This window comes from Artemia sp. Qi Xiang Cuo, chromosome 13 (genome assembly GCF_049724085.1).
Source record: "Artemia sp. Qi Xiang Cuo chromosome 13, ASM4972408v1, whole genome shotgun sequence".
Lineage (NCBI taxonomy): Eukaryota > Metazoa > Arthropoda > Branchiopoda > Anostraca > Artemiidae > Artemia > Artemia sp. Qi Xiang Cuo.
The window spans coordinates 20,150,852-20,295,030 of NC_142806.1; the positions used below are offsets into that span (position 1 = coordinate 20,150,852).

At 35.0% G+C, this 144,179-nt stretch overlaps 3 protein-coding genes across 5 annotated transcripts in view; 1 reads left to right on the forward strand and 2 right to left on the reverse strand.

Moving 5' to 3' along the window:
• The window catches only part of LOC148945057 (guanine nucleotide-exchange factor SEC12-like), a 45,646-nt gene extending 33,359 nt beyond the window's left edge, over window positions 1-12,287 (forward strand). For all 3 annotated transcript variants that reach the window (XM_089098541.1, XM_089098543.1, XM_089098542.1), the window contains exons 6-8: window positions 4,303-4,534; window positions 10,322-10,478; window positions 12,035-12,287. In XM_089098541.1, coding sequence (XP_088954667.1) covers window positions 4,303-4,534; window positions 10,322-10,478; window positions 12,035-12,183 — 538 coding nt within the window. In that variant the 3' untranslated portion in view covers window positions 12,184-12,287. The remainder of the gene's footprint in view (window positions 1-4,302; window positions 4,535-10,321; window positions 10,479-12,034) is intronic.
• A 14,270-nt stretch (window positions 12,288-26,557) lies between these two features.
• LOC148945058 (E3 ubiquitin-protein ligase RNF19A-like) lies at window positions 26,558-113,178 on the reverse strand. Its single transcript, XM_089099207.1, has 13 exons — window positions 113,125-113,178; window positions 99,362-99,616; window positions 77,062-77,141; window positions 69,468-69,657; window positions 63,976-64,090; window positions 52,891-53,075; window positions 46,608-46,752; window positions 43,072-43,303; window positions 37,216-37,408; window positions 33,656-33,788; window positions 30,608-30,755; window positions 27,765-27,923; window positions 26,558-27,081 (listed from the first exon to the last, which is right to left on the reverse strand). The coding sequence occupies exons 2-13, from the start codon at window positions 99,612-99,614 to the stop codon at window positions 26,851-26,853; spliced, it is 2,064 nt and encodes a 687-aa protein (XP_088955333.1). The 5' UTR covers window positions 99,615-99,616; window positions 113,125-113,178; the 3' UTR covers window positions 26,558-26,850.
• Window positions 113,179-134,768: 21,590 nt separating this feature from the next.
• The window catches only part of LOC148945059 (solute carrier family 35 member F3), a 350,545-nt gene continuing 341,134 nt past the window's right edge, over window positions 134,769-144,179 (reverse strand). The window contains exons 10-11 of the mRNA XM_089098617.1: window positions 142,797-142,948; window positions 134,769-136,347 (exon numbers count right to left, since the gene is read on the reverse strand). Coding sequence (XP_088954743.1) covers window positions 142,831-142,948 — 118 coding nt within the window. The 3' untranslated portion in view covers window positions 134,769-136,347; window positions 142,797-142,830. The remainder of the gene's footprint in view (window positions 136,348-142,796; window positions 142,949-144,179) is intronic.

A 144,179-nucleotide genomic window follows, 5' to 3' on the forward strand; every position in this document is an offset into this window, starting at 1 on the left:
AGTGGAAACCCAAAATTTTTGTTGCCTTGTTTTATTTCACCAAGAGATAGAACAACAACAACGTAAGAAGCTCTGGGTTCTTGAAGCTTGCATTTGACTGAGGAGTCCATAATCCCTCTAAAAGAAGCCATTACCATAAAATTTATAAAAATTTAAATAAATAATAATAAGATGCTACCGGTTAACGAAATAAAACCCTTATTTTTTTAGAAATTATTCTGAATATTCTGAAATTCTTGTCTCATGATGCTTAGAAATTTATATTACACGAATTTTCTGAGTTGCTTTCTCTTTGATTCACGCTTTCCCACTGTATGTTGTTTTTCAGAGGCAACGCTATACCGTTGCCTATAGTAAAGGCCATACGGCTCCAATGTTTTATTATTTTATTTTTTTCCAGAGGCACTTCATATGGAAGGGGTCGTCATAAAAACTTCAAAGGGGGCTCATTCAATCGGAAATTGAGAGTTCTAGTGTCCTTTTTAAGGGTCAAAAGTGATTGGAAGGCAACTAACACCCCGTTCACGTCCACGACTTCTCCCAGAACACAAAATAAAAGTTTTGAGATAGCCATTTTGGTCAACGTAGTTAAAAGTCCAAATAATTATCTCTTCAAGCAGGACAATTCCCCCAAGGTCTTGAAGACAAAAGTTATAAATTTCACCCTGGGGCCATGAATGGTTCTTATGGTAAGAATGCTGGTATAAACTTCAGAGAGGACTCATTTGATTGGAAATTGAAAGTTCTCGTTCACTTTTTAAGCGTCAAAAGATATCGAAGGGTAACCAGCCCACCACGTCTTTTTTTCCCAAACGCATCCGATAACAATTTCGAGATAGCTGTTTTGTTAACAATAGCTCAAGGATCATATAACAAAAACTCCAGTGTCGACATAACCCCCCAGGGCCCGGGGGCAGGCGTGGTAAGTTATGTCCTGGGTGCATATATTGTTTTATAGAAGGACTGCTCGTATAAATTTCAACGACGGTTCAGTTTATTGGAGACTAAAAGTTCTAGTTCACTTTTTAAGAGTCAAAAGAGATTGGAGGGCACCTGCACCCCCCCTCCACGCCCTTTTTGCTCAAACCCATCTGATAAGAACTTTGATATAGATTTTTTATAAAATAATTCAAAGACCATATAACGAATGTCGATGCAGCCCCCCAGGGCCCGAAGGCAGGTGTTTTAAGTTATACCCTGGAGGACTATATGGTTCTTATGGAAGGGATGCTCGTAAAAAGAGAGGGCTTATTTGATTGGAAATTAAAAGTTCTAGTTCAGTTTTTGAGAGTCAAGAGATCCGAAGGCAACTAGCCCCCCCCCCCCATGCCTTCTTTTTCCAAAACCATCTGATAAAAAATTTGAGATAGACATTTTGTTAAAAAAAATTGTTCAAAGGTCGGATAAGAAAAACTCTGGTGTCAATACAGCCCCCCAGGGCCCGGGGGAAGGCGTTCTAAGTTATGCCCTAAGGGCATGTATGGTTCTTATGAAAGGGGTGCTTGTATTAACTTCATATAGGGTTCATTTTATTGGAAATTGAAAGTTCTAGTTCACTTTTTAAGAGTCAAGAGATTTAAGGGCAACTAGCAATAAGGAATTTTTAAAAACTTGTAACTTTTTGCAATCAAAACGAACAAAAATTGATTTAAAAAAACTTTCCGAAAAATAAGTTTTTCAAATAAAAGCAAAGGCCATTTTAAACTTAAGCTCAGCAGATAAAAATTCATGATAAAATTCAAAATTCAAAACGACAAGAAATTACTAATAAAGAATAGATGAAACTCAAAACGAACAGAATTCAAATAATAAATCATAGGAAAAAACATACAACAAGTAATAATATAAATGAATAAATAGATCTTAAAGCTAGTAATGCATAGATTGAATATAAAAATCAAGCTTAAAACGAAAAAAAATAAAATATTTTGCTATTGAAGTATAAATGAAACTTAAAACGAACAGAAATTAAATAAACAATCAATGCAAATAAACATACAATAGATATTAATGTAGATGTATAAATAAATCTTAAAACGAGAAACTTAAATTGAATATGCAAATCAAGCTTGAAACGAACAAAAATCACTACAAACAAGAGTTTGGGTATCGTCTCCTTCTCTCACTGTAAAAGTCTAAAACATACGTCACAATAAAAGTATAGAAGTCATTTGCGCTTTACTGAAAACTATATGCGTCTTGAACAGTCTTGGAAAGTATAAACAACGTCAAATTGATTATAATGATATTATTTGTTGGCAGATCCATCAGTTCAATAATTTATTTCACTCTAATTTTTTTTTTATTTTCAATGCTGAAAGAACTGGAAAAGAAAATATTTGTAACATAATTCGTTTTCAGTGAAGCGCCAATGACGCAGTAGGCTTTATTTACAGTTAAGGAAGGGGGCAGTATCCAAATTCTTGTTTGTAGTGAAACTGTATCCGTCTTGAACAACTTTAGAAAGAACTAATAAATTTAACTGAATGTTTGATGTATAATGATATTAATTGCTGAAAGCTCATCAGTTCAAAATTTTACTATAATATTAATGTTTATTTCCAATATTAAGTACAAAAGAAAATATTTGTAATAAAATTGGTTTTCAGTAAATCGCCAATAACGCAGTATTTTTAGACTTTTACAGTGAGAGAAGGAGGCGATACCCAAACTCTTCTTTGTAGTGATTTTTGTTCGTTTCAAGCTTGATTTGCATATTCAATTTATGTTTCACTCGTTTTAAGATTTATTTATTCATCTACATTAATAACTATTGTATGTTTGTTTGCATTGATTGTTTATTTAATTTGTGTTCATATTTCTTTTTCGTTTTAAGCTTGATTTTCATATTCAATCTAAGCATTACTCGCTTCAAGATCTATTTATTCATTTATGTTATTACTTGTTGTATTTTTTTTCTTATGATTGTTTATTTAATTTCTGTTCGTTATGGGTTTCATTTATTCTTTAATAGTAATTTCTGGTCGTTTTGAGTTTGAATTTTAGCAGGTATTTGTATTTCCTGAGCTTAAGTTTAAAATGGCCTTTACTTTTCTTTGAAAATCTTATTTTTCGGAATTTTTTTTTCAATTAATTTATTTGGAATGATGTGATTGTCATGTAAAATATTCTTAAGCAAGAATATTCTTACTGTGTAATATGCAAAATAAATCGGAGTTTCTGGGTTTAATTCACTTTAATTAACTTTTTCCACAATATTTTTGTTTTATTTGAAATGTTATGATTTTCAGGTATTTTAAATATCTTTAATGAAACAAAGATCTCTATTTCCCACTTAAAGACGGACGTCTCTAGTGGAATAATATATAAAAAAGATAAAACAATAAATAGACACTAATATCGCAGAGCATCCCACAACTTATTTCCGGCTAAACTACTGAACTTCTCTACTTTTCCGCACAGTGGTATGGGTCGGGTATGTTTAAACGACTACTAATCACTCTGTTATGATCCAGGGAGGCTTTCTGCACAGTGGTACGGGTCGGGTATGTTGAAACGACTACTAATCACTATGTTATGATTCTAGGGAGGCTTGCGCATGAGAAATTTGCAAAATCAAAAAAAGCAAGAACATAGTGTGTTTATTATTATCTGATAAAAGGGTTCGAAATGTGTGTGGCATATATATATATATATTTATATTTATATATATATATATATATATATATATATATATATATATATATATATATATATATATATATATATATTTATATTTATATATTGAAATTATTTGATGTGTTTTTCAAATATTTCAATGCGCAAATATTTCAAATGCAAGTTTATGGTGAATTAAAGTGGAATTGACCCAGAAAACCCATTAATGTAAATTTTCCGAATATTGTAGAATATTCTTAAAATTTTCTTTTACTGTAGTGTTTAAGAATTTATTTTTAAGTGTTTTAAAAATTAAGAAATTTTTTATTATAGTGTTTCCCTTAGAAGAGTCCATTAGTGAAAATGATATTCAATTTAGTGTGGTGGCTACAGTATCCAAACATGTGGACTTATCACTTTAGCATCTGAGGAAAATTTAAAATGAAATTATTCTATATAATATTGATGACCATTGAATTTATTTATAGCAAGTAACTATAAATATTTAATAAAATTTCCATAAAATATAATAAGAATTGATAAATAACTATAAATATATTGCAAATAATTATAAATAACTATAAAAATGTATTTATACTAAGGTCTTGTATTAAATTTGATCCTGTCAGTGATAAACTCTTTTTTATTATATTTAATACTTTATAGTCATGACCTTTTTTTAAGGTTCTCGAGTGCAGGTAGAAAACAATGGCTATATACAATTGCAAATCCAGTTGTGAAATCGACGAACCCATCTGTGCTTTACAAATTTAATACGGCCAATTTTTCTATTGAAGAGGAAGCAAGATTTTCTAAGGACATACTTTCAGCTCTGGCCACCAGTTCTGACTCCTCATATGTAGCTATTGGTAACATGAATGGTGGTGTGATGGTGCATGATGCGAAAACACTCAGGGTAAGAAGCTTTGTTTTCTGTCGTGGGGGGGGCTGTTATATGTTAATGTGTAATATAGGGCTGATTGATTGTCTTCTCGTGAGAAAAGAAAATATATTGGTAAGGTTAGGGAAAATAAGGGTCCTTGTTTAAGCTTATGCTGCGTTTAATTTAGCCTTACAAAGCTGAATTGCAGGGTTTAGATTCCAAATCTAAAAGCGGAAATCGGGAGATATTTTTCAAAACCGTTACCTACAAACACACCTTGGATTCTGAGCACTTTCTCGCCTGAAGTACTTTGTGAATATGAATTGTAGCTATTTTTCTTCATTGATTGTTTTTTCTATTACTGAATTTCATGATCTGAGGACTATTGATAAATTAAAGCCGGGCTTTACCACCAGAATTTCCAGGATCCGGGCTTCTAGACTATTGTTTGACGTCTTCTATACACTGCATCTGGAATGTGAAGCCTGTCCAGTAGTACATACAAATAATCCGAAGAAAGAGGTTTTTGGACTTACAGGTTTCTGGAATTTTTAATCATGCTTTGACAGAAAAAATCTCGGAAAATCTGGGAACCAGAAAATAATCTTTTGATTATAAGGTCTGGCTTTCCCTTCCGATGGTTTCCTGGATTCTCCGAGTTTTTTTTTCTATTCTTTTATTGTACCTGAAAATACCGGAAATCTAGAGGTTGACGCCAACCCAGAATCTGGAAGCCCTAATTCCGGAAATTCCTGTAGGAAAGCCCGATCTTAAACGTTTCATATAACTCCTTGGCATTTGTCGCGTAAACTTTTGACGGTCATCTACGTTTTGCTAAAAAAAACATATGTTTACTTATTAACAAAAATGCAATTATCTTTAGTTGTGTTTTCAGGCACCGGGTTTGAAGCGGGTTTTGAGCGGGTTCGGCAAAAATCGTTTTCAGGTTCTTGTCGAACCCCGCAAAACCTAAAAGCGTTTTCATCTTACGGGTTATAAGCGTGTTGGACACTAGTTCCTCAAAATTGCATCGCGCCTGAATAGCAAATTTGAACACAGGCTGTGAGAATACATTCTCCCGTTCTGAACATGGCACTAAGCGATAATCTGCACAACCCGTGTCGTACTCCGCGTTGGAGGTGGCTGGCCTGACAACAGAGCTATAGAACCTGTTACAGTTCATCCTAGGTTGGCCCTGTCTTGATCGTTAATCGTAACTAAGAATAGCACCTCTGTCCAATTTGTCCATGGTATCTCAAAGCAGTTTCAGTAATTGTTTATTATATTTCACGTACGGTAATGCACGTGTCCCGGCGGCAGCCGCGACACGTGCTAAAATTTTTGGAGGGTTAGTACAATTTAGTAAAAAATATCTTCCGAGTTTAGTAAACTGAATTTTGGTCGGGTGGCAACACTACATTTTACGTTGTACGTGTTCAACCGAGTCAACGTCCTTATTGTAAAAAGAGTGGAAGGTACAATGTCCATGCTCCAGGATTCGCCTCACCAAGGCCTTGTACAGCGTACATAGTATTTCTTTAAGGATTAATGTCTTTGGGTGGGTGTAATGCAATGGTGCTGCTGTTAAGTGTGATTGGGGGAAAATTCTACGATACTATAGAGTAATTATGGGTCACATTGAAAATTGTAGGGTAATATAGGCTAAAGTTTTCTTTGGGATTTGTTTATTATACTCAACTCATTTTATAAGAATTGGTATTCTATGTTGTTTTTTTTGTCATTGCCCTATGGCTTATTTAAAAATAAATATAGCATCACATGCCAATGCCAACATATGCTTTTTTTTCTATTTATTAACGACAGTAATAAACTGACGTTGATATACTGACATGGGTATAATGATTCAGTCATTATACCCAAAAAAGCCCTTTTGAATTATTTTAAGGATAAACTTAAAAATAGGTTAGGTATAAATGACTGGATCTGTTCTGGTGCTGTGAGATGGTTGTGTATCTCAGCTGGTGCACACGTGGCTTCTCTGTACCTCTTCTCTGTAAAGGAACCCTGCCTGCTTAGTCTCAGAGAGCCGTCCGGGTAGATTTGTGCTAGTTTACCTAAATAGAACCGTGACCGCGAACAGTGCTGCAAAATGACCTTGAGCAGTAGTGCCCCTCAACGAAGGTATAGCCTAGTAGACAACATAGCATTCCACTTTATTTCGAGCACTCGATAAGTCTTCAGAGTTATGTTTGTTTGAGTGGGCTTTTTGACCTCCTTGCTATGTTATTTTGTTACAGGATGCGTTCCCATAATGGAACAGTATTTGTAGGCATGAAAGTATAACAATTTGAAGCCATAAGCCTAAGATCTCTTGTGCTGGACATCAAGAGTGCATGTCCAAGTCCCGGAAACCAATTAATAGGGTCTAGTCTAGCACCAAGCCTCCATTCAACAGGATATTCTGGTGACATTTGATGTCTGGTCGTAAAGGAGCTTAGGCGCTTTGAAGAAAGGTCTTTTTTGGTCCTGGACCTGCATGGGTGGGGTCGTTTTCTTTTCTTAATGTAAAAAAGCTTTCAATGATTTAAATTCTATGGAGAATGCGAAGGATAGAGTATACAGGCGGCAAGTAGGGCTTTCATGTGGATAGATGCTTCTAATTGTTGGTTGGGTTAAGATAGTAGAAATAATATAATTTAAATCATGCGTTATTGCCAATAAGTGATAGGATACAATATACTTGCTTGAGAAGGATTTGTTTTCTTTTCTCAAGGCACTGGCGCTTTCAACGATTTAAATAATATGGATGGTGACACGAAATCACGTGACGTTGAAAGACAGCTGAATTGATAATTTGAATAATGTATTCGACGTTATGATCTGGAGTTCTAGGGGTATTGAAAACTTACCTTTTGAAGTTGAGAAAAAGGAAATTAGGATAAATAAAAGTTCTAATAGGGATAATCCTTTTATTAGACAGCAATAATAACATTCACAAAATATAGTGGATATTTCGATCACATGTACTGTATCGATATATGATATATGATGTCAGTTCTATATACTATCTTGACTACAGCTGCAACCCAGTAAAGAACGAACCAAGGCCCATAGTACCAAAAAAAAAGTTTCAAAAGAATATGTAAATAGAAATGGTGAAATTCGATGTTAAAAGTAAAGACCATCGTTATCAATGTTTGAAGCTAAGGTAAAGGTGAGATTTAGGAAGGGTTTAAACTTACTCGGTAGTTATGAGATAGGTTTTAGGATCAGAATTTGAGGGAATGTTGTAAGAACAGTAGGATACGAAATTGGATGGTCTAAAGTCCTATAATGTAGAGGGTAGAGGGGAGAGGTTGAGCAAAATAGTTTGTGTAGTAATATTAGGTGCTTGAGGGAGAAAACTTAGAAAAAGTAGTAATAAATATAGCGAAAAACTATTAAGCTGGATACAAGAAAGAAGGTTTTGTATTAGATGTTTCTAAGTAATAGATTTTAAAAACAAGGTAATTAAAGAAGAAGGCGTGGAAGTATTAACGTGAAATAAAGACGTGAACTGGAGGCTATGGGTAAAACTGCTGAGGATCTGAATGCTGGACCCGGACAGTACTATAGTAACCTATTTTATTGACATGTTAAAGAATTAAGGGAAAGTAGTCAATCGGGACTAGACCCAGTTAAATATTGGAGTGTGGCCTTAAGAAGAATTTGTTAATAAGATAGGCCCAAAACATTTTTGGAAAATGCTAAACCGTGGTAAAGTTGTAGGAAATGTTAAAATTTTGAAAATATTGAAGCGAAGAAAGATTTATTTAGTGAGAAAAATTTAGAAATGGTACTGAAAAAACTGAAAAACAATATGGCTCAATTCCGGCAGTGGTAGAATGGCATACATTAGACTAAGAGCACTGTAGATAAGGTTTTATTAGAAGAGCAATATGGTTTTAAAGAAAAGGGGATGATGCGTCAGAAAAAAAAAACATGCTTAAATGGGTAGTTGTTAAGTGTGTGAATTATCAGAACCGTTCAATCCAGAGGTGCAGACAGGCTCTACAGCGTTCATGGACAATGTCAGTTTATCACCACCACCCCTTCGCTTAACAACATAATCTATCATGAAATATATCTAAATGGCGCCCCAGCAGATGCTGCACCCTGGGACAAATGTTACAATAAGTGTATTTTGTGGATATTTTAACGGCCATTTTGCAAGAATGGGTTGAATATTAAATTTATGGAGATTAGATTGTCTAAATAAGTGAAGATGAAAAAGCGATGTTAGGTAACACGAAAATTGACATCCACTTTGGACAATCTCTTTAACTTAGGTGGCATTGTTGGTAGCATGGTGACATTGTGGTATTGGTAAGGGTGGTGGAGGCAGTGGAGATGTAAAAAGTAGAATAGGCAAGACCCAGAGTATCTTATACAAGTAGTAAAACGTTTGGGAAAGTAGGAAGATAAGTCTTAAAACTAAGATTAGAATCCTAGAATCTGCACGAAACATGTGGTTCAGTCCCACTTTCAAGAGTAATAATAAAAGATGCTAGGTTGCCAACCGGTTGCCAAAGAAAGAGGTTTTTTGGCAATCCAACCAGGGCCAGATGAACAGCAGGACATCCTCGAGCCAGGTGGGGAGATGTTATAAGAAAAAATCTAAAATATTGTGGAACTCGATGAGAGGGAGTAAAAGTGATGCTCTGAACAGGCGGAGGAGGAGTGGAAGAGGGGGAGGCAGTATTTCTGGTCTCAGGGGGCTTGTTGCTGCAATGGATTTTCAATATGAATAGTATTAGCATTAAAATATACTGAGGACCGGCTGAATTTTACAAATTAAGGACCGGCTGAATCCTAGTTGAACTGCAAATAATTTACATATAATATCATCTTTTTTTTTAATTTTCCCCTCTTTTTCCAGGTAACTGATTTATTTATTTTATTTGATATAAATTATTAACAAAAACCTTAATATTAAAACATCCCCTCCAAATGCCACCACATGATATGGAAGAGGGATAATCAAAAAAAAAAAAAAAAAAAAAATAAAAAAAAAAAAAAAAAAATAACACTAACTTCAGAAGTAGTTTAAAAAAAAAACATACCTTCAACATAATGTACCCTGTCGCCACTAACTTAACATTCAGTTCCCTCCTTAACATATATCAATCAAAATAAAATATTAAATTTAATGATAATTACATACTTATTTTGTATTATATAATTCCTATAATGAAGTGTTCAGCTTATAATTACAAGCTATGTTTTCATGATAGGGATTTATTTACTATCTGCTTCCTCCTCCTTCTCCTGTGCTGTGGTTCCTTTGTAATTTGTGGTTAAAGAACTAAAGAACAAGAAGGCTTTTAAAAATTTGTGTGAAAAATGTTGCCCCGAAGGGAAAACACGCGTGGCCTTTTGACGTCTGGCCTTGTCTTTGACATGTAAAATAATCAAAGCTTTTCATGTGTTGAGATTACTAAGATAATATTTATTTTTAAAGACTATCCAACCTCTAATAGAGCCAAATTCGCCTCACATGTCAGGGTATATGGAAACAAAACATAAACAACCAAAACAGCAAGACAAATGTTAAAAATTAATCAAACAAGGAATCCACCAAATCCGTAAAAATGATCAATAAGAAAATTAACACAAATTAGTAAAACATGACCAGAAAATTCGTGTCCCAAAACTAATAATTAACTTCGAACAATTAATGGGAAAAAAAAGGAGAAAGGGGAGATCGGTAATGCTTATAAGAGGGGAATCTCTTCCTCTTTTGTCCAGGTATACTCGTTGAGTTTTTCAATTCATAATATAGTACTCCATCTAGACTTCAAAATTCTATTTTTGTTCTAGCGGATATACTTATTCAAAGCTGATAGATTTGGTGCCATAACTGACTTGGAATTTCTTCGTCCTCCTGTCCCTTTTCAAACGATAGATGGCAGTATGAATCTGGCGCTGGTATCAACGAGCTTAAATGGCTTTACTAGACTACATTCCCTTACAGAAGGTACATTGCAATTTTACTCAATTGAGTCGTTTATGCCTTTTCTAAGGACAGACGAAAAACACGTTTCATTATATCTTGTGTGGGCCTAGGAACTTTTATCCTAAATGAAGAAAAAAAACATAAGAAAACACTGCAACATCACTGCGGGGGCTCGCACGATTTGATTAGAATAAAATATTTTCAGTGAATTTGTGAGAAAAATATAAAAGGAAAACCGTTTGATTTTCTTGAATAATGAGTGAATAGATTTTATTTCCTACTAAAAAGATATGCGTCACTAGTGGAATAGTATATAAAAACAAATAAAAGAAAGACGCCTAAAACATCAAATAAACACTAATATTGCAAAACATCACACAATTCATTTCCTACTGCACTTGTCTAACCTGTTCTGCACAAGGGTGTGTGGGTCGGTCAGGCTCTATCAGCTACTAAACATTCTATTATCCTTCCAGGGAGGAAAGCGGAATTTTTTTTTTTTGCAAAATCAGAAAAGCAAAAACATACTGTACGTTTATTATTATCAATTACAAGGGTTCAAAATGGAGAGAGCGCTAGTGCATGGGGTGTAGCCGTCACCGAAAACAGCTGGCCACGAATTTGGTGAGTGTATGAAGTTAAATCGACTCTAAATAATCGAATAATTGAATAAAGATGGCAGTAGCGACGCTTTCGAGTTTTCTGCATGTGGGTATATTGGTAGATGTTGGAGTAAGAGCTTTCAAACCTGTTCCCTGGCACTGATTTTGTCCCATGAGCCGTTCCTGAATATTCAATATGCAAAGCGTTTACTGATGGGTCAGCTTCTCTATTCGCGTTATTGTAATAATATTTTGAAGTTGTCTTTGGCCTTTTTTTTCTTTTTTTTGTATTTTCATCGAATAAACCGAAAAAACAACAAGCTTCCTGCTCTTTAGATGTTGAAAAATATATTTTTGCTCCCTTCTCCTCTGCATTTCCCTGAATTTGCGCCACTGATATGTAATTTCCAAATTTCAATTTTTGGAATTTCTAATTCTCAATATATAGAATTTTCTGTTTTCAAAAACTTTCCGGTGAATGCTGAGAATAATAATAATAAAAATTTTTTTTTTCTTTTGACTACTACTCTGAACTTGAATAAGATTCAATAACGCCGATTACAATTTTTGGATTTAGAATAAGTACTGGTAAGATAAATAAAAACTGTGATGAAAGGCTCAAATAATTTTTAAGATGCACGCTGAAAGGGGAAAAAAACTAAGGCGCCTTGTTGTGTTAAAAACATAAAAATCAAATAATTAAAGTTTTTTCCTCAAAATAAAGAAAAATAAATCATCCAAAATTAAGCGAAAAATGAAAATTTTGAATTTTTAACTTTTTGAGTTTTTAAACTTTACACCACTTTTTGAATAAGCCAAAAAATCACCCAAAACCTGTGTTCACATGTTATCATAGTAGATCAACAAAAAATTGTTCTTAGTATAATAGAATTACATAGTTCTTTATATTGATAAATCGTCTTTTAAAATGCTGTTATTCTTCCACGCTTTTTCATAATTTTTATTATTTTTCAGATACAAGGCCAAACATATGGTTTCTTATTCTACTTATATTACTCGGTGTCCTGCTTGCTTATGTTGTAAAAATTTTCGAAGTTGACGTCACTATCTCGGAATTTATACAGAGCTTAATTGGGCCTGATGGTGTCAAAACTGAGCTTTAAGCAGAAATTAACTATATTTATTTTCTTACATTTTTTCTCAAGAGATTAAAATATGGGCTATTTTGTTACAAGGATCGATATCAGATAAAATGTGTGTTTCTATTTTTTTTTTCTAACTATTGCTGAAGAAAATTAGGTATTTCATGTATTCATGTGTCCAGCATCAATCAATCCATCTGTGTAACGCCATCTGTTCAACAATAGGAGGAATACAAAATCTTGTATTATGGCTCAAAGCAGAATTGAATGAATTTTTCCTGAGGGTACAATGAGCCTCATAGTGAAATAAAATGAAAATGAAAAAAAGGATAAAAGCAAAGGAAAAGGAAACAAGTCAAAATAATTATATACGATACTTAACAAAAGCTAAATGATGCTTCAGAAATTCTAAGTCATTCGAACTTAGTAACATTAGGAATATAGACAAATCGTTCCTTCGTTCCTGGCGTTCTCTTCATCGAATTGTGACGATAAAGGTTAAATGAACTAAAAAAAAATGGAAAGAAGGAAGGTGCCAAAATCATGATAAATGATGCTTAAGAAGGACTGAATGATGCTCAAGGAATGACATGTATATTCCTGTTCGAACTTACTTAAAATTAATTAAAAAAAACTTTCCGAAAAATAAGCTTTTCAAAGAAAAGTAATGGCCATTTCAAACTTAAGCTCAGGAGATACAAATACTTGCTAAAATTCAAACTCAAAACGACCAGAAATTACTATTAAAGAATGAATGAAACCCAAAACGAACAGAAATTAAATAAACAGTCATAGCAAAAAACATACAACAAGTAATAATATAAATGAATAAATAGATCTTAAAGCGAGTAAAGCTTATATTGAATATGAAAATCAAGCTTAAAACGAAAACAAATATTTTGCTATTAAAGTATAAATGAAACTTAAAACGAACAGAAATTAAATAAACAATCAATGCGAACAAACATACAATATATATTAATGTAAATGAATAAATAAATCTTAAAACGAGTGAAACTTAAATTGAATATGCAAATCAAGTTTGAATCGAATAAAAATAACTAGAAACAATAGTTTGGGTATCGTCTCACTGCAGAAGCCTAAAACCTACTGCGTCATTGGCGCTTTACTGAAAACAATTCTTTGAAATATTTTCACTTTTGTAACTTTAAGAAATCAAAAATTATTTAAGATTTTAGGGAATAAATATCAGCATATGTATATTAAATTGACGATGCACATTTTTTTTCAGTAAACTCATTTTAATTTTTTTTTCAGTAAAGTACAAATTATATTCTGGCTTTTAGAAAGCATAGGGGTTTTGAACCCTACTCACATTAATTTATGCTTGTTTTGAGTTTGACTCTAATATTTATTTTAATTTTTGTTCGTTTTGGGTTTCATTTATTTATTGATATTGATTTGGGATAGTTGTATGCTTGTAGACTGTCCGAGAGTACAGACACCAGGTGCTGAAATTGAGAACCGGACCACCACGCAATAAGGCTGCTACGGAAATCAGACTACTCACCGCTCTCGAAGTTGGCATTGCAATATCAGACATAGCGATAACGCCGACTTGCAATTAACAAGATACACTAAGAGTTGGCATTTTATTATATTTTGGTGTTTCGTGCAAGAAAATGCATGTTCCACAAAGTTTGAGGTGCAGTTTTCCGCTCAAATAGAAATGCCTAGAAGCCATAGAATGTTTTCATAACAAACTAACACGATTAGTTACAAAAAATGGCAGAGTTAAAAAAAATGGCAAAACTATATGAGCCTTGAACAGTCTCAGAAAGTATAAACAAAATCAAATTGAATATTAGATATATAATGATATTAATTGTTAAAAGATCCATCGGTTCAAGATTTTTTTTCACTGTAATTTTTATTTTCATTTTCAATGCTGTAAGAACTGGAAAATAATAAATTTGTAATATGTGAGTAATTCGTTTTAATGAAGCACCAATGACGCAGAAGGCTTTAGGTTTTTACAGTTAAAAAAGGGGAAAGCATCCAAATGTTTCTTGTAGTGAAACAGTATGTGTCTTGACCATTCTTGAAAAGAACTAATAAATTAAACTTAATATTTGATGCATAATAATATTAATTTCTAAAATATCATCAATTCAAAATTTTACTGTAATTTTAATATTTATTTTCAATATTAAGTACAGAAGAAAACATTTGTAATATAATTCATTTTCAGTAAAGAGCCAATGACGCAGTAGGTTTTAGGCTTCTGCAGTGAGACGATACCCAAACTCTTGTTTGTAGTCATTTTTATTCGATTCAAACTTGATTTGCATATTTAATTTAAGTTTCACTCGTTTTAAGATTTATTTATTCATTTACATTAATATATATTGTATGTTTGTTCGCATTGATTGTTTATTTATTTTCTGTTCGTTTAAAATTTCATTTATACTGTAATAGCAAAAAATTTTTTTTCGTTTTAAGCTTGATTTTCACATACAATCGAAACATTACTCGCTTTAAGATCTATTTATTCATTTATATTGTTACTTCTTGTTTGTTTTTTGCTATGATTGTTTGCTTAATTTCTGTTCGTTTTGGGTTTCATTTATTCTTTAATAGTAATTTCTGGTCGTTTTTATTTTGAATTTTAACAGATATTTGTATCTTCTGAGCTTAAGTTTAAAATGGCCTTTACTTTTCTTTTAAAAACTTATTTTTCGGAAAGTTTTTTTTTAATTAATTTTTTTTCGTTTTTGATTGCAAAAAGTTTCAAGTTTTTATGGCATGGGGGGGGTGTCCGATTATTCTTGTCCGATTGTCCGATTATTATGTCCGATTACTGTCCGATTATTCTTGACTTTAAAAAACGGATCTAGAACTTGCAATTTAAATCGAATGAGGGTTTTTTCAAAGTATATACGATTACCTCTTTGATAAAAACCTTATATATGAACAATAGACAGCTTGCATAACTTGTGGACAGCGATTGACAACAATGAATGGATTAAAAATATAGCTCCAATAAGGGGGCTTAGACCATTTCACTTACTGACACAAAGGGACCACGACTGTTTGGAATTGACCTTAATAGGAATTTGTGTGCCAAAGCAATTTTGCATCTATCACAGAGTATGTATTTTAACGTTATAATCGGATAACTATAATATATTTCCCGTGTGTTAATCCCACACAAAACCCCTTTCCACAAGTTATAAGCACCCGTTAAAAAGATATTCCCCCGGGCCTTAATTAAAACGCCTACCCCTGGGCCCTGGTGGGCTGTGTCGACACCGGAGTTTTTTTTGTTATCAGAACTTTGAACTATTTTTACATAATGTCTATCTCAAAATTTTTATCTGATGCATTTAGGGCGTGGAGGAGGGAGAGGAGCTAGTTGCCCTTCAATCTCTTTTGACTCTTAAAAAGTGAACAAGAACTTTCAATTTTCAATCAAATGAGCCCTGTCTAAAGTTTATACGAGCATCCCTTCCATAAGAAATAATATGAAGGATTCGGAGAATCCTTAAAATACAACCATTGCCCTGAGGGATTTGGGGGAGTTGCAATCCTCAAAGACCTAATTTCCAGAAATTAAAACTACGTTTAATAAAATGTCTGTCTCAAAATTTTGATTGGATGTGTTTGGGGAAAAGTTGGGCGTGAGAGGGGGGTTAGTTGCCCTCCAATCACTTTTGACTATTACAAAGGGCACTATCCCTTTGAATTTCCATTCGAATGAGCCTTTTTTGAAGTTTCTAAGTCAACGCTTTATATAAAAATCTTATATGCCCCCATATCTTTAAACCCTTGCCCTGAAGGTTCTGGGGGAGTGTCCTCCTCAAAAACATATTTTCTATCTGGAAATCAACTACGCTGACCAAAATGGCTATCTCAAAATTTTGATTGGATGTTTGGGGGAATGATGAGCGTGGAGGAGGGGGGGCGAAGTGGCCTCCAATCATTTTTGACTATTATAAAGGGCACTAGCCCTTTAATTTTCAATTGATAGAGCTTGTTTTAAATTTTTCTACGCCAACAGCTTATATATGAACCTCATATGCCCCCGGGGCATTGCTTAATACCCTTGCACTGAGGGTTGTGGGGGAATACCATCCTCGCAAATATATTTTCTATTTCGAACTCAACTACGCTGAACAAAATGGCTATCTCAAAAATTTGATTGGATGTGTTTGGGGAAATGATGGGCGTGGGGGGGGGGAGGGGGGCTAGTTACACTCCAATCAATTTCGACTATTAAAAAGGGCACTAGCTCTTTAATTTCCAATCGACTGAGCCTGTTTTGAAGCTTCTACGACAACGCCTTCTATAAAAACCTTTTATGCCCCCAGGGCATAACTTAAAACCCTTGACCTGAGGGTTGTGGGGGAGTATGCTCCTCAAAAGTATATTTTCTATCTGGAAATCAACTACGCTGAACAAAATGGTTATCTCAAAATTTTGATTGGATGTGTTTGGGGGAATGATGGGCGTGGGGGGGGGGGCTAGTTGTCCACCGAACAGTTTTTAATATTAAAAAGGGCACTATAAAAATCGAGTTTCAATCGAATGAGCCCCCTTTGAAGCTTCTACGACGACGCCTTCCATATGAAGTGCCTCTGGGAAAAAAAAAAAAAATAAATAAAACATTGGAGCCGTTTGGCCTTTACTATAGGCAACGCTACAGCGTTGCCTCTGATAAGGAATACAGACAAAGACTTTGTTTATCTTGAGGCACAGTGAATCTCGTTATGAGTTCAGATCAGGCTTTGGATTCTCTTCATCGAGACCACCATGTTAAAGGTAAATTAAAAAAAAAAAAAAAAAAAAAAAAAAAAGGAAAGGAAAGAAGGAATAAGCCAAAACAATATTATCTGATACTTAAGAAAACCTAAATGAAACTTATGAAATGTTAAGTCGTTTGAAATTAGGAACACATATAAAAGACTAATTCATCTTGCGAAAAAAAATTAACCTCATGATGAGGTTGAATTAGACTAAGTATTCTCTCAGTACTACTTACGAAAAGCTAAGTTTGTTCTCGCTTGACTTACTTAGCATAAGGAATATAGAGGAGGACAGTCTAGTGAGGAGGACAAAAAAAAATAATACAGTAAAAAAAAAATACAAAAAAATAATAATAAAAAAAAAAAAAACAATACAAAAAAAAGAAAATACAATTCAGTCATCTGTCCCATTATTGCGCGGTGTGCCATTATTGTGCGGTGTCCCATTATTGCGCGGACAGAACGGTGTGCCCATCTTTTGTGTTTTTTAACATTTTCTGTATTATGGATATCAAGGAATGAATTGGCCATAATCCTGAATAGAAACCAAACCATGAATTGTTCTGGGTAGCTGTACTGAACTTGTACTTTGGAAGTATATTTTTATATTAAAAAAAAGAAATCAATGTTTTTTAACAAAAAACATTTTTTAACAAAAAATAATGTATGAGCAAAATTTAGTAGATAATACTTATATACTTATAATAAATACACATTTAATAGATGAAATTTAAATAAATCTAGTAGGCCAAATTAGCTTCTTATGTCAAGTAAAAAACTTATAAACAACGAAAGGCGTAACGTTACCGACATAAGAATTAGTTGAAATCAGAGGCAATGCTTTAGCGTTTCCTTAGTAAAGAGCCATGTGTTTACCATTCTTGCCATCGATGTAGTTAGCTTATACAGAGCAAATGCTCAATTTTTCCCATTAACTGTCTTTGGGTTTCTTTTTTCTGACATCAATAGATTTTAAGTTGATAGAATAAGCAATTATACAAATGAACTTGTCGTTTATTCCTTGTGAGTGGCAATGCAGTAAGTACTTCAGATACTGGGAAAAATACTCCTTTATCCTTGCAACAGTCGGGATTGAACCTACGCCCGGAAGTTTCCAGGCATGGCTTTACCACTAGGCTGTTACAAGGTAGTTGGTTTGAATATTCATAATATGTATGATATGGATGTAGCTTCTCTCTGACATTAAAAATGGCGTCATATTCTAGAGAAATGACTGTCACTGCAACCATTATGCCGCTCTTTAATTTTTCAAGTGTTGCTAAATTAAACGCTGGTTTCGCTTATTAAAAGTTGTAAACGCGAAAATTATTCTGTTTTTGTGAATATTAGTGGGTAGGGTAGGGAGGGGTGTCTAAATATTTTCCCATTCCTCTTCTTTGGCTTGTTTCATAATTAAATATTAAATTTGAATATTAATCAAAAATATATAAAATAATGTTAATAAAATATATAAAAAAAATATGTTAAACAAAAATAAATATTAAATTTATACATTATCAAAATTAAATATTAAAAAAAGTGCTGTCAAGGAAGCGATTATTTGACCCAATCAAATCAACCAGCCAAATCGTATTGTCTACATTTCGCTGTTCTCGTGCAAAAATAACTGAAAAGGTAAAAATAATTTTGTACTATTTTTAAGAAATAAGTGGTACATGTGTCACATGTATTTTTTCCCTCAAAATACTGACCCAAGATGGAAGCCACCAAAATGGTCCCCTGTGTACCTATTTTTTATTTTTCTAATTTTCTTATTGAATATCGCTCTCACCATATGGTTTTTAACATACTTGCTTGGATGTATAAAGTGCTGGAACTTCACTGACAGGAGCTCTTTGGCATAGGCGTAGAGTTTCGATTTCTCGGGGAAGGGGGGGGGACAACCCTTGCACCAAAAACAAAGCAACATAAAGCTGTGTTTTCCTTAGGGGAGATGTGGGTCAGATGGGAAGTGTATTTTGACATGTTGTTTTATCTCGTAAGTCTCTTAAATTCACAATAGTGTTTCGGGTTAGAAGCGTGGAAGTTTTTTTTTCGGAGATGAGGTAAAAAAAAAAATGTTATTTGTGTCTGAACAAAAATCCTAAGTGCAACATCGAGACTCCTCGAACAAGAATAAAAGCAGAAGTTTAAAATTTAACACTGTATTAAAGGCTTCTTTGGCCTTCTTCTGATAATAGCTAGATGCTTTTAGCATAAGATTAAAATTACTATATGAATAGAATCTCGCCGTTAATTTGCGAAATATTTCTGTTTAGACTGAACCTGTCCCAAGGTGCCAAAATTTCCCCTCAACTTTAGGCCGTCAATAATTGGTACTCACCAATGCTACGGGTCGGTCGAATACAAAGTTCCTTCATTTCTAAGTTCTAACACATGCTACATCTAATGGGATAGTGAAAATGTATTCATCCGAACTTGTGCTCGCTTGATGAACTCGTCTGTGAGTTTGTTGAAGTCTATGCTTTCTGGAACTTCCCTGTGCACTGACAAAACAGCTAAATAATTCAGTCTTTCCTGGGTCATGGTTGTCCGAAGATATATTTTAAGCCTTCGGAGGCCTGAAAACGATTTTATGTTTCCCCGCAAAGTAAATACGTTGTTTAGTTTTGCTATTCCGTAAAGTAACAAGGGTAACGCAGTGCTTCTTAAATTGGGACCTGTGACCCCGTAGAGGATCGCAAAGATTATCACAAATTTTTACTGTTTACCTAAATATTTTTTTTTATTAAAAGAAGTTTGAACTTCTTGCGATACATTGTGTTTTCTCTTTATGTTTTGGATTTAATTTCACGTTTATTTTCAACATTGCGGACTTAGTTGAAATTAGCTTAACGCAGATAACGATATCCTTGAGGTTTTGAAACTAAAGTGATTCATTTCTTGCGGCGATTTTTTTCTATTTTCTTCATCTGTTTTAAATAAAAATAAACATCGATTTACGATACCAAAAAAAGCAATTTTCAAAGTAAAAAAAAAAAAAAAAAAAATTAAACCCCTACATCAATTTATTGTTAGCCCAATAATAATTTTACTACATAACTTCTTGATTTAAAATCATTCCTGATCTGTCCTGATGGAAAAATAATCGCTTTAATAGTGCCAGTGGCTCCAATATTTTATTTGCAATCACATATGCGACCCATCACGTTCTACACCGAATGCTTAAAATAAAAAATAATTGCAATAAATAAAATCGGGATTGAAATAAATGTTCTGAATAAGCTTGCTTTGAACGGGCAGCTTTCATAAATTGTTTTTGGAAGAAACTGAAGAGAGCATAGACACTGAATTTATCAGTTACCAAAAAATTGCACAATTGGAAATCTGTATTATATGTATTTAGACTATGGCCTAGGATAGGTTTGTGAAGCTATTACTGCTACGCAAGACACCACTTTTGTCATGTTTCTGGTTCAATGGTGTACAACCTAAATCTCTACAAAGATAACTAGGAAATTACATACTACACTAGAATCAGTAGAAAGCATTCCAGTATACTTACTATAAAAAAAAAGAACGAACAGATACTGCAAATCCTCTGTTCAGTATTTAATTCTAATTTTAACCATTTTTATTGATCAATATTTCTTTGTTTCTAAATGTGATGACTTTGAAATAGCACTTGCTAAGTTGGATTTGCATTTGCATAGCACTCTAGGCCAAAGGCAGGAAATCAAGATCGGTACCTGCGCTACACGGATAATTGGCCCAAGTATACGTAAAAGTTTCTTTTTTTTGTTTGTGTGTTTGGGGGGGGGGGACGGGGGTCAGTGGTGTATAGTTTAGCCAGAGTCAGCCCAGCTGAAAATGGTAACTGGAGAAACCCGAGGAGAAACATGGGAAGCGTCGGGTAGTTTACCCTCAACCACGCATAGCACTCTCAGTTTATGGCACAGAATCAGGAGTTCAGTGCCTAAGCTACTCGGACCAATGGTCAAGCATGCAATTTTTTTTGTAGCTCTTTACTTGTTTTAAAAATGACAGGTTCGTATTAGCTCAAAGCTATTGCAGCAAACAACAAACAAGTTTTTCTTCTTCTAAGCATACAAAGTCCTAATTAAGCAAGAATGAGACAACAAGAAAAAACTCAAACTTTATTTTGATTCAGTACCTCTCTATAGACAAAATATGAAATATAAATCACAGCGAGCCATTCAAGTATTCAAAACAACCAACAAAATTTTTCCAATTGCCTATTGCCGAGTAAAACAAATAAATTAAATCAACCTTAATATAATATCTTGTTGAATAGCCTCGAAGGACACACTCTATCATTGCGCCATGAATAAATTTAGTAGAAAGCCCTCTCATACTCAAGTGTCATCAATTTATACACAACGCATCTTGAAAGGACCAAACGCTATATACTAGTTTATCAAGTCAAGATTTGCTCGAAATTGAGCGTTAAACCTCATAGATGAAAAGAAGAAAATCGTACTTACACAACTTGCAAAATAATTACTCATTAAACAAATGGGAAAAAATATTAGAAATAAGTATGAAAGATTACAACCTTTGTCCGAGAAAAACTTTTCTTTGATTTGACCATTGACAAAATGTGTTATTGTCGACAATGACATCAACAACTTCTTGTTTATAATTTACCAATATTTCCAATGTGTCAGGTTTCCCCTTTTTTCTTTCTTGATATATTCGGATAGCATTGCAAACTTGTCTATTGTAGCACATAAACACCAGTTAGCATGCATGAATCTTTTTTCAAGGGCCAATATTTTGGAGGGAGGAAAATGCATTAAAACAGCAGATACAAAACATAGTTAATGAAATTGTAGGAACCATAAAAATAACAAAGAGCAGGATCCATGCCCCCCCCCATGCCCTCTTAGACCCCAATCCCATAGATGCACGCCTTCAGAGGCACTATTTGAGAGAAGGGCAGTTGTGGCATAGCACTTCGCGTATTTCAAACAACGGTCCAATTCATTACAATATGCCCCTCCAAACTGATTTTGAAAACTAGCGTCCTTGCTATAGCGCTGCACCCCCCAAATTTATAAAAAAATAATGACGGCTCAGTATTTCAGCACATCAGAGCTTGATTTGAACATCAAGAAACATAAGAGAAATGTTAGACAGACGTTAAGAAATTGTTTAGCGCTAAGATGAGCAAAAATATTGTCACTGAATCAGTCTTTGATATTACGTCCTAATAAGCTTAAATTCAAGGAAAAATTCGTTTTTAAAACCGAAAATTCGCCGTCCCCCTCAAGAGTGGATCCAGGATTTTTGTTCGGGGGGGGGGGGGGGGTTACTAATTTTCGACTTGGTTTTCGACTAATTTTTACTAACGTTTTACTAATTTTCGACTCGGTCAAAAATTTCGGGGGGGGGGGTCAAACCGGGTAACCCCCCCCCCCCTGGATACGGCCTTTCTCCCCCTTTAAAAGCACAAGTACGTTAAAAGAAACATAAACACTGTAATTAAATTGGAATTTGGTTCTGTTCTAACCAGTCAAGATCGAGAAAAATTGCGTTCCGAACCCCCCCCCCCCCCATTTTTTCTTGTACAAAGCACATGTACACTAAAACTAGGACTGCCCCGGTGAAAAAAAAAACACCGAGTCTGCTTTTGATCCCACTTCCATCCTTTTTATTTTCATTATTACTGCTTAAGACGATTGGGTAATAACTAGCAGAAATGAGTGGAAGGAATAATAGAAAATAACAGCACGTTAGCGGCACTAAATCTACATAGTGTTGGTTGGTAGAGGGGTAGTGGTTAGGTGTTTATGTAAAATTAAATCAATATAGACGGATAGGCCATTGGCGATAATTGTCTTGTGTACTATCTATCTGAAGATATGCCCACACACTTGGTCAAAATATCGTCACAGAGTACAATGTCCAAACCACATTATAGGCATTTGTAAGGATAAAATCTAATGCATAACTAAAGTCCCAATAATGAACCCCTTGCATAATTTCATGAGTTGATCTTCCAAGAGTGATTGTTACGATTAGTCAAGGAGGAGATTATGATGTAATTTTTTGAAAATACAAAAGATGGAAGCTTGGAACAATATTCTTCCTATTTGTTTAACGAATATGGTAGAAGATACAAAGACACACTATTAGCGAGAAAATTATTTGGAACAGATTAGTGAAAAATTTGGAACAGAACACTGAAAAATTGGCAACAAGTTCAAAATACCAGCTTCTCAAAACAATTTCTTGCCATTTCAATTTTTACCTTCTGTAGTAAATGCCTTGTGTTAAAAATCAACAAAGAACACACATCACTGCTTAAACCTTACGAGTGAATATAAGACCATATCAAGATACTGGCTACAATGGAATGAAGCCGATACAAAAAAAGAAGACATACTGGATTCATATCAGAAAAAAATAAGGCCATTCTAAATAGACGAAGTAGCTCGAACGCATTGAGAATGCAAATTTCAGAGGAGAGGCTTATGTGGCTTGGATATGTCCCCAGACTGCACAAAGGTCACACCTTGAGAGTAACTTAGCTAGATTTTCAGCGAGTGAGTAAGGAAATGCCCTATCCCTTAATTATACCGAAAAAAAATGATAGAGTCTTCTTTGGAATCTTTTGGGAGGTTTAAATTGGGAGATTTTAAATTAGAAGGTTTGAACAGGATGGGATATAAGAGCCTATCAGTCTGAGGGCATAAGGCGGTTTAATGCAGTGATGTGTTTGTGGTAGTTAATCCCAAAAGGAAGATACAACTTGGACACTTTGTCAAGAGTGTGAGAGGGCTTGAAATTGCACCAATAAAATATATTACAAAAATAAATTTTGAGACATAACCAGATCACTAAAAGCATTGAATAAAATTAAACAAACCATTGAACGAAATTCCCCTTTCCTGCGATGATCACAAAAACAAACTTATCACAGAGAGTTTAGAATATAATAAATGCTTATGTGCATATATCTACTTTCCACAACAAAAAAAGTAGAAGAAAGAAAAGACATATGAAAAAAAAGACGAGCGAAATATTCGACTTTCCTAAATTGAAAAATCTCAGAGCCTGAGGGGTTTGTCAAAAGTTCAGCGAGAGGCGTCAAAACAGATTTTTAGATAAAAAAAGAATTTTTTTAATGATGAAAGGCAAATTTAACAAAAATTTGCTTTTCTATTATAATAGAAACATTTAAAAGAATAAAACGAAAAAAAAATACTATTCAAAATATTTGATATTACCAAATGAAAAATTTTTAACACCCATCATGATATTTGATCACGGGATTTACTACGGGGGAGGGGTCAAAAAGAGCAGAAAAATTCAGTTTTCGCCAGTTTTTATAATTTATTGAGTAACTTATCATTATCTACAGCAAGGATATACAACTATTCGCAATTTCTATTCTTGGTCAAAAAAAAAAAAAAAAAAAAAAAAAAAAAAAAAATTACACGCGAATAATGCAAAAGTTTCATTTTATTTTTTCGGTTTCAGGTGACATGGTTTTAAAGGAAGAATAAAATATAACAGACGTCTATATGCATAATTTTAGAGCCTTTACATCATTCGTATATAATTTCGTTTTAATTTGAACCCCACTTCCCCCTCCAGAAATTTGATTTTGCAGCTTTCAAACTATGTCATCCCCATCAGTAATGGATTTAAATTCCATCATTGTGTATTGAGTATATTCTAGCGTTGAATTAGAATTAAAAAAAAGCCTAAATAGTGAATTGTATTACTTTCTATTATATTTCAATTATTGCTTCCTTCATTATTTTGTTCTTTTTAATAATTTGTTTCATTATACATTTTTTCTATCATATTCTATTGCATTATGTTTCTATCATTGTATTCATTTTTTTTATATATTCGCATATTAATTCTACTCTAACATTGTTTTACGAATATTCTGTACACGTTAAGGGAAAAATTCACCTTTATAGTCTCAAATTCTTTTAAAACTTGAAATATAATAAAATTAAGAAATTACACCTTACACTCACATGTTTAGGTTTGTATTAGAAATTCGCTTTTCTAATTTGGCAGATAATAACTTTCTGACTAAAACGATATCCTTAGCTCCAAAATCTATGCTCAAGGCTGTTGTTGGCTTCGAATTCTAACCGAGACAAGGATCAGGAACACCCGAAATCTCTGGAGTCCCGGTTGTATAACCGGACTGCCGGAGTTAGCTACCCCTCGTCAATCTAAAGTCAAAATTTAGATACAAAGTTCTTGTTTCGTCTTTTTCTTTCTAAGAAAATATAGTTGAATTAAATATTGATCAATAGTAAAAAAAAAGAGAAAAAAAACCTCGAATTAATGTTCGGAAATTCAAAATAAAAGACAATCGAAAACCACCGATCAGGAAACTAAAATCAGTTAAATGAAAGAAAAACAACAAACTATCTTGAACCGTTCCGGGCGTCGTTGTATTAATGCGATACTCTTGAGTTTTGAAGCTTTAGAGTTAGCACAAAAACTAAATATGGAAAGACCCTCCCCCCCCCAAAAAAAAAGAAAAAGAAGTTCTTCTTATCAGGGAATATAGTAATAAATAGTGCTGATCAATAGTAAAAAAATCGAAACTTTTGGGATTAGTGATTTTTTTTTTTTTAATTGAGACATTTTTTAGGGCCACAGGGCAAAAATTTTCGGCATATGTTTAGAAAGGAAGGATGTCATTTAATTCAGAAAAATTGAACTCGTTAAAAGGAAGCAAAAATTGGTCCAGAGGCAAATAATTGGTACCAAACATTTTCCTTAGCTTGAACATATACTGAATTCAATAGCAATAATAACAATTCATTTTCCTACAAACTTAAAAAAAAAAAAAAAAAAAAAAAAAAAAAAAAAAAAAAAAAAAAACAGATTCAACAGAACCTGCGATTTAATTAGATTAATATGTTATTTAACTTTTTTGACTCCAGTAATAGACGCTGATATTGGGGAAACAATAATTAAAATGCTGCTGAAGACATGTGTTTTGCTGGATGTCAAGTTTTTTCGCTGCCGTATTTCAACTCCAGACTACGGCGAAGGATTTCTCAAAAACAGGATTATCAACAATTAATGATATTTGTTTCCATGGAATATGCCTGAAATTGATACTAGATAAAGATTATTTAATTAGTTTCTATGTTTAACAATATTGGAAAAGTGGAGGAAGACAGATGAACCCAACCAAAGCCAAACTAACATTGAACAATAACCATTAAGATAGTTAAGCAGAGTGTTTTTAAAGGTGGTATTACTGAAATACGCTCATTTATCTCAATCGTAATAAGGACTATGATTGATAAAGAAAGACAGTATTGCCGCATCTGTAAACTTATTAAAATCAAGGTCCAGAAAAAATCAAATACAGTATCAGGTTTTGGGTTTTATGAGGAAGAATTAAATTTGAAGTTGGGCTACAGTTGAATATTATCAATTATATTGAATATTTAGTTGATATAATTGATGATTATGGAATATTGGATAAACGAGATTAAACTGGATAAACGAGAATATCGAATACCAATACAATTGAATATAATCAATTATTTAATTATACACATAATTGAATATGCATTGAATATGGGTGGGAATTCTCCTTCGGACAAATACCGGGACACCCAGCTCACTCTTGTAGAGGAAACGCATAGGAAAGAGTACTTGAAAAACAGTTTTGTTAAAAGCTGGATATCCATGCGAAATCTTTCTACGAAAATAAAGCATACTTTCAGGACACAACTTTTCCAAGGCCTTCACCAAAATCCCCCCTCTCCCCCAGAAATACTTTTTCAAGAACCACTGTTTAAAGAATACCTATTGTTTCCGACTAGTTGCTACCGCTGATCTCCAGTAGATACTCAAAATGCAAAATATAAGCACACCAGAAAGAAAAAAGAAGGAAAAATTTTGACACACAGGAAAGGGGATAACATAATAATTATGAAGTGACTTATCCCACATTGAAAGGGCCGGAGCAGCTGTCAGCAAAAAGACCACAGTCGTCGTCAGCACCTGTCATCTTTGTCACCTCTTGAGAAAGTCGAGATGCAATATCAGTTGCCAACGACTTCAGATCCTCTTTTTTAATCAGATCAGATGGGTCACCTTCAGGCGGTGTAATGTAAGATATTTCTACATCAACGTCATCCGCATAATCGGGACTCGCCTCAGCAATTGTTACCTTAAACAAAAGAATACAGAATGTTAAGGAAAACAGAAATTATATTTGAGCCACTTAGAGCTAAGCTTAAGTAGGCCATAAACGGCCAAGACATGTACAAAGAAACGAAAATTGTTTTAGAGACTTTTGGTAAAATAAAAAAAAAAAAAAAAAAAAAAATGGAGAATTGTTACATATGACTGATATGTCTTATTTATGTTTTCTATATTTATTAACTTATCTAATCAAATGATAATACCCATTGATACTTCAACAGACATCAATCAAGTTGAGTTTACAAGATCTCCCAGTACATTACAAAGAACAAATATCAAACTATCTTTAGAACAATCATTCAATAAAATTATTATACTTTCTGTTTTGTTCTCGACGGGTTTACCTTCCGCAAATATTCAGTAAGGGGTAGGTTTCTTTAGGGTAGCATCTGGGACTCGGGCATAAGGTCTATTTAGGAGAAAAGCAGCAAATGATGAAAGGGAGTAATTGAATGTAAGTTTAAGGAAAAAGAAAGATTCCCAAAAGATAGCTACATAAAAAATATTTGTTTAATGAAAGAGAATAAATAGAGGGTCAAGTAAAATGAAAAGAAGCATGGAAAATATTGAATCCTACAAGATCAACTTTATTGAACAACATTTGTGTTTAGGTAATAAAAAAAAAGAAAAAAGAATTTTCCAAAATACCTGCTTTTCAGAGGTGACTCCAGTTCTTCTTTTCGAGCCATCTCTCATAAGATTTTCCCCACATTTGGAAGCTGACTCTCCCTCTGATTGAGATCGCCCATCAATGTAAACCTCTGCGGGTGTGAAGGAAGACGAAGGAAGGCCCCGAGAATTGGTGAACTGTAAAACAAAAACCAGACAATATTTTAAACAAGTCTTTCACTATTGGCGATAGAGGAACAACCAGAGCAGCGAGACAACTCCTTCCCTCGTAAAAGGCTTAAAAATATAGACATTTCTATTCAGAAACTATAGATAAAAGAAAAGTAGCTCAAAATCTCTCCAACTAGGGAACACCTTCCGCCTCCCCAGAATAATCATTTTCATTGCAGTCAAAATGTATTCCTGCGACTGAAGGGAAGACGTTTATACATCTTATTCTAAGCATTTATAATGTAGTTTCTACTTAGAGCTTTGTAGAGTTCCGGCCTGCATTATCTATTAGGTTACACCAGATGTCTTACTCCGAGCAAAGTACGTGGACCAAAGTGTTTTTCTTGGTTATTTAACAAAAATCGTCCGCCCACCCAATGTCATGCAATATTATTGGTTGGACAAAGCTACGTCCGTGCTAGGATTGGATAACGCTCCGCCCGCGCAATGTCATTGGATATCGTCCACCTTTAGAAAAGCAAATCATCTAATCGGATGGCTTTTGAGGTTTGCGACAATATTGAAATGAGATATCTTCGTAAGCATCAATAATTTGTGGTTCCGACCTGAAACCTTAGAATACTAATAATTTTCGAACCAATAATAAAATCATTTTGTTAAATATTACCTACACAAAATTTAAGCTGTAAATCATAGTGAAAAAAAGGTAAAAAGTTTTTATATATAAAAATATCTTTTTCCTTACTAAAGAGGGTCAAATTTTAGTAAAAAATTGACAGGTGTAGCCATGTCTTGATGCAACCATATGCAACCTACTGCAAAATACTTGATAACTTCAATTCAAAATCAACGGACTCGGTCGAGGCCTTCGGTTAAAATTGCAACAGTGCACCTTTCAGAGTTGAGAAATAGCGAAACTATAAATTTCCCTCATACGTAGGGAAATAAATTACAATGAAGGAGGAGAGAGACCCAGACCTTGTTTTGTTGTCTCCCCCGAAGTTTTTGAGAACTATATAAAGATAGAAAAATAACAAAAGGAGTATAAGGAAAATGACAAGTGGAAATATATAAAAATACGCTTTAACGAAACAACACTACTCTTGGTCTATCAAATAGAATTCTAAGCTACCTTTTACAGAGAGTATACCGTTTTCCATAATTTTATGGAATTTTATTTAATTTTATTAAATTCCATAATTTTATGGACGAAGAAGCGAAAATTATGAGAATCATCCCAGGATTTTTCTAATTTAAGCTACATAGTTTTTTTTTTGTTTTTTTTGCGCAACGGCATTAAGGCTGGTTAACACCCTTGACTTGATATGCTTCATACGTTTTGAAAATACGAAAATAAAATTGGGTTTGAACTCAAAGCTTGTTGAACATTATTTTATACCAATAGATCTGTTTGTTTAAGAATTGAACAACTTTAGATAAGACATGGCCTGTAATTGCACCTTTTTCAGAAAAAATTCACTATTCTCATAAAAGTGTATTAAAAATAGTGCAGACTTAGTTTCCGCTTTCCTTGGATATGACCTTACGAATATGAAAATTTGAATTTAGCCCACAATTCTTTGAAATTTAAATAATTCCTCCAAAATTTAATGTTTCTAGCAAAAGGAAAATACTGAATAAGATTAACTTTTGATTAAAAAAAGAATAAATAAACTTGTAAAAAACCTTATAACTGAGTCATTGAAAAAAAGAAAAAATGGCGCAAATGCACTACTGTGGCAATCCTGGTTATAAATTTTTAAAACCTTATAGCCAAATAACACCTACCGAATTTTTTATACTAAACATAGAACAAACATACTGCTAGCAGGAAACCTGGTTTCGCATTCCTATGCAAGTCAAATAAATGAGTTACTATTTCCAAAAAAAAACTGTACTAAAACTAGTCAAAATGTACAACTAGTCAGAGGTGGCAGATGGAGCATATTTGCACCATTTGGGCATTTTTTTTTGAGGCGGTTGCGTATCGGCGCATTTGCACAAGAAAAAGTGCACTTTCGGCAAATTTTCAATTTTACATCTGACAAAACTACTAATAGTGGCAATCCTGGTCTGTATTTTTAATACAAACCTTATAACGGAATAACTACTTTCAAAAAATTGTTAAAAACAATCCAAACATACTTGTAAATATGGTTCTGCCTTTTTATGTAAACCGTATAAATGGGTATGTCAAACAATAGGCTATACGAAAAATGTGGTTCAATACCGCTCTCTAGGGTTATAATGAAAGAAAGGTTGAGGTGGCTAGGGCACGTTGTGCAGATGAAGGATGACATTGTTCTTTTTGGCCAACCGTCTAGGGCTAAACGGAAAGCAGGTCGTCCTCGTCTGGGGTGGGAGGACGTCATCAAGAAAGATTTAATGGAAATGGGATCTTCGTGGGCGGGTGTAAAAAGGGAGGCTTTGAATAGATTGGGGTGGAGGAGAAGCGTGCGTAGCTGTGTTGGCCTCAGGCGGCTTGGTGGTGCGGTGAGTTGTTAGTAGTAGTAGTAGTATAAATGGGTTACTATTTTCAAAACAATGCACTAAGTCAAGTAAAAACGTACTTCTGGTGACAACCAAGGTTAATACAAGCCTAATAAATTAGCCATTATTAAAAAAAAAACTGTACTATACATAATGCAAAGATAGTACTAGCACCTTGGTTATATATTTTCAATACAAACCTTATAATTGAGGACGGAACCAGCAAAACCTCTTGTGGACGAGGAGCAATCATCTGTGCAAGAAAGGGTAACAGAGCGCTCAGAAAGGCTAACTGTCTCACTTGTCAAACTGTATCTCTTCACTGTTGTTTCACTTGGACCCTCGTATCTATAAGAACAACAGCATCAGCTCATTGGAAAATTCAGCCTAAACTTACAATCGAGGATTTTTCTTATTTTTTATTGGCAAAATAGTGTCGACTCGTTGGAAAATTAGCAAAAACTTAAAATCCTGATTGTTTTTTTTTTTTTAATTAAAATAGCAGCGACTTGTTAGAAAATTTATTCAAAATTTAAAACTCAATATTCTAGTTTTTCGCTCATTTCCTTTTCTCCTGTTTTTATTAGTAAAATGGTTTCAACTGGTGGGAAAATTCCACCCAAGCTTATAAATCAAAATCTCTTGTTCCTTTTTTATTAGTAAAATAGTATCTGCTTATTAGAAAATTCAGCCGAAACTTAAAACTCGAGTTCTTATTATTTTTTTCTTTCCTTTTTTAAGTAAACAGTATCAATAAATAAAATAGTGTCTTATTGGAAATTCAGCCCAATATTAAAAAACCAAAATTATTTTTGAATTTTTTTATTCTTCCATTTTTTCAACAAAAATAGAAAAAGGGCAATTACTAGTAACAATTGTAAGAGCATAAAAATTAAAAATAATTGTAAAAGAGAATTGAAAATATTGAAGAGGTGCTGTTCTTCTCCTTACTATTCATGAATTTATTTTGTTCGTGAAGGAGAGGCGTCAGTTGAACCCTGAAACTCAGGATTCTTTTTCTTCTTATTTCTATCAAGAAACACAACTCAATAAGGGGTTCCCTGGCTTACATTCCTTTTGAAACATGCAATTTTGTGAAACTTACTAAAAAAAATAAAATAAAAAATCATTGTCTTATAAAATCTCCAGCCAATTTTCAACATAATTCCCAATAAAAAAGCAAAGCATATTTCTAAAAATTTAACAAAAAATTAAAATATATGTAATAAATGTCCCAAAATAAATAAATAAATGTGCAAATGTATAAGAAAAACGTAATGCCAAACTAGCAAAACATGCCAAAACAGTTATTTATCTTACCCCAAGGTTTCCTTCCAATGTTCAATTTTTTACCACTTATGATAATTTTTTTATAAATATTATCAAATTATAAATATTATTTATATGTAATCCTGACTAAATTATTTATTTATATATTTATTTATTTATTATTTATATATAATCCTGACTAAAATTTGAAACTAAGTACTTCAGGTATCGTACTGACAAAATATACTTTAATAATATTTATAACTTTCTATAACTATAACACTATATAATTATAGTATATATACTGCTTATAATTATAATACTATAACTATAAGCAGGTTACATTATGTTGTTGTTATGTTTTGTTTTTTAAACCGCTTCTGAGGTCAATGTTAATTATTACTATTTTTTCGTTGATTTGTTTGATAATCCCTCCTCCATATCGTGCTTTGGCATTTGGAGGGGGATGTGTTTCTGTTAAGATTTTTGTTAATAATTAATATATAAAATAAAAACTATAACTACAACAGTGTTCTATAACTCTAAATAATAAAATCCAACAAAGATTAGCAATAAAGATTAATATGCCAGAAACAAAATTAAGGTTTCAAGTCACTATTTGGCTACATAAAATAAAACTGACATAGAATGTGCACAACACAATTGTGTAGCCGTAACAAACCAGGCAGATCCAAAGTCCAACGTTGTCAATACGAGGTAAAGTAGTGATTGTTGCCCTTTTTTTCTTTTTCTTGACAGGAAACCCTGTCTTGTCAAACCATTTGAGATCAAGAATAGCAAAACTAAAAAAACGTATGCTTTGAGTGGCATCTTACATCAAAGCACACACACTAGCTACAAAATATGTCTCACCACACAAATTTCTACCACATACACACTTTGTCCCTTTTTAGGCATTGGATAGATTCAGAGTCTATCTGGAAGAAGTATATTGTCATAGCATGTAGTAAACTATTTTTAAAGTAGGCATGTGACATGAGACCTTTATGGAGGAAGCAGAATAAATATTTAAATCCCACTTGAACACATTTAACCTAGTATAAGTAATAGATCCTAACACCTACAGTTTGACCACTTTACAAGCCACCCACTGTGTAAGCTTCATTAAAAGCACCAATTCTCGACACAGTTACGTTACTGTTGACCCCCCCCCTTCATAGTAATAGTAAAAAAAACTTCAGACAGTAGCCAGATGTGTCGTGGGGGACAACATTTAAGACAGTAGCTACAGGGGTCGCGGAGTGTTACACTTCTATTTTAGTATTCCAAAGGGGGAAAATCCCCTTTTTTGGTAATATGAGTTAATCCATAGTCGGGTAGAGACACTTTGCTTGGTTAATTCAGCCCTCCCCCGCATTTTAAATAGTTATCAAAGGAAAAAAGAGAAACTCAATTAAGAGAGTAACAAGGGATGGAACAAGGTATTACACTTCTATTTTGGTAGTGAGTGAAAAATGATCAACTTTTCTGGTAATATAAGTTTTTTCACAGCCAGCCAGATACTAATACTTGCATTAGAGGCTTTAGCACTCCACAACCCTCCTCAGAAATGGTAATTCAAGGAGAAAAAAATTGTTAAGACAGTAGATACTTTGTCACAGCATGGTATTAAACTTCACATATTCTGGTAAAATAAGTTGTTCAAAATAGAGATACTAATACTTAGCTTAATTACTTTACCACTTTACCATTTTACCACTTTACCACTTTACCACTTAATTACTTTACCACTGCCTCACCTCTCCTCCATTTAAAACAGTAGCTCAGTTGGAAAAACAAAACTCAGTTGAGACAACAGCTACTAGTGTCGCGGGGTGGTATTAAACTTCTATTTCGGTATTCAGTAGAAAAATAATCACCTTTACTGTTAATAATGGTAAAAACAAAATAATCACTTTGCTTGGTTAAATTATCCCACTCCAATTTAAAATATTAGCCCAAGCAAAAACAAAACTTACTTAAGACAGTAACCACTGGCATCATGGGGAATTACACTTCTATTTTGATATTCAACAGGAAGTTCATCTCCATCTTTGGCATTGTAAGTTGCGTCACAGCCAGACACTGACCCTTTCCTCTCATTAAAGGACTCTAAAATAGAACGTATTTGAGTATTTATGCCTCAATCTCCAAAACATATTACCTCAATATGTTTATTATTACCTCAATCTCCAAACAAGTAATATTACCTCAATCTCCAAAACAACTACATTTTATATTACGGACGAAATTTTTAAATTAAGTATGAAAAGGTTCATGCTTCTCATATCTATGGGGATGTTCCAGAACTAACTATAGATTATTGACCGTTAAATATGTTATTAAATTCAGTCTAGAATAAGAGATAACAACCAATTCAGTCCCAAAAATGCTTAATACATGAAAGGGTCTAACATCACAATCCGTTCTCAACTTTTAGTAATACAAAATGCATATACTTTTGTGTCATCTGTTGTTCTGGGACGAACAGTATGAAAAATAATTAATTATGAATAATAACTAATATTTATGAATATCAAGAAATGATAATAATCATTAAATTGATAATTACTTATTTGCTAGTATGTTCTGGCACACACCCTAAGTCTTCAACTTCTGCCTCTACAGCACTCTTCTTTGCATTTAGCTCTCTGCATCGGAGCTTCAAATTGAAACTTCACACAAATTAATGACAGAAACTTCACTCCTCATTGGATATACATCTCTAACTTCAATCTTCAAATAGATATCTAGTATGTTATTTTTCATTTTGTGAATACTCCTGCATTTAAGTGACGTGAATCAAAATCGACCAATGGCTTTAATTCATGAAAATTTGGAGGGGATATTTTTTTTAATCTCGGGAGGAGGTTTTTTTCCGTTTTTTCAATGATAATACCAATAAAAGGCATTCTCAATGGAACCCCCCCCCCCCTAAAGGTATTTTTTAAGACAAACGGGTTAAAATTCCCTTTCTTGCTTTCCCAATTGACGCCACTGAATAAAATTTCAGAGGTTTTATGCAAATGACCCCTAATGATATGTAGAACTAATTACTTAAAATTCCTAGTGATTACCTTATAAATCCTCATTTTACTAGCTGTCTCCAATGAAAATTCAAATCGAAACTCACAAAATAACAAATACAATGGGTCTGTTCCAGAACCAAATTAATATCAATAATTATTGACTATTTCTTATGGCCTTTAGCCTAAACTATTAGATAGCAACAAATTCAGCTCCTAAGATGCTTATCAAACAGTTCGTGGTAACGAGCTGTAAGTAAGGAGCGACCCGGCTCAATAGTAACCGAAACTCTAAAAAACGGAATTTTGAAACCAATAGATACAACATAAGATTTAACTTCAAATATATAACTTTCATTCTTACCCGACAAAAGTTATGTACCTGATACAACTTACCCGATTTTCTACAAAAGGGGGGAACGCCCACTAAAAAATCATACAATCTTAACGAAAATCAAACCATCGAATTTAGTGTATTAGAAAACTCTACTGTAGAGGTTTCAAACTCATATCTGCAAAAATGTAGAATTTTGTATTTTTTTTTTGCCAGAAGAAAGATCGGGGGTTTATTTGTATATTTGTTGTTTTTTTTGTGCTCCCAGGGGTGATTGCATCGACCCGGTGGTCCTAGAACATGTTGGGAAGACTCAATCGAACGGAGATTAAAAGTTCTAGTGCCCTTTTTAAGTGACCAGAAAAATGGAGGGCAACTAGGTCCCCTCCCGCGCTCATTTTTTTTCCAAGGTCACCCGATCAATATTTTGAGATAGCCATTTTGTTAAGCATGGTCGAAAATTTAATAGCTATGTCTTTTAGGATGAGTGAATCCCCCAAAGTCCCCGGATGAGGGCTGAAAGTTATGAACTTTACCCAATGTTTACACATAGTATTGGTTATTGGGAAGTATACAGCCGTTTTCAATCGGGATTTTTTCTGGTAGTAGGGGGGGGGGGGTCAGGGGTCTATGTGGGAGGTTCTTTCCATGGAGGAAGTCTTCATGAGGGAAGGGACATTGCTATGAAGGGGGTGCCGTATTTTCCAGCATTATTTAAAAAAACGATCAGAAACTAAATAAAAAAAAACAGTAAAAAATAGTCGGAAATTTAATAAATATGTCTTTGAGGATGACTTAATCCCCCACAGTTCCTGGGGGAAGGGCTGCAAGTCATGAACTTTGCCCATTGTTTACATATAGATATAGTATTAGTTATTGGGAAGCATACAGACGTTTTTCAGGAGGGATTTTTTTCTGGTGCGAAGGAGGGGTCAGAGTAGGAGATTTACGGAGGAGGATCTTTCCATGGAGGATGTTTTCTATGAAGGGGCGCTGGATTTCGCAGCATTATTTAAAAAACGATCAGAAATTAAACAAAAAACAGGTTTTTTCAGCTGAAAGCAAGGAGCAACATTAAACTTAAAACGAACAGAAATTATTGCGTATATGATTGGGTTCGCCCCCTAGTCAATACCTCGCTCTTTAAGCCAAAGATTATTTAGTACTTTCATAAGAGCTATTTATTCTAATTAACAGCCTTTGTGATTAAGGGTCATTTTTATAGAATTGGAAGAAAATTCCAACTTTAGCGTAAGGAGCGAGGTATTAACTAGGGGGAGAACCCCCCTAATATGTGTATTAAAAATATATGAATACAGAAATTCGTATATCTAAGTTACGTATATTTATTACTAATAAAAACGTTTATAAATAAAATTAAACAACTTTCGAGAAAGCCATTTAACCAAATAAAAGTAAAATTAATATTCAAATTTTATTTTAATTATTCATGTACGGTGAGCCAAAATCAAAACCTGTATTATTCAAAAACATTCAAAAATTAAATAAAAAAAAACAAGTTTTTTTTAAAGTAAGGAGTGACATTAAAACTTATAACGAACAGAAATTATTCCGTATATGAATGGGGCTGTCCCCTCCTCAACGCCTCGCTCTTTACGCTAAAGTTTGACTTTTTCTCACAAATCTATTTTTTTTAAAACAATAAAAAGCTTTAGCGTAAAGAGCGAGGCGTTTAGGAGGGGACAGCCCCTTTCATATACGGAATAATTTCTGTTCATTTGAAGTTTAAACGTCGTTCCTTACTTTCAGTTAAAAAAAACTTGTTTTTTTTTATTTAATAATATAACAAAAGGCTAACAGTGTACTGGGTTATGCGCTTATAGTAATGCAAATTGCGTACAGTTTAATATTATGCGTTATCTTGAATTTGGAAATAATTAAGGATCCTGAAAACAACTATGTGAGTCCTGAGTGTCCCCCACCCCTGTATACCAATTCAGGGTATATATTTACACATTAGGGGGTGGGGGTAAAGTTTTAACTTACCTCCCACTCATACCAATAATAAAATTTGCCCCCACCCCCCTAATGTGCAAATATATACCCTGAATTGGAATATATAGTGGGGGGGAAGAGCATAAAAAAAAGCATCGAGTGGTATATTCACTTTATTTGTAAGTCAATAAAATGATTTGGTAAAAATTTACCGAAAACTTACCTAGCCGGTTTTCATTTCCAAACGCCAATATATCAGGTTCATTTTCTAAGTCAATTTCTTCCTCATTTTCATTAGTTACGCCACATCCACCACTTCGCATTAAAGATATTGGCACAACACCATAAACATAGGCCAAACAAATTGGTACACCGAGGGCCACAGTAAAAACTGCCACAAATGGGCTCACTAGAACCTGAAAAAATTATATTTCTTACAGGTAAAAATAGTAAACTAAATCGTAGTAAACAGAATATATAAAAAAAAATAGTAAACATATCGGTACAAAATGCAGATCGTAGAAACTGGTTGAAGTTAATAAGGCCAAACGAAGACCGATACTAACGAATGGATCTCGTGATTTACATACAGAGTTAGTAACCAAGGTAGGTTTTATTTTCAAGGGTCAAGAAATTCAGTGTTGGCAGGGGCTGGTTGGCAATTCAGAAATATTATAACCTGGTAGTATCTGGTTTCGGAGAGACATTTTTTCAAAATTTTATTTACTGGGTACGGTTTTATATTGATGTCTACAACAAAGGGTAAATTGCGATCCAATTTAAACCTAAAAAAAGGTATTTAATAGAAAGAGCGATATCTGAAAGGGCGTAAGCGTGTCCCTCCCTCAAAGCGAATGTTTGTAAAATGTAGACCGTTTTCTCCGGGAGTTCTCGGTACTTTCTGATTTCACGGGGAAAAAACTTACAAAGGATTTATTTGCAACATCCTGACATTCTTTAACGTTGTAACCCTAACAGAGCAACTCAAATCGTCTATATAGATAAATGCTTAGAAAGAAGGAAAGGTTTTGGCGTTTAAGTTATTTTGTATACAGTTTATGCCATGAAATTCAAGAATAATTATATAATATATAATAAGATATAATAAGAACCCTTTTCGTCAAAACCTTATTTCTGACCTTTTGTTTCGTCAAAAACCTATTTCTCACCTTAGGTTTTCAGATGCGTATTCTTTTGCGTTGGAACATAAAGTTGAACAAAATGTTAAAGTCTAAATTTTCGATTTTAGACTAAGAATGAAACAAAAACTATAGTATAAATGAGGAAAGCGAACATAAGTAAAACATCTCAGAAAATAATACAATAAAATTAGGGTGCAAGTCAAAGATTCACATATTCAAGCGTCACAATTTGCTATAAATCGTTCAGCTTTCGTATTTAAAAAAAAGACAAAAAAAGTACAACAAACATGCTTTGTAAAAATTTTTGGAAGCAAAATTTATTCAAACTTTAAAGATTTTTGAATAGATTTTGGGGAGGAAAATTTGCTCAAGAAATTGTTAAAATGAAAAAAGTTTCATAGAAAAAATATGTGGTAAACTTTCATGTGCTTATAAATATAATATTGATAACCATTGAGCTCTTTTTCTCAAAGCCTTATTCTGTAAAAATTAAACTTGTGGTTACAAGAGTTACAAAAGTTAAAACGGTTACAAGAGTTGTGTTTGAGGGGATGGTACCTATCCTCCCGTTTAGGGTAAACCGTGATATGGTATTAAAAACAAATAAAAATTAAATAAAAAAAGAGGTTTCTTCAAATGAAAGTAAAGAGGGAAATTATGAAAAAAAAAAAAAAATATAACCAAATTTTAGAAGCAAGAGAAAATCCCTTGCGACACATGGGATTGAACCGCTTAGCCTTCAACAAGGCGGCGCAGCTGTATCCACTACGCTATCGCAAGGTATGATGATTAATAATTCTCCAATTATTTTATTCATTTACTTTAGACAGCAGAATTTCAATGGCTGATGTACAGCCACTGTTTAGTGCAGCCAATAGCAGATGTAAGGATTTATTAAGGCATAAATTTGCAGTTGACTACATAATTTAGCTAGAATGAAAGTGAAAACATAACTTGACGCCTTTTTTGTCTTCTTTTATAATTCAATAATTGCTTCTGGAGGAAATTCAATTTAAAGCCCCTAATGGGGTCCAAAAGGTAAAACTGTCCATAGTAACCAAAAGCCTAAAAACATTCCTAAAAAAACTGTCTAGCGAGAAAATATTACCATTTGTAGCTGATTTAGAAATGATGACTATTTTCTTTAGTAGTCTCAATATCGAAATGTTACTATGGAAACAAATCTGTACGAATTTTAAATTGCACAAAATTTGAAATAAATAATCTAACGGTGATAATCATTTTGAAATTTTATTTTTATCGAAATAAAGCAGAGGGTGCAGATAATAAATGAAAATAATTAACAAATAATTAATCAATAAATTATTAATCAAATAATAAAAGAAAAATATTAAAAAAAACAATAATAATGAATAGAATAATTAATAATGATTTAAACAATTATTTGAAAATAATTTTATTAACAAATAAAAATTCTGTTAAAACTTGGCCTGCAATTTTGTTGGGATACGGAAGAGGGGAGGGTGCTAATCAAGATTATGCCCCGGGCGCAAGAAAGGCCAGAACCCCTACTGTCTGGCATTTCCCAACTTCTTAGATAATACCAATAGCCAGTAGCTATGTCAAAGCATGTTCAGTCACACTCTGATACTCCTGATCTATATTAACCTGCTGCCCCCTCCCCTTTGAGAACAGTTTAGCAAAACATTTTTAATAGTTATCTCAGAAGTGTGAGAACATCCGATACGACGTTGGCAAGATCGGAACGATTGAGTAAAAAGTTGTACAGATGCTTACTCCTATGTTTACGTTATTATCAACAAGAAACGTCACTAATTTTCAACTGAAAACTTACGTCTGATTCTCAAAACCAATAATACAAGAGAATACAAGGAAAAATTCAAGGTAGTTACTTAAAAAAAAGAGAAAAAGGTAGAAACTATAAAAGCAGCAGTGAAGTAGCATTTGATATGTATTTTTACACACAGAAATGAAGACTATGCCTTATATTTCCCACTAATGAAAGACAGAAACAAAAAATTTACTTGTAAGAAATATTGTGACTGAATCTTATTTTTTAATAGCTTGAAAATTTATACAGGAAAAAAAATACATTTTTTTTGCGCAGAATTGGTTTCAGCGGCAACTACTTGTGACTGCTCTGTTTGAAATACACAAATTAAAATAAAAAAGAAATAATAACATAATAGAAAATCTAATAACATCTAAAAGTTTTCGAAAAGTCTACGCCTAGAAACTTTCGGGATCGAGGTCCTGCCTGTTGCAAGAAACAGATTCATGTATTACAGACTTGCTAGACTTATATTTTTTTATTAAATAAGTTAGTTAAAGATTTTCAGATTGATTTTTTTGTTAGAATTCAGTCAATTCAGTTTTTTTAGCTATTTCTAAAAGTAAACTTTTTAGTACTTTGGTCAAATGTCTCACTAAATTGTACTAAAGAACAGATCAAGTGGAATTTAAATTTCTGTTTTTTTTCCTGGCTTAAAGTTTCCCGTAGAAAGTTATCAGGCATCAAAAAGTCAGGGTATTGGCTAACTTTTCTTGCATAGACTTAAAAACATCAAAAAGAAAACATTTTTTGGCTTCTTCTTCTTCCCTAGACCCATCTTAAATCTATTCTAGCCTCAAAACCATGATTTTCAAGAATTTTCTTTCAGTCGTTGCAAATATAATGCAATAGCATCTTTTCTTTTTTGGTTAGGGGACCCGAATGAATGACCAAACAGTAAGCTGTACGAAAAATATGGTTCAATCCAGCTTTCTATAGCTATAAAGAGAGAAAGGTTGAGATCTTTAAAGCACCTTCTGCGAATGAAGGATGATAGAGCCCAATATTGTCCGTATCCAAACAAAAAAAAGGTCGCCCCCGAATGGCGTGGGTCGATGTCGCAAGCAGGGTTGCAACCACAGTCAGTTTCTAAAGTGCTACAATTATCCAAATTTGCCTGCTACATAGCGATATTCGGTGCTAGAATCAAAACTGACTGAAATAGTGCTAAAATAGCACTTTCATGTTACAGATGGCAACCCTGAGGACGTGCTACAGTGCTACACATAACGAAAGAATGCTAAAATAGCACTTTTATGTTACACGTGGCAACCCTGGTCGTAAGGAAAGGCTTAAGGGAAATAGGAACTTCATGAGAATGTGTAGAAGGAGCCATTGAAAAGATTGGGATGAAGAAGGAGCGTTCGCAGGTGTGTTACCCTCAGGTGGCTGAGTGCAGCAGTGAGTTGTCATTAGTAGTAGTAAGTTTTGTTTAGTTAATGAGACAACGCTTATTGAGACTGTTGGCAAAATCTAAAACACAAGTAGAAAACTTAAAATATAACGAAGTAGCTCTTCAAAACAAACGAAGATTCACTTCAGGGAAGTACGCAGGGGGGCCTCCGAGCCCGGGCCCCCCGAAATCTCACGATTTTTTTTCATTTTCCCATATTTTTCTGATTTTTCTCACATAATAATGGGTTTGAAGGATTTGCCCCCCCCCCCCGAAACAAATTGGGCCCCCCAAAACAAATTCCTCCGTACGTGCCTGATTCACTTAAAAATAATATTCACTTCTTTCATCTTCTTCCTTCCACTGTGTTTCTAAATATCCATTGCTTACAAGATTTACTACTCGCCTTTGTTATGGGCAGGCCCGTTTGGGTTTAGATATTTTTTTCTATTTTTTCCAATTTTTTTTTATGATCAGTTTCCACTTAACCAATCCAAACCATCAGACTTCGGATTCAGTAACCTTGGTATTTTAGAAAATAATATCATTCGCTTATGAAAATACATGAAACACAGACTAATGAGTTTTAAACTAATTCCTTTGAAATGTCAGGAAAATTAACAGTTAAAAAAAACTTAACAAAACCAATTGCCACCTCCACCAGATTTTGAAAAATACCTTTTTATTTCTATTTTATAGCTATTTTCTATTTTATCATGGATAACTGGTCGGTTTACCCCCCACCACCCCCTATAATTCCGTGAATAATAACCACTGTTTTTATTCCGCATTATGCCAGTCTTGCGACGATGAACCATGAATCCAATATGTCATTAAAACTAATCAGGTACGTTTGACAACTTTTCCAATCCATAATTATTCGAGTATCAACAATCTGTTAATTCCCAAAGAAAATTATACGTTCAAGGTAAAGTTACACCTTCTTAAACTATTTTTTTAAGCAATCTCGTCCAGAGGGGAGAAATAAACTGTCTCTCCACACCTCTACGAGCACCGTTATACATTCCTGACTTTCGAAACTCTTTTGTGTAGTCTAGAATGAGAATAGCAGGGTAAATTTGAAGTACCCAGGACAGTGAAATGAAATCCGATTCTTTGGATTGTTTAACCATTAAGAGGAGCGTCCGTAGCAGCGTTGGCCTCAGGCGGCTTGGTGTCGCAGTGAGTACTAGTAATAGTAATAGCAAAGAGATTAAAATATGCTTTTGTCATAGATTTGTTGGAAGCTTACCCCCTCTTCTTCTCTTTGGCAAAACCTCTTTCCCCGTTAAGCAAAGCATAATCAAGGGGGATACCGTGTTTGCCCCTCCCCAACCCGTGAATTCTTTTTTTTTGACTCGTACAAAAGTAAAAAAAACACATAAGCGACTTTTGATACAATTTGTACAGTTTTTTTGTACCCCCTCGCCCGAAAAAAAATACAGGACACGCCCTTGCTCTTAGTCCCTTTTAATACAACTATAAATCAAATATAAATCTACAACATGAATTTTTTTTTTAGTTAATATACAACATGACAAACATTTACTTAGTTAATTACCTTTAATAAAATTTGGCCCGTCGTTATATACTTTCTAAACTAACCTTATATTTATGAATAGAAAGTCAATTTGTTAAAAATAATTGTTTATTTATTTGATCTATATTTACGCTAAAGACGCTTTATTTCTATGATAGAAGGAAAAAAAAATCAAATAGAAAGATGCTTACAGTTGCTATGACAGCTGATCCAACAACAGCTTTACCCATCTTTTTCTTCTTTTTTGACTTGGCACTAAGTTTTCTAGCTACCCAAACAGGTAAGCCAATTATAATTGCAGGTACAGCAATCCCAGCAAGCAGTGCAATTCCTACAGGAGCCCCAATGAGTATACCAACTTGCCATAAAATCTTCTTTTTCTTCGACCATGGCTTTTTCCCCCAAAAAGTGCAGCCAGATGGGCTGAAAGAGAAATAATAGCTTTACAAATTTTTGGACTGGGTGGAAAACTGTTCAAAAAGAAAAACCAAGTTTTTTCTAGCGAGAATAACCAATTGAAGCTGCTATTTAACTTCCAATTGATATCTGAAAGAATGAAAATTCTTTAAAGTATTTTTAAAAGATTCTAAAGAATAATTTCTTTAAAAAAAAAGTAAGAAAACAATGTTAATAGTACGTTTATATTTAATGTCACTTTCGGGGCTGCAATTTTGGGCATTTTCTGTGGCTGCAATTCATTCTTAATTATTTTTAAAAGAAGTATTTAGTTCAAATTTATTTAATTATAAAACACAAAATCTGCGAAAGAGTCGACTTTGTAATTGAGGGAAAAGAAAGAAGAAAACACAGCCAACAGAAGAAAACTATTGATTAAAAAAAAAAGAGCCTTCTTTAAAATGAGAAACTCGTTTGATGTTTTTAGAAGCGACTTTTTAGTTGAAACGCAAGAAAATACTACGAACATGAGCATGCTCAAACTGTGTGTACAAAGTATGGGTATCCGCGTATAATATCACTGGCACCAGCATTCATAGCTGGCGCGAGAATGATCTATGTAAGTTGGAAGTAAACTTGCAGTAGATGCTGAGAATAGATTACAGAATTTCATAAATGAAAATATAGAAAGAAAATGGATAAAATATTTTAAAAATTACAGGAACAAACAAAAAAAATAATTAAAATACTTTAAATAATAAAAATCCGAATATTTCGACTCCACGTCCGGGAGCCTTAAAGTTAACTGAAAGTTAAAGTAAATTTAAATGGAACACATAAGGAAAAAAACAGACAAAGATCCGAGTATTTTGATTCCACATCCGGGGGTCTTTATCAACGAAAAAAAACACGATATAAGCTAAATTAAATACAACATATAAAAAAACAAAGACAAATGAATAAAACTCATCTTAGTAACTGCCTAGTATCACTGAACAAAACTGCAACTAGCATGAATGAGCAATACAGAACTACATTGATATTGTCTCTGGTATAATTTCAATTTGGTAATGAGATCTAGCAAAAAATGATATACTATATTTATTGGAAAAATTTACATATGCCCTAGTTACGACACATGATTGAAATTACAAGGTTAAAATCTATTGAACTCAAGGCCGTATCCAGGGGGAATGGTTAGGGGGTTTGAACCCCCCCCCCGAAATGTTTGTCCGACTCGTAAAAAACGTAACAAAAATGAATGTAAACAGATTTTTGACGCGTTTTTAAGCCTTTTTGGAGCCCCCCCCCACTGAAGAAATTCTTTTGTACTCCCCCCCCCCTGAAAAATAATCCAGGATAGAGACCTGATTGAACTATAGAGTAAATCCAAGGTTATATTTGGCAAAACGTCAAGAAAACTTATATATTATATATTGAATAGATTCTTTTATTTGCTAGTTTAGCTGCGATGGAAATACAATGGGCGGTCCCCCCCCACCCCTAATTGCACTTCTTGGCTGAAGAGCCACGAAACGGAGATCAGCACTGCCGGTTTGGACCTTAAGGGTCTAGTTGACACCTGGACTATTTGTCTAAAGTTGGTGTCTAAAGGTGTCTAAAGTTGACACCTGGACTATTATGCAACACATTAATGTTTGAAATTACGTGCCCCCTTTTCCGGAATTAATCTATTTTCCCCTTCATCTCTATTGAACTAATGCCACCATACATATCTTTTTTTAATTTCTATCATTTCTTGAAAACTTTGCATAATTCCAACAGAAGTGTTAATTATTTTCGTTTGATCAAAAAGTATACTATGGTGTGGAAGGTAAAAAAAAAATGTTACGCTAAGGCTGTTTTGAAAGTTTCTGGTTTTCTATTATATTTAAAAGAACAAGCTATTGCATTTTTATGCTGTTGCAACCTATAAAATACAGGGTTTTTCTTATAATAAAAACCAGACACTTTCAAATCACAACCACTAAAGAAAACGAGAATAGTATGCAAATTCGATCACAACCTTCGTTCAACTATACTTGGTGAAAATTGGAAATAACAAGTAAAAAATAAAATTACAAAGGATTAAATGAACAAAAAACAAAAAAATTACAAACAAACACTAAGACTAAGAAGGCCCTTTCTATGCAATGGTGAAAGGGCAACTGAATACAAAATTTAATACTGAATGGCTATTCAAACATGGGAATTAACTTTAAGCAATGCTTTTTTGAACGCTAACCGCTAAGAAATTAATTAAGAATCATCGCTTAAGCGGATCATTTGACGAAGTTGTTCTTTATTTCATAACTTACATAAAATCAATTCCTATCTCTGAATTGCCATTCGACGCCTGATTGTTTTTTCGTTCAGTTATCCTTTCGCCGTTACTTGCTCTTTTATTTTATTGTTTATTTTGAAGGATTATCGTTTTTACTTTGTACAGTGAACTTTTTCTATATTTCTACTAACACTATGTTTTTATACTATTAACACTATTTCTCTACTACCACTATATAATAGCACTATAGTTTTAATTACACTGTTTTTCTATACTAACCTGTTCTAGCACAGTGGATTGATCCTCTGCTTGCCAATCCGGAGCACCAGGGTTCGATCCCCGTTGCAGCAAGGTTGGGCAACAAGCTTACTACTTGTCCGTGTAAAAACACCCAGCAACTGAAATGTCGACTCGACGCCCTATGCGCCAGTAATGTCTCAGGAGGATCTTTATCCTTTTATCTTATATCTTTACACTGTTAAGTATTAACACTATGATTTTACCACTATACTTTTACTAACGCTATATTTTTATGCTATTAACACTATGTTTTTACTAGCACTATATTTTTGTACTATTAATGCTATAATTTTACTTCTAATTTTGCATTAAGAACAGTTGAGCAGAGGGCTTGACCAATATATTTGTAATCGATTCTCCTTTTTTTCACTGGCTGTGAAATCCTCGTCTTTTTCTTCCTTATAATTTTTCATTTTGCCATGCTTAGCCAGTATGGGCTCAGAAATTATGGAAGTATGAATTATTTAATACATAATTAACAAGAAATAAATATGTACAAGCATAGGTTGGTATAAACTGAAACATAATTTGGATATACAGGCTCTGACTAAGGACTTCCGGTAAGTGTAAGAACAGTATAAAGCGAGTATTGGTAAAGTAACACATAGATAATAGGTAATATGTCGATAGACATATATAAAAGTTCACGGTATTAGTAAGTATTTGTAAAGTAACACATACATATTAAGTATTGTATAGATAGAAGTATACAGAGGGACAGGGTAGGTATAAGAATATGGAGCTTACCTAAGGTAGTGTAAGTCAGTAATTTCTTTCATACATAGCCAACAAAACTGAGATCCACAACACGCACAGGTCATATGATTGCATGAGCCATCGTCCACTTTCATAATTATAATTTGACACCGCGGGCATTTTCGTAGCTTGTCTTCTAAAAGGAGGGAAAATCGTAAATAACTCAAAGTCACATTCTTTATCATTAGGGAATTCTGAATATAAAAAGTTCTGCGCGTATACCTGTCAATGCTATAATCAGATACTCCAACATGCTTACACGCAAGTGCACACATAACAATCCCCACTCCCTCCTAATGGTCCTAAAAACCTCCCCCCCAAAAAAAAGAAATAATAGTGAAAAAATCAAAGATGTTACCTGGATTGATACTGTTGATACTGAAGTATCACCATTTTCGCTGTTTAATGAATATACCTCCCCCTTAGTAGTTGGTATGCTGGTTTGAGAGTTCTTTGTCCAAGGGGCACGGGATCGATCCCAGGTATAGTCAGTTACTTGATTTGGGACGGGGGTCAGTGGCGTGACTCTTTAAGCTCAGCCAGAGTCGACCCAGCTTTAAATGAGTACCTGGATAATTCTGGGGAAGGTAAGCAGGAAGGGTGTGTGAAATCACAGGATAGTTGGCCCCCGACCCCCATTGCACTTCCTGGCTGAAGGGCCACAAAACGGAGATCAGCACCGCCGGTTTGGACTCTAAAAGGGTCTAGTGTCGTCTTACTTACTTACTGAGTTTACTTTAAAATAAAAAAGCCACTTCCCTTAGATTGGTACAAAAACTCACTGTAGATAATCTGAGTTTACAAATTATTATACAGTTTTTTTTCTTATATTTAGTAGTAAATACATGGATGATTGAATAACATGAATGAAAGATGCTTTATCATTGGAAATTTGTCCGCGTATAAAGGGAATAACTCATATAAAAATAAATCACTATTCCTATTGGAGAAATTCTAATATGTACCAAAATCACTGAAAGGATGGCCAAAGACAGAAAATTTTCTATAAAAAGGCTACAGTTTAGCTTTAGTTTTAACTTTTGTCGTAAAGTATAGACCGATCTACTTTTTGCTTGTTTTACCCTTTTTTGTGGGTTTGTTTTTATTACTTAGTTTCATACTGAAGATTCTGGTCTATTACAACAACTCTGAATTCATCCAGGCGCGCCATCAGGGAGGAGCATGGCTCCCAAGAAACAAGAAGAAAATGAAAGCTTCATTTTTGAGACTTAGGTCCCTGTGTATTCACTATTTATCATCTAATTATTTTAAAACCAGGTAATTTTCTTTTTAATTTTCTCTATTTAATTATTTGTGTTTGTTTATATTTGTATGAAACAAAATCTATCTATCTATCTATTTAATGGCATTAGAATGGCATTACAACCTAGTGACACATTTATAGTGGCTGAATTTGTTCCATACAGTGTCCTTGAACACCTCACGGCTTTACATTTTCTGAGTCTGAAGTTAATGAACACGCCTCCCTACACCCGACCATGCTTAAGGTTTCTCACCTGACCAGTCTCCAAAGAAATCCCCAAAATAGCTAAGTAACATTTCGTAGCGGTGAAGCCTAATTTGAGGAATCCCCGGATGTGATAACAAGATCAGATTTTCATGTAGCACATTAAAAAAGAGCCGGCATCCCGATATCGGGATAGGAGTCCCGATAGACTCCTATCCCCATATATTCTTGAAACTGCTGGAATTCCATAACTTGATTTCCAAATTCTTAAACGTATTTTGCCATCTCTATTCAGATTATTCATTTGTATTGTACTTTTAATTGTTTCCAGCCTTTCGGTTCTTTGTGTGTGCAAAGATTAAACATAAAAAAGGCTCTTATTGACGTTATTTTTACTCTAGCTAAGAGGAAGGTTTGTACAGAAGGTTTAGGCTTAAGGCTCGTGCTGATCCTCAGGTGTCTGGTGTCTTTTTTTCCACCTCACATTCCCAACCCAACCTCCGAGATCACCGTCAACGCACAAGGATACGATATCTTGTTCTTCGCCCTGTTGTGTCTATCAATGACATATACAGAGTATCTCTTATATCTTCATTTGTCGAGTAGTACAATACAAGCAGGCAGTGAGCAATAACCAGTCGTCTATATTTTTTCTTCTTTCCCTTTCCTCCTTTTACTTTCCTTTTTCTTCTTTCCTCTTTTTATTTTTTTTTTATCCTTCTTCGTGTTATAAGCAATACATTTTTAGAGTAAAATTATTTGGCCGAATATTAGACTTATGAGTGTACAGTTATGACAGCCTTTAATATAAATGTTCTCTGTTATTCTTAATCTTTATATTTATTTGACAAGAAAGTAAAATCGGCCGTTTGAGCCTTTTAGTAGTCGTTTTGAAATAAACCACCCATTCATTCAAAACCCCAATGGGAGGGATTTCAATTAATCACCTCAAGTGCCAAATCAATTAAGTCCACTTTCCAAATGCTTTAAGATTAGTGTCAATATAATTATTGGAATATACTCCTTAGTAAGCTATCAACAACTGATCAGTTAATTTTAGTAGGGCCATTTAAAGACAGGCAGCAACAACTCAAACGCGTTAATCTGACGCTATTTGTAAAAGAGGTATTGACAGCCCACCGTGTTAAATGAAATATGCACTAATGATTGTTCTAATCCACGTTCCCGTACCCTATTTTGGTTTCAAGACAATTGAAAGTTTTTTTTCTTTTTTCAAAACACCTAGATATTCCTCGCCTACAAATGTCCTCGAGTTCGGGGACATTTGGAACTGTGAGCTTTCCTGCGTGTTTCTCTTACCACGAAAGCTTTTTTAGTTAAAAACTATGGGCATTGTTAAAAACTATGGACATATTTTAGTGTTTAACTTTTTTAGTTAATTTTAACTTTTTAACTTTTTTAGTTAAAAACTATGGACATATTTTTTTGTGTTTTTTTAGTCAATAACTATGGACAAACTACAAAACTATTTTTAAGTTGCTTTCTCTCCAGTGAAATTTATTGTGCGCAGCATACCGCTTATTCAATTGTTGCAGCCAAGACATGAACTCGCAATTTTCTTATGGTGAAGAGATAACATGCAACAAAACACAAAAAAATCCTGAAAATATTACTCATCGGTTATATTTTTAAAGAAAAGGCCATTCGGGTAATCCAGTTCGGTTAAACAACCGCCAAGGCCATCAACAAGGTGGAAAGACGTTATATTAATTTACAAGGAGTGGAAGCCTCATACGAGGGAGGTAGAGTGAACCCCTGAGCAGAGTTGGTTGGAGGAATTAGTACAACTGTGTTGGTATTGTGCAGCTTTATGTTCAAGACTGGTAATGATCCCTTTTTTGTTTATTGCATAGACTTAAACAATCTAGCCACAGAATACCTAACTTCATAAAACTAGAAGCACACATCTCCAGACCCCCTCCCTAGATTTTTAAAAATACCTTTTTTTCACAGACAATGATTTTTTTTATCATAATTTAAAAAATTGAAAAAAAAATGAAAAAAGATTTTTATTTTGAAAATTACATTCCCCCCCCCCCCCCCCCTCTGCATTTCCGTAAGGTGACACCACTGTAAGGGTTTGTGTTTAATTCTTACTTGTCTATGCTTCAGGCTTATTGCCATATGTCTTTAAAGTAGGTTCATTCTAGAAAAAGTATGAACTCCTAGTACCCCCTTTAAGCAACAAAATATACGACTCGGCCAATATAATTCAGCTTAGCTGTCAAGGATTATGTTCATCACTGACAGATATAATGACCATGTGCCGGCAAATTCAGCCTGATGTTATTGGGCTATGCGAAACGTTCCTTACCAGTAAAACCGATTGCCTTTTGGATATCCCTTGATACACTTCAAATTTTACGCATAGAAAAGATACTAGACGAGGAGGATTGGCAATCTATACAAAGAGAATATCCAGTTTATGTAAATAGCAGACTGACTATGAACATAGAGGGTGTTTTTGAATCCCTTTTTATCGAAATGTCTCTCCCTTCGCAAAGAAAGGTTATCATTGGAGAAATTTACCGATCCCAATCGGGTTCTGTTTCTTCTTTTATGAATGGATTATCGGCAACACTCCAGCAGCTAGAAAAACAGAATCACGATGTGATCATTATGGGCGATTTTAATATCAACCTGGGCCGTCCTCTTACTAATAACGCCAAAGACCTTCTCACGCTCATATCTTGATCTACCATCTATCCGTCAATCACTATTCTAACAAGATTGACTCAACATGCTCAATCTTTAATAGACAATATTTTCTCGGATTTATCTCCACTCTCAGCTCAGTCACCGTCAGTGATATGTCGGATCATTTCTCCTCTGCACCGTTTTCCAGAAATCAAAGGCACCAAGGTCATTTTCGAAAATTAGAGACAATGTGCCGATTTTTAACCTAGGTGAAGAAAATCTAAGGTCACTAAATGATGAACTGGAGAAAACGAAATGGGATAGTGTTATGGAAAAAAAAAATCTGAATGAAGGTTTCGGAGAATTCCATAATATATTTACAACTCTATACAAGAAGCATTGTTTTAAAGAAAAGCCAGTTAAGCGTGGTAGAAAAAATGCAGCAATAAACTCGTGATTTACTGAAAGTTTACTAAGATGCATCAACAACAAGCAAAATCTATGGACCCAATACCGTAACGGGCAGAGTATAGCTAGCCTGTAAATCTATGAATCTTACAAGAAGTTTCTACAGTCAATTTAAGATAAGCCAAAAAAGACTACTTAATAAAAAAACTATTTGAAAGTAATATGGATGGAAGGAAAGTGTGGAAGACCATCAGTACAGTGTTGCAACCCAACGACCAGAAACCTGAACTATCAACAAAAATTACTGTTGATGGGAAAACCCTGACCAAACGATCGGAAGTTGCAAAAACACTTTGTACCTTTTTCAGCAGTATTGGAGAGAAAACAGCGAAGACTGCAACAATCCCACGGAAATCCTACAAGGATTTCCTGGGCCCAGCGTGTGTCAAGTCAATGGCAATCCTTCCCGTAACTTCCATGGAGGTCTCAATGATAATTAAAACTTTGAAAGGTAAATCTGCATCTGGTTTCGACCACATTCATACAAAAGTGTTTAAAGCAGTGTTTCCATCCGTGTTGAAACCGTTAAATCACTTGATATACCTCTTTACAGACGGGGTTATTTCCATCCCTCCTGAAGAAAGCACTAATTGTCCCACTCCATAAAGAAAGCCCTCAAGATAACCCATCCTACTTTCGACACATCTCAATTCTCTCAGTGTTTTCCAAAGTCTTTGAAAAGCCTTTGAAGAACCAACTTTACTCTTTTCTCGAAGTGAAGGGATTTCTGAATCAACGACAATTCGGATTCAGACCAAGACATTCAACAGAAGGTGCGCTGGGGTCACTGAGCTTATTTGTGAACAAACCACTTGACCTGAGACTAGTGCCAACTGCTATCTTGCTTGACATTAAAAAAGTGTTTGACAGTATGAATCAGAAAATTCTACTAGATAATTAAAATACATACATCGGAGTTAGAGGACAGTTACTGGAATGGTTCCAGTTTTGCCTTAACAATTGACGCATTTACATAGGAGAAGATCAATTGATCGATATCGTGATTAACTTCAGAGTAGATCAAAATTTTGAGCTTGAATGTGCTACAAACTATGCTGTGGTGAAGACACTTCCAATGATGACAGTGACTGATGAACTAGTGGCACTCGCGGATGACATTACAATGGCCTCCTGTGATACTGGCACGGCAGCACTCCAGAGTAAACTACAAGTCATCTTGGAGGAAACTTAAAAATGGATGGACGCAAATCGACTTGTAATTAATGTTGAAAAATCGTGTGTTCTCTTCTTTTCGAGGATCGGAACTCTTCATCCAGAAATAACTGGAATTACGACTTCTCGAGGTATCTCGAGGTATCTAGTGTACTTTTGGACAAAAGGAGTAGGATCCACATGGGAGGGAGTATGAAGTGAGTCACTGAGCAGAATGGGTTGAAGGAGCTAGTACAGCTGTATTGAAATCGTGGACCTTCATTTTTAAAACTGGCAATGTTTTTCTTTTTTAACCTTCTTTTGTTTATTTTATACACTAAAAATGTAGCCGCGGAATTTCTTAAATAAAACTAATATTAAACAAAACTATATATAACTATAACTAAGTAAAACTAATATAAGCAAAAACTAAATAGCTAATACTAATATCAACACAAAATACTTATAGCACAAAAAAACTAATAGCATAAAAAAAACTAATTAATAAAACTAAGAATAAATTCCTACTGTCAAAAATCTGATTATCAAATGAGGAATTGCTTCTTCTGGATTTGCGGCCACTTCTGGCAGCGTCACAGGTTTTGTCAGGATGCCACTCTGCTTTACAATGATAACAAAATTCTGTGTCACAACCGGGTCTTTCGCATTTCAAATTTGGACAACCTGCGCAACCAGATGCTATAACAGCAAACCTATAAAAATAAATTATCTATAAAAATAAAACTTAACAAATGTAAAATGCCTTTCACCCCTCAAATACTCCTCCTGACCTTTCAAACAGTTCGTGGTAACAAACTGTAAGTAAGAGACGACCCAATTCAATAGTAACCGAAACTCGAAATTTTGGTACTAATTGATATATAAAAAGAAAGGGATTTTTATGCTGATTTTAAATATACAAGTGTCATCAAGTTTAGTCTTACCCTTCAAAAGTTACGAGCCTAAGAAAATTTGCCTTAATTTAAAAAAAAGATGAAACCCCACCTATAAGTCATAGAACCTGAATAAAAATCACACCATCAGATTCAGTGTATCAGAAAACCCTACTGTATAGGTTTCAAGCTCCTATCTGCAAAAATGTGGAATTTGGTATTTTTTGCCAGAAGAAAGATCACGGATGCGTGTTTATTCGTTTGTTTTTGTTTTTCCCAGGGGTGATCATATCGACCCAGTGGTCCTAGAATGTCGCAAGAGGGCACATTCAAACGGAAATAAAAAATTCTAGTGCCTTTTTTAACTAATTGAAAAAAGATCGGCATCTTGCACCTTGTCTAACATAGAATCATACATAAATTTTCAATCTGTACGATTGGAGGAACAGAAACAATTGGAACAAGATATATGCTGATGGACGTCACAATCTCTGTATTACTTCAACATACTTCGTAGCCGTTTTGCGAGGATTTTTGAGATTTGATCATTTAGACAGTTCTCAATTATTAATCTAAGCGTGAAAATCTGGTCAACACATCTCCACTCCTTCCTAAAACAACACTGTTCTTCTCTTAAAACTTTATCTATAGCATATCTTAGTCTAATAGGTAGCAACATACCAAATACTTTGCTTCTTACAGCATAAAGCTAATGCTTCTATAATTACCACACTCACTCTTATCACCTATCTTATAAAAGGGTGTGTAATTTAAGTTTTCCAAAAATCACTGGATGACTTAAATTCACTCAGCATATTCAAACACGGACTTCATTTAGCGTGGACTTAGTTGAATTGCCAGATGAAAAATTATGTTTATTCAATCACCAAAAAGCTTTTCAACGGTATTTTCTACCAATTTTTAATTAGGGAAATATCCTTCACAAAAATTTAAGTACTTCTGATACTAAAACCACAATTAATTCAAAACTCGGCACTTGGTCAGATTAGCTTCTGAAAGATTTATTTTTTTACAAGGCAAAGGAGCTGATCAAATATAAGAAGTTTAATCGCAAAAGATTTTCAATGTTTGCATTTATATTTTGTAAACATATTTAAATAATGTAAAGTTGGCTTTGACTGCCTAAGTTATCCCAGTCCTTACTTTTAGTCCAATGAACATTAAATCATATTAATTAAAAAAAACACATATTAATTAAAAAACGAATTATATTAAAAATGTTTTCTTTTGTACTTAATATTGAAAATAAATATTAAAATTACAGTAAAATTTTGAAGTGATGAGCTTTTAGAAGTTAATATCATTATGCATCAAATATTCAGTTTAATTTATTAGTTCTTTTCAAGATTGGTCAAGACAAATATAGTTTCACTACAAGCAAAATTTGGATACTGCCCCCTTCTTTAACTGTAATATAATTCGTTTTCAGTAAAGCACCAATGACGCAGTAGGTTTTAGGCTTCTGCAGTGAGGCGATACCCAAACTCTTGTTCGTAGTTACTTTTATTCGATTCAAACTTGATTTGCATATTCAGTTTAAGTTTCACTCGTTTTAAGGTTTATTCATTCATGTACATTAATATATATATTGTATGTTTGTTCGCATTGATTGTTATTTAATTTCTGTTCGTTTTAAGTTTCATTTATACTTTAACAGCAAAATATTTGTTTTCGTATAAAGCTTGATTTTCATATTCAATCCAAGCATTACTCGCTTTAAGATCTATTTATTCATTTATATTATTAATTGTTGTATGTTTTTTGCTATGATTATTTATTTAATTTCTGTTCGTTTTGGGTTTCATTTATTCTTTAATAGTATTTTCTAGTCGTGTTGATTTTTAAATTTTTCAGTTATTTGTATATACTGATGTTAATTTTAAAATGGCCTTTACATTTCTTTTAAAAAAATATTTTTAGGAAATTTTTTTTTTAATTAATTTTTGTTCTTTTTTGATTGCAAAAAGTTTAAAGTTTTTTTGGCATGGGGGATGCTTACTGTCCGATTATTCTTGACTTTAAAAAACGGATCTAGAACTTTCAGTTTAAATCGAATGAGGCTTTTTTCAAAGTCTGTACGATTACCTCTTTGATACAAACTTTATATATGAACAATAGACAGCTTGCATAACTTGTGGACAGCGATTGACAACAATGAATGGATTGAAAAAATAGCTCCAATAAGGGGGTTTAGACCATTTGTCTATCTCAAAATTTTTATCTGATGCATTTAGGGCGTGGAGGAGGGGTGGGGGGATATTCACCCTCCAATCTCTTTTGAATCTTGAAAAGTGAACAAGAACTTTCAATTTTCAGTCAAATGAGACCTCTCCAAAATTTATACGAGCATCCCTTCCATAAGAAATAATGGGAAGGATTCGGAGAATCCTTAAATTACAACACTTGCCCTGAGGGCTGTGGGGGAGTTGTCTTTCTCAAAGACCTAATTTCCAGAACTTAAAACTACGTTTAATAAAATGGCTGTCTAAAAATTTTGATTGGATGTGTTTGGGGAAAAGGTGGGCGTGAGAGGGGGGCTAGTTGCCCTCAAATCACTTTCGACTATTAAAAAGGGCACTAGCCCTTTGAATTTTCAATCGAATGAGCCTTTTTTGAAGTTTTTACGACACCGCTTTCATTAAAAACCTTATATGCCCCCAGAGCATAACTTAAAACCCTTGCTCTGAGGGTTGTGGGAGATTGTCCTCCTCAAAAATAAATTTTCTATCTGGATATCCACTATGCTGAACGAAATGGCTATCTCAAAATTTTGATTGGATATGTTTGGGGGAATGATGGGCGGGGTGGGGGTGTCTAGTTGCCCTCCAATAACTTTCGACTATTAAAAAGGGCAGTATCCCTTTGAATTTCTAATCGAATGAGCCTTTTTTGAAGTTTCTACGACAACGCCTTCTATAAAAACCTTATTTGCCCCTAGGTAATATCTTAAAACCCTTGCCCTAAAGGTTGTGGAGGAGTGTCCTCCTCAAAAACATATTTTCTATCTGGAAATCAACTACGCTGAACAAAATGGCTATCTCAAAATTTTGATTGGATGTGTTTGGGAAAATGATCCGCGTGGGGGGGGGGGAGGGGGCTAGTTACACTCCAATCACTTTCGACTATTAAAAACGGCACTAGCCCTTTAATGTCCAATCGAATGAGCATGTTTTGAAGTTTCTACGACAACGCCTTCTATAAAAACCTTATATTTCCCAGGGCATAACTTAAAACCCTTGTCCTGAGGGTTGTGGGGGAGTATCCTCCTCAAAAATATATTTTCTATCTGAAAACAACTACGCTGAACAAAATGGCTATCTGAAAATTTTCATTGGATGTGTTGGGGGGAATGAGGGGCGCGGGGGGGGCGGCTAGTTAACCTCCAATCACTTTCGACTAGTAAAAAGGGCACTAGCTATTTAATTTCCATTCGACTAAGCCTGTTTTGAATTTTCTACGACAACACCTTCTATAAAAACCTTATATGCCCCCAGGGCATAACTTAAAACCCTTGCCCTGAGGGTTGTGGGGGAATATCCTCCTCAAACATGTATTTTATATCTGGAAATCCACTACGCTGAACAAAATCTCAAAATTTTGATTGGATGTGTTTGGGGGAATGATGGGCGTGGAGGGGGGGCTAGTTGCCCTCCAATCATTTTCGAATACTAAAAAGGGCACTAGCCCTTTGATTTACAATCCAATGAGCCTTTTTTGAAGTTTCTACGACAACGCCTTCTATAAAAACCTTATATGGCCCCAGGGTACAACTTAAAACCCTTGCCCTGAGAATTTTGAGGGAGTGTCCTCCTCAAAAACATATTTTCTATCTTGGAATCTACTACGCTGAAAAAATGGCTAACTCAAAATTTTGATTGGATGTGTTTGGGGAAATGATCGGCGTGGGGGGGGGGGAGGGGGGCTAGTTAAACTCCAATCACTTTCGACTATTAAAAAGGGCACTAGCCCTTTAATTTCCAATCGAATGAGCCTGTTTTGAAGTTTGTACGACAACGCCTTCTATAAAAGCCTTATATTCCCCCAGGGCATAACTTAAAACCCTTGCCCTGAGGGTTGTGGGGGAATATCCTCCTCAAAAATATATTTTATATCCGGAAATCAACTACGCTGAACAAAATGGCTATCTCAAATTTTTGATTGGATGTGTTTTGGGGAATGATGGGCGTGGGGAGGGGGGCTAGTTGCCCTCCGATCATTTTCGAATACTAAAAAGGACACTAGCCCTTTAATTTCCAATCGAATGAGCCTGTTTTGAAGTTTCTACGACAACGCCCTCTATAAAAACCTTATACGCCCCCAGGGCATAACTTAAAACCCTTGCCCTGAGGGTTTCAGGGGAGTGTCCTCCTCAAAAATATATTTTCTATCTGGAAATCATTTATGATGAACAAAATGGCTATCTGAAAATTTTGATTTGATGTGTTTGGGGAAATGATGGGCGTGGGGGGGGGAGGGGGCTAGTTACTCTCCAATCACTTTCGACTGTTAACAAGGGCACAAGCTCTTTGAATTTCCACTTGAATGAGCCTGTTTTGAAGTTTCTACGACAACGCCTTCTATAAAAACCTTACATGTCCCCAGGGAATAACTTAAAACCCTTGCCCTGAGGGTTTTCGGGGAGTGTCCTCCTCAATAATATATTTTCTATCTGGAAATCAACTACGCTGATCAAAATGGCTATCTGAAAATTTGTATTTGATGTGTTTGGGGAAATGATGGACGTGTGGGGGGGGGGGCTAGGTACACTCCAATCACTTTCGACTATTAAAAAGGGCACTAGCTCTTTAATTTCCAATTTAATGAGCCTGTTTTGAAGTTTCTACGAGAACGCCTTCTATAAAAACCTTATATGCCCTCAGGGCATAACTTAAAACCCTTTCTCTGAGGGTTGTGGGGGAGTATCCTCCTCAAAAATATATTTTCTATCTGGAAATCAACTACGCCGAACAAAATGGCTATCTCAAAATTTTGATTGGATGTGTTTGGGGGAATGATGGGCGTGGGGGGAATAGTTGCCATCCAATTATTTTCGACTACTAAAAAGGACACTAGCCCTTTAATTTCCAATCGAATGAGTCTGTTTTGAAGTTTCTACGACAATACCTTCTATAAAAACCTTATATTCCCACAGGGCATAACTTAAAACCCTTGCCCTGAGGGTTTCGGGGGAGTGTCCTCCTCGAAAATATATTTTCTATCTGAAAACAACTACGCTGAACAAAATGGCTATCTCAAAATTTTGATTGGATGTGTTTGGGGGAATGATAAGCGGGGGGGGGGGGGGGGCTAGTTACGCTCCAGTCACTTTCGACTATTAAAAAGGGCACTAGCCCTTTAATTTCCAATCGAATGAGCCTGTTTTGAAGTTTCTACAACAACGCCTTCTATAGAAACCTTATATGCCCCCAGGGAATAACTTAAAACCCTTGCCCTGAGGGTTTTGGGGGAGTGTTCTCCTCAAAAATATATTTTCTATCTGGAAATCAACCACGCTGAACAAAATGGCTATCTGGAAATTTTGATTTGATGTGTTTGGGGAAATGATGGGCGTGGGGTGGGGGGGAGGGGGCTAGTTACGCTCCATTCACCTTCGACTATTAAAAAGGGCACTAGCTCTTTGATTTCCAATCGAATGAGCCTGTTTTGAAGTTTCTACAACAACGCCTTCTATAAAAACCTTATATGCCCCCAGGGAATAACTTAAAACCGTTGTCCTGAGGGTTGTGGGGGAGTATCCTCCTCAAAAATATATTTTCTATCTGGAAATCAACTACGCTGAACAAAATAGCTATCTGAAAATTTTGATTGGATTTGTTTGGGGAAATGATGGGCGTGGGGGGAGGCTAGTTACACTCCAATCACTTTTGACTATTAAAAAGGGCACTAGCTGTTTAATTTCCAATCGAATGAGCCTGTTTTGAAGTTTCAATGACAACGCCTTCTATAAAAACCTTATATGCCCCCAGGGCATAACTTAAAACCCTTGCCCTTAAGGTTGTGGGGGAGTTTCCTCCTAAAAATTATATTTTGTGTTTGGAAAACAAATCCGCTGAACATCATGGGTATCTCAAAGTTTTGATTCGAGGGGTTTGGGGGACTGATGGTCGGGGGGGGGGGCTAGTTGCCCTTCAATCATTTTCGAATACTAAAAAGAACACTAGCCCTTTAATTTCCAAACGAATGAGCCTGTTTTGAAGTTTCTACGACAACACCTTCTATAAAAACCTTACATGCCCCCAGGGCATAACTTAAAACCCTTGCCCTGAGGGTTTCGGGGGAGTGTCCTCCTCAAAAATATATTTTCTATCTGGAAATCAACTATGCTGAACAAAAGTGCTATATCAAAATTTTTATTGGATGTGTTTGGGGAAATGATCGGCGTGGGGGGGGGGAGGGGGGCTAGTTACACTCCAATCACTTTCGACTATTAAAAAGGGCACTAGCTCTTTAATTTCCTATTGAATGATCCGGTTTTGAAGTTTCTATGACAACGCCTTCTATAAAAACCTGATATGCCCCCAGGGCATAACTTAAAACCCTCGCCCTGAGGGTTATGGGGGAGTATCCTCCTCAAAAATATATTTTATATCTGGAAATCAACTACGCTGAACAAAATGGCTATCTCAAAATTTTGATTGGATGTGTTTTGGGGAATAATGGGCGTGGGGGGGGGGGGGGGTAGTTGCCCTCCAATCATTTTCGAATACTAAAAAGGACACAAGCCCTTTAATTTCCAATCGAATGAGCCTGTTTTGAAGTTTCTACGACAACGCCTTCTATAAAAACCTTATATGCCCCCAGGGCATAACTTAAAACCCTTGCCCTGAGGGTTTCGGGGGAGTGTCCTCCTCAAAAACATATTTTCTATCAGGAAATCATTTATGCTGAACAAAATGACTATCTCAAAATTTTGATTTGATGTGTTTGGGGAAATGATGGGGGTGGGAGGGGGGCTAGCTACACTCTAATCACTTTCGACTATTAAAAAGGACACTAGCCCTTTAATTTCGAATCGAATGAGCCTATTTTGAAGTTTCTACGACAACTCCTTCTATAAAAACCTTATCTGCCCCCAGGGCACAACTTAAAACCCTTGCTCTGAGGGCTTCGGGGGAGTATTCTCCTCAAAAATGTGTTTTCTATATGGAAATAAACTACGCTTAACAAAATAGCTATCTGAAAATTTGTATTTGATGTGTTTGGGGAAATAATGGGCTTGGGGGGGGAGGGGGCTAGTTACACTCCAATCACTTTCGACTATTAAAAAGGGGACTAGGTCTTTAAGTTCCAATAGAATGAGCCTTTTTTGAAGTTTCTACAACAACTTCTATAAAAACCTTATATGCCCTCAGGGCGTAACTTAAAACCCTCAACCTGAGGTCTGTGGGGAAGTGTCCTCCTCAAAAATATGTTTTCTATCAGAAAATCAACTATTTTAAAAAAACCGGCTTTCTTTAAATTTTGATTGGATGCGTTAAGGGAAATGATGGGCGTGGGGGGCTAGTTGCACTTCAATCACTTTCGACTACTAAAGAGGGCATTAGCCCTTTTAATGTCCAATCGAATGAGCCTGTTTTGAAGTTTCTACGACAACAACTTCTATAAAAACCTTATATTCCCCCAGGGCATAACTTAAAACCCTTGCTCTGAGGGTTTCGGGGGAGTGTCCTCCTCGAAAATATATTTTCTATCTGGAAATCAACTATGCTGAACAAAATGGCTATCTGAAAATTTTTATTTGATGTGTTTGGGGAAATGATGGGCGTGGGGGGGGGGAGGGTTAGTTGCACTCCAAACACTTTCGACTATTAAAAGAGGCACTAGCCCTTTAATTTCCAATTGATTGATTCTGTTTTGAAGATCCTACGACAGCGCCTTCTACTAAAACCTAATATTCCCCCAGGGCATAACTTAAAACCCTTTACCTGAGGGTTGTGGGGGACTTTCCTCCTCAAAAACACATTTCATATCTGGAAATCAACTACGCTGAACGAAATGGCTATCTCAAAATTTTGATTCGATATGTTTGGGGGAATGATGGTCGGGGTGGGGGGTTGGGGGTGCTAGTTGCCCTCCAATAACTTTCGACTATTAAGAAGGGCACTATCCCTTTGAATTTCTAATCGAATGAGTCTTTTTTGAAGTTTCTACTACAACACATCCTATAAAAACCTTATATGCCCCCAAGGCATAACTTAAAACCCTTACCCTGAAGGTTCTGGGGGAGTGTCCTCCTCAAAAACATATTTTCTATCTGGAAATCAACTATGCTGAACAAAATTGGTATCTCAAAATTTTGATTGGATGTGTTTGGGGAAATGATCGGCGTGGGGGGGGAGGGGGAGAGGGCTAGTTACACTCCAATCACTTTCGACTATTAAAAAAGGGAATTGGCCCTTTAATTTCCAATCGAATGAGCCTGTTTTGAAGTTTCTACGACAACACCTTCTATAAAAACCTTATATGCCCCCAGGGCATAACTTAAAACCCTTGTCCTGAGGGTTGTGGTGGAGTGTCCTCCTCAAAAATAAATTTTATATCCGGAAATCAACTACGATGAACAAAATGGCTATCTCAAAATTTTGATTGGATGTGTTTGGGGGAATGATGGGCGTGGGGGGGCTAGTTGCCCTCCAATTATTTTCGACTACTAAAAAGGACGCTAGCCCTTTAATTTCCAATCGAATGAGCATGTTTTGAAGTTTCTACGACAACGCCTTCTATAAAAACCTTATATGCCCCCAGGGCATAACTTAAAACCCTTGCCCTGAGGGTTTCGGAGGAGTGTCCTCCTCAATAATATATTTTATATCTGGAAATCAACTACGCTGAACAAAATGGCTATCTGAAAATTTGTATTTGATGTGTTTGGGGAAATGATGGGCGTGTGGGGGGGGGGGTGAGGGGGGCTAGTTACACTCCAATCACTTTCGACTACTAAAAAGGGCACTAGCTCTTTAATTTCCTATCGAATGAGCCTGTTTTGAAGTTTCTACGACAACGCCTTCTATGAAAACCTTATATGCCCTCAGGGCATAACTTAAAACCCTTGCCCTGAGGGTTGTGGGGGACCTCCTCAAAAATATAATTTCTATCTGGAAATCAACTACGGTGAGCAACATGGCCATCTCAAAACTTTTATTGGATGTGTTTGGGAGAATAATGGGCGTGGGGGGGGGTGTTAGTTGCCCTCCAATCATTTTCGACTATTAAAAAGTGCACTAGCCCTTTGAATTTCCAATCGAATGAGCCTGTTTTGAAGTTTCTACGACAACGTCTTCTATAATAACCTTACATGCCCCCAGGGCATAACTTAAAACCCTTGCCCTGAGGGTTGTGGGGGAGTATCCTCCTCAAAAATATATTTTTTATCTGGGAATCAACTACGCTGAACAAAATGGCTACCAAAAAATTTTGTTTGGATGTGTTTGGGGGAATGATGGGCGTGGGGGGGGGGGCTAGTTGCCCTCCGATCATTTTCGACTATTAAAAAGGGCACTAGAACCCTGGATTTCCAATTGAATGAGCCCCCTTTGAAGCTTCTATGACGACCCCTTCCATATTAAGTGCCTCTGGAAAAAAAAATAATAATAAATAATAATAATAATAAAACATTGGAGCCGTATGGGCTTTACTATAGTCCTCTGATAAAAGTCTTCAAAGTAGGGGAGGTCTACGATAGGGTTTTCAATACAAGACTTTATCACCAAGCTTTCAAATGACTCACCACTATGAACTATCCCAGAAAGTCATCTACTAAACCCATCTAGCAAAGATACAGCAGATACATGAGTTTACCAATAGAAGGACGAAAGTAAAAAAATCACAATATATACAATGTTTTTGCTACATACGGCAACTCTACGTTGAAAATAAGCAACAAAATAACCAGCCAGACGAACTATTTTTGAAAAACTGCAAATATTATGGGATAAAGAAAACTGATTATCAAATACTCGAAGCCACTGTAAAATATCAATTCATTAGAGGAGGAATTGAACCAATAATAGCGCTTCTCAGTGTTATTTGTTTTCTAACAGCTTATGCAAGAAAATTCGGCGAAAAAATACGAATATAAAAAAATCCTTACGGATGTTGATCCATCTGTCGAACTGAACTCTGGCGAATTTAGAACCTGCGATATTTTCTTCAAAATATCTTCAACACGTTTATGTTCCTTCTCCAAAAGTGGATTTGATATGTCATTGTGTTGGAAGCTTGAAGGCAAGCCTGATTATTCTTCCAGGCAGAATTCTCAACCATCCCAAGTGGTGCTCCTGAGCTGGAAGGATCCTTCCATACGTGGAAGGATCCTTCCATGGGGAAGGGACATTTCTATGAAGGGGGCGCCGGATTTCCCAGCATTATTTAAAAAACAATTAGAAATTAAATAAAGATAAACAAGTTTTTCAACTGAAAGTAAGGAGCAACATCAAAACTTAAAACGAACAAAATTATTACGTATATGATTGGGTTCGCCCCCTAGTCAATACCTCGCTCTTAACGCTAATGTTTTTTTTAGTACTTTCATAAGAGCTATTTATTGAACACATTGAACGGCATTGAACACATTATAACGCTTTTAATTAAAGCAATTAACGGCGTTATAACACATTATAACGCTTAATTACAAAAACGGCGAAACAGAAAAATTTAATAAAGTCATATAAAAACTCACCCACAGTCAGGTGCTGGGCACCACCTAGCGTCTGGATCAGAAAGCAACACACGTCGAACCATAAAATCTTCATATTTACCAATCATAACCTTATCTTGCAACGCCGCATATATATCTGAAAGAACAATTTAGTTTGTGTCATACTTGCAGATAGGGAGAGGGGTTGAATTCGGCCAAATGACCCCCCTCCTCCGCATTTTTTCTTACATGCAAGCATATTTGGAATTATATAGTCTATGTTAAACAATCCATAATAAAAATGAATTAAGGTTTTAGTTTCCTGGCGTGAATTTACTCCTTTAACATTTTGATTTCTTTCAGATATCCTTTCGGTTTTAGCAAATTTTTCATTTTTTTTGAGGGGGGGGTGTTGAATTATTTGTGGTAGCAGTAAAGTTTTCCGACTTTGGCGTGACTTCTGTCTCGCAGTCAGACGAGATCTTTGATTTGTTTGCCAATATAAAACGACTTATTGAAAGGGTTAAAACGCTTGAACGCTTGTCCCATTAAAACGCATGTCAATAACATAATTCGTAACATGATTTTTCGTTAAGAAAATCCTCATTTTTTCGATGTTGACATATTATACAAATTATAAAATTATATACATTTTCTAATACAAATAAATTTTCACTTGTGACCTATGTTTATATATTAATTTTTATATATGCTAATATTTTATGTTTATATTATATATTATATGTTTATTTGTTATAAATTATATTATATGTTATATGTAAGGCTATATATAAACAAAATTTATTTATTGGGTCCCACAGTTCCGTAATTTCCTAAAGACTCCCTTACTATGGGGACAAGGGAGTTTTTATTTACCAATAACTATCATCAAGAGTTTATACACCAACTGAGTCATAATTAAAGAAAAAATGATAAAGACAATGAGGAATATTAATAATAAGTCTCTTTTGGGAGGAAAAGGGCGGGCTTGCTAAACAGAAAAAAAGCATAAATGAGAGCAACACAAAACAAGGAATGTTTTTAAATTTGTGCCTAAATTTATGTATATCACTTTTTTTCACACCAACGGTTTGATGACACTAATAGAGTCAGAATTAAGAAAAACGATAATTAAGGAAACTAAGAAAAACTAGCAACAAGATTCTTCTGGAGAAGAGAATCAGAGAGGGGAGAGGCATGCTAAGAGCAACAAAGAAGAGGTCCGTTTTTAAACCATTGTGTGCAAATTTATGTTCTTCATTTTTTTCCACATCAACGCTTTGATAACACCTACAGTAAGAATTTAGGAAAGATAATTAAGAAAATTAATGAAAATTAAAGGTAAGATTCTATTTAGAGAAAAAGAAGCTAACTACAGAGAAGAGAGCAGCAGAGAAGCTGCTTCTCAGCAGAGAAGTCCGTCTGTTTTAAGGCACAGTATCCAAAATTGATTATATAGGCACCTAGTTTTGGTAATTAGTGAATTGCCGAAAATTGCTATGGGTAGTTGGCAACAGACGGTGGTTGGAATTGGAGGTCGAACTAACTTCGACCTTCATCATTGGTATTCTAATCTTTTGTTTTATATGACAATGAAATTATTAAAATTTATAAAATGAGTAGTAGCCTAGAATGCAAGTTTACCACATATAAATATTTCAGACGCTCCAAACGCCTATACATAAGTCAATCCCATACACACTTTATCAGTCAAATTTCAAATTCAAATTCAAATTAATTTATTTAACATAAAAAAATACAAACAAATTTACAGCGGCCATCTATAAAAACCCGAAGGTTTGTTTACGATGGCTGCAAATCCATTATTATAAAGCTCTACATCCACATAAAAACTATCTCTTTACGGGGAAAAATCAGCACTTGAACTGAATCAACATAAAGAACATCTCCTACTCTAAAAGGATTACACTCTAGAAATCGCAAGTTAGAAATATCACATATCATCATTAAAACATCCACTCGAAAAAAAAAAAAAAAAAAAAAAAAAAAAAAAACATCTAACTAAATCAACTATGACAAAATCAATAAGTATCAGCTAGGCTATAGAGCCTACTCCGTGCGCTTTGGCTGGGTAATTTCGCGAAAATGCGACCATTATCTGTCCAAACAATTTTCATACCAAACATTAATCAAATTCAAAAATCTAATCATTCAGATTATAACCCAAAAGGTAACGCTTCAATCTACTCTTGAGCTGGCCTACATTATCAACTTGTCTAATAGCATCCGGGAGGGAATTCCACACCCCTGGTCCCGCAAAACGAGGCAGAAATGCAGCACGTTGAGTATTCCGGAGCTCCGATGCAAGGTCATTCATATTTCTAGTCTCATAACAGTGATAAGATGAGTTAGCTTTACAAATTTCCCAAAATACCTCCGGTGAACACTTATTCAAACATTGATAAATAAAAATTGCTAACTGGTAATCCCGTAACTGATAAATATTTAAAATTTTCAAACTTGTAAAGCAATTCAACGTGCTATTTTCATACTGAATGTAATTACCTAAAATACGAACTATTTTATTCTGTAAAATTTGGACCTTTCTAAAACTTGAAATAAAACTACTAGTCCATAGCATGCAACCATATGATAAATAAGGGCTAACAATAGAGTGATAAAGTAAAAGTAAAACATTTGACGGTAGTTGATTTTTCAGTCTTCTTATCATACCCAACCCTCTTGAAATCTTAACTGCCACAAGATCACAATGTGATTTCCAACTTAAATTAAAATCAAGACTAAAGCCCAAATATTTAACACTATTTACATGCTTTAAAAATTCACCGTTAAAAACAATTTTATTATCTAAAACACATGAAACTCCATTTCTACAAAATGTCACGAAATTTGTTTCTGAAATATTCACTACCAATTAACTAGAATTTGTAAAACTTATCAATTGAGCGAGGGCCTTATTTGTCTTCCCAATTAACTGGTTCAGACAAGTAGCTGTAATCTTAAACACCATGTCATCAGCAAAAGACGTTATAAGTGCATCTGATATATAAAAACGCATGGTATCAACGTAAATTAGATAAAGAAGTGGGCCAAGCATTGAACCCTGAGGCACACCGGAATTAACGATAAAAGTTTTTGAAATAGAATTTTTAATAGAGACTCGAATAATACGCTGGTTAAGATAAGATTCAAACCATTTCAGAATAACCCCTTGGATCCCTAAACGGCTTAGCCTATTTAACAGCATTTTATGAACCACCTTGTCAAAATCCTTTCCAAAGTCTATAAATACTGAAAGTAACAATACTCTTTTTTCGAGAGCACCATTGATGAAATCTGTTAGGTGCTGGACTGCATGTATTGCAGAGTGGTGTTTCCTGAATCCAAACTGGGTATCACTAAGAAAAACGTAAGTAGTCAGATGGTTATAAAGTCGTCGATGCATCACTTTTTCATACAGCTTAGCAAATAGGGGCAATATTGAAATCGGCCTCCAATTAGACGGATCAGTTTTTGAACCCCTTTGTGAAGCGGAATAACTTTAGCCTCTTTCAGACGAGTAGGAAATTCACCTTTCTTCAAAGAAAGGTTAATCAAATAAACAATACAAGGCAAAAAATATACCATAACATGCTTGAACGCTTTCAGATTAATTTCATAAAAACAAGGAGCTGGGGCTTATAACCTCAGATTTTCTAAATTAAGACTAATTTCTGTATAAATTAACTCAGAAACTTGAAATCTTCATGTGAGCAGCTCATGGAATGTTATTGGGGATTACTGTCGATTTTAAAATCAGATCTAGAAGCGTCTTTCTTTCATGTATCAGAAAAAAATCTGACCCCATGCCTCCTTTTCTATATCAAACCTTAACATATGCTCTCTGGGCTTCACATATACCATCTAATTTCTAGTTCAAAATTTCGCAGTTTCTAGATTTTTACATATTTTTCTATTGATCGCTGGTGGTTAGCATACAAAAGACGACAATTCAGCCAGCCCAGGATTCACATATAGGCCCGCACAATGCGGAAGGGCGCAAAGAAAAAAAAAAAAAGAAAAAAAAAAAAAAAAAAAAAAAAAAAAAAAAAAACCTGAGTTAGAGGAGGCTCATTCGGTTGATAATTAGAAGTTCTAGTTCCCTTTTAAGAGTCAAATCTGATATTTATTCCTTAAAGTTTTAATACTTCTTTATTTATTAAAGTCAAGAAAAGAAAACATCTAAAATGTATTTTGTTTTCAGTAAAGTGCAAATTATGTTCTGGTCTTGAGAAGGCTTGGGGTTGTCAGACCTACTCATGTTAATTTTTTCTCGTTTTGAGTTTGTACTCGGTTATCTATTGTAATTTATGTTCGTTTCGAGTTTCATTTATTTATTGCTGGTGATTTGTGGTAGTTTTAAGCTTGGAATATTATTTGAATTTATTTCTGAATATGTCTATTAAACTGACGTGGATTGTCTGTTTATTTTGTCAGGTGGATTGTCAGGTTATTATTTTTTTTTTAGTAAAGCGCAAATTATGTTCTGGTTTCAAGAAGACATAAGTCTTGTCAACCCTACTCCTATTAATTTTTGCTCGTTTTGTGTTTGACTAGGTTATCTACTGTAATTTCTGTTCGTTTTGGGTTTCATTTATTTATTAATGGTGATTTGTGGTAGTTTTACACTTGGAATATAAGAAAAACTAACTCGTAGAATTTGACAACGCGTTCGTTCGTAAAAACTTAAACAATAAGAATTTGTTGGTTCCCAAAGCCAACTATGCTTTCAAAGGAGATAAACCTTCTTAAACTTTTTGCGGCCATATGTTTTAGCCAAATTTTTAAAATTTTTCGCCCACATTTCTCTTCTTCTTTTTTTTTAAATTTGACGCTCACTACTGCAAAAAATTGCAGAAGTTTATATGGAAGTATTTTCAACAGAAATGGATTTGAGTTTTTAACATTTTTATGGAGTGTAAATTCCTCTTTTTCCCTTTCCTTAGCACTTTTCAACGAAACTTAAAAAAACACAATTCAAATAAAATTCTCAAATTTGGAAAACCCAATTTTAGGCGGGGGGGGGTATACGCCTAGAACCCATAATACACAGAATATTATATTTTACAGAAAACGAAGTCTTTTTTTTGTCCTAATACACAACGTCGTAAACAAAGCAGATAAAGAAAAAGGATGACAACTGGAGTTTTCAGTGTGCTAAAGTTCGAGGCAGATGGTATTATAACCGAAATTATAAAAATTATACCCAAAATATTAGTTCCACTTTCAGTTTTTAAATTAGGAGTTTATATAAAACTATATCCTATATGCTATATATATATATATATATATATATATATATATATATATATATATATATATATATATATATATATATATATATATATATATATATATATATATATATATATATATATATATATATATATATATATATATATATATATATATATATATATATATATATATAACTAAAACAGTTTTTTTTTCGGTTCACTATTAGACTGAACCCTCAGAAATAAACTAAAAACACTAATACACTAAAAGCTTACCGTTTGGATGGACTAACTTTTCACATTCTGGACAGGCAATGATAACCCTAGATTCAGAAATTTCAATCTTCAAATATTGAGTGAAACATGATTGGCACGGTCGGTGTTCACAAGATGACAGCGACGTCATTTGGTCACTTGGATATTCGTCCAAACATAGGGCACATTCTTCCAGAGATGTAGTTTTTGACTAAGAAAATGATAATTCAATTATTATTACATCTAATATTTTCCAGCCGTTAAGAGTCTATTTTTACTTTAGAATGCAATCCAAAGTTGGACTTAAATTAAAAGGAAAGAGGCGAAACATGGAGGGGGGAGGGGTCTGTTAAATGACCAAATCCCTATTTTTCGGTTTCCTTTACAATTGAGCCCTATTTCAAAACATGACTACAATGACTACAAAACAATAATAAAACCCATAACTACAATAAGAAGAAGACAAAGAAACGCAAGCGAGAGAGGGGTTCTGATTCCCCCCCCCCAAAAAAACATCTACTGCTAAAAAAAAAAATAGGTTCTAATTTTCCTCTGAATAACATACGCTGAAGATCACAGCCTAACCCTATAAAGGTAACCCCCAGTCAGAATAGACCAAAAAAGAGCATAAATAAGCCTAGACTATGCAGTTGATTATTGCAAATCTGAGCGGTTTCTGAAGATAATAAGCATGTCCACTTTTCTGTGAAACCGTTACTTATTTAGATGTTTTTAGCCTAATAAACCATTAAAATTTATTTATTTTTGAACCGATAACAGCGACATATTAAATAGCACAGTAAAAAAAAAATAGAAAAAAAAAACAAAACAATTATATATAATACACTTTCAAGGCAGTAAAATGATGGCAATTTATTATTGGTGCTACCCAATAGTTTTCTGCTAAGCTCATTAACATTACTAAGAAAGCCATTCATCTTGAATTTTTTTTATTATCTTCTGATACCATGGAGGGGAAAACAGGAACTAGAAATAACTGAAGTACTGAACATGCAAAGAAGAAATACATTTGTAAACACACGATAAAACCCAGGTTTTGTAGTTTGAATGATCAGAAAAATCCGAAAATAAATTGGACACATAATTACGAAAATATTTATGTCTGTTTTTGCCAATTCTTGAGTAACCAGCCTGAATCTTCCCCCTAGAATCATAAATCAGCCGAGAACGGGAAGATTGTAAATTATCAGTAATATTGATTATTTTTTCCTAAATATGATATATCGCTAGTCTTTTACCTAGCTCCATCATGAGGTTTTGAATGTCCCTTAAATCTTCTTTTGATAGTCGAGAGAAACTTAGAGAAAACTTCCGCAGAAAGATCGTCCCCAATCAGGGTGTACCGTCGAACAAAGATAGTCTTCAAGAACTCAGTTCTTTGGGTGTCAATCTTAAGATCATTGGATAAAGCTGTGTACCGTCGTGACTGTCTTGTCGTTTGGACATTGAGGGACACAATACGAGAAATACAGAAAACAGCCATCAACGTACGTCAAAGCTTTCACTAATAGACAGAAGGACGTCATGGGCAACAACTAAACCTTATTGGCCCTATTTTGGTTCGTTTGAAGCGGTGTCAACCGCGTTTTCACAGGACCAGCACACAACTGGCATCAGGGATCGAACTGATACAAAACTTTAAAGTGGGATGATCGAGCTAAGCGGTCGTTTTTTTTGCACCAGAGTGAACCCCAGCTTGCTTGTGCAGGAGGTCCTCAAGACCTAAATGATTAAGTACCACGAACTAACCATGAACTAAATGATGTAACGGAGAAGGCAGAAAACGATTTGCATGCGCAAATCGCACCATGCGCACCACGAACTAAATGATGTAACGGAGAAGGCAGAAAACGATTTGCATGCCAGAGGCAAAAGAGGCGAGCAGTGCATGGGCGTTTTTATTGATTTTCGAAAAGCTTTCGACACTGTTGATTTTAAGATTTTATTAGAAAGGCTGTGTTATTTAGGCATAAAGGGTAGTGTTTTAAATTGGTTTGAATCGTGTTTAAGTGAAAGGAAGCTACGAGTGACTTTGAGTAACAAATCTTCTCAGCCGTATCCTATAAAGTGTGGTGTTCCACAGGGCTCAGTTCTTGGCCCTCTCCTGTACCTGATATTTGTAGACACAATGAGATTCTACATTCCCGGAGCTTCAGTTACTTCTTTTGCTGACGACACGGCTTTAGTGATTGCAGCAAAGTCGCTGCAAGAGCTCTTGTTCAAGGCTAATAAGGCGCTGGATGGCCTACATGAATTTGTTTGTGCTAGCCTACTTAGCGTCAATGCATCAAAAACTAATTTTATGATGTTTACAAGGACTGGTTCTGCTCCCACTCTCCCTGGTGTCATTATTTACAATGGCCTACCGCTATCACAAGTTGAAGAGATCCGATATCTGGGATTCATCCTGGATCGAAACTTGAGTTGGAGAAAACACTGCGACATTATAGCATGCAAGCTGGCGAGAGGCCTTGGAGTTCTGAACCGTTTTCAAAATTTTTTACCTTTAAGAATTCTGCTTTTATTGTATTTTTCCATAATAGCGCCTTATATAAATTATGGTTGTTTGATTTGGGCGAGTAATTTTAGTTGCAATTTTAGAAGAGTTCAAGTTCTGCAGAATAAGGCTATAAGGTTGATTGGAAGGTATGATCGTGGTGTTGATAGCACTGAATCACTTTTTAGAAAGTTTAAAATTTTAAAGGTTGGTGAAATAAGGGATTATCAAATTGGAGTTTTTGTATTTCAGTGTCTGAATGGTTTTGCACCGGATTTTTTTATGAATATTTTTAAGCCTAATTCGTTTTATCACGATTATTCGACTAGGAGTACGGATAGTCTTGCATCTGAGCCACGGAACACAACCAGAGCGAGTCAAGTGACCAGACACATGGGCCCGTCAGTTTGGAATTCGTTCCCAGATTCAGTTCGTCAAGCGGAAAGTGTGGCGTAACTTAAAACCCGTATTAAAAATCATTTCTTTTCAGGAATTTGGTAGTGTTAAAGGTTCAAGAGAAGGCTTTTTTTTTTTTTTTTTTTTTTTTTCTTTTTTTTTTATATTTTGTGCCATTATATATTTATCATTATTTTCTGTTATTATTATTGTTTTCCCTTTTTTCATTTTAATTGGTTTGATGATTTGGCATGCATGATATCCAACCGGTCGCTTTTTCAAGCATCTTCTTGCTTTAGTGCGACTTGTTGTCACATTGAGTTGTTTTTTTGTTAATAAAAATGTATGAACCTGAAAAAAAAAAAGATATGGAAGACGATTCCAAGACTTTATTTAGGTTACAAGATACCGTAATAGGTCAATAAGACAAACAATTGAAAGGAAATTTACATTTTTTAAGTGCTGGAGTCGCCCTATCGTGGAGAGCTATCTGGTACAACAGACAAACAAATTTGAAATAACAACTGCAGGTGCGAAATTAGAGTTTGCAATGTGGCTGAAGACAAAGCACGGATATTCCACCAAAATCATTAGACGAAGATTACAATCTTTTAAGGGCAGTTTCAATTTACGATATAAGACCCAGCAATTGCATGAGCCTGGGAAGCTGTAAGGGGTAGATATGTTCAAGCAGACTGAATGGAGTAAGAGTGGGCAGAGTAATTTAATTTTGAAATAGAAGGCGAATAATACTCAGAGAAGAAAACTTGGGAATCAGAAATTTTCATAACCTTCTCCAGGTTCATGTCCTTACTCTACTCTTCACGTGATCTCGGGAAATTATTGGACTCCTAGGACTATCCCATTACCTATAGGGTAGATCAAACATGACCGGAACAAAACCCTTCCGTGCCTCTAATGCAATTATTACCAAGGGTAATTTCATGTAGGCTACTGTACTCCAGAGTATAATAAGATTATTCAGCCCCGTGTTATAACTTTTAGAGATTTTTTTCCTTTTTGTTTTAAACTATTCCTACTCAAAAGTTCGTACTGTTGGCAACGTCTCATCTCTAAAGATTGAATGTTTCATGCCTTTGAGGAGCAGTAATAGTCACGTCTATGATGCAGTGGATTGATCTCGGATTGGCGAAACGTGGCCGAATTCGGTCCCAGGTACCGCAAGGCTGACGCAGGGACCTATTTGGTCAATAATCGTTGTTAATCCACAGACTAAGAATATTTTTACTGTTGACTTTCTTTCCCTTAATAAGCCTTATTAGTCGTGCATGCATTACTCAATGAAAAGGATAACCTCAAAATTCGGAGAACTATTGCGCGTAAAAAACAACATTCCTCCAAAAATGGGTTAAATCGTGCAGCTCCCATAATAATAACAGAGTCGTACCTACTTCTCAAGCACCAACTATTCATGTTTACTTTTTTGTAACACGAGAGCTTCCTTGAATCATAATACTCACTGAATGCTTCATTTGGAACTACTGATGGAATTTGATTTTAGAACAAATTAGTTCAGAGCTCCTACTCCTGACAACATCGCATCTCTAAGGATTCGAGTGTTAAAAGTTTTGACGAGCAGGAGAAGTCATATTTCTGGGGCCCCCACCCTTATAGGTTAAAAAAGCGTTAAATCGTGCAGCTCCCATAGGAATAAAAGAGCCATATCTACTCTTCAAGCACCATTACTTTTTGTGAAACGACAGCTTCCTTGAATCTGAATACTCGTTGAATGCAGATGAAACGAAGTTAGATGAAATGATACTAATATGAAGTTCTCGCCCAACGGCGTGATATTAGTCCAACGGTCATACTTAATGACAACGTCTAGTTTCTAAGTATTCGAGTGTTACAAGTCTTTGACGAGCAGGAGTGGTTGTTGATTTTCACATTGTTGATTTTTTGCTAAAAATCCCTCATCGGTCATTCACGCAGTGTTTAATAAAAAATATAGCCTCAGAATTTGCACAAGTTTTATGCGAAAAAAAATCCACAAAAAATTCCAAATAGGGCAAAAGCATTTAAAAAAGGACAAAATCGTATAGCTTCTATTAAAACAAAAGAGTCAAATCTATACTGCTAGCACTAACTATATACAATTGTTTACTTTTTGTGAAAGGACAATATCGTTGTATTGTGACATTGTTGTAAGAGTCCGCTTCTGGTTTAAGGAAAACATATTAATATCCACAAAATTGGTTTAAACAAATTTGGCTTTTAATTGTACTATAACATGAATGAAGATTATTCGCTTGCAAATTTATGTTTCTAAGAGACACATAAATGAAAAGACACTATACTCATCAACTTCTATGTTTTCTACCAGAATGTAGCCAAGATTTTGAAGTTTAACCCCTCCCCATAGGTTTATACGAGAGCGAATTTGAACAAATGAGTCGTTCCGTACTGGATACAAAGCTCAAGCGGAATTTCAAATCATATTATCGCTAATACAAATTCGCAAGATTTTCCGGCTCCCCAAGTTTTCCCACCTACTAGCAACATCAACAAAGTCTCTTATCGAGTTTTCATTGGTTTGAGTCTTGGTGGGCGGGTCAAAACATGATAATAATACATTTTTTTGCACCTTTCACACATTCTAAAAGACCGTCCTCCCTGTGTATAGGCATGCCCTTTATAATACTTTTCGAATATTTTGCTATTTTACAAATTTGACCGGAAATCTAGTAAGATACAAAACCTGCAACGTGTCCATGATCCAAAATCACTACTAACTCCTGGTTAAGAATACCTCTATTACTTTAATCCCAAATCTCCATACTATCTCCCCCAAAATATATAGCTATTTCCCCAAATTAATTATAATTAACTTTCAGAAAAAGAAGTTTTTCAAAGAAAAGTAAAGGTCAAATTAAACTTAAGATCAGCAGAAATAAATTCCTATAATAATTCACACTCAAAACAACCAGCACTACTATTAAAGAATAAATGAAACCTTCAACGAACAGAAATTAAATAAGCTATCATAGCAAACAAACATACAACAGGTACTAGTATAAATGTATAATAAATCTTAAAAGGGGTAAAACTTAAATTGAATATGCAAATAAAGCTTCAAACGAGCAAAACCACCAAAAATAGGAGTTTGGCTGCTGTCCCCTTTCCTAACTGTAAAAGTCTAAAGCCTACTACGTCATTGCCGCTTTACTGAAAACTATATGTGTCTTAAACAGCCTTGAAAGTACTAATAAAATCAAACTGAATATTGGATATATAATGATATTAATTGCTGAAAGCTCAGCAGTTCAATATTTATTTTGACTAAATTTTTTATTTTTAATGTTGTAGTAAGTACCGTATAAAATAAATACTTGTAATGTAATTCGATTTCAATAAAGCGCAAAGTAGAAAGTAGAAACAAAAGATTAGATTGAAAGTAGAAAGAAAAGAGTCACCAGAGATGATTGGGACAAAGACGTTCACAACCCTATCTTTGAGGTAGGGTTCTACCCAAGGCCGTATCCAGGGGGTTTTGGAGGTTTGACTCCCCCCCCCACCTCTCCCCCCCCGAAATGTTTGTCCAACTCGTAAAAGCGATTGTTTTACTTTCGAGGCTCACAGCACAATCCTACCTTGACTACCTTTGAGTTCAAAGACTAACTGCTGTAATTTCATGCACTGCTCGCCAAATTAAACCAATGTAATTTAGCTACGCAGTGAATTGTAAAGAATTATTTTTGACATAAATCTTGGAACAAAAAAGTAATCCCACAGAAAGCTAATCTGTTCACCCTAAGGACAACCCATTGACTCAAAGACTAACTGAGAAATATAGCTTTATGCACCGTTGACCAAATTTAATCTACATTTGTAATGACCAAAATCACACTGCCATTTTATTTTACAAAAAAAAATAAAGAAGAGAATGCAATGAGGAAGTATTAATTTCATTAGGACATGGTAATACAGCCCTGTTGCTGAATGCTCAATTAAATGATCAGTTTTTATCAACTTAATTTTTTAACAATTGTTCAGATTTTGAATTGTCAATGTTTGTTTTAATGGAAACAATGTCACTGCTATTTACCATTGTGCATTAACCTCTTTGTTGTTTGTACGATTCTACATTATTCAGCTACTGCATTATAATTTTCAAAAGCTTTTTTTCTTATATAAATCCTTGAACAAGAACAATATCCAATGAAAAGCTTAAGAGCCCGTTTTGCATTTTTATAGACTTGTTAAAATATGAAATACATCATTTTGTTTCGGGTATGACAATATACTCCTTAAAATGTTTTCTGTTTTTTCGTTTACTACGCTAGCAATTAACAAGGGTCGCTCTCTTTCTCTCCTTTGTTGTGACTGCCAGGACTATCATGACAGAAACAAGAAAGCACAGATAATGCACTTTTTCTGTCTGAGAGAAGGAAACATGAACTCCAAGTGAAAAAAAACTGCAGAAAAGGCAATTAACGAATTCTAAGACCAAAATCAAACAAAACCATTCGCGCATACAGGCCCAACACCTTGGGAGGAGTGGGATAGGAGATTCTTTCCTAACGGGGAGGAAATACGGAAGAAATACTTTCAGGCCATTAGTTTTCAATTCCTCAAGTGGGTCCCTTGGTCCTATCTTCCGTTGGGGAGGTGGGTCACTTCTGTATGCAGGTATGTATACCACTATAAATAATAAAATTTGATAAATAATTTATTACTCACTTTCTGGGACCTGGGGGTGTCATTCTCTTGGTTCTGGTTATCACAGCTAAGAAATTTTTCTGATTTGCTATCTTCAGATGCTGAAAATACATTACTGAATTACCAAAGTATCTAAGAAGTATTTATTAACAATGGTTCAAATTAAGGAAGTGTACATTTTACACCCTCCTCCCTCAAGTTACTGACTGATTGCTTACAGGCTCATTTTTGTAACGATAGAAAATGGAGAAATGAACTGTGGAAAGATTGGCTAAGACAGGAATCAACTGATTTGTCAAGAAACAAAATGTGTTTTGAAACTCTTTCTAATTATGCTCAAGGCTTTCAACCTTCAGGAATCTCTAATTTTAGGCTGCAGAAAAAAAACAAAAAAAAAACAAGAAGGTGAGTCGGGGGAAAATAAACTGTTGGGGGAAGTTTAAATAAACTGATTTGCTCTAACAATATTCAAAAAAGGTTACAAACTGTACGACAAAGGCTGATAAATAGAAAACAAAAACCAAATTGATAGACCCAAGCTCATATAAGATCAATCGAAGCGGGATTTTCAAGTATTCCAGCAAAGTATAGGCCTACTTTTCCTACTACTTTGCCTTTTTTCTGTCAGACTCCCCCATCGACTATTCTTGTTCTTTACTTTCCGTTCAATGTTAGTTGATACCACTAATATTTTTACAACAATTTTTTTTAATAAATAAGCGATTTTGTTTTGGGGGATGTTGAGCCCCCCCCCCCCCAAGTAGTCTAAATACACCTTGAACGACTTGATAAACAAGCACCAGCAGATTATGAATTATTTCAAAGAGGTTTTTGAGGCTCAGAGAATGAGCGACATAAAAAGTTCATGGCAATAAAAAAATAATAATTAATGATTGGAAACAATAAGATCCCTTGAAAACCGACATTGCAAGGGAATGGATTAATAAACTGGGTATTCGTAGGCACAAGGATGGTTGAAAATGATGGGTCACCCAGGATTTGACAATATGATGGCAATGACAAGGGTGGGTAAACTTTCAGTTTAGATGAAGCTGAACAATGCAACAAATTCCTAAAAGCTTTAAGTTGTCAAGGCTACTCTCAGTCTCTGAAAAGCGCCAGTCTAGGGCGTGCTTCTATCATCATAACACTAAATGTTGGTAACAAGATTGCCACTAAATTTCATTAACTATTTTAAACACAACTGAAGAAAATTATGGATTGATTTTTAGTGCAATTTTCGGATATCCACAAAAGTATCAAATTTCTTCACTTAAAACATATTATGGACCAGGGATGGTCCATATGGGAAAACATATTATGGACCAGGGATGGTCCATTATGGAAGGGAAGGGCTGCAAGTTATATACTTTGCCCATTGTTTACATATAGTGTTGGTTATTGGCAAGTATACAGGCGTTTTCAGGAGGATTTTTTTTTCTAGTGGGGGAGTCGGGGTTAGAGTAGGGGTTACATGGGAGGATCTTTCCATGAAGGATATTTCCTTATTTATGACAAGTTTGAAATGCCATTTCAAATCTTTAAATATGTATGAAGATTGCACTTTTTAAAATTTTGGTAAAATTAATGCATTTCCATGAATTATAAGCAACAAGTGTTTGTCACTTAGCAATTTGTTTTCGTGAGAATACAGAAAATAGTTGGGAAAAATTCAGACAGCGGAAACAAGCGCCTCTAAATAGGACTTTACAAATGGCAAAATTCATTAACTTCATAACAGTACTAATATGCTCCAGTTCTTGTCATTTCGGTATTTAACAAATTTCGACTCTGAAGTTTTCAGGACGTTAATTTTTGAATTGATTCATTAAAATGACAATATTGATAAACTGTCATAAATAAGAAGAAACACGAGGACCGGGTTACAACTAAAAGACATATGGTACACAGTTACGCTCTTATTTGTTTAACTAGCCAAAAATCCTGTTGGACGATAGAAAAAAAAAAAAAAAAAAAAAAACAAACAAAGCGTATATACTTTTTCGAGAACTGGAGCAACAACATGCTACCCCCTTCCCCAGTACAGAAAATTATTATTTCTTTAACTCCCTCCTATAAAAAAAACTTTTCCTAGAGGCTTCAATCCCCTAGCCACGAGGCAACAAAGGGTATACTCTCTAGTGATGATAGGGAGCCGATTTCCCTCTGACTATAAAAGTAAGCCTGAGAAAAATACCTTCAGCTACCGATTGTATAGCCGGTGGCCAGCGTTTACCCCGCCCCCCGAAAAATTCCCCTGCGGAAAAGAAGGCTTTCCAAATTTGGGAATTAAAAAAGTTTTTTTTTGTTTAGGGATTTTTGTATTATACGCCACTCACCCAAGTTTACGCTGTGCAAAACTCGAGAACAAACCGGTTTCTCCGTTAGTTTCTTTCAGCTTAGCGCGAGACAAGACAGAAGACAAGTGACAGACTTGATGGGAATATATAATCTGGGTTATATATTTACACATAAGGGGGGGGGTAAAATATTTGGACAGTTTGAAGTCAGAAAACAATTCTTACTTCATAATATGCAGATTAATTGTACCTAACACATATTGCTTGCATAACCACTATGCTTTACCACCTCTCCCTCCTAATGAGCAAATAAATAGCCCAAATTTGTTTCTAAAGTAACGAAGAAACTAACGACGAAACCGGTTTGTTCTCGAGTTTTACACATCGTAAACTTGAGTGAGTGGCGTATAATACGCAAGTGCCGGAATTTTTCATGGAGAAAGCCGGATTTCCCGGAATTATTTAAAAACGACCATAAATGAAATTTTACAAAACAAGTTTTTTCAACTGAAAGTAAGGAGCAGCATCAAAACTTAAAACAAACAGAAAGCATTACGTATATGACAGGAGTTTCCCCTTCCACAGGATCTTGGTCTTTACGCTAAAGTTTTGACTTTTTGTCCCAATTCTTTAAGAACGATTCCTGAAACACAATGACCGCTTAATTAGAACAATTAGCTTTGTTCTAAAATTCAATAAAAATAAACTTTAGCGTAAAGAGCGAGGTCTTGGGGAGGACGCGAACCCCTTTCATATACGTAATAATTTCTGTTCGTTTTGAGGTTACTATTTACTTTCAGTTGAAACACTTGTTGTTGTTTTTTATTTAATTACTTACAGATAGCATTTGTTAATGGCAAACATACGGAACAAGTTTTTTAAGCAAAATTAAAGAGCCTCATTAAACCAAAAATGAGCAGAAATAAAATAAAGTAATCTTCATAGTAAAAACTATCGAGTCTAATAGAAAAAAATGACATAAAATATTTTTTTCTATGAAAAAGACTATTTCAATAAAAATGAACATAAATTAATTTTAAAAAAACTCTTTCTAAAAAACAAGCTTGACATAGAATAGTAAAGAACCTCATTAAGCCAAAAATGAGTAGAAATAAATTCAAACAATTTTCCAAGCGTAAAATCACCAAAAATCGCCATCAATAAATGAATTAAACCAAAAACCGAACAGAAATTACAATGAATAGCCGTTTAAAATTAAAACAAGCAAAAATTAACATGAGCAGAGATGAGACCCCTACACCTTCACAAGACCAGAACATGATTGGCACTTTACTGAAAACAAAATATATTTTGAATGTTTTCACTTTTTTGGCTTTAACAAATAAAAAGTATTAAGACTATAAGGAATAAATATCAGAATATGTATATCAAATTGACAATACACAGTTTTTTTTTCTAGGGAAGTGTAAATTAAGTTCTGGTCTTGAGAAGACATGGGTGTTGTCAGCCATACTCGTTTTAATTTTTGCTCGTTTTGAGTTTCAGTAAGTTATCTATTGTAATTTCTGTTAGTTTTGGGTTTCATTTATTTAATAATGATGATTTAATTTGCACTATCCTAAAATAAAAAAAAACCGTGTATCGTCAATTTGAAATACATATTCTGATATTTATTCCTTATAGTCTAAATACTTTTTTATTTGTTAAAGCCAAAAAAGTGAAAACATTTAAAATATATTTTGTTTTCAGTAAAGTGCAAATTATTTTCTGGTCTTGAGGAGGTGTGGGGGTTCTCAGCTCCACTCATGTTAATTTTTGCTCATCTTGAGTTTAATCGGTTATTTATTGTAATTGCTGTTCGTTTTCGGTTTAATTCATTTATTTAGGGTGATTTGTGGTAGTTTTACGCTTGGAAAATTATTTGAATTTATTGCTACTCATTTTTAGCTTAACGAGGCTCTTTATACACTTAATTACTACGAACAGTTTGATCCAGAACTCTTCAGAAGTCCTCCATCAACTTCAAATTTCAAGTTCAAGTAAACAGTTGTATAACAACGTTTTTAGAATCATAATTAAAAAAATAAACTGCAACCCTTAAAATACCTCTCAGGGAAAAGGGGTCTAAAATATTCATTAACTACGAGTAATTATACATCATCATTGTCATTTTCACTGTTTTCAAGAATAGTTCTTCGAAAAAAAAAACCTGTTGATAGATTTACCCCAAACTGCATTCCATGCACTTAATTAAAAAAGCTTAATAATTTTTATTGCACTTTTATGTTACAAAAAATGTCTCCGCAAAACGAAGGGGGATGTGACCTTATCACCCATATCACATGTTATAGCACCCATATCACAGTCCAAAACTATTCCTTAGAATGGAATAATATTACGGAAAACATACTCTCTGCTCCTTCTATATTAATCTGAAGTCTCGTTGAAAGTTAGAAAAGTTCGGTCTAAAAATGCATTTTTTGTGGCTCCAGGGACCACCCTCCTCCCCAGCCACAAAAAGATTTTCTGGCCCTCTTTCCTAATAGCTGAGGCGTGACTATTCATCACTGTAATAATCTTGTGCAGCCTCAAATGAATCCTGGGAAGCTGAATAGAGGGTTTGTTTTTATAATTCTAAATCAATTGGCTATCTCAGAATTATCATTCGAAATCATGTTGGCCTTCTTTGGGCCACAATGATTGTCTTGCGCCACAATAAGGCAGAAAACAATACTATGCTGTGACATAATCTCTTGTGCTACCTAAAAAGGGCACTTTTATTCAGCGCGCATATACTTTAAAGAGTGTACATTTGTTGTTTATTGCATATGATGAAAAAAGAAAAAACAAGTTACCATGCCAGGGGTCACTCAGGCCTGGTACAGGCAAAACATTTTAAGACAACCGACAGTAGCAGATGCAATATTGTTGCCGGGACAAAGAACAGGGACATAAAAATAAATCCAACTTTGTTGAAAACCAGATTTATTCAAATCCAATTATTATGCCTAGTAAAATTCATTAAAACTGTGAATTAACAAGCGTCTTTCTCTCCTTATCTCTTCTTATGCTTTAATTATGATTACGATTTATTAAATTAATATTTAAACAATTTTACAATTTACAAATGTTTGTTTTACATCGTTCATAGTTTATGAATAATCCTCTTAATTGCTAACTTATTTCGCAGGTCAATCCCTATCAGTGGAGGAGATGCAATAGGCTATCATTTAGAATAGTTCAAGGTAAGTAAGGAAGGAGCTTACTTAACTGTAAGTAAGGAGCGGCCCGACTCAATAGTAACCGAAACTTTAAAACACGGAATTTTGATACCAATAGATACATCAAAAGAATTGTATTTTTATGCTGGTGTCAAATATATATGTTTCATCAAGTTTAGTCCTACCCATAAAAAGTGAGAGAACTTGCCTGATTTTCAAAAAAAGGGGGGAAATACATCCTAAAAGTTACAGAATCTCAATGAAAACCACGCCATCAGATTCAGCGCATCAGAGAATTCTTCTGTAGAGGTTTCAAGCTCCTATATGCAAAAACGTGGACTTTTGTATTTTTTGCCAAAAGAAAGATCACCGATGCGTCTTAATTTATTTTGTTGTTTTATTTGTTTGGTTTTTTTTTTCACGGTAATCGTATCGACCCGGTGGTCCTAGAATATTGCAAGAGGGCTCATTCGAACGGAAATTAAAATTTATACTGCCCCTTTTGAGTGACCGAAAACTGGAGGGCAACTAGGTCCCCTCCCACGCTCATTTTTTTCCCAAGTCACCCAGTCAAAATTTTCAGATAGTCATTTTATTCAACATAGTCGAAAAATATAATAATTATGTCTTTGAGGATGACTTAATCCCCCACAGTCCCCAGGGGAAGGGCTGCAAGTTATGAATTTTGCCCATTGTTTACATATAGTGTAGGTTATTAGGAAGTATACAGACATTTTAAAGGGAGGATATTTTCTGGTGAGAGGGTGAGGGGATTATGTGGGAGGATCTTACCATGGAGAAATTTTTCATGGTGGAAAGGGAATTTTCCATAAAGGGGGTGCCGAATTTCCCAGCATTATTTAAAAAACGATCAGAAAAAAAAGTTTTTTCAACAGAAAGTAAGGAGCAACATTCAAACAAAACGAACAGAAACTATTAGATATAGTTCAAGTTCAATCATTTTATTATTAACATATACATGTATATAATTGACATAGGCCCATGGGAAGACAAGCTCGAAAAACTAGGCCTAGACAAAGATACAAAAAAATTTTTTACGCTACAATACAAAGATAATTACGACGGCAAAGATACAATAATACAACAATAATATGAAAGTAGCAGCTAGTCCAGGATCCAAATATAAATATAAATATATATAAAAAAAAAAGATCAATATTATTAAATATAAATTTATACTAAAAGATAGCCGAGAGGCCCACATTCACTTAGAACAACAATCCAAACAAATAACTTAATCATATTAAAAAGACACTTAATTAAAAATAGTCCTGAACTAAATGAAATTTAAGATTCCGTTTTAGTAAATGGATAGAAGAAAATTTATCAATAAAATTCTTGTGAGCATCCCAGCACCGGGCTATTGACACAAACGGGGCGAATTTAGATCTCTCAGTACTATACTTGTCAATGTAGATACTCGTTTTTTGTCGCGTGTTATAACGATGTAAATCTTGTGATCGGGAGAACAAACTTTGATTGAGGTAATATGGCGGTAATTTATTAATGTCATAATTAAATTTGAAAATAATTGCTCCAAAAGTAAATTGTTGAGAAACTGGAAGTATATCTAAATAAGTATATAAATATGCTGTAGAAGACTTATTTGGAAGTTAAATAGGCGATGAAATAAAAAGTTTGAGGATTCTCACTGCTTTATTTTGTAAAATCTGTTTTGGTTTAATATGGCTTTTAAATGTAGATAAATACACTAGAGAACAATAATTAATATTATACTGAATCAGAGCAAAATAAATGCTTCGTAAAGCAGAGTAGGGCAAATACTGCTTCAACCTCCGCATTAAACCAACATACCTTGAAATCTTTAAGCCTATATTTTGAATGTGTGTTTTAAAAGATAATCTTTCATCAATCATAAGTCCAAGGTACTTTATCACATTCACCCGAGATATTGATAATAGATACTTTGAAGAAGTAACTCGGGTAATACGAGGGCATATATTTGACTTCCTGCCGTAAATTATGAAATCAGTTTTTGATAAATTCAAAGCAATAAAATTTGCAGAACACCATTCAAGAACATTAGAAAATGCAGTATCAAGTTTTGCCTCCAACTCCTCGTCATTCCTCTCAGAAATTGAAACTGCCGTATCATCAGAAAAATGTGTGCTGAGACATGGGATTGCCAAAGCGCGGTTAAAATCATTTATATAAACTAGAAAAAGCAGAGTACCTAGGACAGGGCCCTGAGGCACCCCAGCCATCGAAGACTGAGGACCAGGCAAAGAGACGAAATTATCTCCATATACTTATTGCTTCTTCTCATCAAGTCAAGATATAACTAGATCCAACGCTTGTACGCGCACTCAACAATTATCAAATTTACGAAAAAGAATACAATGGGATATTGTATCGACTGTTTTTTTTGAATCTAAATATATTCTTGCTGGAATTTCACCTCTATCTAAGCATTCATGAATATATTGGATGAGAGCAATGATAGCGTGCTCAGTATTGTGTCCAGACCTAAAACCAAACTGGAAATTTATAAAAAAATTAAACGATTTAAGAAAATCATAGATCCTCTTATAAATTGCCTTCTCAAATATTTTAGAAAATGCTGACAAAATAGAAATAGGGCGGTAATTTGATGGGTTTTCAGGAGAGTCACCTTTGTGAAGCGGAATTATTCTTGCTTCTTTAAAAGCAGACGGGAAAAATCCATGTTTAAATGAAAGATTAATTATATGCTGTAATGGCAAAATTACTGCAGACAATATTTCATTAACAATTATAGAACTAGACCCGTCAATTCCCGCTGAATTACCGGGATTTAGATCACACACTATTTTTGTTATTTCAGACCGAGAAATAGGCGTAAGAAAAATTGAATTACTTTGAGGAGATGGAAGGTATGAAGAAAAATGTTTATTACTACGTGAATCAAACTGGTTCATCACAGATGAAACAATTTTCTCTCCAATACTAGCGAAATAATTATTCAAAACATCAGCCACTTTCTTCAATTTGTTAGTAGTCGATCCATCTTCTAAACTAATAACTTCAGGCAACTTAGAATTCCTTTGTTTTTTAATAATAGAATTAATTAAAGACCACGATTTGCGTGGAGAATTTTGAGCTTCTTCGAAAGACTCTTTATAATACCTATGTTTCGACAATCGTATCAGTGCGGTTAATTTATTTTTGAAGATTTAAAAATTTTTAATATTATAATCAGTTGGATTCTTTAACTGCTTTTTAAATAACTGTTTTTTTTTATTAACTGATATCAAAATTCCAGACGTTATCCACGGCCTTATAGGAAATTTTTCTCTGCACATTTTCTTCGGAACAAATGGGCAACTAGAATCAAGGCAGCAATTGAAATTTCTTAGGAAAGTATCAGTTGCCACATCTGTATGCTCCGTGGATATTACATCATGCCAATCCAATAGACCAAGGCTTTCATTCAGGTGCTTTAATGTTATTTTATTTATTAACCGTACTTGACGTTCCCTACTTACCTGCGGTATTTTATAAGTAAAAGCTAAATCTGAAACCAGCAGGAAATGATCCGATATATCACTTAGAACAGCAAAATTTGCTTTAATTGGCAAAGATGTAAAAATATTATCAATGAGAGAAGCAGAACTAGGTGATATTCTTGTAGGTATCAGGCAAGTAGGAAGCAGATAAGCAGAAAAGCAAGAAGACAATAAATCGACAGACGATTCATTTGAAGCTTCTAGAAGGTCAATATTGAAATCTCCCGAGACGACAACATCTATATTTTTGAAAATGAGGTTGATGCAAAAAACATGGAGTTTAGTGACGAATGACTTGACTGGACAAGAAGACGGTTGGTTTACTACGCAAAAAACTATATCTTTTTTTCCAAGACTAATTTCAGTTACCATTACTTCTTAAAGCATTTCCTCATGAAAACCTTCTAGATTTACAAGGCGTCGAAAAGAGATACCATCTTTAACTAATACTGCCAAACCACCTTGGCGCCTTGTCAGTCGGTTTTTGAAAGTAAATTGATATCCAGGAAAAGCAATATGAGGAGCCGTGTCTACGAGAATTAAATAAAAAAAACAAGTTTTTTAAACTGAAAGTAAGGAGCGACATTAAAACTTAAAACGAACAGAAATTATTCCGTATATGGAAGGGGCTTTCCCCTCCCCAACGCCTCGCTCTTTACGCTAAAGTTTTTTATTGTTTTAAAAAATAAAGTTGTGAGACAGAGTCAAACTTTAGCTTAAAGAGCGAGGCGTTGAGGAGGGGAAAGCCCCTTCCATATACAGAATAATTTCTGTTCGTTTTAAGTTTTAACCTCGCTCCTTACTTTCATTTTAAAAAACTTGTTTTTTTTATTTAATTTTTGAACGTTTTTGAATAAAGGCAGGTTTTGATCTTGGTCACCGTACATGAATAACTAAAACAAAATTTTCATATTAATTTACTTTTATTTAGTTGAATGGCTTTCTCGAAACTTGTTTAATTTTATTTACGAACGTTTTTATTAGTAATAAATATACGTAACTTACGAATTAACTTACGTAACGAACTTCTATATTCAAATATTTTTAATACGTTTATTAGGGGGTTCGCCCCCTAGTCAATACCTTGCTCTTTAATCGAAATTTCAAATTTTGTTCTAATTCTTTAGAAATGACCGCTTAATCACAAAGGCCGTTAATTAGAATAAATAGCTCTTATGAAAGTACTACAAAATCTTTGGCTTAAAGAGCGAGGCATTGACTACGGGGTGAACCCAATTATATATGTAATATTTTCTGTTCGTTTAAAGTTTCGATGTTGCTGCTGTTGCAGTTGAAATACTTGTTTTTTTATATTAAATATATGATCTTTTTTTAAATAATGCTGGGAAGTCCGGCGTCCCCTTCATAGCAATGTCCCTTCCCCCATGAAAACTTCCTTCATGGAAAGATTCTCCCATATAACCCCTGACCCCCCCCCCACTACCAGGAAAAATCTCCCCTGAAAACGTCTGTATACTTCCAAATAACCAATACTATGTTAACATTGGGTAAAGTTCATAACTTTCAGCCCTCCCCCCGGAAACTTAGGGGGATTAAGTCATCCTAAAAGGCATACTTATAATATTTTCGAACATGCTGAACAAAATGGTTATCTCAAAATTTTGATCAGGTGACTTTGGGAAAAAACTGAGCGTGGGAGGGGGCCTAGTTGCCCTCCATTTTTTTTTGGTCACTTAAAAAGGGCACTACAACTTTTAATTTCTATTCCCATAAGCCCTCCCACGATATTTTTGGACAACTGGGTCGATACGAACACCCCTGGGAAAAAAAAAACAAAAAAAACAAACAAATAAACACGCACCCGTGATCTTTCTTCTGGCAAAAAATGCAAAATTCCACATTTTTGTAGATGGGAGCTTGAAACCTCTACAGTAGGGTTCTCTGATACGCGGAATATGATGGTGTGATTTTCATTAAGGTTCAATAACTTTTAGGGGGTCTTTCCCCCTTTTTTCGAAAATCAGCCAAATTTTCTCAGGCGCCTAACTTTTGATGGGTAGGATTAAACTTAATGAAACTTATATATTTGAAATCAGCATAAAAATGTGATTCTTTTGATGTATCTATTTGTATCAAAATGCCGTTTTCTAGAGTTTCGGTTACCATTGAGCCGGGTCGCTCCTTACTTACAGTTCGTTACCACGAACTGTTTGAAAGTCTCACAGAATCCAACGACATGACAAGATAGCTTATGAACTACATCGACAAGATCATCCTGTGAACTAAAAAAACCTCTACAATTTAAAAATCCTGTTCTCACAACCCCGGTACTGGGAAGATCAGAAACCTCGGAAGGTAATTTATATCTACATTTTGGAAAATTTATTAGCCCACCATCATTTATCTCATTTCCAAAAAATTTATCATGGCTCTGGAAAATGGAAAAGTCAAAAGGGTTAGACTCTAGGTCTCTCAGTCTATCCTCAATACAATTATCATCCAATGTAAATAATCAGAGTTATGATAAGGACTAACAGTAACTTTCTCAAAATGCACACCGTCTGAGTTTTACCGTACCAAAAACAACTGAAACAGCGAAAACTCGAAAATAATGATGAAAGAAAAAGAAACTGGTTGAAAATAAATAGAAACAAGTGAAAGATACTGAACTTATTCATTATAACATGAAATGCGGATATAGAAAAATTATTGCACTCAATTACTTCATATAAATAGAAACTTATAATAAGCTACAGAGGGACAAAAAACCTCACAAGAAATAAAAATAATAGAAACACACAAAAAAGACAGAAAATAAACTTATAATAAGTCTACAGAGGGGCAAAAAACCTCACAAGAAATAAAAATAATAGATCCTATGAACAGAGAAACATTACATAAAGTAATAAAAATAATCTCACCAAACGAATGTCATTATTAATCACCGTAACTAGTCAATCTTAGCCCACTGTGAAGAGGGAGACTTTTTACACTCGAGCCATAATTTACTCCCTTTTTGTTTAATACGTGTAAGATGAACCAAACCCGAATCACGCATGTCCTTTCCCTTAGATAATAGCTCATTCTGCAGAAAATTTAGCTTTGGTGGGAGATCAGTGCAAATGCGAATTCCACTACCCTTCAACTTATTCACTTAACTGAGAATCACATGAATGCTATAATCTGTGTCTAGCGATATAAAAACAGAGGTCGGTCGAACACTATTTTTCCTACTAGTGATGTTTGAACTGCTATTTCTCGCAATGCAATAACACTTGGTAAGAGAAATGTCCTCGGTAACTTGCATTTTGTCAGAAAGAAGAGACTTTACGTTGCTAGTCACTGACTGATTATGGTTTTCAGTTGGCAGACCCTGAACAATCAAATTCAACTTTCTTTCTCTCACTTCAATGTCCAGAAGCTTACTCTCCAAATCGTTATTCTGCAATTTTTCTTGCTCTAGATCATTTCGAAGCTTTTTAGATTCCTCTCGTAGATTCGCATTTTCAGCTAATATTTGCCTAACTTCATCTTGAAGGGAAATTATTGAGACAGAAAAACTTTTCTGCTCTGCTTATATTTTATCCAGCAACGCCTGAAGCGGTTTCATTCCTTCATCAAATTTTGCTTGAGTGACAGCCATAATGAATGCTATAATCCGCACGTAAAAGTCTACACTTGCATCAGATTACGCAATGGCAAAGTCCAAAACAATATCAAATTTAATCCTTTTAACTTGAAAAAGTAATCCGATTATAGGAGTTCACTCTTCAATAGCTAGATACTGACTGTATGAAGGGGTTCACCCCCTCGCCAATACCTCGCTCTTTACGCTAAAGTTTTTTTTAGTATTTTCAAAAGAGCTATTTTTTCTAACAAAACCCTTTGTGGTTCAGGGGTCATTCTTAAATAATTGGAACAAAATTTGAACTTTAGCGTAAAGAGCGACGTATCAAGAACAAGTCAACGCTCATAAAACAAGTCTACGAGGAATATTTTATGCAAACTAATTGCAAATATGGGTTCACACAGACCCCAGTCTTAAAAAAGGGAACCGAACTTTATTCTAGAGGGGTGAAGGTAAGAAGGGCAGTAAAATTACAAAAAAGAGCCCCATTTCAGGCCACTTTTTTAATATTTCCAGGGGGCCCTTGTAGAAAATCTCGGATATTAGGGGTTCTCTGTTTCCCATACCTACGGTGATTAATAATTGTAATGGATAGCTCCTTTTCGTAAACTTCTTTTTTTTTCTTTGCTTGGAATACAATAATTTTCTTTCTTTGCACTAGCGAAGAATGAAACTACTTCTATTAACAACTCAATGCAGCGACAATCCAATTGATGTTTCCCGGAACAGTTGAATACTAAGCTGGAGAGCCTATAACTTGACAATGAAAAAGATGGATAGATTAATTTCAGAAAAATAATTTGTGAAATCGCTGACGGTGACCTACGGAAGAAAGTTGGGTACTAAAGTCACTCATTCACTTCTGACTAAAGTATTTTACTTATTTTTTTTTGTTGCTGTCGTTTTGGTCCAAATAGTTGGTTTTAATTGTAAAATAAGAGGGGCCCAGAAATGGACAAAAGAGTCTTTGGCCCTTATCTGTTTGGAACTTATGCCCTTTTGGAGGGAGGACAAATACCCCCCAAAATTGGCCCGGAAAGGTCCAAGGACTGTTTGTTTATGGGTTTGAAACTTGTATTCTGAATTGCGCGAACTATCAGGACAACCATGCAGAAGGCAAAAAGAGAAAAAAAAACATTGGCTCCCCGAAAATAGGGCCCAACAAAAGGAAAATAGCCGTTTTTTTTGAACGGCTTGATATTTTTAAGCTGGTCCCTGGGCTAAGGGGCGCTCATTATATATATATATATATATATATATATATATATATATATATATATATATATATATATATATATATATATATATATATATATATATATATATATATATATATATATATATATATATATATATATATATATATATATATATATATATATATATATATAGGATGGACCTCCCAAATCTAAGGCCCTAAAAAGGGTCATTTTCCGATCGGCTTGGAACGTGTATCCTGAAGTTATTGAGCCACGGCAACCGTAATACACAATAAAAATTGAAAAGAAAACTTATTTCCCCGGAAATGGGACCTAAAAAAGGCAGGATTCCCTAAATATGGGCCTGAAAGTGATCCAAAGAGCTTTTCTGTGATTGGCTGGAAATTTCAAGGATTGTTAGAAGGAGAAATTTAAGAAAAAAGACAATAGTTTGGATCACAATCTCCCCAAAAAGCTCGACCCAAAAAGGGCAAACAGCTTTTTATGGTCGGCTCAAAAAATACAAGTTAACTTCTTAGGTCAAGAGGACCTCAATGCGCAAAAAAGATCACCGAGAAAGGGCAAATTTTTCCCCATACAGAACAGTTTAAAAGTTACACCAGTAAATTCCCAGGGCCAAGGGAACCATATTCCACAAAAATTGGGCGTGAAGATGTTTGCTTTGTTAGCACGAAACTTGCATCTGAAAGTGCCTGGGTCAATGGAACCCCAATTCACAAAAAAATAGTTTGCTGAAAGCAGGACCGTCAAAAGCGCCAATCTTTTCTATTGCCTTGAAACTTAAAATCAGGAGTCTTTGGCAAAGTTGAACCCCAAACCTAGACGACCAATTTTAGTTTTGGTACCCAAACAAGGAATATATATATTTTTATTGGCTTGAAAAATTTAGAGGCAAGGCTCTGGTATTGCCTATAGTAAAAAGCCACATGCGTCCCATGCGTTATTTTTACCCACGCTACTTTGTATGAAAGGGGTGGTCGTATAAACTAGAGAGGGGCTCATTGGACTAGACATTGAAAGTCCTAGTGCCTTTTCAAGAGTCAAAAGTGATTGGAGGACATCCAGCAGCCCTCCCATGTTGTTTTTTATTGCGTAACTTCCCGTAGCCCCCCCCCCCCTAATGATACTACCAATATAAACAGGGCGATTTTTTTTTATAAAGGATTGAACCTTAAAACCACGATTTCCTGGCTAAGTGGATTCCACTACACAAGAAAAATTTCAGTTTTTGAGCACAGCTTTCCCTCAAAATTGCACTCCAAGAAAGGATCAAAAACTTTCCTTTGATTGGCTTGAAACTTTCAAAGAGCATTGCTTGTGCTAAGAGAACCAGATATTCTCGAATGGAGAAGAAAGTTGTTATGGGCCCAGAAACGGAGCAAAAAACATGATGTCGCTGATCAGCTTGCAATTTGCAGCCGTATGTCCCTGGACCAAGAGGATCCTAAAACAAAAATGTCTGGGAGCAAGGTCCCTCAGAAATGGGGCTCAAAAAGAGTTAAATCGTGTTTCTGATCAAAACTAAGCTTATATCCTTAAGTCCTTGGAAACGGAGGACTCCAATACACAGTAAAAGATGGAAAAAGCCAGGTTTCGCCAAAAAAGGGTCAATCTGAATTATTTGGGCCAAGAGGATCCCAGTTCACAAAAAAGAACAATAATGAAAAAACAGGGATTCGCTGTAAAAATTTGGCCAGTATAAAAAAGCGGTAACGGTAATCAGCCAGTATAAACTATATGAATCCGGATCTTTCCCTCCTTTAAATAGAAGAATAGATAGTAGATACAACCTACGTTGATTAACCACTATATGCGCATTTTTTTCCAAGACTAGCTATGCTTTCCACAGCCGTTATACAGCTTTAACTGCGACGGTTCATCCTAATTGGGTGAGTCAAGTTAGTGACTAGATGGTCAAGAGGGTGTCATTGTTTACAGCATCTCGGGATTTTCCTCAATTTATAAACAACTTTCAACCCCAGTCTAAGAGACAAAATAAGATATTTTTGTCACTAAAAGCAATCTTGAAACACAGTGAATCACTACTCTGGGTGCCTAACTACTCCGGAACAGCTGTTGAACAGGAATGAGTCAAACGAGTCGCTAGTTGCTTTCAACAATCCGAAAAAGCATTATCGACCAGACTCAAGCACAGATGCCACTTCCACAACACTCTCAATGTTCCCTAAGATTCTGTCCCAAGAGGATTGAATATTCTCAACCCATTCACGCGGTGTCTTCTATGATAACGATTGTCGCCTGATTTGTTACAACCGGAATAGTAAAGCACCAGCCCCTGGTAGTCCAGGGAAATGTAGGTCATAAGCAGTCACCTTATCCTTAGTTTGGAAAGAAAAGAGCTCAAATACTCTCATAAATTCATTCCTTAAAATTTCAAATTATAAGGAATACAGTTTTTGCCATCAGCTTCACCACTCCAAAATTCAATATTACATAAATATCCTACTAATTTCACTTGTCATACAACAAAAATTAATTATGCTTGTAACTCGTTCAAAGAGATCTCGCATTTTTCAAGAGTAGTTTTATTTCACTTGCAATACATTACAAATATGTTTTGTAAAAGTTAATCCTCCTTAAACTTATAAGGAGTTTAATCCTCCTTAATCCTCCTTAAACTTATGTGGCATTTGACCCATTGGTCAAATGCCACACCAAAACCGATAATGGATAACACCTCTTGAGCAACTCACAACTTTTATCATTGCTTGATATTGAACAATTTTTCACTCTGAGCGCCAATCTAGTTCGTTCAATTGAACTAATCGTTCGGTCGTTTTCTTTTATCAAAGTTGTGAAATGCTTAACGTCACTTGTTTGGACGGTCGCTTCGCAGCATTTAATTCATTTAATTCAACTTATTATTTTGCAAGAGATGGGTGGAACTTGATTCTAACGAAATCAACACCCATTGTTATGACCATTCTTATGTGGTCATTCAACTGAACCTTCATTCAACTCAACCTCCGTGCAACTGAGCCCTCGTTTAACTGAACCACGTGCAAGTGAACTCTTGTGCAACTCGATCCCCACTTAGCTGAACCATCGTGCAACTCAACCCCTGTTTAAATAAACCATCGTCCAAAACAACCCTTGTTTAACTCAACCTTTATGCAACTCAACCCTCATTTTTTATGCTGCTTCAAAGCAAAACCATTTCTACCTCCTCCCCCCCCCCGTTCCTCCTCTTAAAAAACAGTACTAAAAGGGCACTAGAACAGCGTAGAAAGCTGCTTAAAGTCATTTGAAAGCTAATACACAACATTGACAAGCTTTTTATAATTTTGTCAAGACATTTTCTTTATATTATATTAAAGACATTATATTAAATTTTCTTTATACTTATATTTAGTTTTTTATGTTTTATTGAGCTCTGCTCGTTTTTAAGCGTGTTAGGGCCAATCTTCGTTTAGAAAATGACTAATGAATGAATTTATAATCTGGCTTTAATTTTGGTATTCTTTCTCCGGTCTTGAAGTTTTCTTCCTTTTTATGCTTTTTTGTTAGGTCTGTTTTATTTATTGACCCCAAAATTTGAATTCGGCCCTTCGGGGCTTGTGATAGCAATTTTAAAAAATAGATATCTTATTTACCATCTAATAACGTCCCTGTCTCTACCTTTTAACTTCTAGGCAGAATCTGCGGCTACATTGTTGCTACCTTATATTTTAATTTATTGGATTACTCTGATATATTTAGTTTTCTCTATTGTCCTGATTTTACTTCGAATATTTTAATTACTTTTTCTTTTTTCGCGATTTCCATGATAATCCCTAGAGATTTGATTGACATTTCAGCCTCATCAGCGAGGGATTATTGTCTTAATATTAAGGATGTTCGATACCAAAATTGCCACTTTACGAGTCTCAGCGTCGGCTGACAGTCTCAAAGACAAAGGGCTCATTAGCAAAATTTCTCAGCACCACAGAGAGCTTCCGAAGTCATTTTGGTATAAATGGATAAAGGATCTTAGATGTGTCAACAGTTCGAAAAGCTAACGATAGGCTAATTTAAAACAAATGAAACCTATAATCTCTTACCAATTGTTAAGCGAAACGCTGTCTAAGCAATTATTTCATACAGCATGAAATAATTGACATCCTGTGTCTACAAAAATTTCAATCAAGGCAGTTAGCACAACAGGAAACTTCAAAAGCTGTCAAATATTTAATGCGACTTCGTTTGAGCCAATTTTTAATGTCTTCAAAGCCGGTATACGAGAATATTCTTAAGGAACTACACTTTCCTAAACTTTAAAAGAAAATTGGGCTCCATTCAATAAATTTTTTTTTTTTTACTTTTTAATGATGTAAGTTTCATTATATCTGAGTATCTCTATTTCTGGCACAAAACTGGATAAGTTAAATGGTATTTCAAAGATTTCTGGGAAAGTACATGTCGACTTTGAGTTTTTTGTCCTTTATTTGCACCTCTAGATATAAGCTAAACGAGTTATGGCTAGACCACCCAACTAATTCTGAATAGTTTTGGCAAATTAAAAAAGCTTGTAATGGACAAGATAAGGTGATTCTTTAAGCTATCGAACAACCTTAGGAGATAATAAGATATCTTCTAAGTTAAACCACTTTGAGCCGAAAACCCCTATGCCTTCCCAAGGCCAGAACAAAATTTGCACTTTACTGAAAAAAATATAAATGTTTTTACTTTTATAACTTTAATAAATCAAATAATTTTAACATTTTGATTACTAAATATCAGAATATGTATATTAAACTGACAATGCACATTCTTTGTATTTTTTCAGTAAAGTGCAAATTTTGTTCTGGCCTTGGGAAGGCATAGGGGTTTTGCGCCCAACTTATGTTAATTTCTGCTCGTTTTGAGTTTGACTCAATTATTTATTGTAATTTCCGTTCGTTTTGGGTTTCATTTATTTATCGATGCTGATTTGTGGTAGTTTCGAGCTTGGTAGATTATTTGATTTTATTTTTGCTCATTTTTTGCTTAATGGAGTTCTTTACTTTTCTTTTAAAAACTTATTTTGTGGAAAAATTTCTTTAGATGTATTTATGCTCGTTTTATATTTACATAGGCCTAGTCTGTTAAAGGGAATACAAGAAAGTACATTAAATCTTTTCGTTTTTTCAGACCTGATAGTTTTACATTCTGTTTGTATGCGGGAGAAAATTTTTCTGTAATTTTAAACAACATACGCCCTTTTAAAAATCTGGACACAAATAGCACTGTTTAACTTAGTTTCATACCTCCTCTAGTTGACCTGAAATGGAAAACTTGATGCCATTCGCAAAAAAATCTGTTTACTTTCTTTGAAAGCTTGGATACACTTACACTATTTTGATTTGGTTAAATTTTAAGAGCAAAAGTAGCCTCGAAAGTTTGAACATAATACCTCAGTCGTTATTCGGATGCTGCTGAGATGCCTTATTGGGAATTAGCATTAACACAGTGCATTTTGGTTTAATCTTAAGGCAAAATTTAGTTTTTAAACATAATGGGCAAATGGGAGGGTGGGAGTGGAAGGGGGATTAGTTGCCCTCCAATCACTTTCAACTATTAAAAAGGGCATCAACCCTTTCTATTTTCAATCGAATGAGTCCCTTTCGAAGTTCCCACGACAACTCCTTCGATACGAAGTGCCCTGGTCTAAACGACGACAACAACAAGAAATATTACTAATCACTTTAGACTATTAAAAAGGGCACTAGCCCTTTGAATTTCCAATCGAATGAGCCTGCTTTGAAGTTTCTACGACAACGCCTTCTTATAAATCCATATTTGCCCCAAGGACATAAAGTACAACCTTTGTACCTAAGGCTGTTGAGGAGTGTCCTCCTAAAAAACATATTTTCTGTTTGGAAGTCAACAAAACTGAACAAAATGGTTATATAAAAATTTTGATTTGCTGTGTGTGGGGGACTGATTGGCGTGGGGGGGGGGGGGGGGCTAGTAGCAATAATTTTTTGTTGATATGTTTTTTTACAATAAATAAATCTTTCTTTAAAAAAAAAAATCTTTCTTTCAAAAATGGCTATATCAAAATTTTATTTGATGCGTTTAAGGAAATGATAGGCATGGGGGAGGGGCCATTTCCCTTCCAATCACTTTCGATCTTAAATAAAGGAACTTAGTTTTTGAATTAACAATTACATGAGATTGTATCAAAGTTTCAAAGACAATACCTTATTATGAATCCTTATATGCCCCCAAGGCACAAAGTCAAACTTATACTCTTAGGGCTGTTGGGGAGTGTCCTCCTAAAAAACATATTTTCTGTCTGGAAGTCAACTACACTGAACAAAATGGTTATCTCAAAATGTTGATTGGATGTGTTTGGGGCAATGATGGGCGTGGGGGGGGGGGGGGCTAGTTGCCCTCCAATCCCTTTCGACTTTTAAAAAAAGCACTAGAACTTTGATTTTCCAATCGAATGAGCCTGTTTTGAAGTTTCTACGACAACGCCTTCTACAAAAAACCTTATATGTCCCCAGGGCGTAACTTAAAACGTTTGCCCTGAGGGTTGCGGGGGAGTATCCTCCTCAAAATCATATTTTCTATCTGGAAATCAACTACGCTGAACAAAATGGCCATCTCACAATTTTGATTGGATGTGTTTGGGGGAAAGATGGGCGTGGGGGGGGCTAGTTGCCCTCAAATCCCTTTCGACTATTAAAAAGGGCACTATCACTTTGAATTTCCATCGAATGAGCCTTTTTTGAAGTTTCTACGAAAACCCCTTCTATAAAAACATTATATGCCCCTAGGGCATAACTTAAAACCCTTGCCGTGAGGGTTGTGGGGGAGTGTCCTCCTCAAAACACATTTTCTATCTTGAAATCAACTACGCTGAACAAAATGGCTATCTAAAAGTTTTGATTGGATGTTTTTGGAGGAATGATGGGCGTGGGGGGGGGGGCTAGTTGCCCTCCAATCAATTTCGACTATTAAAAGGGCACTAGCCCATTGAATTTCCAATCAAATGAGCCTTTTTTGAAGTTTCTACGACAACTCCTTCAATAAAAACCTTATATGCCCCCAGGGCATAACTTAAAACCCTTGCCCTGAGTGTTGTGGGGGAGTGTCCTCCTCAAAAACATATTTTCTATGTGGAATCAACTACGCTGAACAAAATGGCCATCTCACAATTTTGATTGGATGTGTTTGGGGGAATGATGGGCATAGGAGGGGGGGGGGGCTAGTTGCCCTCCAATCACTTTCGACTATTAAAAAGGGCGCTAGCCCTTTGAATGTCCAATTGAATGAGCCTGATTGAAGTTTCTACGACAACGCCTTCTATAAAAACCTTATATGCCCCCAGGGCATAACTTAAAACCCTTGCCCTGAGGGTTGTGGGGGAGTGTCCTCCTCAAAAATACATTTTCTATCTGGAAATCAATTACGCTGAACAAAATGGCTATGTCAAAATTTCGATTGGATATGTTTGGGGGAGTGATTGGCGTGAGGGGGGGGGGGGCTAGTTGCCCTCCAATCACTTTTGAATATTAAAAAGGGAATTAGAACTCTCGATTTCTAATCGAATGAACCCCTATTTTAAGTCTCTACGACGACCCCTTCTATATGAAGTGTCCTGCTTTAAAGAAAAGAAAATAATAAACTGTACATTGTCAACATTGATCTTATATGCCCTCAGGGCATAACTTAAAACCCTTGCCCTGAGGGTTGTGGGGGAGTGTCCTCCTCAAAAAGATATTTTCAATCTGGAAATCAACTATGCTGAACAAAATGCCTATCTCAAAATTTTGATTGGATGTGTCTGGGGGACTGACGGGCGTGGGGGGGGGGGCTAGGTGCCCGCCAAGAAATTTCGATAATTAAAAAGGGCACTAGCCACTCTCATGTCAAAACGAATGAGCCCTTTTAGAAGTTTCTACGACAACTCCTTCGATACGAAGTGCCCGGGTATGGAGAAAAAAAAAAAAAAAAATTTTGCCCACAACGTTCTTTACTTAGGCAGCCCTAGCGCGCTGCTTATGATCAACACTAGAATTGGACGTGTCTTCTTTTTCTTTCTTTGAACAAGGGTCCAGCTAAATTTGGTTGAGTTAAATGGAGGTTCAATTAAACGAGAGTTAAGCTAAATGGAGTTAAGTTGCACAGAGGACTAGTTGAAGGAAGGTTCAGCGGTTTGAAACAGAAACGGGTTGAAACAGCACTATTTTAAAAAGGCACAACCCCTTCAAAAATAATATAGCTCCCTTCTCTTACAAGTTGGAACAATGTGTGAATTTACTATACATATGTGTAAGCAAACACATTTTACTTCCATCTACGAACTTTTTACATTGCCAATAACCCTGACCACTTGGCTCAAAAGGCACCCCTGTATTTGAATGAAGCACTCTACTTCTTCAATTAACTTCACAGACATGACTGACTAACATATAAAATATTTACAATTTCTATTACAAAGCAAATTTCATTTATATTTCTTGGGTATAAAGGAATATACTTGGGTATAAAGGGTACAAAGGAATATACTTACAGGACGAGCACTTTAACCTGAAGGGTTGTGCGATTCTTTGAAGACTTATTTCACTATTATTTCGTTTGTTCCCAAAGGGGTTGTTGAGAAGACCAATAAACTGGCGGATTGATGCTCTAAAATTACGTCGTGCTCCAGGCTTACCAAAGGATTCAGATTTCTTCCTACCAGCTAATAGACTGGGATTTGATGATGCAGATGGCAAATGAACTATAGCACTTTGGTCAGAACTACTTGATGCTGGGCTGCTCATTTCTAAAAGAAAAGAAACAGTTGTACATATAAATGATCATACCTACGCATGGGTGAGGACAAACAGGTAGCCTCCCCCCATTAACTGTCACAGTTGTTTTTGTAAGTGCATAGAGCAGATTTTTTGGAGAGAATAGGGCTAAAATTTGGAGTGACGGTGCTTTTAACCCTAAATTAACATTGGAGGTTGGTCATGAATGGGGTGAAAAGATTTGGTAATGGAAATATTTGAAGGATATTTAAAATTCTTAGGAGTGGATAAAGAGGTAAGTTTTGAAAAGATCGAGATGACGGAGGAGTGTGGACAGCTGTGTTAGTCTCAGACAATTTAGTGCTGCACTGAGTTGTAAGTAGTAGTGGTAGTAGTGTAAAATAAAGTGGACTCAAACCAAAGTCAAAGAAAATCTACGTATTTCCAAAGTTATGAGTGATATACAGCTGTCTTCACTGCACTTTTCTAAACCTTAGACATGGGAAAGGAGAAAGAATATGATCTTCAAAATATCTTCCTAGGGAATAATTTAGATTTTAAATTCATTTCTGGTGTGGTATCACTTCTTGATTTCTTTTCTCTTGTCTGATTTCTGCCCTTGGCTATAATACAGTAAGCCCCACCCAGTTTCTAATGTATCATGGTTTTTCTACACTTTTTGCCACTCAATTACCTTATTTTCCCCCAATTTTGGGAATTTTAATATCACTGACAATGTCAGTTATCTGGCTTTTCACAGTTGGAAAATATTGTCGGTTTTATTTTCACTGTTTATTGGAATCCTTAAACATGATTAAACAAAAAAAACAAGTTTTTTTTAACTGAGAGTAAGGAGCGACATTAGAACTTAGAACGAACAGAAATTATTCCGTACCGTATATGAAAGGGGGTGTCCTCTCCTCAACGCCTCGCTCTTTACGCTGAAGTTTTTTATTGTTTTAAAAAAAGAAGTTATGAGACAGACAAAATTTCGCGTAAAGAGCGAGGCGTTGAGGAGGGGACAGCTCCTTTCATATACGGAATAATTTCTGTTCGTTTTAAGTTTTAATGTCGCTCCTTACTTTCAGTTAAAAAAAACTAGTTTTTTTATTTAATTTATGAACATTTTTCAATTAATGCAGCTTTGATTTTGGCTCACCGTACATGAATATTACTTTCTTTTGGTTAAATGGCTTTCTCGAAATTTTGTTCTGACGTAACTTACGAATTAACTTACGTATCGAACTTCTATATTCGCATGTTTTTATTACGTATATTAGGGAGTTCGTCCCCTAGTCAATACCCTGCCCTTTACGCTAAAGTTCGAATTTTGTTCGAATCACAAACCCTGAATCACAAAGGCCGGTTAGTTAGAATAGATAGCTCTTTTGAAAGTACTAAAAAAACAGCGTAAAGAGCAAGGTATTAACATGGGGGCGAGCCCTCTCATATACGTAATAATTTCTGTTCGTTTTACCTTTTAGTGTTGCTCCTTACTTTCAGTTGAAAAAACCTGTTTTTTGTTTAATTTCTGATCGTTTTTTAAATAATGCTGGGAAATCCAGCGCCCCCTTCATAGGAAAGTCATTTCCCCCAAGAAAACATCCTCCATGGATAGATCCTCCCCCGTAAACCCCCTACTCTGACTCCTCCCCCCCCACCAGAAAAAAATCCTTCCTGAAAAACGTCTGTATACTTCCCAATAACTAATACTATATCTATATGTAAACAATGGGCAAAGTTCATGACTTGCAGCCCTTCCCCCAGGAACTGTGGGGGATTAAGTCATCCTCAAAGACATATTTATTAAATTTTCGACTATTGGTCATTTAAGAAGGGCACTAGAACTTTTAATTTCCGTTCAAATGAGCCCTCTCACGATATTCTAGGACTACTGGATCGACAAGATCCTCCCTGGAAAAAAAAACAACAAAACAACCAAAAAAATATGTATCTGTGATCTTTCTTCTGGCAAAAAATACAAAATTCTACATTTTTGCAGATAGGAGCTTGAAACTTCTAAAGTAGGGTTCTCTGATACGCTGAATTTGATGGTATGATTTTCCTTAAAGTTCAATAACTTTTAGAGGCTGTTTCTCTCTGTTTTTGAAAATAAGGCAAATTTTCTCAGGCGCGTAACTTTTGATGGGTAAGATTAAACTTGATGAAACTTATTGAAATCAGCATAAATATCTGATTCTTTTAGTGCATCTATTGGTATCAAAATTTCGTTTTTTAGAGTTTGGTTACTATCAAGCCGGGCTGCTCCTTACTTACAGTTTGTTACCATGAACTGTTTGATTTACATTAGTTCCTTACACAGTCCTCCCTAATTACAGCTTAAGGTTTCGTTTTGGAAAAAGGCTTGCTGAGGCAAGTGATTACATTAGGCAGCTAAGAACAATGCATGGCAAATTCTAAGAACTCTTGGTTTTTTATTTCAGTTAGTAAAAAAGGAGGAACTGCATTGATAGGAATGATGCAGAAGAGGCAAGAAATCAAATTTTATCCTTGAAACATCTCTTTTAATTGACCTTTCCAATGAAATTCTTCATTTGGCCATTGATTATCATACATTACCATGAAATTGAATTTGGATATATCCTTAGTTCCCACATAGTGAGCTTTACAGAAAGCAGTATTCATTTTGTTGATTGCGGACAGTTTTTTCTTGTCCTTTTGCAGAAAAGAGCAAATTCACATGTGTTCAAATTTTCCAATGCATGAAATAAGCTTGGTAATTACATGAATAGCTAATGTTTAAAAAGGGACTGCAGAGAAAAATTGATTTTTCTAGGCCTATATTTAACAACAAAATAAAATTACATGAGACTTGTAGTTAAAATATGAGACCAGTGGTTCAGTCCCTAAATCTAAAAACTGCACTGCAAGTCATGTGGAATTTTAGTTTTCAGAGGTAGTGCAACAGTGCTGCCTAAGTAAAGAATGATGTTGGCACAATGTATTATTTTTGGTTTTATCTTTTTAGACCACAGCCCTTTGTATCAAAGTTGTCATAGAAACTTTCTCATGTCCACTGTTTCCCCAAACAGATCCAATCAAGATTTTGAGATAACCATTTTGTTCAAGATAGTTGAAAGGTCTGGAAATTATGTTTTTGAGGATGACACTCCCCCACAGCCCTCAGGGCAAGGGTTGCAAGGGGATGCATTTAGAGCAGCCCTTCAGCTCCCTCACACAATGGCATAGGGAATACACTCTCAAATATGTTTTGCAATGCTACAAAAACCTTCAAAGGCAAATTTTCTTATTGCAGGAGACTCTAATTTCCTTGGTTTCTCGTGGAGGGTGGGGTTCCCATAAAATACTGAACTAATCCAAAGGATAAATTATTTTCCACAATTGGTGAAAGTAAACACCTTGTCATCAAAATAGTGACCTGAAGACAAAGCAAAAAAAAGATATTTACAGACCATGATATTATTTACAGACAAGGTTGAATTTCGCCAAATAGTCATCTCAGAGACTCAGAAATGGAACACAACAGAAAAACCTGTCCCAATATCAGAGACCTTGCCCAATATGACAGCTAGCATAAAATGGCAAAGCTCAAAATAAGTTAAGAAACCTCACTAGACAACTGTAAAGTAATTTCAAAACAGGACTAATGGACCAAAGTAAGTTGAATCTCAAGAAATTTGGCAGCTACGTGTCCAGCAGAATTGCTCATTGAGCAATTTGCCACAGTTTTTACCAATGAACTTGACATTGCTCTCCCTCCAAATCTAAAGAAAAACTTCTTAAAGCAAATAACCTGTTTCACTGTTACAATGTCCATGGTCAAAAATTATTGAAAAGCCTTAACACCAATAAGACCACTGGTCCAGACAACATCCATCATTGCCTACTAAAAGAAACAGTCACTGAAATTCCCAAGCTCTGGCAATTTTATTTCAGCATTCTCTCGATTATACAGAAGTTACAGACCATTGGAAACTAGTCTGCATCATGCCTATTTTTAAAAAGGTGAATAGAACTAATGTAGAGAATTACAGACCCATCAGCCTTGCAGCTACTGTCACAAAAATTCTTGAAAGGATAGTTAATGATGTCCTTCTTCAAAACCTTACTCACAATGGTATTACTTATGAGCAGATTACACAGCTTCTGGACAAGGCCTTCCTGTAGACTTGATTTCTTTGGACCTAGCAAAACCATTTTGATAAGGTCCCACACAATCAATTTTGCTCCACTTTAACAGCAGTAGAAATAAACCTAGGGTTAGTATATTGGCTACTGGAATTCCTGATTGGCAGAACACAAATGATATAGCTCTTCATAACAGTGTGCCTGCTTGCTCCTGACCTTATAGTCCTCAGTGGTTTTCCTTGGGGAACTATTTATAAACCGATATTATTTCTTCTCCATACAAACGGTATAGTATCTGAAGTCTGTAACCATCTTACCCTCTGTGCCAGTAGCTCAGAACTATTTGGTGTCTCTAAAAGATTATGTATATAATCCGACTTTGATTGCATACAGGCATGGGGAGACAGATGGCTACTCTCCTTCAATATTTAAAAATGTATAACTTCACTTTGGTCACAATAATCCACTGCACCAATAGAGCAGGAAGGAAAACCTGACAAAATCCAGCATACCACCCTCAATTTGTACCAGTGGTAAAGACCAAGGAATCACTACAGATAATGTCCTAAAGTCCCATGAACATTCAACCCTAGCAGTCTCTCAAGCAAAATTTGAGCCTTGGACTTAACATAAGGACTAACACAGGCAGTCACATAGAATCTTCCTGAGGCTATATAAGGCAATTTTGAGACAAGTCCTGGGCTTTGGAGCCTAACTTGCAAGTCCCTTTCGTAAAAGTAATTTACAGCTGATGGAGGGTGTACAGAGGAGGGCCACTAAGTGTATCTTGGGAATCAGTGAGAAACCATATACTGATAGGCTAAATGGCTGAAAGCTAAACTTTTGACCCAGACTTAAAGACTTTTTGATCCAGGCACAGGAAAATGCTACTAACTCATAAGTATATCAACCAAACTGAAAACAATCCACAAAAAGCTTGAGGTCACTCAAAGAATCTTCATAAGCTTTAGCTTTATTCATTTAGCTCAATTCATTTTCCAATCTCAATATTAGACTTTTTGAAGTAGTAATTTTTCAATCCATTTGGTTTATATGACTGTGATTTAAGTGATTAAAAAAAAAGGACTTCAAATGTTTATTTCCAGTAACTTCAACAAGTTTCCCCATTATTCCACATTAACAAATAATAAGAAATTCTCCATAATTTCAAAGATAGTAGTGAAGTTTGATGTGTTATTATTACAAAATTTCCCTCCATTTGAAAGTTATTGTTCTGACATTAAGATTTTTCTTAACCTTAGTCTTCCAATATAATGCCTCCAAAACAACAAACTAGTAATACAGATCTAGCGTCTAGTTGGAGTAAAAAAGAGCACAAATCAGCCCCAAGAAAAAAATGTAACAAATGTATAGTCTTTGAAATAACCTTAGAAGATAATTCTTATGTAATGCTTTGTGATGTATGTCATAAATGCATACGTGCTCAATCAATGGACATCCCTAAGCCAGAGTATCTCCTAATTACAAAAAAAAATGCTCAACAGGTTGAGGCTTGCATAGATTGTTCAATTTGCAAATACTCCCCTACTGCCTCGAACAATCCCAATTCTAATATCAAGAGTGTTATTGAAGCCACAATAAATAGTATGAAGAGCAGTATTATTGATAAAATCCTATCCCAAAAATATTATCTAAAATACTGTCCAATTATCTATGAAAAACCTATAAAACTCATCAAAAACTGAAACTTCACAAACTATTAATAGTATCAAAGCAAAAGTCTCTGATCTTGAACATCAAGTTGCCAATAAGTTCTCCATTTCTGAGGTTTGGTCTAAAGTTCATGTAGGGCGAACTTGGGTAAATCCAACCCCTTATTGAGTTTTTTTTCAGCTTAATTTGGTCCCAAAATTTTTCTGGAGTTACTGGCACAATAAAAACTATTTGATGTTGTTCTTGGTCATAATAGTAATATTCTTCACAATCTAGAAAGTTCACAAGTTTTGTTGTTTTTGTGAGTTACTGCATTTACTGCACTGATCTCAGAGGGGTTGGACTTGCCCCCTACTCTGGGGTAAACCTGACATCCCTGGGCTGATCCTATGTATGCAAAGATAAAAATTCTGTCACCTTAAGACATGATAGATAATACCTCTATGTACAGGGAAACTGTATAAAACAAAAACTTTTGTTAGTAGTTTGTATGTGCCACAGAGGAACACAGGTTTTCTGCTTACTATGGGGTAATTCCAACAGTGTTGGTCTTACCCCAAACATAGAAGAAGTCTCTGAGAGTATTATTTTTCAAATTTTTATTGGAAATTTGAAAAAGGTAACACTGTACTTCAAATAATGGGGGAAAATTGTAACTTTAATTAGTATAATATATTTTTTTTAGTTGAAAAAAAGTAATTTTTATTGAAAAACAATTTCAATCAGAATCAGAGGGAGTTGACAAAGCAAACTTTTGATCACTTGTGCTTCATAGTGTGATTCTTGTACAGAGTGGTGACATGCCGAATTTGGAATGATGGTAGTGAAGGGACCAGCTCCAGAAGGCTTTAATGGTTCTTCAAAAATGTATTCTTCTTCAACTTTGCCAATGTCATCTTTTTTTGGCCAGTCATATGAATAGTTGGCTAGACCCAGGCAGCAAAGATATTTTATAAAAACGAGATTTTTGTCAGGAAAATTAAGCAACACCCTTCCAATATACCAGCCTTGTTGATGACATATGGTATCATATGCTACAGTATAGTATTCATTTAGCTGTATGTTTAGCTTCTTTTTCTGCTCTTCTTCATTCTCACTATCAACAGTATAACTTATGTACATTTGGTCAGTTGAGGAACCCAGAGAGTAGTCAGAGCCTTCACTGGAAAGATCATCTTTCTTTTTCTTTTTCAGCTTTGGCTTGATCATCTTCTCTTTTACTTTCCCTGTTTTGTTCTTGAGCTTTTCTTTTTTCTCTCTCTCTTTTTGTTTAAGCACTCTTAAAGCCTCTACAGAAGTGATTATTTCAGTTTCCCAAGCAATTTTCTCCTAATCAGATGTCCTGGGTGCTGAGACATATATATATATATATATATATATATATATATATATATATATATATATATATATATATATATATATATATATATATATATATATATATATATATATATATATATATATATATATATATATATATATATATATACTACTACTACTAACAACTCACTGAAGCACCAAGCCGCCTGAGGCCAACACAGCTACGCACGCTCCTCCTCCACCCCAATCTATTCAAAGACTCCCTTTTTACACCCGCCCACGAAGTTCCCATTTCCTTTAAATCTTTCTTTATGACGTCCTCCCATCCCAGACGGGGACGACCTGCTTTCCGTTTAGCCCTAGATGGTGGGCCAAAAAGAACAATCTTTGGCAATCTGTCATCCTTCATCTCCACAACGTGCCCTAACCACCTGAACCTTTCTTTCATTATAGCCCTAGAGAGCGGTATTGAACCACATTTTTTGTATAGCCTATTGTTTCAAATATGGTCAGTCAGCAGGGTACCCACAGCCATCCTTAAGCAATTGCTCTGGAAACCATCTAGCAAATCTTCATCTACTTTTTGGAGCGACCATGCTTCAGAATCATATTTGACCACTGTCATCACTGTAGCTTCTAATATTCTAATCTTGGTTTCCAGACTTATGTTTCTATTCTTCCAAACTTTGTTTTAACTGTGAAAAAACACCCTGAGCCTTGGCTATTCTATATTTAACATCTTCACTGCTCCCACCATCTTTACTAATAATACTACCAAGGTAAGTAAAGCTGCCCACCTGATCAATCTTTTCAAAACCCAACGTCACCTTTTCATCTTCACTTACTCCCAGCCTTAGTGACTTAGTCTTTCTTACATTAATTTTCAAACCAATTCTAGCACCCTGAACTTGCAAAACCTCTAAAACTTCATTCATTTTGCTCACAGTTTCATCTAGGATGCTTAAATCATCAGCATAATCTAATTCCAGGAGACTTTTTCCTCCCCACTTGATTCCTTGGTCTCCCATTGCCTTTTCTGTACTCCTTAAGACAGTCCATCAAAATAATCCGTTTAAAGGGGGATAGAACACAGCCCTGCTTAACTCTTGAATTAATACAAAACCAGCTGGTAACCTCATATCCTACCTTAACCGCAGCTGTGTTATTCTTGTACCTAGCACTAATCACTTTAGTGTATTTGTCTGGTATACCATACAAGGATAAAACCTTTATTTAAGCTCTTCTATCAACAGAATCAAACGCTTGCTCGTAATCTATAAAACTGAGGACCAAAGGTGTTTGAAAACTCAGGCACTTCTCAATTATTAGCCTAAGAGTGAAAATTTGGTCAACACATCCTCTACCTTTTCTAAAACCGCACTGTTCTTCTCTTAAAACTTTGTCTACATCATCTCTCAGTCTAAAAAGTATCATATTACTAAGTAATTTACTACCTACAGAGACCAGACTAATGCCTTGATAATTACCACACTCACTTTTATCACCTTTCTAATAAAGTGGCTTAATTAATCTTTTCCTAAAATCGTTAGGTACTTCCCCTTTTTTAAAAATCATAATCATAATCTTCAATAACTTATTTCTGACCTCAAAGCCACCATATTTAAGAAACTCATTTACCACCCTATCAGCACCTGGAGCCTTATTGTTCTTTAATCCTTTTAGTACTGTTGCTAATTCCTCCTCACAGAACAAATCTTCCTTCACATCCAAGGTATCACAAACTTGCAGGTATCATCAAAACATACTAAGCCCAGAAGAATTGTCCATTAGTCAGAATCCCCTGCAAATGCTGTGTTGTTTACTAGGCTATAATTTATATATATATATACAAGGATATATATATATATATATATATATATAATATTATTCCAGCACATATCAACTGCAATGCGATTGACAAGGCCAAGTTAAAACAATATGTTAAGACAAAGAAATCAGAGAGTCAGAGCTTAACAAGAGTGATAACCACAGTGAATACTGCAACTAATCAGATTAATATGTATTGTTAACATTATGAATAGTTGGCAAATATACTGATTTCCAGGCTAGAATTGCAAAAAAAAACAGCCACACTGTATACATGGGGTAAATTACAGTAATAACTTAAACTACCCTATTAACTTATCAGCTATTTAGAATCGTTTTATTATCTCTCTATTTTTCTTTGCTATCAATTAAAAAATTGATACCTACCTTGTGGTCAACAAAAATGCCTTCCACAAAAATTTGAAATTCCTTTATGACAAAGCAATTGAAAATGGCAGAAATGTTGAAGGCTGTTGTCAAGTACCCAAGCCAAAGGAAGAAGATGGGATATGGAACCACAGACATTTTTAATCACTAAGCCAGATAAGACAGGGTGTTGGAGTTACCCCTGGGTTTGACTAACCCAAGCTCACCCTACTTGTACAAAAAGAAACCAGTAATGTCAAAACTAACCTAGTTCATCACCTAGATAGAGGGGTCAAGCACCTTTTTCCAGAGGAAAAGGACAGGCACCACATGTTGTTGAATATTGTTGCCTATGGGTTCACCATAGGCAACAATATTCCCATATAGCTATTTATTTAACCACACTTAAACCAAAAGTATAAACATCAGAATGTTCAAATCTAAACCTAAAGAGACCCCCTGCACTTTGAAATTTGCATTCCACTGAATTGTACCTGACTATTATTATTTTCTCTGTTCCAAGTGTAGACATCAAAAGAGCCATTACCAAATACTCTTACATGTTACAGGAAGATGTCCAATTTCATGGCAATACCTCAAAGGCTGAATAAAACAAACAAAGTATTGATGAGCTAAAACAGATTCTAGTAAGTCTGATATCATTATCTTTAAAGGGCAGAGTGTCCAAAAAAACAGCACTATTCTTCACAGTTGGAAAACTCCAAACCCAACTCCAGATAATTCTGCAAGAGAGATCTAGTCATTTGCTCCCCTTCTCTTAAAAATGGCATAGTTTCTTCTTCTGTTTGTACATTATATATTCATCATCTGTCAAATAATAAACTTTATTGATCATGCAACAATCCCAGTTCAAGTGACTCCAGTTTTATGAATGCAGTTCCTGAATCTCTCTCCATGGGAGAATATAGATGAGAGGCAATTTTATCTCTTAAGAAGCATGTTTCAAAATCTTGGTTACTATGGGCTGTTTGAGTCCTTTTAGCCCCTTTAAGACCTCAAAATGGAATTTCCCTCAGAAGGAACAATTGATCTTGAAAAGAGCATAAAACATCCATCAAGTGATGTATACACTTTCTGGTAAATATCTAGATTAACAGAGTACTCAGATAGCTAAGAAATAATCTTACATCTAGAATCAGAATTTCATCCTGAATCCAAATAAGACATTTGTTTATTTTGCAAATTCAATTTCAAATCCTTTACATACCCTCAAAGATTATACCTTTTCTCTTATTTTAGATTCAGCTTACCTGTATATACATACACCTGTGTTAGTGTCAATCTGGTTGACTGTAAACTGAATAGACAAAATCAAGAATCAATAAATGCATGGAACATATATATTATGGGCTATGAGGCTTAGGTAGTGAGCATACTCTCTTTGAACTTATAAATGTGCTGAAGGATATTGAAGACAGAGATAATTTCTTAGTGTTATGTGCACTCAATACTGCAAGAGTCTGTCTTCTATTTTGCATGTACGGCAGTCTGCTATTTTGGATACTGAAAGGTGTATGCCAAGGAGCCTTGACTTCTCCAGTTTTGTTTAATAATTGTGTTACTGGTCCTCAGGATAAGTTGAACCGGATAAGTTTATCTCTTGTTAGTTGTGTTTGCAGATGACTTACTTAACCTTTCCAAGGATGTTCTTTGTCTTTTGAGCTTCTTAAACAAAAGACTATGAGCACATTGGTCTGAGCTTTAATACTGATAAAGCAACTTTTCTACTATTGACTATAAAGGAAATAAAATTTCAATAAATCTGTCAGACTCTGAATTTCCTTTGGCTAGCAGCCTTACTTGCCTGGGGATGTCTATTGGAGTGAATATGAAAGAAACTACAAACCTGACACTGAAAAATTATGCTAGTAAGATTTGGGCTGTGTATGCATCCTTGGCTTTAAACATTTTGTATCTGAGTAGAGTTCACCATTCTCAGTTATATAATAGCTTAACAGTTGGTCTGTCACCTGCTTACTTTTGCTCATTTTTGTCTTTTTTAACTGTGGTAAGAGAAACCAAGTTCCTTGTCTTTATTTAAATTTGCAAAGCATTTAATAGAAATGCTGACATGGACAAATAACTATTTTCTGCAGAGAAAGTATCAATTGGTAAACCTAGCTGGGGTTATTGAGAAGCTTATTACTGATTTCTCTACTGAATGCCAGAACTTTTCCCATCTTTCTTCATATCTGTTTGTCCCTTGTTTGTAGTTGTCAAAGTATGTTTTTATTTCTGTTGTTTCTTTTTTGTTTTCTTAATTTTTACCCTGTATTTTTCTGGGTTCTGCCCAGCTTTTTTTGTGATTGGATATAAATAAGATGATGATGATATTTGGGTAAGGTTAGAATAATCAGGTTTGGTTTGTTTTGTAGCAAACTTAATACTCTGTTAATTTAGGCCTAGATATATACCTGCTTTCTTTCTAGCTAAATTATATGAGTGTGTAAATTTACCAGACATTTAATTCATAGTATTGACACAAGTCTAAACTATTGAATCCAGAAGAAAAAGAGGAATCAAAGGAAAAGAAATTTTCTAGGTTAGAATGACAAGCAACTGAGTAATGATTTATTATATTTTTCATTAACATATAATAATTTTGTAATTAGAATGCTAGCTGGAAACCAATGGTCAGTAAAATTTTAGTTTTGCTACTTTCTGCTATCTTGGAAAGGGATTAGGATAGGAAGATGAAACTTTCAGAAATGAATCCAAAGCCAAAAACATACTCTGGAAAGGTATTGCCAAGCTTCTTTTTTAACCCTGTCCTGATTTCTAAGTCTTGGAAATTTGCCTACTTGATAGGTCTATACCTATTGCAATTTTGACAAAACTAACTTTTACCTTAATTTTTTGTTATCACTTTTTTTCTCTCACTTTAGTTCTGAAAATGTAATTTATATTATTTGAGTAGAATTTTCAGCCATATTGATGGGTTTTTCAAAGTTTAAGAAACATATTTGCAGATCTTTGAAACCTCACAAATTGGGATTGAGCAAAGTTGTGAAGCTGAAAACAGTTTGGTTGTAGCCTATTTTATTTAAACAGAATATCTATTTTGCAGAGTTTCACTTTTATAACACAATGATTTTTAAAGGTCACTGTCCTCTAGAGGGAGAAGAAGTAGAGGTAGATACTTCATAATACCTTTCTAGGGCATACTTTAGTCTGTAAATCTACCCCTGAAAGTTTCATTTTCCAAACCCAACCCCTTTCCAAGATAGCAGAAAGTAGCTAAACTAGAATTGGTAAAATTCTATTTTAGCTACTTTTGGCTATCTTGGGAATGGGTTAGAAAAATGAAACTTTCAGGGAAGAGTCAACAGGTTAAAGTATGTCCAGGTAAGGTATTTTGAAGTAACTACCTCCAGTCCTTCTTTCTCTAGAGGGTGACTCCTTCTTTCTCTAGACCTTGAAAAACCAGTGGGTTATAAAAGTGAAACCTTGCAAAATAGATCTTTTGCTTAAACAAAGTACAACAAAATTGTTTTCAGCTTCACAACTTTGCTCAATCCCAATTTATAAAATATTAAGGATATACAAATACATTTCCTAAGTTTTGAAAAAAAAAACAACATTGATATGGCTTAAAATTCTACTGAAATGACAAGAGTTGAATTTTCAGAACTAAAGCCAGAGAAAAGAAAATGATAACTGAAAAATAAGGTAAAATGTTGGTTTGTCAAAATTTCAATAGGTAATGTAGGCAAATTTCAGAACCCTCTAGGGGGAGAAGGAGTGGAGGTAGGTACTTCAAAATAGCCTACCTTCCTGGGATATAGGTTACATTAGCCTGTAGACCCATCCCTGAAAGTTTCATTCTCCTAACTTAACCCCCTTCCAAGATAACCAAAAGTAGCTAAAGTAGAATTTTATCCCAGAAGAGGATTAACATAGGCCCAGTAGCTTGGCAATAGCTTCCCAAAGTATGTTTTTGGCCCTGAATTCATCACTGAAAGTTTCATTTAAATAACCAAACTACTTTCCATTATACTGAAAAGCAACTAAACTAGAATTTTACCTTAATTCTTAGCCTAAAAAACGTGAGCCATGAACAGTCTAGTAAACTAGGCTATAAAAAAACTTAGCCTACAAGATCTGAATAGCCTAGGCCTATCTAAACCACCTGTAGAAACTCCTAAACAGTAGTTATTGACAATTCAGATATAGGCCCTTATAATAACCAGTCTTTTAGCAGTCATTAAGCAGGAAAACATACCGTGTCACAATCTAACTACATTAAAGTCCAAAATTTATTTTAAGCAGTTTAAAATCTATTTCTTCTAAAGTACAATATAGGCACACACCAAGGAAATTGAGGAAATCTCGATGCCTAAAATTTTACATTGACGTATCGTTCTATGCTCCTTATTCGTTTTCCCGCCTGAATCGTAATGCTGCGCAGATTTTGCTATCTTGTTGGTCAGGTTTGGTCTGTTTATTTGAATAGTACGTGCCAAAGACGTGTAATCAGTATATTATTTTTAGAAAATAGGAAAATTCTTGAGTGTATACTTGATTATGGATGGACTTGTCAATGATGGTGACATTCACAAGCGTCGCTTTAGTTGTCCCTCCCAATTAGTCCCCGAAGCCACGCCACGCCGAAATGACGGCGGTGAATGTGTGATTCAGTATCGCCGGCGGCGCGCCACCAGGCGCGCCTAAATTTTTTGGGCGGTGCGCCGCCGATTTTAGACGGGGGGCGCGCCACGGCGCGCCGATTTTTCTGATTAAAAAAAATAATAAAAATTCCACTTCACCAAGCACGTTCAACCTCGATTTTAGTAAGGATTTTTAAGTGGTTGGCTAAAACGTACAAGAACAATATGACAAACATGAATTTGTTGGGCCGTGCGGAAAGTGTTTATGTTCACCGTCGATCAGACCAAGTAGAATTCTCATTTCTAACCACTAGACCCAGGGAAACCTATGTTGTGTTTATGTTTAACATCGCATTGTTCCTATAAAATCCCGTGTTTAGTCATTTCCCTCTTTTTGATGGTTTGGGCTAATGTTTGTATAACTTTTAAGATTTGAAGTTCAAACATCTCCTGTTCATCAAATACATACGAAAAGGAAGTGAAAAAAAAACAAATGACAAAATAGAAAAAATACTGTATACAAATCAGATATCATGGCTTAACAACACCAACAATTTTAAATCAGTGGTTACATCACTTCAGTTACAATTGATGTAACAAAAGTCAGTTTGTTCACTCTGCCTGGAGCCATTGATCTTTTTGCAGTCACTATCTATGCCACTAATTAGTCACTAATTAGCATAAGTTGGGCTCAAAACCCCTATGCCTTCCCAAGGCCAGAACATAATTTTCACTTTACTGAAAAAATATAAATGTTTTTACTTTTATAACTTTAATAAATCAAATAATATTAACAACTAAATATCAGTATATGCATATTAAACTGACAATGCATATTCATTTGTATTTTTGTCAGTAAAGTACAAATTAATTTCTGGCCTTGGGATGATAGAGGGATTTTAAGCCCCACTTATGTTAATTCCTGCTCGTTTTGAGTTTGTCTCGGATATTTATTGTAATATCCGTTTATTTTGGGTTTAATTTTTTTATTGATTCTAATTTGTTGTAGTTTCCTGCTTAGTAGATTATGTGACTTTATTTTTTCTCATTTTTTGTTTAATGTATTTCTTTAATTTTCTTTGAAAAAACTTATTTTTTGGAAACAGTTTTTTTAATTAATTTCTGTTCCTTTTATATTGACATAGTCTTTTCAGGGAAAAAGAAAATCATACTTTAAATCTTTTCGTTTTTTTGAGAATTTATAGTTTGGCCTGCTATTTGTATGCTGGAAAACAATTTTCAGAAAAATTTAACAACATAGATCCTTATAAAAATCTGGACACAAATAGCAGTGTTTAATTTAGTTTCATACCTCCTCTATTTGACCTGAAATGGAAAACTTGATAACATTCGCAAATAAATTTGTTTACTTTCTTTGATAGCTTCGATACACTTACGCTATTTTGATTTGGTCAAATTTTAAGAGCAGATGAAGCCCTGAAAGTTTGAACATAATACCCTCAGTCGTTCTTGGGATACTGCTGAGATGCCTTATTGGGAATTAGCATAAACACAGTGCATTTTAATTTAATTTTAAGGCAACATTTACTTTTTGAACATAAAGGAAATTGGGTGGGTGGGCATGGGAGGGTGATTAGTTTCCCTCCAATCACTTTCGACTATTAAAAAGGACATCAGCCCTTTCTATTTTCAATCGAATGAGCCCTTTTTCGAAGTTCCTACGACAACTCCTTCGATACGAAGTGCCCTGGTCTAAACAACAACAACAACAAAAAAATGATACATTATACCCACATCGATCTCTACTATAAAAATGTCAAGCCTTCCAATCACTTTCGATCCTTAAAAAGGGCACTAGGCTTTTTGATTTCCAAACTAATGATCCCTTTTTGAATTTCTACGACAACGCGTTCTATAAACACCGTATACGCCCCCAGGGCATAAATTACAACCCTTACCCTAAGGGCTGTGAGGGTGGTTGTCATCCTCTAAGACCTAATTTCTAGAACTTTCAATTACGTTAAACAAAATGGCTATCTCAAAATTTTGATTATATGTGTTTCGAGAAATGGTGGGCTTGGAAGGGGTGTTAGTTGCCTTCCAATCGTTTTCGACTATTAAAAAGGGCACAAGCCACTCCAATCCTTGATTGAATGAGCCCTTTTCGAAGTTTCTACAACAACTTCTTCGACATGAAGTGCCCTGGTCTAAAGGAAAAAATAATAAATAATACATTGTGCCAACATCGTTCATATATACCTCCAAGGCATAACTACAGAACCCTTGCCCTAAGGGTTGTGGGGGAGTAACCTCCTCAAAAAACATATTTTCTCTCTGGAAATCAGTTACTCTGAACAAAATGGTTATCTTAAAATTTTGATTGGATGTGTTTGGGGAAACGGTGGGCGTGGAAGGGGTGATAGCTGCCTTCCAATCACTTTCGACTATTAAAAAGGGCACTAGTTATTCCAATTTCCAATCGAATGAGCCCTTTTTGAAGTTTCTACGACAACTCCTTCGATACGAATTACCCTGGTATGGAAAAAAAATAAAAAAAATACTACATTGTGCCAACATTGTTCTTTACTTAGGCAGCTCGATTGCGCTGCCTATGATAACATCCTGAATTGCCTAATGTTCTTTTACCTACCTCTTTTCATCCGAAAAATAAGAAAGAAAAATGAACAGAATTTTATAGTGGAAGGTAGAATTTTGTTTCAAGAAAAATTTCTTCTTCTCCTTCCTATGACCCGATATACATGACGAGCCCAAGATGACAGTATTTATTTTTAAGAAACAGATTAGCCGGGATGACGGTTGAAGCCCAGATGTCGATACCGATAACAAAAAAAGAGAAAAAAAAAAACGGCGGCGTATTAACGCCGCCGCCGATAGAATCAGCGGCGGCGTCAGCGCGCTGGTGCAAGCTCGGCGGCGCGCCGCCGTTTTTTTTTTCGGCGGCGCGCCACCGACTTTTCGGCGCGGCTTCGGGGTCTATTCCAAATATTCTGGAAAAAAGCTATAATTTATTGTATAACTTTAAGACTTTCCTCGTTTTAAGTTTCAATTTCATTTTTTACTTCCAGAAGGTTTTTGTTTTTAAATTAATCCATGCTCGTTTTCAATGCTAAAACACCAAAAAACCAAGGTCAATAATGCTTCGTAATATATCCCACATTAGCATTTATGCAAATATACCACCTTTGAAATTTCTGGTTCCGCACTGTAAACCCCAAAACCGTATTATCAAGAAAATAGGTGAACCAAATTAATGGCATAATTGAAAAAATGTCCCATGTTTCGTATAGCGCAAAATTTCATCAGGTCAATTTTTCTACTGATATTTAATGGTCTTTTGCTGTTTAAAATCAATTACTTCAAGATTAGATTTTCATGTCTCAAAAACTTTGGAAAGTGGGTGGGAAATGAATACATCCTCTGTATCTGCAAATAGGTCAGAAATGGAATTACTAAAAAATAATAAGGTAGATATACAGTAAACATAATTCTCTGAATGAAAAAGGAATCATTGAAAAAGAAGTTAAGACTTAGTGCTTTTTATAATAATATATTTACTATAGCTAAAAATGTCAAATTGGCTGTAGTTTGATGATGGAGGTCGGTATGGAATAGATGGGGAATTTACTCAATGAATCATATAATCGATTAGTTTTTACTTCCAATATTCAATCCAAATTCCAATAACACTCCAAGTTCTCTTATTTGTAATTGAAACGCTTAATAAGGCTTGATAACTCCCTTTTCCTCATGTTTTGGATTAACACACTAACCCATAAATATAAAATCGCTTCCATTATAATATCATGCTGATGCTGACTAATAATCATTTTCACTTTTTTATATATATTTCTTTTAACCAGCTCCAAAAAAGAATTTATATAAATGTACTAATAAATGACTGTTACTGAAATTAGTCGCATTTCACACAACCCCAGCGCTACTTGCGAAACATCTATTTCTACATCGGCATGCTACACGAAATTTCTTTTGAAACTGGGATAGAGTGAATTCTGACTATTTATGTGTATTTTTCTCACATTTAGACATTTTGAATGCGCACATTAGTGATGTCAAATCATAATCTTTGTCTTTTATTATCAGTTTTACATGCAGTACTAGGGAACCAAGCTTTTACTTGGTAAAGAAAATTTCAGAAATAAAATCGGGGTTCAGTGTAACCCTTTTGCGAATTTATAACCCTCATATCCTGATTCATACAAGAAAAAACTTTCGTGTAATTTATCTAGGCTTAGTTTTTTTTCTAAACAAAGATACGAAGGGGAAGTTAACTTTCAAACTGTAGGCGTCAATTGTTCCCCTCCAGTTGATATCACTGTCAAGTTTTAAGTATCCCAAGATTTCTGCCGCACTGCTGCCAGGAGTTATTCAGATTTTCTGGATATTCGCTCTCAAACAGTGTCCTATGGGTAAATTAATAATTCTAACTTTATTTGTCGAATACTTCTAATTGAAATGTGAACACTGGATTAAATATAGAGAAAATGTCTTGAAGGTAAGAATTTTTCGCGGGGGAGAATTTTCATAAGGGGAGGGGAGGGAATTTTCTAGGAAAATATGTCTCTGGAATATTTTCATTTAATAAAACTTTTTTTTGTTATTTTCCTTATAAAAAAAAAAATGGAAAAACAACCCAAAACAAACTTTTTGAGTGCTTTGTGGTATTTTAAGATAGCCTTATTATGTCGGATTTATAAAAATGTATTAAATATATAAAATAGTATATAAACATCTAGTCCACATTTAGATCCTTATTATGTCCATGTGTCCAACCCAGGCTTTCTATTCCATAAACCATATTATTCACCCAAATTATGCTGTTAGGGTACCATATGGCACTTTATAGTGGCTTTGTCAAGTCGAATTCATAAAAAAATACAATAAGATATAAGAATTAACTTTTAAATAAGGCAGTAAACAGTTCTCAATGATGGTTCAGTACTTCGCTAGTGACGTAGAAAAAAAGTAATGGAAAAAGCGAGGACATTTCAGTACTGCCCATGCAAGAAAAGTGATTTTTCTTTTTGTTCAAGGAGGATTTCTGTATAAAGTTTCAATATTGGTGATTCAAAGGGTGTACTTTTTTATTTGATCTGACGCCATTTCCAAATCACATGCAAATGTTTGCGCAATGCATGGGAATAACGCGTAGTTCAACTGCGATATTTAGTTTCCCGTGCTTGGCGCATGAGTTGATGGAAATTAAAGGGGGGTAAGCACTTTTTAATATTAACGGTGAGGCTGGCAAAAAAAACGAGCTTTTATGCGATTCACCATCAGCCACCCAAAATCGTGCTTACACTACACGACTAATGTCTGCGGCAACAGACCGCTGACAATTTAGTAAAAGCCAATCATCATTTCTTAATTTTATGTTTGTTTGATGTACATCTGTTGTTTATAATGTATTGTATAATGTTTTGAAACATTAGACAAACCATTGAGGACGATGTGATGGAAAGGACAGCCTAACTATGACTATTGAATGTGATAGATCAGCCTATTGAAGAGCTATTAACGAAAGAGAGATACAAATTTAACAAAAGAAGAGCCAAATGACCCAGCAGTCAAGAAGGTTCTTTAATTCCTTCACATTGAATTTCCTGAGCCTCAGAAGCCACTGGTTAGTTATTTTGCTGACAATATTGTTAATAGCAAGTCCGTAAATCAACTGCACTACGGATTAATTTTCTTGAGCTTAGGCAGTAGCTTCAACCTGCATTAGGCTATCTTTGCCTAGTAGATCTTGGAGTCGAGCTTTCTTGTGACCTATTTAAAAAAAAAAAAAACCTTTCATGTCATCAAAAGTCTGTTTTTCTGTTCAAAGAGATTTTGGAGGTTGAATTCTCGAAAGTTTGTCTACCCGAGCAATTAGGAAAAAATATTAGCCTAGAGAAGTGGACAGTTACCACAATTTCTTTCTTTTTATCATTGTAACTGTCTCCTGGCTCCCACTCCCTTCTTTTGCTTGAATATACCCCTATGCTTTGCACAAATGTTTACTGATTTTTTTTAATTGGATTTCTAAACCAATTATGAGAAAAAATTATCCAACTCGAATTTCATGAAAAAAGCATTCATTTAAGTGCTTTAGACATTCTATTAGCTCTATGGCTCTGTATTCCAAAGTTTCCAAAAAAGCTAAAAGTTAATAGCCCAAAAACTGATTTTGCGGGGAGAAGGAAAAGCAAAACCGTGGATCACTAAATATGTATAAAGACATTGAAATTAGCAAGTTGCTCTGCTTTTCACCTTACTCACTAGTGTTGTAAAATTACCGTAAAATAAAAACTCGGAAAGTAAAATTGGTATGGTAAACCAAGGTAAAATAAGGTAAAATAGGGTGAAATATGGCACTCCCTAGGAAATATAGGTTAAAATTTTTTTTTTTTAAGTTGCCCTGTAGCTACAAGAGCAGTTGAACATTCCTTTTTAAGCATCACTTTAAGATTCTAATGAAATATGATTTTCCTGGGCTTAAAAAAGGTAATGCCCCTTCATAAAGAGTTTCATCAATTTCATTAATAGTCAATCTACCTTTAATAACCTTGTGTAGTCAGTAGCAATCAATTTGGCAGCAATTGGTTGAAAAGCAGGCTAAATCTTAGAAAAAGACACTGGAAATTTTGATTTCCAATTGAATGAGCCTCCTCAAAATTTATTCGACCACTCTTTCTACATGAAAAGCCTCTGAAAAAAAATAAATGAACAAATATTAATACTTTTAACCCTTATGGGCATTTGCTATATAGTACGGGCACCAGTAGACAAAATGACGCTTATTTTCAGGTCATCATGACACATCTGTTTCACGCAATTTGAAAGCAGTTTCTAGTCATATCGACCACGCTGATTACGATTACACCCGGGAAAAGGTACCTCAAAGGAGTGCTTGATCCCCAGAAATGACCAGAAAGATTAGGAAAAAACTATCCCGAGAGTTCTGTTTACAGTTGAAACTCCACTTGAAAAGAAAAAGAATCTTCACACCTTCCGATTTCTCGCTCTGTCAAGTTCGTGGAAGCGGTGAAGTACTGGCAGCAAACATTTTTCTTAGCTGGGTTTTATGTGGACAGGTACCGACTAAACTGATTAATTTGTCCATCTCTAATGATTTAAGAGTATAATGATTTAAGAGAAAGACTTTTACGATAGGAACAGAAGTCCAGACATTCCTGTGTCAAGAATCGGCTATTTGCCTATCATACCCAGCCCTCCATCAAATCCAGATGTAATTGCAGCTGCCCTGGAGAAGCATATGTGCACTTCTGCATCTCTGAATATGAGTCTTACAATAGTTACTTGTGACCTTCAAATTTACGAAATAGTGCTAGCCCTGAAATCGAAAGACCCTGCAAAATACCGCTATGTAATTGTACGGCCAGGAGGACTACATATTACCATGAACTTTCTTTTTGTTATTGGCTATATGATGAAAGGATCGAGACTTGAAGAGCTGATCAGCCAAGCAGTATCCTTCTCCCGGGAACTGCAAAAAAGATCATGACTGGAAAACCCTACTATCGATGTTTGAGAACTCACTGTGTCGTGTTAGAAGCCGCATGCAATTTATATTGGGATGCCTTTGAAGATTTCTGTGTTGAAGAAGAAGTGGACACCAGTCTTTTCAATGAACTGTCTTCTTTTTTCTCCAAAATGGATACGACTCCAGAAAGTCAGATAAAAGTCTCACTGCGTATTGACCAGCCTCTCCCCGTGCTGAATAGTTAAAAAAAAATCGCGAAATAAGTATTGTACCTCAAAACTGTGGTTTCAGTATATAAGAATGGGGCTTATACTCATGCAGTTTCTTCTGAGTGAGCGTGCTGGTGATTGAAAAGAGTATTTGAACTCAGTGAGGCTAATGGTCCCGTACATGGCATCTTCTGGCCATTATAAGTATGCTGAGTGTTTGATGATATACTTGAAAGAAATGCAAGACATTTCAGAAGGAATACGAGCAAAATTTTTGTCCAGCTTTTTCAATGTCAAGCGCAAAGAAGGATCAATGAACCCTATGCAACCTGATCATGCCCTTGAATCCTGCCTAAACCTAGAAGCTAAGTAAAAAATTGGCATTAAAGGTATAACTCTAAGCCCGTTAGGCGTTTTAAAGTGGACAACTACAGTGCCGTTTTGTGCAAAAGTTTCAAGAGCTTTGTGCAAACTGGCCGGAATTGAAGGGCTAAGTGCATTTGACAATAAACCGGTGAGGGCTGAGAAAGTAGAATTTCTAATTGAGAAGACTACGACTGTCATTGACGGCAATTCAAATCCATTCAGATATGATGAAGAGACCTTGACTAACATAATGAAATATGAAGTGGCTGAGGAAGCAGTCGGAAAGGAACTTCTAGCTGCTGAACAAATCGCCCTCAAAGCTATTGAAGGATTTCTGAGTGTTAAAATGTCTAGTTTCCCAAACATTAAAGTTAGAACCATGGATACGCCAAAAAAAACTGGTTACTCCAGTCAAAAGGGTAGCTGTCACAGCATTACAGAAACTTGATGTTATTAAAAATGTCATGTTGGCATGCCAAGGTGGTCAAGGATCTCCATTGGATTTTCTGGGAAAACTCTTATCGCACGAATTTCTTCCATTTTCAAATAGCATTTTTGAAGAAGTATTGCATATTGCATAGTGAATAAGTATTGCATTAGAGACTGCGCAGTGGTACAAAATCAGTTTTACTAGATCTATTCAAAAACTATTTGAATGTAGATTCGTGGCCAACTGTAATAGCGGACCACCAAACCTGCAACCCAGTGGGAGTGGTTGTTGATTTCCTGCCATATTTTTGGTCTCAGAGGCCAATTGAAAAAGAGACTTTGAAATGTTTCTCTCAGAAGATGTTGTGGAAACTTCCGGATATTTCACCTGCAGACGCTCGAAAGTTGCATGTGGTCGCAGATAGGTATGACGGACCTTTTGGTCACATGGACCCCTCTGACTCTTCTATATGCCACAAAGATAGCAGTGGGAGTCATGAATGAAGAGGCGATAAATTGTTGACAAAAAACATTTCTGTGACAGAGACAATCATGCTTGAAAACTTTAATGCTCTTCTCAAGAATTCCAAGTGTAAAACAAACATAATCAAATTAGTATTTGCAGAATGGAAGAACCAGTGCATTTTCAAAAGTGAAATCAGCATTTTTCTGGGAGGATGCTTTTCTGAGAGAAAGAGCGTGGTGAGGCTCCAGATGGATGAAATTTCTGTCGCTATTCCAGAGCTTGAAAGCACCCTAGAGGAGGCCGACACTCACATAGTGCTTCATGTTGCATCTTGCTTACGGAGTGGGTGTTCTAAAGTTGTTGTTCGTGCTAATGACACAGACATTATTGTGATTTTGCTTCATCATTACCAACAGCTGGCTTTACTATCTCAGCATCAAAATCCCGAGCGGTTTGTACAGTTTCTCGAAAAAATAATTCAAGTTTACTGTGTGGCAAAATCGGCACCAACTTCATTGTTATCCTCTTTGGCTCTATTGCATTGTTTGAGTGGTTGCGATACGACCAGTTTTTATTTTACTCCAAAAGAAAAAAAGACATTTCTGAGTGCAAGTGGGAAGACTGGATTATTGGAAGCTACGGCTGATTTAAGCAAGAAAATTGAAAGCGGCATTTCAAACTTAGCTTCATTTGAACAAAAAATGACGCAGGTATGCAGGATGCTGGTTGTTGCCACTTAGAGTAAGAAGCCTGATGACTTTAAGTCACTCAATGATCTGTGGGTCCATCTCTTCCATAGGAAGAAAAGTCAAAAAAATATTCTGACGACCGACAACACTTTTCGGTTCCATATAAAGCGTGTCCTTTTCCAACTCCATATACTGCTTCAGGCTCTAAAACCCCTTCTAATTATCCACAGCCCCTTCAGCTTCGGATGGGTATTCAGCGAAGCCCAAGGTGTGATACCATTAACTAGTTCCTTGCCTCAGTGGCCACTTTCGATCCAGAGAATCTCGCCATATTGCACTTTTACAAATTGTTGAAGGTCGTATTGTGGTTGTTAAGGAATAAAAAGTTGTGGAAGTGCATGCGTGTCGGATTCTGATGATGATAGCTATTTTTGATTTTGTTATACATTAATATATTTTCATTTTATGATCTATATCAAACGTTGTACGGTTCATTGACCGGATAGCTTCTTTTTTAGAGGCTTTTCAGACTGAATAAGTATTGCATTTTCTATTTTTTTTATTATCGAAACCTCTCCCGGCTAAGTTTCCACTATCTGAATTTCTTGAAAATTTTAAATTTGAATATTCTATTTTTAGCCTTGACAAAGACTGTTCCTATTCAGTTGCTAATGTTCATTTGTGGGTTATAAATTATTAAACATTATAATGATTATAAACGATTTCTCAATGCACTAATTGCGACACTTCATTCAATTTATCGAATAAAAATAACGTTCAGGCGATAATATTTTTTTTTTCACTAACTTGCTTACATTTGTGCTCAGTTACGTTGAAATGCAGCTAAAAGGACCAAAATGTAATGGGCTACAAGTGAAACTTGCTAGATAGTACTATTTAATATTTCAGGCCATTTTTAAGGGTCAAGCACCACTCGGAGGTAACTATTCCCGGACATAATCGTAATCAGAGGGTTTGATATGACTAGAAACTGCTATCAGATTGCGTGAAACAGATGTGTCATGGAGGTGTTATATTTGTAGGTCAAGGCGCCCGTACTAATAAGGAATGCTATACGATTGCCTCTGAATTAAACGTGAGTCAAAAATTAAACGTGAGTCCCTTCTAATGAAGATCCGAAATTATCAGGGGAAAATGGGGGATTTCCGTGGGGGAGGAGGGAATTCTCCAAGGAGAGTATTTTATGGAGGGGAGGGTAATCTTCGGCTCCCGGGGGAACAACGGCATGAACGCAAGATTTCTCTGGGATGTGAAAATTAAAATAAAACTGAGTAGCCTATATTGATCCTATTTTTGCCCTCTACATCGTTGAAAATCCAGATTATTTAGTTCTTTGGGATGAAGCAACTTCAATATCTCTGAAATTCATAAAATTAATATTATTGCTGTGACAGAGGTTCGGTCCCAGAACCCAGATTTTCTAAAAATCAGCAATTATACTCAGTTTATAAAACTGCCCTCCCGTTCACCCTTTCGGGAAAAAAGGGGTGATATATTATTTTTGTCAGAGATAACCTCCAACCTAAACTCATCCCCACCCCCAACTTATCAGATTATGATGAAATTCTATGGCTGAGCCTTAGACCGAAAGTACTTTCCCGCACTTTCAATTTAATTGTAACCGCCGTCTTTTATCATTCCCCTAACCAAAGTATTGACCAGAAACGCAAATTTATACAACAATTTCTTGTAAGTGCTGACTTTGTGTTATCAAAGTATCCGAACGCTGGTATTTGCTTACTTGGCGATGCGAATGACCTGAGGATAGACTCTATCTGCACCTCTCTTAATATTAAACAACTGGTTAAAATATCTGCAACAAAAGGTAACACCTCTCTGGATGTTATTTGTTCAAACATGAGTAAGTATTACAACTCCCCACAAGCACTGCCACCATTAGGAGGCAGTACTATTGTCTTCTTTTTTCTCCCTCTTCAGCCATTGAACATTCCTTTACTACCTCCATTGGGGTTTGCCGTCCCCTCAATGACACAGGCCTATTTTCTTTTGGATCATGGCTGACCAGTGAAAGTTGGTCAGACATTTATAATTCTAATAATCTTGATGATAAAATTTTGATTTTTCCCAAAAAAACTAATTGATTCCTACTCATTATGTTTCCCAGAACAAAAATAAAATTAGAAAATGCTCCAGTGATAAAACTTTCATAAATAATCACATAAAAATATTAATCCGCACGAAAATAAGCTTATTTAACAGGGGTCATTTAGCTGAAGCAAATAAATTAAGAAAGGAATTAAAAACTCAAATTAGAAAACCTGCCCGAGCCTACTATAAAAATAAAATTAAAAACTTGCGCCATGATAAACCAAAGAACTAGTACTCTGAAATTAAAAGAATATACCGGCAAGAGTCAAGAACAACTAAATTTTAATATAAATCAACCTCCAAAGACCACAGCTAATGACCTCAATAAGTTTCTGTCTTCTATTGTCCAGTGTCTCCCACCACTATCTTACGCATTTCCAGATTTTCCTTATCCTTTTTCTCTCCGACATATTTCTCCACTTGATGTTGTAAAAAAAATTGAAAAACTAAAACGATCAAGCATTTGCCCTTTTGATATTCCTGTTACTCTGATTAAAGCTTTCAGTGATTACCTCTCAAAACCCCTATCCACCCTGTTTAATGAAATTACCGAATCTGGACAGTTCCCTCAATATTGGAAACAAGGCTTTATTACCCCAATCAAAAAGAAAAATGGGAAGCCTGGCTTTGATGGCATTCCTCCTATTACCCTCACCTCAATTTTTTCAAAATTGTATGAAAGTTTTCTCGCAGACTGGCTTAAGATGAAAGTCCTCCCCCTCATTTATCTTAGACAGTTTGGTAATCTCAAATCCACGTCAACCTCTCATTACCTGATGCATTTTGTTGATACCATGGATAAATTACTTGAAAAACCTAACACTTAGCTTAATCAGATTTCTATTGATCTTCAAAAAGCTATCAATTTTATTAACACCAAATTGCTCAGATAAACTCATAAATGAATTCCATATAGAACCTTTCTTTGTTAAGCTCGTTGCCTCTTTTCTCTCTAATAGATCTCAAGCAGTTAAATATCTAAACTGTTTCTCAGGTCATCTCCCCATATTTAATGGCATTCTTCAGGGGACTATTCTAGGCCCTCTCCTTTTTTCTCTTATGATTAACAGCCTTTCAACTCTTTATGACAATAGGTGGAAACTAGTCGATGACTTGACAGTCTTAGAGATATGTCATAAAAACATGTTTGGCAACCTACTGGGCATACTCCAAGATATTGCCTGTGAGGCCTCTTCCCTTGACATAACAGTTAACCCTTCTAAATCCGCAATAGTCTCAGTAAGTTTCCTTAAATCCCCTCCCCTTTTTCTTACTCCTATTCCTCCTGAAACCTCTGTCACATCTCTTAAACTCCTTGGTGCTACAATTTCTTCCAATTTGAAATGGGATGCCCATATAAATAATATATTACGACAAGCAAACTCCTCGCTTTCCCTCCTTAAATTTTTAAAAAAATTTAGCTGCCCCCAATCACATTTGCTACAAGTATACATTTCTTTTATGCGTCCCATATTAGAGTATGTTTGTCCTGTGTGGCATCCTGGCCTCTCAAATGAAGCAACACAAAAAATTGAAAATGTCCAAAAGAGAGCTCTAAGAATTATTTTTAAAGAGGGCAAGATACCATATTTGCATTTGTTAAATATTTCAAAACTAGAGACCCTCGAGAGACGAAGAAATATTTTGTGCCTCCGTTTTGGTAAGTTTGCACTTTTGAACCCCCGTACTGCGAACCTTTTCCCTGAATACCTTGTACCTGATAGAAATCGTCCTCCACGAACTGTGTCCCAGCCTATCCCCACCTCCCTATCCCCATCTCCCATTCTTTGTACTGCCTTACGGTATAAGAAATATTTTGTCCCTTTTTTTTTACTGATATAATAAATAGTTGTTAATTTGTACATAAATTTTATCTTATCTCTTACATGATAAAAAAGAAACAGCTCGTTTTTCTTTTTACTCTTTTTTTTTGTTCCCTATCCCCTTTTATGTTGTTTTTTAAACATTTGTTAATGTGTATATTATTTATTTTTTCAGTTTTATTAGTTTTATCTTTCTAACCAGTTGCCATTTTGCGGATTTTATATAAGTGACAAAGCAATCAAATAGCATTCCGATATTTATTTATTTATTTATTTTATTTTTTTGCATTGTTTGCCAATTTTTTTGTTGTGGTGCTTTTGTTATGATTTTCTTGTTTATTTGTTTTTTTTATGAACTTCGAAATTCGAATTCGGCCCTTCATGGCTTGTGATAGTAATTTCTCGAAATAAATATCTATGTATCTATCAATATCTGAAGCAAATGGTTTCCAATATTCTTTTAGGAAGGTAATCGACATTTAAAAAAAAAAAATCCATAAATAGGGACTTTGTTTTAAATGGAGATACTGGAGATATTCCTTTAAACTCAATTAACAATAAATTAAAATTAAAGGATTAAAATAAAAGTTTTCTTTCAGTCTTAATTAAGACCATCTGACCACACGTTTAAGGAAAATTAGGTCAGTAGAAAAGCTAAGTCAATCTCTAAGCAGAGAATTCTCAGTCAGTCTAATTGGTGAATAGGCTTTCATTTATTATGGCTTGGTTTGTTTGAATCAGTCTTTCTTCTGCTCTGTTAAGAGTTACTTCAAAACTTTAGTTTTCCCTCTTTTTCTGAGCACTGAAGACGGCTGGACAGAAGTCCCTGACGAAATACCTGCTTCCGTCACTGGCTGACATTACCCTCGTTTTCTCGGCTTTTTAATTTAATTTTGTTTTCTTGTTTGTCATATGTCAGTCTGCTTGTAGGCCTTTCTGCCTTTAACAGCTCACATAACTAACATAATTTTATTTCACCATTTCAAAATTATAAATACCCGGGGTAAAATACACTTTATAGTTCTGATAACAAGAGACTTAAGTCCGACCGACGGCTTTTCAAACTGGGTAACATAGTTATACACAAAACAACATCATATCAAAACCTGTTACTGTTAGTCTCTTCAAGTTTTTATGCTGTGAAAATTGCAAGCCCTCCTGAAATATGTCAGTATAATATTTAATATACCTGTAAAATATGTAAAATACGGGTAAAATGCGTAAAATGCCGGCAAAATATGTAAAATACGTATATTACATAAATAGGGTTTATTACGTAAAACAGGTAAAATACCAATCTTACGAGGTTGCGTAAAATTACTGTAAAATACGTACAACCACCAAATCAACCTGGCCAACTTACCAGTTACAACACTATTACTCAAAAGTGTTCTTTTCTGCATGTTGTTTTCGTGAGTTTTTATTCTGAATTTTTTCGGGGGGTAAATGTGCAAATTAGTGGCCCCTGATAAATCAACTTATATTTGCTCTACATTATTCAGTCAAAAGGGCTGTAAGGTGTCACAGATACAGCCCAGTAGAAGAAAGATGTAAGCAGGTCACTTCTTACTATGTGTCCTGGTCCAATTGGTAGGGCTTCTGCATTCTGTACTACAGTGGTAGCTAATCTACACCTTTGCCTTTTTGTGTGCTGTACCTTCTTTATGTGAGCTGTGTGCCTTTTTGTGTGCTCTTCATTCAGGTTAAATAGCCTACATCCACTTTTGGCTCATCATTAAGATGATGGAGCCTGGAGAAAATCACCTACATACTAGAAAGAAAGAGCTAAGACTGAATATTTTGATTCTCTTCAGTTTTGGCACAGTTTTACACTCATTTGATCATGTAGTATTGGGTCACTGGAACCTATCCAAGACCCTTTACACAAAGGAAGAAACGTTCAAAATAAGTCAGTGTCTTCAATGTACTTTTGAGTTGTACTCCCCATACTATTGACGTACTAGCCATGAACTTAACATTAAAGAGCTACATAAGTAAATTTCTTCCAACTACTTTACGTCGATAATTAAGTTAACTCTGAAACAGAATATTATTATTATTATTATGTGTATCATCAGACAATTTCAAAAAAACGTTTAGAATAACCAACTGGCATAGAAAAATGGCTTGGTGCTCAGGTCTGGATTTACCAATAGGCCCAGTCCTAGGAATACACAATCCCAGGGAGGGCACAATTATCATTGAGTGATTTTTTTCTTAAGAAACTTGACTGATGTGGTTTATCGTTGAAGTGCCAGGTGCACTCCACTGCCATGCTGCCTATTCACAGAAATATAATTTTAAAACAACAAAGGAATTCCGTGGCCACTTATAAATTATCAGATGTCTCCCAAGAATAGAAGCTCAGAGTGCGGTATTACGTCTTTCTTTCATTACTTTTGGCTCATCATTTGCAATCTGTTCAGTGCTCCCACTATCCCAGAACCCCCGGGGATTTCTAAAAAAATCTCGAAAAAACGGAGCACCAAAAGTGCTTCGGTCTAGAAGCGTCGAAACTTTAAATCCGGCAATGATGGTTTTAGGCCTTAATTCTTAAAAATGCAGAAATTCTTAAATGCTTAATTGCAAATGCTGAACAGGAAGAGTCCTCTTCTTGTTCAGCCAAAAAGCTCCCTAATGCTAATCGAAATTGAATCCCCATTGGATTTTGTCTAAGATCCTTGTTCACGCGCAATCAAAGAATGATTCAGTGTTTCTTTGTATACTTGATATTTCGAAAGCTTTCAATTGAGTAAATCGAAATCATCAAACAATTGCTTTTTTGATTAAAGCGGGAATTAGGGTGTAAGTGGGACGCTACTTTATTGGTACTGCAATTCTACTGTTTTTACTAAAAGGGTTTCGAATCTGAGTGCTCCAATTCAAATATAAAGTGGGGTTTACCAAGAGAGAGTACTGTCTCCCGGCATATTTAAGTTGGCTATTGCTGATGTTCTGGATTGCCTTTTGCCCACTTCGTTTCTTGACGGTGTGGATATAACATTTCTCGCATACGCTGACAATGTATTGCTAATAAATAGAACGCGCGGAGCTCCCCAATAGAATCTTTATAGGCTCTTGCATGGTTTTTCCAGTATTGGTCTGCAAATTAATAGTTCAAAGTGTGAATTTTTAGCATTTAAATGTAGTTACCCAGTTTCTGTTTCTATCGGTATTTCTTCCATTTCTTGCGTTGATTCATTTATATCTGGGAGCACGGTTCGCTTGTATGTTACGTAAGACAAGAGAGGGAATATGTTGTTAAATTGTTGTTAATTTTTCTGGAAAGATCTTAGAAAGATTTTCTCGTCTTGTGTTGCGCCCCACGTTATGTGTTTGTCGCGAGTTCTCCTCCTCCTGACAGGAGGAGATATGTCACATCTTAAAAAAAAATATTTTGAGCTTTGTAAATATTTCCTGTCTCTCTCTTCTAGGCACAGTAATTCAAAAACAATTCAGAATTTCCTTGTCCGGGATCTTTTCCATCACTTGGATAGTATTGAGCTCAGTGCTAAGTGTAATTCAGCATCAGCAAAGTCGTGCCTCGTACCTCTTTTTTTGAATAGTGTTTTAACTGATTTCTAATGTTTAATTTTTCTTATTTCTTATATATTCCACTTCTTCCTTTGTGTTTTTATAGTAGGATTGTGAATAAGTAAATCGTCTACGTTACAGTCACATAAAGAAGAAATACCTTCGAGGAACATACAGAAAAAATTACAAATGAAAAATTTATTTAAAAGTGGTTGGAAGTGAGTATCTGTAAGTTTGAATTGAAAGGTGTTTTTCCAGTAACAGCGGTGCATACTGTAAATATTACCAAAAAATTATGTTCAGAGTCATAACTTATTTACTGAACCATGATTAAATAGATCTATGTAAAAGAAGTCTCAAGAGCACGAACAATGAACTCAAGGCTGTAGAGACGACTGTTTATTTACAAATTATAAATTAAAAGAAAAGGTACTACTTAAAAAAAAAGTTGATTTGGAACTGGCTTTTATTGCATAATAAGCACGTTATGTCACATCTTCGAGGCCCAAATTACTAACTCTTAAATGTTTAATTAATTTTTAAATTCCTTTTTGCCATCGAGAAACTGAGGCATAAGTTTAAAAAAGTGAATCTCAAATACAGTCAACGAAACACTGATAGGACTGCACCTAAGTTCGTACTTTTTAGTTTTTATTACTTATGCTTTGATTCAAACGAATTAAAGAAAGATGTTCGTTTTTTTCTTGAGATTAACGATACCAAAGCTAAACCATTAGAGAAGGGTGATCAGTGACCGATGCATGCTCACCTAAAATGAGATTAGCTTTACTTCGAACAATACCAGTTAAATGCAAAACGACCCAGCCACTTTAAGTAAGAATAAATTGCCCTGGCTTTGCATAAATGGTAGCGTTCATTGCTTGTTTTCACTCTGTCTGTTTCCCGCTTGCACAAATTCACATTGGACATCGTTTAATCCAGAAATTAAATTTATACATATATTACAAACATTTATCAAAAGTAGAGAAGCACTAACTGCTTGATCTAATTGCAATACGGTGGTTAGAGTTAGAATCACCTGCTGACCACTGGATTGAACAATGGGTGATGCGGTAATGCTTATTGAGTTTGTTAAGATGGCAGTCTTAGAAAGAAAGGACATGTGTGCTCTCAGCCTTTATTTGTGTGTGAAGAATCGAGAAAAAAAATTGTTTTACTTATTTCTAAGAAACTTTTTACTCATTGTAAACAGATGGAAAATTAAACTTCAGAGTATGAATATAAAAGTCAACAAACTGATATTTAGTGCTTCATCCCTTGAAACACTAGGAACCAATTCAATCAGCTGAAGCATCAGCTGAGGCTTGGAAAAATATGTCCACTTTAGTTGAATTTTTGGGTGCCTAAAACTTAAGACTTGTAGTATATATGAATTTTTCTATAGAATTTCTATTATATAACCTTAAAAGTACTAAATGGATTTGACCGAGTAGTACTAACCATAAAAAGTAAAAAAAATATTACTCGGCTATTTACGTCAATCTACAAGCTCAGATAAAATTTCGAATCAGCTCAGAAGACGTTTTAGGTGCAGTCCTATCAGTGTTTTCGTTGACTGTATTTGAGATTTTCACTTTTTTAAACTTATGACTCAGTTTCTCAATGGAAAATAGGAATTTAAAAATTAATTAAACATTTAAGAGTTAGTAATTTGGGCCTCGAGGACATGACATAACGTGCTTATTATGCAATAAAAGCCAGTTCCAAATTAACTTTTTTTTTTAAGTAGTACCTTTTCTTTTAATTTATAATTTGTAAATAAACAGTTGTCTCTACAGCCTTGACTTCATTGTTCGTGCTCTTGAGACTTCTTTTACATAGATCGATTTAATCATGGTTCACTAAATAAGTTATGACTCTGAACATAATTTTTTGGTAATATTTACAGTATGCAACGCTGTTACTGGAAAAACACCTTTCAATTCAAGCTTACAGAAGCTCACTTCCAACCACTTTTCCATAAATTTTTCATTTGTAATTTTCTGAGTATGTTCCTCGAAGGTATTTCTTCTTTATGTGACTGTAATGTAGACGATTTACCTATTCACAATCCTACTATAAAGACACAAAGGAAGAAGTGGAGTATATAAGAAATAAGAAAAAATTAAATCACTTAAAACACTATTCAAAAAAGAGGTACGAGGCACGACTTTGCTGATGCTGAATTACACTTAGGACTGAGCTCAATACTATCTAAGTGATGGAAAAGATCCCGGACAAGGAAATTCTGAATTGTTTTTGAATTACTGTGCCTAGAAGGGAGAGACAGGAAATATTTACAAAGCTCAAAATAATTTTTTAAGATGTGACATATCTCCTCCTGTCATGAGGAGGACTACTCGCGACAAACACATAACGTGGGGCGCAACACAAGACGAGAAAATCTTTCCAAGATCTTTCCAGAAAAATCTACCCCAATTTGGTGCCATCGAACCATAACTAGACTGGAAGCTTTCCACTATTTAACAACATATTCCCTCTCTTGTCTAACGTAACATACAAGCGAACCGTGCTCCCAGATATAAATGAATCAACGCAAGAAATGGAAGAAATACCGATAGAAACAGAAACTGGGTAACTACAGTTAAATGCTAAAAATTCACACTTTGACCTATAAATTTCCAAACCAATACTAGAAAAACCATGCAAGAGCCTATAAAGATTCTATTGGGGAGCTACGCGCGTTCTATTTATTAGCAATACATTGTCAGCATATGCAAGAAATGTTATATCCACACTGTTAAGAAACGAAGTGGGCAAAAGACAATCCAGAACATCAGCAATAGCCAACTTAAATATGCCGGGATTCAGTACTCTCTCTTGGTAAACCCCACTTTATATTTGAATTGGAGCACTCAGCTTCAAACCCCTTTTAGTAAAAACAGTAGAATTGCAGTACCAATAAAGTAGCGTCACACTTACACCCCAATTCCCGTTTTAATCAAAAAAGCAATTGCTTGATGATTTCGATTCACTGAATTGAAAGCTTTCGAAATATCAAGTATACAAAGAAACACTGAATCATTCTTTGATTGCACTTTAACAAGGATCTTAGACAGAATCCGATGGGGATTCAATTTCGATCAGGATTAGGGAGCTTTTTGGCTGAACAAGAAGAGGACTCTTCCTGTTCAGCATTTGCAATTAAGCATTTAAGAATTTCTGTATTTTTAAGAATTAAGGCCTAAAACCATCATTGCCGGATTTAAAGTTTTGGCGCTTCTAGACCAAAGCACTTTTGGTGCTCCGTTTTTTCGAGATTTTTGGAGAAATCCCCGGGGGTTCTGGGATAGTGGGAGCACTGAACCGATTGCAATTGATGAGCCAAAAGTAATGAAAGAAAGACGTAATACCGCACTCTGAGCTTCTATTCTTGGGAGACATCTGATAATTTATAAGTGGCCACGGAATTCCTTTGTTGTTTTAAAATTATATTTCTGTGAATAGGCAGCATGGCAGTGGAGTGCACCTGGCACTTCAACGATAAACCACATCAGTCAAGTTTTTTAAGAAAAATAAATCACTCAATGATAATTGTGCACTCCCTGGGATTGTGTACCCCTATGACTGGGCCTATTGGTAAATCCGGGCCTGAGCACCAAGCCATTTTTCTATGCCAGTTGGTTATTCTAAACGGTTTTTTGAAATTGTCTGATGATAAACATAATAATAATAATAATATTCTGTTTCAGAGTTTACTTAATTATCGACGGAAAGTTGTTGGAAGAAATTTACTTATGTAGCTCTTTAATGTTAAGTTCATGGCTAGTACGTCAACAGTATGGAGAGTACAACTCAAAAGTACATTGAAGACACTGACTTATTTTGAACGTTTCTTGAGGTTACCAAAACACTCATTCACAGGTATCTGGTTGTAACCTTAGCAATAATATCCTATTTCATAATATCCTATATTATGGCCAAATGTAAAAATTTCTCGCTTCTTTTAATTGAAGGTGGAGTAGAACATTAAATCTCGCATAAGTGTGAGGTTAAGGGCTGTTGTAAAGTGCTTTTTAGCATTTAATTCTAAAACAGTACCGAGAAGCAGCATAAGTTTTAAGAACCATCACATTAAACAGACGCATAGATTGGCAAATCGAATTTTTATTATGACTAAATTAAAAAACAAAGATAAATGAGGAATTTTTCTGCTTTTCCTACTTTCAGTAAGTTAGGTAAACAACATGAACAACAGTTTTATATATTGCAGAAAAAGTAATACCAATATTACACATACAAACTGGACGGTACACGTACTATCTAGCACTATTTGGCACGGTCTGACAACGTTGTATAAAACTATATAGGGACTAACATATTATAAATTCTGTATTAAAACTACGCTCAAAAGAAATTCATGACTGAAAAAAACTGATGGGAAGTTTGTTCTCTGGGTTGTCATTTTTCTACACGCTAAGTAAGATGTAATCCAACGTCAGGAATATCTAAAATTCAACAGTATTTTTGGCAGTAAAGATAATATGTAACACCAACAGCTATTACCGCTCACCCAGGCCTATTCATTTCGAAAGCAGGCAAAGATGGAAGTAAACACATGATAAAGACTTCATTAAAATTTCAAGACATTAGAGATCCATAAGTGTAACCACAGAGGAATGTGGAACAATTAACGATAGAGTGAAGAAATAAAAGAAAAGAAAAATTAAAATCCTTAACAACTAAAATCCTGAAAAGCCCGCCTGCTGTGAAATAGAAGAAGAAGAAGAAGAAGAAAAAGAACATTCTTCAGTACTGGTTCATTAAAAATACCAATTTTGGCACTAGAAAAGTGCCAAAATATCATCGACAGGTGTCAACAACAACGAAATAAAAAAAATTTACAACACAAGATTGAAATATATCTAGAAAAACTGGAAGCAAAAGTTATGCTAGATTATACTTTAATGCAGCAAGATTATTTCAATGATTGTTAATTTATTAATTAAATCATGTGTAGTCAATGAAGGTATGCGTTCATTCCCTTCTGAAAATACGAGCATCTTTTTTTTGTTTTTGTTTTGGGGGGGGGGGGTTCAGAGTTTACAAATGGAAAAATAAAGCAAACAAAAAAAATTGCCAAGTTCAGATGCATAGGGATTTAGCATTATTTTCCTAGTATTGTAAACTTAAATTTCTTTCAGGGTATCCTATAAGGCTGTTAGAGGAAGCTTAAGGCCTTTTAGATTGTTTCGTTCGTAGAATAGCTTTCGAAAATTCTTTAAAACATTTTAAAACTAAAAAACAACAAATTCCTTGATCTATTTCTAATGATTCTGTTGTCAAAATCCCTTATCCTATGCAAAACAAAACATATCATAACGCTACATGGGTCTAAGTTAAACGCCATCTACATTCTGCTAATCCTAGACCCTATTCATGATCAAGATCGCCAGTCTTAGTGATTTATCACTATTTCTAATGATTCTTATATTGCCTAAACAGCAAAATCACTAAATTTGCACACAAATCACAAGATTATTGAGGAAAATCACTACGTCAACCAGATAATTGCTAAAATCTAGGGATTTCTTGTGTCATCGGGTGGCAACCTTGTTCATGATGCTTGTGCAGCTGGTATCTATCTAACTTAAGATGCTTAGCTGATGAATATTAAACAGCGTTTGGTTGGTCAGCTTTAAGAAAAAATCTGCCATTGAGAATGACATTTACTTTCTTACACACCTGAAATAAACCAGTATGATAGGTCTACTTAGCCAGTATGAAGCCTGTTATACTTGATTTTAAAATTTTTAGTGCAAACAGATTCTAAATTTTCTTTAATGGACCTAGATTAGTGAATTTTTAGTCATATATATAATCCAATAATTATTAAGAGTAAGTAAAATCAGCAAGTAAAGAAAAGCAAAGTAAAACGTAAAATAAAGTAAAGAGTTAAGTTAAGAAAAGTAAAGAAAGTAAATAGAGAAAGAATAAGAGAACATATAAAAAGCTCATTGCAAAATATAAAATGATTCAATTAAATAAGATGTGTTTAAAAAAGAAGGTTCTAAGAGTAAACTACTGAATTAAGGGGTTCGACAGGGCGAGTATTATATTAGTCAGTGATCCACCAAGGCTCGCTATCGTTAAAAAAAAGGGAAGAGGGGGCTCACATCAGCTGCAGTTGGATTGAGGGTGGATTGTAGGGTAATCGGGGGCACTTACAATTAATATCAGGGTGCACAAATTCGCAAGCGTGTAAAACATGGTCATTTTAGCCATAAAGTCAAATTTGGCCTATAACGACATCATACCGCTCTTGATTTTTTTTAACATGGTAAAATAAACTGAAAACTTTATAAATTTGAAATATTCCGAATTCTAAGAAAAAGTACTTTCACCCGGTATTTTTAGTTTTCCCCCACAAATTTTATTTCTTAAGTTAACCCCTATTTAATTTTGAAAATAAGAGTTTTTTAATATACTTTTTCTTAGTTTTTTTTTGGTTTTTCTGAAATTTTTGCCTACATAAGTATATTTTTTATGCTTTATTTTGATTCTGCTCGTCATTACAAGTCAAACTTTGTGCCTCTCTTCCAAAAAATACTAATTCTTGAGCAACTATTTATTTTTTCTAAATAGCGTCATAGCTTTCTGAAATTAGCCTACAATGACCTTTTTTTTTTAGCTGCTAAAAAAAATGAAAACGAATCAAACTACACATCATGTGAACCGTCCAAATGTCCTTTACATGTTGTTAATTAAAACAAAGTCGAGACTTGGATCTGCAAGAATATATAAGTGTTTGAACAAGAAACCCCCCACCCACCAAAAAAAAAGAAAATTTTCTGAATAGTGGCGTTTTACTCTAAATATTTTCAACACAACCTATAATTTTTATTTCACCAAACAATAGATCGCTCTTTTCTGAATCAAATAATTTATTTACATTCCTTACAACTAGTATTTTTACCCAAGAAAAAAAAACAAAAAAAAACAGATGCTTCGTTCTGCGGTTGCATGCGCGAATTTGGTTTCCACCACACTAAGAAAAGCCGAGCATCTTACATATCGGGTTTTAGTTGCATAAAGTACTTAGCCATAAAAGGCTAATTTCTCCTTTATAGGCTAAAATTGTCAAGTTCTACATTAGTACCAGAATATGCACCCCGATATTCATTTTAAGCACCTTAGATTACCCCGGAATCCGTACTCAAACCAACTGCGGCTGATGTGAGCCAACCCCTCTTTTTTTAAACGATAACGAGCCTTGGATTACTGACTATTGCATAAAGTACTGGAAACTACGACATAAAAGGAAAGGATTTGTGACATTTATCTGATCTAGCTAAAGGTAAGGATTCCGGCAAAAACGATTTTAGGGGGTGTCAGTTGTCTTGCGTGAGGCCCACCATGTTGGTACAACTAGTTCTAAAGCATGTAAGCAGATAGGAGATGCGTTGGAGAGCATTGCTCCGCTTTTCTCGAAGCACAACGAGTCCAGATCTACCATAAGGAATCATAGCCTCTGGATCGACTATCTAGATCTTATCCGTACTGGAAGCGACTATCTTTATGTTGAAAGAGCTGCGAACTAGGGATTACACTTAAACGCCACAATAGAGATGATTCCGATTTTCTTTGACCCGAAAACCATAAATACGCCGCAGTTGCGCTTAACTACCTAGAAGAAATCCTACACCTGCCTGAAAAAGCACCAGAAGTTCACAGAGAGTTTGTAAGTGGCAATTTTGTTGTTAGGAAAACAACCATGCTGTTTTTCAGTATTGCATGCGATCTTGCTTCAGAGTCGACCATGAATCTGGACATCAAATGTCATCGAAGAGTTTCTGGTATCGTTGGTGCCACAACGAATGAAAATTCCAGGGATCGATATCATGCTACTCTCCCTTTTCTCAAAGAAGCCACCAGAACGCTGAAAGCAAACCTGAATATGGATGACGAGGCAATGAAGCATCATGAAGATACCACTGCGTTTACGAATCTGACAATAAAAGGTAAAAATCGGGTTGTGGACTTGGTAGAGTTGCTTGGAAACCCATTCAAGACGACGAGAACAGAGGTGTACAACTTTATGACAAGGGATAGAGCTCCAGAAGCCGTAGCAAATAGTCTGCAGAACTTCTGAGACATTGGCTTCGAAGCCATGAGCTCATATCTCGACGAAACATACACGAAAGTAAAAGTTGGCATAGTACAAACTTTCGCCTCTGTTGCCAAAAAAGGAAAAAAGAAAGAGCCACAAAAACATATTTTAGGGAAACTGAGCTGCTTAAAATAGCTCTGCGTCTTTCAAATTCAACACAAGCTCGTTCCTCTGTGAGCTGCTGAAGTACAATCTACAGCCATATCCGGCCTCACTTGCAGTATTATCATCAAGTCGTAGGGAGCCTCAGCTACGTACTGATACAAAGTCATCAACCTTCAACTGCATTCTGTAACAGTCTGACTGACAGTCATGGCCATGTTTCCACATACGCTTTTTGAAGAATCTCCTCAATCTGACTGTATAGTTGATGTCATGAGTGTCATAAGGAGTTATCGACCAGAACAAAATGAGACGCTAGTAGGTTTTGGAATAGGAGTTTAAGATGGGATTCTTAGGAACATACCGAAAGCTTGTCAGTCTATCCATTTGGTTGGTGACAAGTATGACGGTCTTAGTGACGATAGAACCCATGATGACTACTCGTTCAGCCTCAAAAAAGCATCTGGTTGTCAAGAAAAAAGAGGAGTTCCTAGAGGATGTATTTCCAGCCCGTTCACTTCCTCCAGCAAAGTTGCAACATTCTGGGACGGGATTCTCAGTAGTCGCTCAGCCAAAGGTCGACTCTTGAAAGTTCTTGTCGAGGTCTGAGGGTAAAAAATTCCGACCTGTCTGATTGTTCATCTCGCTGGAGGTTTCGAGAGTCGACATAGAGCTATTATCGTTACGCCGCATGGAAGCTCTGTTGATGACGATATCTCGTCTTGGCATGAGGAGGCAGACACTCGGGTTTTACACCACACAGCAGTTGCCGAAAGACAAAAGAGCACACTTGTAATAATACAAGCCAACGATACTTATATCGTCTTACTAGCTGCATACTACTTCCAGTATCTTGCTAGTCACGGCCTCAAGCAGCTCTGGGTTACGTTTCCGTGGTACTGTATACCTATTCATATGGCAGCACAAAAACTAGGAGTAACATTTTGCAACACCTTGCCGCTTGTCCACAGCTTGAGTGGATGTGACACCACCACCTCTCTGTATGGAATTGGAAAGATCCGCTTTTTTTGAGCTGCGAAGTCTTAAGAAACTTTGTTGGGGTTTTTAGGTGATGAAGTTTGAGTCCTGGCAGAGAAGCCATCATCTGTGCAAAGTGATGGTTTAGTCAACGTCTGTAAGCAGCTTGTGGTTATAGTGTATGGCAGAAGTGCGACTAACTTCAATAGTTTGAATGATCTTCGAGCACATTTGTACTCAAGATTCGAGGATTTGCGGCGTTTACCACCAACTGATATCTTATTTCTGCTTCATTTGAAAAGGTGTATTTTCCAGTCACTGATTTGGATCCAAAGCCACAAACCCTGTATTGATTTACCTCAGGCTACCGATATGGGCTGGAGAATTGAAGATCATGAACTAAAGCCAGACCTAGTTTCTGCGATGCCGCATAAGCTAGCGTCGCTTTCTTTTTACAACTGTGACAAGACGAGGTGCAGCTCACACTGCAAATGCTCCAAAATAGATTTCAGTGACAGCGCATGCAAGTGTGGAGCTGACCCCCAAAAATGCCTACTTTCCGATGTGAATCAGAACGAGTCCGAATGCGAAGATTAAGAAGAAAAAGAGATTTGAGCTACCATTTCATGTTCAGTTTTAAATATTTGATTTTTTATTTGTTTCGATATTAAACTGCTAATGCAGTCGTTTAAACCTTACTTTCAGCTGATCATGACATTTAGCGTCTCATACATCAGTGGCCGTTGATCTAATCTAACCGATTGGATCATTGTCCCCTGCTATGCTGGGATTTAAAGAAAATAGTATCTTAAATCCGCCTTAGTCACCACTGCACCACACGTTCACGCGGCTTTGCCACCTTGAGGCTCGTATATGAGGCTACGTAAGCCAGATTGTATCTACTACTACAGAAAAATAAATAGTTGCACAAGAATTAAGATTTTTTGGAAAAGAGGCACATGGTTTGACTCGTGATGACGAGCGGAATTCAAATAAAGCATAAAAAATATACCAAATTTGCGCATGCGATCACAGAACTAGGCATCTGTTTTTTTTTCTTTTTTTTTCCTGTTAAAAATATTAGCTGTAAAGAATGTAAATACATGATTTGATTAAAAAAAGAGCGATCTGTTGTTTGGTGAGATAAAAATCATAGGTTGTCTTGAAAATATTTCGAGTAAAAACCAATATTCAGCAAATTTTCTTTTTGTTGGGGGGGGGGATTCTCTTGTTCAAACGCTTACATATTCTTCCAGATTCAAGTCTCGACTTTGTTTTTATTAACAAAGTGTAAGTGACATTCTGATGGTTTGAATGATGTTCAGTTTGATTCGTTTTATTTTTTTTTTAACAGCTAAAAAAAAAAAAAAAAAAAAAAAAATTGTCATTGTAGGCTAATTTATGAAAGCTATGACGCAATTTAGAAAAAATAAATAGTTGCTCAAGAATTAAGATTTTTAAAAAAAAAGAGGTACATGCTTTGACTCGTAATAACAAGCAGAATTCAAATAAAGCATAAAAAAATATGCATACATATGTAAGCAAAAATTTCAGAAAAATCGAAAAAAATAAGAAAAAGTATATTTAAAAACCTTGTATTCAAAATCAAATAAGGATTAACAAAAAAAAAAAAAAAAAATAAAAAAAAAATTAAGGTTGTTGGGGAAAACTAAAAATACCAAGTGAAAGTACTTGTCCTTAGGATTCAGAATATGTCAAGTTTGCAAAGTTTTCAGTTTATTTTACCGTGTAAATAAAATCAGGAGTAGTATGACGTCGTTATAGGCCAAATCTGACTTTATAGGCTAAAATGACCATGTTCTACACACGTGCAAACTTGTGAACCCCAATATTCGTTATCAGCATCCCCGATTACCCTTGAATATACCCTCAAACTAACTGCAGCGAATGTGAGCCACCCCTTGAAAGATAACGGTCCCTGGCTCACTGACTATATGCAAGTCTTCATATAAATATATTTATATTGATAAGATGTTCAGTTATTTAATATTTGATATTAATTTATTTGTTGCCAGAGCCCGGCATATATTTTGCAAAAATAATATATATATATATATATATATATATATATATATATATATATATATATATATATATATATATATATATATATATATATATATATATATATATATATATATATATATATATATATATATATATATATATATATATATATATATATATATATATATATATATATATATATATATATATATATATATATATATATATATATATATGAGAACCCTGATTAAATCAGTTCATACCCTGATTATAGAAACCCTGATTAAAAAAGATTAAAATAGATAAATGATAAAAACCCTGATTAAAACATTCAGAATAGAAGCACAAAAATAGATGTTTGAGGAACTTGTTTGAGAGAAAATCCTGATTAAAACAGATTAAACCCTGATAAAACAGATGTTTGGGCGAAAACCCTGATTAAAACAGATAAATGATTAAAACTCTGATTAAAAGATGGAAAATGACAATACCGAAACAGATGTTTGAGGAACTAGGACTTCAAGTTAAGCGTCCTTGACACCGGCTGGAACCAAGGCAGACTTGTAAATAAATTCAACTTAAAACAAAATCAAATTCAATTAAAACTTGTAAATTAATTTAAACAAATCAAGATAGTTCCGTTAGCCGAATAGATATACGCCTAATTATTATTACATGTTAGGTGTAATTTCAAGCTAAATATAAGAAAACAATAATTTATATAAGAAAAACAACTGCTTGATATTGGCTACAACAATTTGTCGCATGATTTTATCATTTGTCACATGTAGTAAAGTAAAATCATTAGATTTAGCTCGCTGGTCTGTGAACCTTGCGTCACACCTAAACACAAATCACGATGGTAGTTGTTTTTTCAGTCGTTTTCTCTGAAGTAAGTATAGATCGTCATAACTACCTAAGTATATCAAATGATATGAATGCAATTGAACCTAACGCACTCGTCCAGAGGGAGAACGCAAATGGGATCTACTTATATACCCTGTTCTGTAGTCAATTGCTGGAGCTAAGCCACTGGTTGGAGGTCGATGTCTGTATTTTCTCCCCCACCTAAAATAAAAGAAATAATTTAGAAATTATGATGAAAAAATAAAGAAAGATTTATTTGATTCTAATAAATTAGCTTGAAAAGGCACAGATACAAGAGAGAGAGAGAGAGAGAGAGAGAGAGAGAGAGAGAGAGAGAGAGAGAGAGAGAGAGAGAGAGAGAGAGAGAGAGAGAGAGAGAGAGAGAGAGAGAGAGAGAGAGAGAGAGAGAGAGAGAGAGAGAGAGAGAGAGAGAGAGAGAGAGAGAGAGAGAGAGAGAGAGAGAGAGAGAGAGAGAGAGAGAGAGAGAGAGAGAGAGAGAGAGAGAGAGAGAGAGAGAGAGAGAGAGAGAGAGAGAGAGAGAGAGAGAGAGAGAGAGAGAGAGAGAGAGAGAGAGAGAGAGAGAGAGAGAGAGAGAGAGAGAGAGAGAGAGAGAGAGAGAGAGAGAGAGAGAGAGAGAGAGAGAGAGAGAGAGAGAGAGAGAGAGAGAGAGAGAGAGAGAGAGAGAGAGAGAGAGAGAGAGAGAGAGAGAGAGAGAGAGAGAGAGAGAGAGAGAGAGAGAGAGAGAGAGAGAGAGAGAGAGAGAGAGAGAGAGAGAGAGAGAGAGAGAGAGAGAGAGAGAGAGATTGCTTACAAATGTATTTGGACTAAACATTCAGGGATAAAATAATACGTAAGACATTTCTTCATGATAATTTGACGAGGCCAGACAGACAGAAGGAAAAAAAATATTGTGTTTTCGTGATAGAAAGCAGTAGTTTAAAATGTGTAATAGGAAAATTTACAAAACTTAGAATTACATCGTTCCCTTCAAACTAAGCGAGTTCTATCTCTTTGTTTAATCTGTTTTCCTTACATAGTCTAGTGCTAAAAGCAATTTGAAAGTTTATGGTTATTTTTCAAAAACATTTGCATCCTCTCTCTAACTCAGGAATAGTTGGGAAATATAATTTTCATATGAAGGTTTTGCAGTGTATCTATGACAATGAATCTCCAGAACATATTTCCAGTCTTCCATTCGTCTGCAGAGCTTCCGCTGCGGACACAGCGCTGTGTTACAATAGCTGCGATGGCTGGGGCTATCTAGGTGTGAAATAACCTCTAACGAAAATTCTTCACCAGAGATATCTTTTTAAGATCCTAAAACTTTCAGGGATTGAAATTTAACTTAGTGACGCCACTCAGTTTTAAATTGTTGGCAATTATTTTAAATGATTGGCAAGTTAATAAACAGTTTCAGTTGGATTTTCTAGAA

Excerpts from the sequence above, each read along its gene's own strand:
- LOC148945058 (XM_089099207.1), bottom strand. The coding sequence starts at position 99,614 with ATGAGCAGCCCAGCATCAAGTAGTTCTGACCAAAGTGCTATAGTTCAT. Across the intron at positions 69,658-77,061 it reads ACACCCCCAGGTCCCAGAAA|TCAAAAACTACATCTCTGGA; the intron begins GTGAGTAATAAA and ends TCATTTTCTTAG. Across the intron at positions 64,091-69,467 it reads AAAGTTAGTCCATCCAAACG|ATATATATGCGGCGTTGCAA; the intron begins GTAAGCTTTTAG and ends TTGTTCTTTCAG.